Raw genomic sequence first — 144,179 nt, 5'->3', positions numbered from 1 at the left:
ATGAGACCCTGAGTGCCTGTTGTCAGGAACAGATATATGTGCTTAGTATTTAAGAGACTTTATTTTCCTACAGTATCAGCCTTTCTCAGATGACTGGTAAAAATTAAAAGCCACAATGTTCTGTAGTATAAAGAAATGACATTCTAAAGAAATTTAGCAAAATTGTGACATTAGAAACTACAAATACTGGTTAAAGCAAGAGAGGTAAGGCATAAATGTAACAAAAACAAAGAAACCTGAAAGCGTTCGGATTTACCTATATTATACATACAGTAGTATTAGCTGACGATAATTGTTCTGTGTTATAATAAGATTTTAAACCTACCGGTAAATCTTTTTCTCCTAGTCCGTAGAGGATGCTGGGGACTCCGTAAGGACCATGGGTATAGACGGGCTACGCAGGAGACATGGGCACTCTAAGACTTTAGATGGGTGTGAACTGGCTCCTCCCTCTATGCCCCTCCTCCAGACCTCAGTTAAAGAACTGTGTCCAGAGGAGATGGACAGTACAAGGAAAGGAATTTTGTTAATCTAAGGGCGAGATACATACCAGCCCACACCATCCACACCGTACAACATGGAATATATGACACCAGTCAACAGCATGAACAAACAGCATCAGCCAGAGACTGATCTCAACTGTAACATAACCCTTATGTAAGCAACAACTATATACAAGCCTTGCATAAATAGTCCGCACTGGGACGGGCGCCCAGCATCCTCTACGGACTAGGAGAAAAAGATTAACCGGTAGGTTTAAAATCTTATTTTCTTTTACGTCCTAGAGGATGCTGGGGACTCCGTAAGGACCATGGGGATTATACCAAAGCTCCAGACCGGGCGCGAGAGTGCGGATGACTCTGCAGCACCGATTGAGCAAACATGAGGTCCTCATTAGCCAGGGTATCAAACTTGTAGAATTTTGCAAAGGTGTTTGAACCCGACCAAGTAGCTGCCCGAAAAAGCTGTAATGCCGAGACGCTTTGGGCAGCCGCCCAAGCAGAACCCACCTTCCTAGTGGAATGGGCTTCTACCGAATTAGGTAACGGCAATCCAGCCATAGAATGAGGCTGCTGAATCGTGTTACAGATCCAGCGAGCAATAGTCTGCTTAGAAGCAGGAGCGCCAACCTTGTTGGCCGCATACAGGACAAACAGTGCCTCTGTTTTCCTAACTCGAGCCGTCCTCGCTACATAAATTTTTAAGGCCCTGACTACATCAAGGGACTTGGAATCCTCCAAGTCACCCGTAGCCACAGGCACCACAATAGGTTGGTTCATATGAAACGACGAAACCACCTTAGGTAGAAATTGAGGACTAGTTCTCAATTCTGCTCGATCCACATGGAAAATCAGATAGGGGCTCCTGTGAGACAAGGCCGCCAATTCGGACACCCGCCTCGCGGATGCCAAGGCCAACAACATGACCACTTTCCAAGTGAGAAATTTTAATTTAACCTTTTGAAGAAGTTCAAACCAGTGTGACTTAAGGAACTGTAACACCACGTTAAGGTCCCACGAGGCCACTGGGGGCACAAAAGGAGGTTGGATGTGCAGCACTCCCTTTACAAAAGTCTGGACATCTGGGAGAAAAGCCAATTCCTTTTGAAAGAATATAGATAAGGCCGAAATCTGCACCTTAATGGAGCCTAACTTTAGGCCCATATCCACTCCTGTCTGTAGAAAATGGAGAAAACGACCCAGCTGAATATCTTCCGTAGGAGCATTCTTAGCTTCACACCAAGAAACATATTTCCTCCAGATACGGTGATAGTGCTTCGCCGTTACCTCCTTCCTAGCTTTGATCAGAGTAGGGATAACTTCCCCCGGAATACCTTTCCTAGCTAGGATTTGGTGTTCAACCGCCATGCCGTCAAACGTAACCGCTGTAAGTCTAGGAACACACAGGGCCCCTGTTGCAACAGGTCCTCCCTGGGAGGAAGAGGTCACGGATCTTCTGTGAGCATTTCCTGAAGATCTGAATACCAGGCCCTTCGAGGCCAATCTGGAACAATGAGTATTGTCTGCACTCTTGTTCGTCTTATGATTCTCAATATTTTTGAGATGAGTGGAAGTGGAGGGAACACATAGACCGACTGAAAGACCTACGGTGTCACCAGGGCGTCCACCACCACTGCCTGAGGGTCCCTCGACCTGGAACAATACGTCCGAAGCTTCTTGTTGAGGTGTGACGCCATCATGTCTATTTGAGGAAGTCCCCAACGACCTGTTATCTCTGCAAAGACTTCCTGATGAAGTCCCCACTCTCCTGGATGGAGATTGTGTCTGCTGAGGAAGTCTGCTTCCCAGTTGTCTACTCCCAGAATGAAGACTGCTGACAGAGCGCTTACATGATTTTCCGCCCAGCGAAGAATCCTGGTGGCTTCTGCCATTGCTGCTCTGCTCCTTGTCCCGCCTTGGCGGTTTACATGCGCCACTGCTGTGACGTTGTCTGACTGAATCAGAACGGGTAGGTTGCGAAGAAGACTCTCCGCTTGTTGTAGGCCGTTGTATATGGCCCTTAATTCCAGCACATTGATGTGTAGACAAGCCTCCTGGCTTGACCATATTCCCTGAAAATTTCTTCCTTGTGTGACTGCTCCCCATCCTCGGAGGCTCGCGTCCGTGGTCACAAGAACCCAGTCTTGAATGCCGAACCTGCGACCCTCTAGAAGGTGAGCACTCTGAAGCCACCACAGGAGAGATACCCTGGCCCTGGGGGACAGGCTTATCCTCTGATGTATTTGTAGATGGGACCCTGACCACTTGTCCAGAAGGTCCCATTGAAAAGTTCTTGCGTGGAACCTGCCGAACGGAATGGCCTCGTAGGCCGCCACCATCTTTCCCAATACTCGAGTGCAGTGATGAACTGACACTCTTTTTGGCTTTAGCAGGTCCCTGACCATGTTCTGGAGTTCCTGGGCTTTTTCCGTTGGGAGAAAAACACTCTTTTTTTCCGTGTCCAGAACCATGCCCAAAAATGACAGCTGAGTTGTCGGAACCAACTGCGACTTCGGTAGATTTAGAATCCAGCCGTGTTGTTGTAGTACTCTCAGGGAGAAAGACACGCTTCTCAGTAACTGATCTCTTGATCTTGCCTTTATCAGGAGATCGTCCAAGTATGGGATAATTGTGACTCCTTGCTTGCGCAGGAGCACCATCATTTCCGCCATTACCTTGGTGAAAATCCTCGGGGCCGTGGAAAGCCCAAACGGCAACGTCTGAAACTGGTAATGACAATCCTGTACAGCGAATCTCAGATACGCCTGATGAGGGGGATAAATGGGGACATGAAGGTATGCATCCTTTATGTCTAGCGACACCATAAAATACCCCCCTTCCAGGCTGGAGATCACTGCTCGGAGAGATTCCATCTTGAATTTGAACCTTTTCAAATACAGGTTCAGGGATTTTAGATTCAGAATGGGTCTGACCGAGCCATCCGGCTTCGGGACCACGAATAGGGTTGAATAGTACCCTTTCCCCTGTTGCATTAGGGGAACCTTGATGATCACTTGCTGATCATCAAGCTTTTGTATGGCAGCTGAAACTATTTCCCTCTCTGGGGGAGAAGCTGGCAAGGCCGATTTGAAAAATAGGCGAGGAGGCACGTCTTCGAACTCCAGTTTGTAGCCTTGGGATACAATTTCGACCGCCCAAGGATCCAAATCCGACTGAACCCAGACCTGGCTGAAGAGTCGAAGACGTGCCCCCACCGGTGCGGACTCCCTCAGCGGAGCCCCAGCGTCATGCGGTGGATTTTGTAGAGGCTGGGGAGGACTTTTGTTCCTGGGAACTAGCCGTAGCAGGGGCTCTTTTCCCTCTACCTCTACCTCTGGCGAGGAAGGAAGAGCCCCGACCCTTTCTGAACTTATGCGACCGAAAGGACTGCATCTGATATTGAGGTGTTTTCTTTTGCTGTGGGGAAACGTAAGGCAATAAAGAAGACTTACCCACGGTAGCTGTGGAAACCAGGTCCGCGAGGCCCTCCCCAAATAAAACCTCACCCTTGTAAGGTAAAATCTCCATATGTCTCTTTGAATCGGCATCACCTGTCCATTGGCGGGTCCACAGGGACCTTCTAGCCGAAATTGCCATGGCATTGGCTCTTGAACCCAACAGCCCAATATCTCTCGCAGCCTTTCATATATAACGCTGCTTCCTTAATGTGACCCAAGGTCAACAAAATGCTATCTTTATCTAGGGTTTCAATGTCAGATGACAAGTAATCTGCCCACGCTGCAATTGCGCTACCCACCCATGCCGACGCTACTGCCGGTCTGAGCAGGGCACCCGTATGTGTGTAAATTGATTTTAAGGTAGTTTCCTGCCTGCGATCAGCAGGATCCTTGAGGGCTGCCGTGTCTGGAGATGGTAGCGCCACCTTTTTGGACAAGCGCGTTAAAGCCTTGTCCACCGTGGGCGAGGATTCCCACTGTAACCTGTCCTGTGAGGGGAAGGGATACGCCATAAAAATTCTCTTGGGAATCTGCAGTTTCTTGTCTGGAGTTTCCCAAGCTTTTTCAAATAAAGCGTTCAGCTCATGAGATGGGGGAAACGTTACCTCAGGTTTCTTTTCCTTAAACATGCAGACCCTCGTGTCAGGGACAGAGGGGTCCTCAGTGATATGCAAAACATCTTTTATTGCAATAATCATATAATGAATACTCTTGGCCACCCTTGGGTGTAACCGTGCATCATCATTGTCGACACTGGAGTCGGAATCCGTGTCGGTATCAGTGTCAGCTATCTGGGAAAGGGGACGTTTATGAGACCCCGAAGGGCCTTGTGACACAGTCAAAGCCATGGATTGACTCCCTGCTGTTTCCCTGGACTCTGCTTTGTCCAACCTTTTATGTAATAAAGTCACATTTGCATTTAAAACATTCCACATATCCAACCAATCAGGTGTCGGCGGTGCCGACGGAGACACCACAATCATCTGCTCCGCCTCCTCCCTAGACGAGCCTTCTGCTTCAGACATGCCGACACACACGTACTGACACCCCCACACACACTGGGATATACAAATATGGGGACAGCCCCCCAATGAGGCCCTTTGAAGAGACAGAGAGAGAGTATGCCAGCACACACCCAGTGCCACTGGACACTGGAACAAAGTCCCAGTCTGTACAGCGCTTTTTACATATATATATATTAATACACCTTTTTGCGCCAAATAAATATGCCCCCCCCCCCCCCCCCCCCCCTCGTTTCTTCCCTCTTTTACTTGGTTCAGCAGGAGAGAGTCTGGGAGCAGCTTCTCTGCAGCTTGCTGTGGAGAAAATGGCGCTGGTTAGTGCTGGAGGATCAAGCCCCGCCCCCTCGACGATGGGCTTTGGTCCCGCTCAATTTTTATACTGGCGGGGGTTTTATAATATACTGCTCTGCAGTATCTGATTCCTGTGCCAGTGTTAGTGAGGTAATTATTGCTGCCCAGGGCACCCCCCCTGCACCCTGCACCCATGCTGTGCCTTGTGTGTGTGTGTGTGTGTGTGTGTGTGTGTGTGTGTGTGTGTGTGTGTGTGTGTGTGTGTGTGTGTGTGTGTGTGTGTGTGAGCAATGGCGCGCAGCGTGACCGCTGCGCGGTACCTCAGTGAAGATCTGAAGTCTTTTGCCGCCTGTGAGGTCTTCTTTCTTCTTATACTCACCCGGCTTCTATCTTCCGGCTCTGTGAGGAGGACGGCGGCGCGGCTTCGGGACGAACAGCGAGGACGACACCTGTGTTCTGACCCTCTGGAGCTAATGGTGTCCAGTAGCCTAAGAAGCAGAGCCTATCAGTTAAGTAGGACTGCTTCTCTCCCCTCAGTCCCACGATGCAGGGAGCCTGTTGCCAGCAGTGCTCCCTGAAAATAAAAAACCTAACAAAAGTCTTTTCAGAGAAACTCAGTAGAGCTCCCCTGCAGTGCATCCAGTCTCCTCTGGGCACAGGATCTAACTGAGGTCTGCAGGAGGGGCATAGAGGGAGGAGCCAGTTCACACCCATCTAAAGTCTTAGAGTGCCCATGTCTCCTGCGGAGCCCGTCTATACCCATGGTCCTTACGGAGTCCCCAGCATCCTCTAGGACCTAAGAGAAAAAGTCAATAACATTTTCTTGGGTAATATAACTAGGCTTACCATACTATCCCTTTAAACCGGGACACTCATGAATCAGTTTCTGTGGCTGACTTTATTCAAGCCTGCATTTAATATATGTACTGTAATTCATGAGTGTTCTGGCTTAAAAGGATAGTATGGTAAACCTAGTAATAACTAAGGGTCTGATTAATGTTTGTAAGTAAAGCAAAAAAAAGCAAGTAACTTTGGGGGTAATTCAGACCTGATTGCTCGCTAGCTGTTTTTTGCAGCCCTGCGTTTGCATAGTCGCTGCCCACCAGGGAGTGTATTTTTTATCTGTGCAACTGTGCGATCGCATGTGCAGCCGAGCGGTACAGAAAGATCTTGTGCAGTTTCTTAGTAGCCCAGGACTTAAGGGCCCCATACACTAGAACGATAATTCCTGATTTCAGTCCAATTCGGGCTGATATATTGGGTGAAATCGGGCATTTTCGTTGTGCTTTACACCCAATCCGATCCGATGCGTGTTCCCGTGCGCATCGGATCAGATCACCATAGATCCGACATATCACGAGTGCTGCACTCATGATATGTCGGATCCCGCAGGAATGGCTGGGACCGTAGAAGATACATCGTATGCAAAAGGACAGCATACAATGTATCTAATACTATCGTGCCGCCTGGGAGGCTGCCGGGAGGTTGAAGGGAAATCCTAGACGACATGACGCACCGTCATGTCGTCTAAGTGTATGGGGCCCTTTAATCAGCCGCTGCAATCACTTCAGCCTGTCCGGGACCGTCAGACACCCGCCCTGCAAACGCTTGGACACACCTGCGTATTTCCAAACACTCCCAGAAAATGGTCAGTTGCCACCCACAAACGCCCTCTTCCTGTCAATCTCCTTGCGATAGCCCATGCAAATGGATTCTTCTCACAAACCCATCGCAGAGCAATGAACCGCTGTGTACCCGTGCGATGCACCTGCGCATTGTGGTGCATACGCAAGCGCAATTCTGACCTGATCGCAGCGCTGCAAAAAACGCTAGCGAGCGATCAGGTCTGAATTAGCCCCTTTGTGTCTGGCATAAACCATGGGGGGTAATTCAGACCTGATCGCTGCTGTGCGTTTTCACACAGCGGGCGATCAGGTCCAAACTGCACATGCTTATGCACCGCAATGCACAGGCGCGTCACACAGGTATAAAGCGGATCGCTGCTCAGCGACAGGTCTGTTCGCACGGACGATCGCAAGGAGATTGACAGGAAGAAGGCGTTTGTGGGTGTCAACTGACCGTTTTCAGGGAGTGTCTGGAAAAATGCAGATGTGTCCATGCGTTTGAAGGGAGGACTCCTGACATCAATTCCGGTCCCGGACAGGCTGATGTGACCGCAGCGGCTGAGTAAGTCCTCGGCTGCGCAGAGACTGCACAAAATCTGTACCCCCCTGAACTCCCAGCAGCCTCCTGGGACCTCAGCTGCCGGCGCATGCTCAAAAGGGACCCACTGGATGACTCTAAGCACCACAGAGAGGACGGCAGAAGACAGCATCGCTGCTGGCCATGATACCGGATCACGGGGGTAATTCTGAGTTGATCGCAGCAGGAACTTTGTTAGCAGTTGGGCAAAACCATGGGGGTAATTCCAAGTTGATTGCAGCAGGAATTCTGTTAGCAATTGGGCAAAACCATGTGCACTGCAGGGGAGGCAGATATAACATGTGCAGAGAGAGTTAGATTTGGGTGTGGTGTGTTCAATCTGCAATCTAATTTGCAGTGTAAAAATAAAGCAGCCAGTATTTACCCTGCACAGAAATAAAATAACCCACCCAAATCTAACTCTCTCTGCAAATGTTATATCTGCCTCCCCTGCAGTGCACATGGTTTTGCCAAACTGCTAAAAAAAATTCCTGCTGCGATCAACTTGGAATTACCCCCCATGTGCACTGCAGGGGAGGCAGATATAACATGTGCAGAGAGAGATAGATTTGGGTGTGGTGAGTTAAATCTGCAATCTAAATTGCAGTGTAAAAGTAAAGCAGCCAGTATTTATCCTGCACAGAAACAAAATAACCCACCCAAATCTATCTCTCTCTGCACATGTTATATCTGCCTCCCCTGCAGTGCACATGGGCCCTCATTCCGAGTTGTTCGCTCGTTCTTTTTCATCGCATCGCAGTGAAAATCCGCTTAGTACGCATGCGCAATGTTCGCACTGCGACTGCGCCAAGTAACTTTACTATGAAGAAAGTATTTTTACTCACGGCTTTTTCTTCGCTCCGGCGATCGTAATGTGATTGACAGGAAATGGGTGTTACTGGGCGGAAACACGGCGTTTCAGGGGCGTGTGGCTGAAAACGCTACCGTTTCCGGAAAAAACGCAGGAGTGGCCGGGGAAACGGTGGGAGTGCCTGGGCGAACGCTGGGTGTGTTTGTGACGTCAACCAGGAACGACAAGCACTGAAATGATCGCACAGGCAGAGTAAGTCTGGAGCTACTCTGAAACTGCTAAGTAGTTAGTAATCGCAATATTGCGAATACATCGGTCGCAATTTTAAGAAGCTAAGATTCACTCCCAGTAGGCGGCGGCTTAGCGTGTGTAACTCTGCTAAATTTGCCTTGCGACCGATCAACTCGGAATGAGGGCCATGGTTTTGCCCAACTGCTAACAAAGTTCCTGCTGCGATCAACTTGGAATTACCCCCCACATACAAATAAAGGTGAGTATAACTTTTCAAAGTTATATATCGCATCGAAGTGATGCGATGTATAGTGATAAGTAACAATTCATTTTTCATTATGTACATGAATAGACCCGAAAACATTACTATATGAATAATATAGGGTCTATGCAAATAGAAAATGAAAAGTAAATTGTTACTTATTGTCTAAGTCAAAAATATTATACCCACACGCATCACGTGCAAACACCACACAGAGTGGCCTCCGTGCGTGTGCTTGTTCTGCCGTGCGTGCGCATGCCCGCAGGTTGCGTATATTGGCTCATGAAGACTGCGTATTAACGCGTGGTATGAGTAAATACGGTAGCATACGCATTCGCATGGAAAAGCCACAAAGACATATCTGATATTTAATCCACATAGTGCATAATTTACACATAGCCTACACGCACCACACCAGCAAGTTACATTTACTTTGGAAGTATAATAACAGAGGGATTCAACTTTACAGGATATGAGGGGACAGAATTAGGTTAGGAGGTGGTGTTTTGTATCCAGCTGTACAGTATTTCAAGGGCAATATTCCGATGACAGTTTGCAAAAAGTAGCACGCTCCTATGCATAGATATGCGCAGGAATATATTATTAATATCACACTGTATTTACTGTACTCTTGATATTCGGCAGGAACCCAGTGGAGGACACCTGCAAGTGCACCTGGTCCAGGCATCGCCCACCTATTCAAACCGACCTATGACCCCTCATGTACTGTAAATGACCAGCCCTTTGACCTATGAAAGAAGAGATTACAGTTTCCTTTGTTTCATGCATTGGACTATTGTATAAAAACCAAGCCTCCTGGCTGGCCTCAGTCTATTCTCTGAAGGTGGCGCAGGCGAACAAACGTATGTATCCATTGGTTTTAGCTTCTTCTCTGTAATAATGTTGTATTTCTCTGTGAACCCCCTTTTAAGTAAATATTTGTTGCTGCGTTGGACCACAACATAACATATGCAATTGGTGTTGCATTCCTTTCCTGTTAGGGGTTAAAGTGTATTCGGCCGTACGTGTAGCTACTTTGTGCTAATAGCGTGACGGTGTGCTTACACAACGTGTACGCATTTCATAGAGGTTTAACACACACACGCTTAGAGGTTGCAGCAGCCTGAACACTTCTGTATTAAGGTAGTGCTTTTTCTTCCTGTAAGTTAAATGAACTTAACATTATCACTATATACAGTATTGCATCATTTCAATGCAATATATAGCCTTGATAAATAGCAATTCAGATATACTTACCCTTCCGGCGATGCAATATGGTTTCCAGGGCTCCAGTGGTGCTGTCTTCTCCTGCCCTCTGTGAATCTAGTGGGTCCCTTCTGTGCATGTGCCAGCGCCTGCTATGAGTTCAGGAGATGGAGCTAGTATCAGTTGTCGGGCAGAGAGCAGGGAAGCTTGGAGCTTCCCTGCAGTGCCATTTCTTGCGGCGGGCGAGCCGTGCAACCACACGGGGCGCCCGCCGCGGCACTTCCTGAGCACTTTCAAACCCCCCTCCCCTCTCCTCCCGAGTGCCCAGCTTGGGGGGCGGGGTTTCGCGGAATGACGCGTTTGCGTTGTGACGTCACGACGCAATCGCGTCATTCCACGAAACCCCGCCCCCCGAGCTGGGCACTCGGGAGGAGGGAGAAGGGGGAGCAAAGCCGGCCAGCGCTGCGCAGACGAGGGAGAGGCGGCTGAAGAGCGGAAAGAACTGCTTCAAATGTAAGTCAGCCCCTCTCCCTCTCTCTCTCTCCCTCCCCCCCCCCACCACCTGCCGTACTGTGTAAAATGGGGACACCTGTCTGCCGGAATGTGTAAAGTGGGGAGTCTTGTCTGCCGGAATGTGTAAAATGGGGGCACGTGTCTGCCGGAATGTGTAAAATGGGGACACCTGCCTGCCAGAATGTGTAAAATGGGGGCACCTGTCTGCCGGAATGTGTAAAATGGGGACACCTGTCTGCCGGAATGTGTAAAATGCGGACACCTGTCTGCCGGAATGTGTAAAATGGGGACACCTGTCTGCCGGAATGTGTAAAATGCGGACACCTGTCTGCCGGAATGTGTAAAATGGGGACACCTGTCTGCCGGAATGTGTAAAATGGGGACACCTGCCTGCCGGAATGTGTAAAATGGGGACACCTGCCTGCCGGAATGTGTAAAATGGGGACACCTGTCTGCCGGAATGTGTAAAATGGGGACACCTGCCTGCCGGAATGTGTAAAATGCGGACACCTGTCTGCCGGAATGTGTAAAATGGGGACACCTGTCTGCCGGAATGTGTAAAATGGGGACACCTGTCAGCCGGAATGTGTAAAATGCGGACACCTGTCTGCCGGAATGTGTAAAATGGGGGCACGTGTCTGCCGGAATGTGTAAAATGGGGGCACCTGTCTGCCGGAATGTGTAAAATGCGGACACCTGTCTGCCGGAATGTGTAAAATGGGGGCACCTGTCAGCCGGAATGTGTAAAATGCGGACACCTGTCTGCCGGAATGTGTAAAATGGGGACACCTGTCTGCCGGAATGTGTAAAATGGGGACACGTGTCTGCCGGAATGTGTAAAATGCGGACACCTGTCTGCCGGAATGTGTAAAATGGGGGCACCTGTCAGCCGGAATGTGTAAAATGCGGACACCTGTCTGCCGGAATGTGTAAAATGGGGACACCTGTCTGCCGGAATGTGTAAAATGGGGACACCTGTCTGCCGGAATGTGTAAAATGGGGACACGTGTCTGCCGGAATGTGTAAAATGCGGACACCTGTCTGCCGGAATGTGTAAAATGCGGACACCTGCCTGCCGGAATGTGTAAAATGGGGACACGTGTCTGCCGGAATGTGTAAAATGGGGACACCTGCCTGCCGGAATGTGTAAAATGGGGACACCTGCCTGCCGGAATGTGTAAAATGGGGACACCTGCCTGCCGGAATGTGTAAAATGGGGGCACCTGTCTGCCGGAATGTGTAAAATGGGGACACCTGTCTGCCGGAATGTGTAAAATGGGGGCACCTGTCTGCCGGAATGTGTAAAATGGGGACACCTGTCTGCCGCAATGTGTAAAATGGGGTCACTTGCCTGCCATGCTGTGTATAATGGGGGCACGTGACTGCCGCAATGTGTAAAATGGGGACACTTTCCTGCAGCAATGTGTAAAATGGGGACACTATCCTGCCGCAATGTGTAAAATGGGGACACTTTTTCCTGCCGCAATGTGTAAAATGGGGTCACTTTCCTGCCATGCTGTGTATAATGGGGGCACGTGACTGCCGCAATGTGTAAAATGGGGACACTTTCCTGCCGCAATGTGTAAAATGGGGACACTATCCTGCCGCAATGTGTAAAATGGGGACACTTGCCTGCCGTACTGTGTAAAATAGGGGCACGTGCCTGCTGCAATGTTTAAAATGGGGACACTTGCCTGTTGTACTGTGTAAAATGGGGGCACATGCCTGCCACAATGTGTAAAATAGGGACACTTTCCTGCCGCAATGTGTAAAATGGGGGCACATGCCTGCCGTGATGTGTAAAATGGGGAAACTTGCCTGCTGTAATGTGTAAAATGAGGAGTTTTTTTTTTTTTTTTTTATCCTGTGATGGCCGTGATGATGAGATCAGATAAGACCACGCCCATCTTAACAAAGCCACGCCCATTTTAACGAGGTCACGCCCCCTTGCCGGGAGCACGCGCGCCTGAGGCGCGCGCATACTTTTCCTCTTTATATCTATGGGGGGGGGGGGGGCATTTTTTCTTATGTGAATGGGGGGGGGGTGGGGGGCGCATTTTTAAATCTCGCACTGGGAGCCAAATTGGCTAGAAACGGCCCTGCTTCCCTGCCACATCGCACTGCAGTTCTGAACTCCATGGAGAAGCGTAGCCTTTGTTTCATGATTCACACTCACCATACTAGTACGGTGATGGGATTCAGGCACAGAGCAGGGTTGCCACTGGAGAAGTCAGGAGCTTCTCCACTGTAAACTCACTCTGTGAATAGCTCAAAGCAGAGAAAAGCCCTGCTTTCTGCAAAAAAGGGTTTTCCATGCTTTATGAATAAACCCATAACAGAGGACGGTGTCTTCACTGTCCGCTACTGGCTACCTGGGCATCAGTTTTATATGTGGTTATTAGATCAGGGGAGAATAGGCGTAGAGAGGTATTATAGGTGCCCAGGCAGCAGATTTATATACTACTATTAAGTACAGGGGAGAATAGGGGTAGTCAGCAGGGATACATAAAATTATACAGAAACTATAGTTTCTATTGGGTCTATGTACTAAGCCTTGGAACCAGCTCCTAACTGCCATGTTACAGGCTGTGTTTAAAAAAAATGACAGGAGCTGGCTGGTACTTTACTTTTCTTTCTCTTTCTCCAAGGCCTAGTAAACAGACCCCTATATAGATTGAAAAAAAGGATATTTATGGTGAGAACTTACATTTATTAAATCTCTTTCTGCGAGGTACACTGGGTTCCACAGGGATAACATCGGGGTGTAGAGTTGGATTTTGATCTTAGGCGCCAACAGGCTAAAAGCTTTGACTGTTCCCAGGATGCTTAGCGCCGCCTCCTCTATAACCCCACCTCCGTACACAGGAGCTCAGTTCTGTTAACCAGTCCAATGCAGTAGCAGGTAAAAGAGACGACAACCGTTAGTAGCCACATACACTACATTCTCACAACAGGAGAAGGTATCAGCGGCTAATGAAATACAAACCCAAACAAAGCTAAGTGCGTCAGGGTGGTCGCCCAGTGAAACCCAGTGTACCTCACAGAAAGAGAATTAACAAAGGTAAATTCTTACCATAAATCTCCTTTTCTGCAGCGGGGTACACTGGGGTTCCAAAGGGATAACATCAGGGATGTCCTAAAGTAGTTCCTCATGGGAGGGGACGCACTGTAGCAGGCACAAGAACCCAGCGTCCAAAGGAGGCATCCTGGGAGGCGGAAGTATCGAAGACATAGAACCTAATGAACGTGTTCACTGAGGACCACGTAGCCGTCTTGCACAATTGTTCAAGGGTCGCACCATGGTGGGCCGCTCCAAGAAGGTCCAACAGACTGAGTAGAATGGGCTTTGATGGTAGCAGGAGCTGGAAGGCCAGCCTGTACAAAAGCATGTGCAATCACCATTCTAATCCATCTGGCTAAGGTCTGCTTATTAGCAGGCCTGCCATGTTTGTGAAAACCAAAAAGGACATGGAGGGAATCAGATCTCCTAAGAGAAGCTGTCCTCTTCACATAAATACGGAGAGCCCGTACCACATCCAAAGACCGCTCTTTGGAGGATAAACCTGGAGAGGTAAAGGCCGGACCAGCAATCTCTTGGTTAAGGTGGAAAGATGACACCAACTTAGGCAGATACCCAGGGCGAGTTCTAAGAACCGCCCGTTCACAGTGAAAAATCAGAAAGGGTGACCGACAGGACAAGGTACCCAAGTCTGAAACCCGTCTAGCAAGAGCCACGCCGTCAAAGCCAGCCGGGCCAAATCCTGGTAGACACAAGAGCCCTGAACGAGGAGGTCTGGGTGCTGTGGAAGCAGAAGAGGATGCTCTATCGATAGACCCTGCAGGTCTGAGAACCAATGGAAGTAGTATTCCTCCTTGCTTGAACTTCCTTATCACCCTGGGCAGAAGTGACACCAGAGGGAACACCGACGGCAGCCGAAAGCTCCATTGGAATTGTCAGTGCATCCACGAACGCTGCTTGTGGATCCTTTGTCCTTGCTCCGAAGACCGGAACCTTGTGATTGTGTCAAGACGCCATCAGGTCTACATCTGGTAGTCCACACTGGTCCACTAGGAGTTGAAAGACCTCCGGATGCAGGCGCGACTCTCCGGCGCATACGTCCTGACGACTGAGGAAGTCCGCTTCCCAGTTTAGGACCCCCGGAATGAACACTGCCGATATGGCTCGCAGATGGCGTTCCGCCCAACGAAGAATCTGACACTTCCATCAGTGCTTTGCGGCTTCGGGTGCCGCCTTGATGATTTATGTACGCTGCCGTGGTGGCGTTGTCTGACTGTACTTGAACAGGCCTGTTCTGTACTATAGGCAGGGCTAATGTCAACGCATTGAACACAATTCCAGAATGTTTATTGGGAGGAGAGATTCCTCCCTGGTCCACCGACCCTGAAGAGAGTGTTGCTCCAACACCGCGCCCCAACCCTGCAGACTGGCATCCGTCGTTAGAAGGACCAGTTTGAGATCCAGAGTGGACTTCTGCTCAGTTGTTGGTCCTGTAGCCACCAGGTCAGTGACAGACGGACCTCCGGAGTCAAGGATATCATGTGAGACCTGATCCGGTAAGGCAGGCCTTCCCACTTGGAGAGAATTAACCTCTGCAGAGGGTGGGAATGAAATTGAGCGTACTCCACTATGTCGAAAGCCGACACCATGAGGCCTAGTACTTGCATCGCCGATTGAATTGACACACGTGGGCGAGAGAGGAAGCATCTTATCTTGTCTTGAAGCTTCAAGACCTTCTCCAGAGACAAAAACAACCACTGGTTGTGGGTGTCCAATAGCGTTCCCAGGTGCACCATGCTCTGAGCAGGAACCAGGGAAGACTTCTTCCAGTTGATGAGCCACCCGTGGGCTTGCAGGAATTGGACCGTCAGTTCCAGATGACGAAGGAAAACCTCTGGAGAGTTCGCCAGGATCAACAAGTCGTCGAGATACGGCAGGATCCTGATACCCTGACGGCAGAGTAGGGCCGTCATGACCGCCATGACCTTGGTGAAAACTCGAGGAGCCAAGGTCAGACCAAAAGGCAAAGCCTGGAATTAAAAATGTAGGTTGCCAATAGCAAACCGCCGGTACTGCTGATGCGACACTGCAATAGGTATATGCAGGTAAGCATCCTGTATGTCCAGAGATACCATATAGTCCTTGGGCTCCAAGGCCAGAACAATACAGCGAAGAGTTTCCATATGGAATTTGGAGACTCTCACAAATTTGTTCAAAGACTTGAGGTTGAGAATGGGCCAAGAAGATCCATTCGGTTTTGGAACTAGGAACAGCGTTGAATAGTACCCCCTGCCTCTCTGAGCCAGAGGCACCGGCACTACCACTCCCGTGTCCAGGAGGGATTGTACCACCAGTTTTTGCTTTTACCGGATTCGAAGGGACATTTGATGAGCAAAATTGGTGAGGGGGACGTTTCTTGAAAGAGATGGCATATCCGTGAGTGACGACTTCCCTTACCCAGGCGTCTGAAGTGGTCTGTAACCATACCTGAGCAAACCGTAGTGGTCGGCCTCCCACCCTGGGATCCCCCAGGGGAAGGCCCGCCCCGTCATGCAGCAGGCTCGTCTGACGGGCAGCCCAGGCACGTTTAGATTTGGGCTTAGTGGATTTGGAAGTGCGAGCCTGTTTCGGGTACGCCTGACCCTTTGCTTTACCTGGAGGTCGAAAGGAATGAAAGGAAGTACTCTTAGCCTTCGGAGCCAAAGGAGTAGTACTAGGCAGACATGCAGTCTTAGCGACAATCTTGTTGAGGTCCTCCCCAAAAAGAATGTTTTCCTTAAAAGGGATAACCTCCAAGGTCTTTTTCGAGTCCAGATTAACAGACCAGGACCGCAACCAGAGGATCCGGCGAGCCAGAATAGACGTGGTAGACACTTTGGCTGCTAGGATACCTGCATCCGATGCAGTCTCTTGAATATAATGAGAGGCTGTAACAATGTATGAAAGACGCTGTTTAGCATTATCAGGAAAATTAGAAGGCAATTCAGCTTCAACTTCCTGAACCCAGGCCTCTATAGCTTTAACAGCCCAAGAGGCTGCAATAGGCCTATGCACAGCTCCAGCCAGAGTGTAAATGGACTTCAAGCAACCCTTCACACGCTTATCTGTCGGTTCCTTCAGAGAGGTGACGGTAGTGACAGGCAGAGCAGATGACACCACCAGACGTGCGACTTGTGAGTCTACCGGTGGTGGTGTTTCCCATTTTTTGCTTAACTCTGCAGCGAGGGGATAATGGCCCTCATTCCGAGTTGTTCGCTCATTAGCTGCTTTTAGCAGCATTGCACACGCTAAGCCGCCACCTACTGGGAGTGAATCTCAGCATAGCAGAATTGCGAACGCAAGATTAGCAGAATTGCAAATAGAAATTTCTTTGCAGTTTCTGAGTAGCTCGAGACTTACTCTGCCACTGCGATCAGTTCAGTCAGTTTCGTTCCTGGTTTGACGTCACAAACACACCCAGCGTTCACCCAGACACTCCCCCGTTTCTTCAGACACTCCCGCGTTTTTCCCAGAAACGCAAGCGTTTTTTCGCATACACCCATAAAACGGCCAGTTTCCGCCCAGAAACACCCACTTCCTGTCAATCACACTCCGCTCACCAGAACGATGAAATTTCTTCGTTAGGCCGTGAGTAAAATACCAAACTCTTTTGCAAATTTACTTGGCGCAGACGCACTGCAAACAGTTTGCGACTAATCGCTCCGTTGCGAAAAAATCTTACGAGCGAACAACTCGGAATGAGGGCCAATGAGCTAGCAACTTCTTAGAGAGAATTTCTTTCCTGGATATTCACAGGATTCCTGATGTATGGTCAGAATGTGGTAAAACTAACTTAGTAACCTTCTGACGCTTGAACGTATCTGTTTCTTTAAAGGGAGCCGGTGGTTCTTCGTCATCAATTTGAAAAATCAGCCGTATAGCCTCCAAGAGGTCAGGAACATCCACTTGGGCCAGGGATTCCCCATCAGAAGCATCTGCATCAGTGTCTGAGGGACCAGTATATGCATCATCTTCATCAGATGAAGTATCTGTAACATGCGTGGATTGTGAGGATGTAATGGCCCGCTTAGATGACACCTTGGTCTTAGGCGGGCGAGGGTTAGGATTCTGCTTGGCCAAAGACTGATTTAATTGCTGTAACTGAGAGGACAGAGTATCTGCCCATGGCGGATTAACAGCAGGGTCAATGTGTGGCTGTATTGGCACAGGGGGTCCCATAGGGGGCGCAAGTCTAGTTACCAGCGTAGTCAGTAAATTAGAAAATGTAGCCCACATCGGGTCAGTAGTTGCCCCGTTGAGGCAGACTGACTGAGGGGTACAGAATCCCCAGTACCTGAACCCTCAGCTGCAATATTTTCCTCATAGACATCCATGGCAGCAGCACTGCAGTGTGCAGGATCAGCAATAGACATATCACCCTGTTCAGCTGACATTATATGAAAGCGTAACCATAGGGTAAATTAGTACAATATAAGCAGACAAGCTACCTGACAAAAATCCCCCTGAATAGTGTGACCACAGGCAGAACACACACAGAGGATTTAAGAGGTATATGGTGACTGTAATACACAGAGAAAACAGGATTTTAAATACCTACCGGTAAATCCTTTTCTCATAGTCCATAGGGGATGCTGGGGTTTCATTTACTACCATGGGGTATAGACGGGTCCCTTGGGAACCATGGGCACTTTAAGAGTTTAATAGTGTGGGCTGGCTCCTCCCTCTATGCCCCGCCTACCAGACTTAGTCTAGAAACTGTGCCCGAGGAGACGGACATACTTCATGAGAAGGAAATACACAGATAGTGGTGAGATTCACACCAGCTCACACATAACAACGGAAAGCCAAGCTAACCAGCTTGAAACAATTCAGCAGCGGCTGAACAACAGTACTTAACCAAGTAACAATGTAGTACTTAACCAAGTAACAATGTAGGAAAAAGAAGCGCTGGGCGGGTGCCCAGCATCCTCTATGGACTACGAGAAAAGGATTTACCGGTAGGCAATTAAAATCCTATTTTCTCTTACGTCCTAAAGGATGCTGGGGACCATTTAGTACCATGGGGATGTACAAAAGCTCCCAGTACGGGAGGGAGAGCGCTGAAGCTCCTGTAGAACAGATTGACCAAACTTAAGATCCACAGAAGCCAATGTATCGAACTTGTAGAACTTAGCAAACGTGTTCGACTCTGACCAAGTAGCCGCTCGGCAAAGTTGTAAAGCCGAAACACCCCGAGCAGCCGCCCAGGAAGAACCCACCTTACGAGTAGAATGGGCCTTAACAGATTTCGGATATGGCAATCCTGCCGTAGAATAACCATGCTGGAAAGTAAACCGGATGCAACGAGAAATCGTCTGCTTAGAAGCAGGACACCCAACCTTGGGATCATAAAGGACAAACAGAGCGTCCGACTTTTTGTGACGAGAAGTTCTCTTCACATAAATCTTCAAAGCGATTCCGATACCCGGGTTGACTTCAGGACATCCCGGACCATTGCTTGTATCACCAACGCTTTCTCCTCCAGCAGAAACACCCTCTGTACTTCCATATCGAGAATCATTCCTAGGAAGGACAGTCTCCTTGTCAGCTCCAAATATGACTTTGGAAGGTTCAGAATGATCCATGATCCTGTAGTCGTTGAAGTGAGAGAGCAATGCTCCATAGCAGCTTTTCCCTGGAAGACACCTTTATCAACAGATCGTCCAGATAAGGCATTATGTTCACACACTGTTTGCGGAGGAGTTGCATCATCTCCACCATAACCTTGGTGAACACCCTGGGTGCCGTGGAGAGACCAAACGGCAGTGCCTGGAACTGATAGTGACAGTGCAGCAGCGCAAATACCAGATAAGCCTGGTGAGGCGGCCAGATTGGAATGTGAAGGTACGCATCCTTGATATCCAGGGACACCAGGAATTCCCCCTCCTCCAGACCTGAAATCACCACTCTCAGAGACTCCATCTTGAATTTGAATTCCCTCAAGTAGGGGTTCAATGACTTTAGGTTTAATATTGGCTGCACTGAGCCGTCCAGTTTCGGTACCACAAACAGGTTTGAGTAATAACCCTTGTGTTGTAGGCGAGGTGGAACTGGAACAATGACATTTGACCTTAGCAATTTTTGAATGGCTTCATGTAGGATAGCACTTTCTGTCAGCAAAGCTGGTAAGCCTGAATTGAATAATCTGGGAGGTAGGAGTTCTTGAAACTCCAGTCTGTACCCCTGGGTAGCAATATCCTGTACCCAGGGATCCAGGCATGAGGACACCCAGCCATGACTGAAATTTCTTAGCCGTGCTCCCACCTGCCCGAACTCCAGGCTCGGTGGTCCACCGTCATGCTGAGGATTTTGAGGAAGCAGATGCAGGCTTCTGTTCCTGGGAAACTGTTGGTGCAGGTTTTCTGGATTTTCCCCGACCACCCCTGAAGAAAGTGGAAGGGGGCTTGGACTTTTCAGCCTTTGCGGTCCGAAAGGACTGCATTGTAGATGTAGGAAAAGATTTTCTCGTCAGCGGAGTGGCTGAGGGAAGAAATGTTGAATTACCCACCATTGTCGTGGAAATCCACGCATCCAATGCCTCCCCAAACAGAGCCTGACCTGTGAAGTGCAGGTTCTCCACACTCTTCTTGGATTCCGCATCCACAGACCACTGGCGTAGCCACAATCCCCTGTGTGCCGAGACGGCCATGGAAGACGTCCTCGCATTTAGATGACCAAGGTCCTTCATAGCTTCCACCATGAAACCTGCAGAATCCTGTATGTGACGTAAAAACATTTCAAGGTCACTTCTGTCCATAGAATCTAATTCCTCTAGTAATGTGCCTGACCACTTTACTATGGCTTTAGAAATCCATGCACAGGAAATAGTGGGGCAGATGTATTAACTTGGAGAAGGCATAAGGAAGTGATAAACCAGTGATATGTACAAGGTGACAAAGGCACCAGCCAATCAGATCCTAACTGTTAATTTACATATTGGAGCTGATTGGCTGGTGCCTTTATCACCTTGCACATATCACTGGTTTATCACTTCCTTATGCCTTCTCCAGGTTAATACATCTGTCCCAGTGGGCCTTAACGCCACACCTGAAGCAGTGTATATTGATTTGAGCATAGACTCAATCTTGCGGTCTGCCGGTTCTTTCAAAGTGGTAGACCCAGGGACAGGTAAAACCACCTTTAAAGACAATCTAGATACAGAAGCGTCTACTATAGGAGGGTTTTCCCACTTTTTCCTATCCTCCTCAGGGAAAGGAAAAGCAACGAGAACCCTCTTTGCGATCTAGAATTTTTTCTCCGGGTTTTCCCATGATTTTTCAAATAATGCGTTTAATTCCTTAGACGCAGGGAAGGTAAGGGAGGCTTTCTTATTGTCTGTAATCTCCTCAACCTGCTCAGGTACCTTGTCAGTAATGTGTAAAACATCCCTAATAGCCTCAATCATAAGCTGCACCCCTTTAGCAAGTGATGCCTCCCCCCTAGTATATCCCCATCACCGTCCGCCGTATCAGAGTCTGTATCCGTGTCAACTTGCATTATTTGGGCAAGTGCACGATTTTTGGGGTAAATACCAGGGGATTTTGATGAGACAGCTGGAGCAGAATATGACAAAACCTCTACAGATTTTCTCAAAAGCTGTGTTTCAGTCTCATTATGAGCTATTAAATCTGGGATATCATTCCCTTAATAGAAGCCACCCACGGTGGTTCGGATTCAGAAGGCTGAGACAGTATATTGCATTCCTGAGTACATGGAATAGACTTCTCTGGAGAAGAGATACACTCTGCAGCACAGGACACAGGGGGTCATTCCGAGTTGATCGCTCGCTAGCTAGTTTTAGCAGCCGTGCAAACGCTATGCCGCCGCCCACTGGGAGTGTATTTTAGCTTAGCAGAAGTGCGAACGGTTGTATCGCAGAGCGCCTGCAAAAAAAATTTGTGTAGTTTCAGAGTAGCTAAAAACCTACTCAGCGCTTGCGATCACTTCAGACTATTCCGTTCCGGATTTGACGTCACAAACCCGCTCAGCGTTCGCCCAGCCACGCCTGCGTTTTTCCTGGCACGCCTACGTTTTTCCGCACACTCCCTGAAAACGGTCAGTTGACACCCAGAAACGCCCACTTCATGTCCATCACTCTGCGGCAAGCAGTGCGACTGAAATGCATCGCTAGACCCTGTGCAAAACGACATTGTTCGTTGTGCCCGTACGTCGCGCGTGCGCATTGCGCCGTATACGCATGCGCAGAACTGCCGTTTTTTAGCCTGATCACTGCGCTGCGAACAAATTCAGCTAGCGATCAACTCGGAATGACCCCCCCAGAGTCCCTAGACATGGTAATGTGAGATAAATGAAAACACACACACACACAAAAAAAATGTAGACACAGTTTCCCCACAGAGTGTTTCAGAGAGACACAGAGTATGAGGAGCCAGCACACACAGCGCCCCAGTAGGCAGTTATATGAAAAATGCCTGGCGCTGACTGGAGTAACTTTAAACAGTTAACAAAACACTCTCCCTCCCTTCTATAACCACCTGGTACCGCACAGGATAGCTGGAGTTATGTGGAGGATCAGCGCTCCCTGTCAGCGTCTCTGTGTGTGATCTGCAGGGAGAAAATGGCGCTGGTGAGAGCTGGATCCGCTCTGAGGAGAAGCACCGCCCCCTGTAATGGCGCATCCTCCCGCACTTATGGTATTATACTGGCCTGAGGTGAAACTGCAGCTAACAGTAGTACAAGCCCCTGTAGCCTTCTGTGACCAGTTTTTAGGGTATTGCGCTGGCCCAGGGCGCTCCTCACAGCACCGCACACATGTACCTCTGAGCCCTCCGGAGCGCAGCATTAGCGCTGCGCTCTCACCCTAATGCCGCCATTCTCACCGGCTCCCCGCTTACCGGGGCGCCGGCATCCTACTCACCACTGCATCTTCTGGCTCTGTTAGGGAGTGGCGGCAGTCCTGCGGGAGCAAGCGGTCGGCTCGGGGGCTTGCGATCGACACCCTCAGAAGCTCAGTGTCCTGTCAGCGGAGATGGGGCCATTAACCTCAAGGGTTGGATCCTACACCCCCCCAGTCCCACGAAGCAGGGAGGCTCCCAGCAGCCTCCCTGTACCTAAAAATCTCTTTAAAAATAATAAAACTACAAAAGCCCCTAGGCGCTCCCCTAGCTGTGACCAGCTCCTCTGGGCAAATTTTCTAAACTGAGTCTGGTAGGGGGGGCATAGAGGGAGGAGCCAGCCCACACTATTAAACTCTTAAAGTGTCCATGGCTTTAAGTCTAAAGGGACCGGTCTATACCCCATGGTACTAATGTGGACACCAGCATCCTCTAGGACGTAAGAGAAATGGGCAATTGCCATAATAGAAGATAGTGTTTATCAGTACTAATCAATATATTACATAGTTTCTCTACCTGTGCCCTATCATTTACATGCGGATAAGATAACGGTTCAAGTTTTATTTCCAGGCGTGTAACAACAACAACACTGTGATAATAACTATAAAAGCAGCAGCTGCCAAAAAACCTGAACTTTCCGTTCTCAGCCCTACGGGCATCGAGGCCGCTTAGCATGCTGGGAATCGAAGTCCAGTTTCTGCTCTAGCCTCGCCTCGATTATGAAGATATATCCTGTTGAAAATACATTTCCCATCATCCTAATGCACTCAAGGGCCTATTGGCTCTCATGATGTACTCTGTGCGCGGCATGACGGGAGATGTAGTGATTTGCCGTTTCCAGACCGTTACTGCCGCTGTCGGAAAACTACAACTCCCACAATGCACAGCTTCGAGAACTGTGAGAAGTACAGTTGAAAGAAACATCAAGTAAGTAACTGATCGCCAGCCCGGGCCCGTTCTGGCCGTGTAGTCTCTGCAGTTTCCTAAATGATTTTTATTTTATTATTCTTATAAATATAGTTGCATATGTGTGATGGTTGTGCTGCCTGGCGGAGCCTGGGTCCTCTCTAGTTCCCTAACGTTCTTTATGGTCTTTTTTTGCATGATGAGTTGTCACATGGTATCTATTCCCTGTGTATTCATTTTTAATGTATGCAAAAAGAATAGTTGCATGGTGTGGAATGTGTGTGCTGAGATTCAGGGATGCAGTAAACAATCTGCTGACATTATTTACATGTTATTAAATCTCATTAGCTTTTTATTGATTAGGGTTAAAAATATTATTAGATTGCAAATTGATTTTCGCATATTGATGTTAATGTGGGATGTGGCAAGAATGTGGTTCCCAGTGCAGGAACCTCTACCACCCACCTTGCCTTCACTTTTATGTGGAACAAAGGGAATGCAAACACAGGCTGTTCTATACTCTACGCCAGTATATAATAGACTTCTTCTGCATATTCTATGCTCTTATGTCTTGGTCACACGTCAGCAGTTATTTCTGTAGAGGCCGCATTCTGCAAAATGTGGGCACTGATTGATATATTCGTTATGTGGAACAAAGTTGGTGGGAAATAGAAAATAGGGAAGAAAAACATACAAGTTGCATTATGTGCCAAACAAGAAAACACATTTGTTCACTAGCTCACTATTCGGATATGCAGCGTTGCAAGCAAGTCTGTGATATAGTATTGTCATGAGTTTAGTCTTGCGTTCAGTTTCCAACATGGTTCTATTGAATGCTGCAAATGTATTTTATTCAATTTAATTTCTGACGCTGCCCGCCATAGTATTCATTACCCATGCTGGTTGTGCAGGATCATTACAGCAAATGAGGCAGCCAGAGATCATTTGTATCACAGCCCATGTGACCATGCAGGATGGGGCTACAGTATGTAGCACTCGTGCTAGTGAGGAATACAGATTCACCAGTGAGAAGTGACTGGACTGAGAAACGCTGTCAGTATCAGCCTCACCAAGGGGTATATTTACTAAAGTGCTGGTTTGTAGAAGTGGAGATGTTGCCCATAGCAACCAACCAGATTCTAGCTATTATCGATCTAGAAGGCGCTAGATAAATGATGAGTAGAAGCTGTTTGGTTGCTATGAGCAACATCTCCATTTCTAAAAACAGCACTTTAGTAAATATACTCCCAAGTTCCCGTCACAGCGGCGTCAATGGCCAGCTCATTCTTGCCTCCCCACACCTAACTTCTGTTATTAGCTATATAGCATGTTCATATTATTTAGTGCATCTATATTTGTATCATTCTTTTTAAGCATCTAAAAGTGCAGCACCTGGTATTACATATAAATACAAAGTAATTTACAACTGAAATTGTGTTGTTATGTATTAGGAATTGCAGAGAGGCCACAACCACTTGTGTGCCTACATTGTAACAGCAGTGTATACTGTACATTAAGGAACACCATCTCCTATATGGTTCCGTTATGAATGATCGACCATGTTATGGTCGACAGTCATTAGGTCGACCACTGTTGATCGACATTGGCATGGTCGACGTGGACAAATGGTCGACACATGAAAGGTCGATGCATGAAAAAGTCGACATGCGTTTTTTAAAACTTTTTTTTGGTGTTGTTTTCTGCGTAAAGTGACGGGGAACCACAATTAGTGCACCGCGTGCCCTCGCATGGCTCGCTTTGTTCGCCATGCTTCGGGCAAGGTGCCTTGCTCCGCTAACGCTGCGCTCGGCACAGTTTACCGTTCCCAATCATAGTCCACGTGGATCGTAAAGTATGGAAAAGTTCCCCCCAAATAAAAAAAAAAAAAAAAAAAAACTCACGTCGACCATTTTCATGCGTCGACCATGTCAATGTCGACCAATAGTGGTCGACCTAATGACTGTCCAAACGGATACCCTCCTATATAATAGCCCACATCTGTGACTGTGTGTATAACGCTGTGCGTGGCTAGGAGCTCTCATTGGGTTAGCGGCAGGTCTATCACACCCAACCCACTGCTGATTGGGTGAGAAACGCCCTCTCACACAGGTTACATCCAATGGGAGGCTCTGTGTGGCTGCTGTGTGTTCCCAGAGCAGGATTAACAATGGGGCTGATGGAGCTGCAGCTCCAGGCCCACACCCCAGAATAGGCCCACTGCATCTGCAGCAACATACCCTCCAACAATTTACACATAAAAATCGGTACAAATTTAAAAAGGGGGCGTGGCCACAGGTAGAGGGGCCTTTTCCTATACTTTTAGTGGAAGTTTGGAGAGCCAAAAATCAGTACAGACCATAAAAAAATGGTACTGTACCTGCCAAAAAGGTACAGTTGGAGGGTATGAAGCAAGTCTCTGCACTGTAGATAGGACGCTGCAGTAAAACAATTTTTTCCTTATGTCCTGCTGCCAGTCTGCCTGCCCCCTCCGGCGTCAACAGTCCCCACTCCCTAGCCGCAGCGCAGGTGGAACAAAAGCTGCTGCGGCCACCGGCATAGATGTGTATGAAAGCGGCACAGCGGAAGGCTTTCTTATCCCACCCTGCGCCGCATACTCTCTGAGCCCTGGAGCCTCCTCTGCGCGTGATGTCACAGAAGTGCCTCCCCGCCACAGCCGCACCCAGATCCCCAGAGGCCCTGACTCTGCAACACAGCATCTGGCTGCCGGCCTGGAAGCCCTGAGATGGCTAATGTAACAGATAGAGTGGGTGATATTGCGGAGGGTAATGTCTGGACACTGAGTCAATGTAAAAGGTGACAGTGCTGTGCAGTGCAGTGGGTGTGCAGTGTCACTGACACTGCACAGCACTCTCACCTTTTGCATTGATTCAGCGAGTCAGTTCTGCCAGCCAGTCACTATTGTTAGCGCCGGTGTCCCAACGCGCCGCATTACAGGAAGTAGACCCACTAAATAAACTACAGCTCCCAGCAGCCCTTAGCGCCAAAGCATTCCGGCGCTAAGGGCTGCTGGGAGCTGTAGTTTATTGATTGCATCTTAACTGTAATGCGGCGCGTTGGGACACCGGTGCTAAGAATAGTGACTGGCTGCTGTGCGAGTCTCCGGGAGAGCCACTGCCAAAGGGAGGACAGCAGCTTAGCTGCTTCCAGGTGGAGAAGCATTACCCCCCCATTTGCAGTACCCCTGGGCCCCATCTGCGGCACCCCCCCCCCCCCCCCCCCTCCATCACCCGCGGTGACTCCGGACCCCCTCCCCCACCCACAGCACCCCTACATTCGCCCCTCCCCCACCTGTGGCACCTACACACCAGCCCCTCCCCCACCTGCAGCACCCCCGCAACCACCCCTCCCCCAGCCACAGCACCCCCGGACCTCCTCCCCCATCCACGTCTCTTCCGCACCCATCACTCCCCCAACCACAGCACCTACTAGGTGATTCATCAGGCCCTGCGTGCAATGTTCACGCCATTGCAAGGGGCTACGACCCCTTTACCATCGCACGCCCTTTGTCCGTGCAATATTTAACCACTCACACAATTATGGTTGGAGTTAATGCACGCCACAAGGGCGTACAAGGGTTAAGGGGGCGTAGCCCCTTTTACGACAATTTGAAGAGCGCCCGTAGGGCGCGATGAATCGCTTAGTTCTGTATATGAAAGGAAGTAAAATCTCCACTATTTTGCACATTTCCTTATAGGTGCGGTAACTAGACATTTGTGGTCCCCAAAGCAAATTTTTGTAATGGACTCTTTGTTCATGGTTCCTCACTATAGATGGCATAATTACATTGCTTAAGGGGCAGATTCAATTACCCACGGGGGAAAGATACACTTTAAGTGCACCCTCCAGGGCTTTACATGTGGTGTAAAGATGGGAATTGACTATACAATTATCAGATAATCTGCCAGATCTGGCTGGTTGGAATGAAAATCTAGTAACAAATGAGAGCAAATGACAGTTGGCAATTTGCTCCCAAACACTGGAAAATGGACAAAACCTGTCGTTCAGACAAATTAGTTAAAGCCGTTATTTAACCAATTTGCATGAATGACACTTTTTATCTGTGTTACAGTGTTTGAGAGCAAATGGTCAATCGTCATTTGTTGTCATCTGTTACCAGATTTTCACCCCAACCAGCCAAATCTGGCAGATTATCTGTATAGTGTATGCCTAGTTATAGTCCTGGACTCTAAGGATCAACGCACAGCAGCGGCAGGGAAATTGGCTAGTAATTGAACAGCATAAATACCCGGAGCTACAGCCGCGCGATAAGTTCTGCGGCTAATTGGATCTGCTCCTAATGGAGATTCATGGTGCAATAATCAAATGGGTTTTTTTTTTTTGGTTTTTTTGCACACGTCGCTTGGGTATTGTTGCTAAATCTGTCTAATATAATAGGTGTGACTCAGAAAGTGCTGTTTGGGTGCCCAAACTGCCGACTTTTCAAACATTTCAGCTAGCCACCTCAGGAGGCAGCGAGCTAAAATGTATCCTCCGCCATCATCAAGTGTGTACCCAGTTTAAGAGTCTTGGCGATGACCCAGAACCTCTATATTATATAACAAGAGCCCGTATTTGGCTACTTGTCTCATCGGTACCTCGATAATAGATCGACAATGTATATATGGTCGACAGGTACACAAGGTCAACAGTGCTTAAGGTCGACATGGTCGAAAGTGCGACGGGAAAATGGTCGACACTTTTTTTTGTTCTTTTGCTGTATTTACTATCCACGTGCACATCGGTTGGGAATAGTAATCTGTGGTGTGCGAAGCAAGCCCACGTGGGTACAAGTCTCTACTGACGGTGGTCAGAAACAGTAAAATTTGGGACAACATAACCCCCCCCCCCCCCAAAAAAAAAAGAAAAAAAGTTGCCCTTTTGAACCTGTTGACGTTGACCTAATGCATGTCGACCATATGGTGATGACCTAATGTCTACCTAGACATTGTCGATCTATTAATCCAGACCAGTCTCATTTTCTTCCCCCTCTGTGCCTGCTTCGCTGTCTCCAGATCTCAGAATTCATTTCAGACTACGCACCCTCACTTACCAAGCTGCAAACCACTCTTCCCTCCCCCATCATCTCTCTCCACGCTCCCTCCTGCCCTCTCTGCTTATGCTGTGGTCTGACACTGTGTATTGTATTTATTAGAGATGAGCGGGTTCAGTTCTCAGAGAACTGAACCCTACCGGACTTAACCATTCAAGTCCGGATCCGAGTTAGGCTCGGGTTTTCCCGCCTGACTCAGAAACCAGAACGAGGCAAAACGTCATCATCCCGCTGTCAGATTCTCGCGGGGTTTGTATTCCATGTAAACAGCCAAGCGTCGCAGCCATTTTGATTCCGGCATTGGAGAGTGTAGAGAGAGGACGCATCTCCGTCCTCAGTGTCGGTGTCTTGCGCTGCATCTGTCCAGTCACAGTGGTTGTGTACTCTGCTGACATATGTCCAGCGCTGCTGTATAAGTCCAGTGGTGGTGTGTTGTGCTGCATCAGTCCAGTGGTGCCGTCTTGTGCTGCATCAGTTTAGTCATAGTGGTGTCCTCAGCTGCCATATGTCCAGTGCTGCTGTATAAGTCCAGTGGTGCTGTGTTGTGCTGCATCAGTCCAGTGGTGGTGTATTGTGCTGCATCAGTCCAGTCACAGTGGTGGTGTCCTCTGCTGCCATATGTCCAGTGCTGCTGTATAAATCCAGTCCAGTGGTGCTGTGTTATCCTGCATCAGGCCAGTGGTGGTGTCCCTGTGCTGCCGGCCTGCCGTGTAGGTCCAGTGGTACTGCTGTGTGTGTGTGTGTGTGTGTGTGTGTGTGTGTGTGTGTATGTATGTATGTATGTATGTATGTATGTATGTATGTATGTATATATATATATATATATATATATATATATATATATATATATATATATATATATATAGTCCCATTGATCCGGCTCTCCTTAGACCTCATTACTGCACCGGGTGCCTCCGTGATTGATGAAATAGAAGAACAACAGACGCGGCACTCCTAGAGACTTGACCAATAAAAGCTCTCAGACAGATACTTTGTCTGTCTGAGAGCTTTTATTGGTCAAGTCTCTAGGAGTGCCGCGTCTGTTGTTCTATCTATCTAACTATATATATATATATATATATATATATAAACACACACACACCCTATTGCAAAGCGGATTACTGAGGCCATAACAACTATGCTGGTGTTAGACGTGCGTCCGGTATCTGCCATTAGTGCAGTGGGACTGCAGTGCCAACCCTAGATGGGCCAGGTATTTGTGCCGCACACTTGTGTCGCTTAGCTTAGTCATACAGCTACGTCATTGCCCTCTTTTACATCTTTGCATGATGTGCTGTTTGGGTACTATTTTTTAGTGCCATTCTGTCTGACACTGCAGTGCCACTCCTAGATGGGCCAATTGTTTGTGTCGCACACTTGTGTCGCTTAGCTTAGTCATAAAGCTACATCATTGCACCTCTTTTTCATCTTTGCATGATGTGCTATTTGAGGCCTTTTTATTTTTATATATCTGCCCTCCTGTCTGACACTGCAGTGCCACTCCTAGATGGGCCAGGTGTTTGTGCCGCACACTTGTGTCGCTTAGCTTAGTCATAAAGCTACATCATTGCACCTCTTTTTCATCTTTGCATCATGTGCTGTTTGGGGCATGGTTTTTTAAAGTGCCATCCTGTCTGACAACTGACGTATAAGTCCAGGGGTACTGCCATATAAGTCGACCAATTGCAGAATTTTTTTAAAATGACAGGGTCGTGCAGGAGATGCTGTCAGTGGACTGAAAAATTGCGGACCACTTTTGACATTCAGCCACTGCATGCCACTACTAGATGGGCCAGGTGGTTGTGTCGCTTAGCTTAGTCATACAGCAACCTTGGTGCACTTCTTTTTCCATCTTTGCATCATGTGCTGTTTGGGGACTAGTTTTTTAAAGTGCCATCCTGTCTGACACTGCAATGCCACTCCTAGATGGGCCAATTGTTTGTGTCGCTTAGCTTAGTCATACAGCTACCTCATTGCACCTCTTTTACATCTTTGCATCATGTGCTATTTGGGGCCTTTTTTTAATATCTGCCATCCTGTCTGCCACTGCAGTGCCACTCCTAGATGGGCCAGGTATTTGTGCTGCACACTTGTGTCGCTTAGCTTAGTCATACAGCCACCTCGGTGCAACCTTTTGGCCTTACTCAGCTACTGCGATCACTTCAGTCTTTTTGGTCCTGGAATTGACGTCAGACACCCGCCCTGCAAACGCTTGGACACGCCTGTGTTTTTCCAAACACTCCCAGTAAATGGTCAGTTGACACCCACAAATGCCCTCTTTCTGTCAATCACATTTCGATCGGCTGTGCGAATGGATTCTTCGTTAAATCCATTGCCCAGCATCGATCCTCTGTATACCCGTACGACACGCCTGCGCATTGCGGTGCATATGCAGTCTTGCCGAGATTTAACTTGATCATAGCTCTGCAAAAAAGTTGCTAGTGAGCGATCAACTCGGAATGACCCCCTTAGGCCTAACATTTGCAATGGAATAAAGTAACCAGGCAGTAATCTGTCCAGGACATGTTAGACAATGACCTCATGGGGTTTATTTACAACAATCGACGCCTCTGTTCGTGTTTATGTCCATTGTATAATAGAGCGTTACATTTACTAGCAAGACATGGCAAGTAAAATAATTGCCCTTTTAAGTGTTGGGCATAGACACGATTAGAGAAGTGCAGAGTTTTACAATCTGACGCTTCATTAATAAACCCCCATGTGTGTAATTGGTTGATGTTACTTAGTATAAAGAAGTACATGCATGCAATGATACGCAATGAGCTATATTGACTGTGATAGAACAAACCTAGCACAGGACACCGTTTTGGAATTTGGGACAGCTAGCACTGCATATTATTATTACTTTAGGTTATATAAGACCAACAAAGTATGTAGAAGTTGTATTTGCTCCCATCAGCCTCTGCCCCATGGAGCTTACAAGCTACGGGAGTACGGGCACAGACGCACACCAATCGTTTTTGCTAAATACAATAAATCTATCTGTATGTTAGAGGAAACCTACGGTAATTATATATGCTTGTTACTTCCATTAATTAGGACTTAAAAATGGTCAGAATGACAAAGACTTGGTGACACAGTAATAATACCTGGGAGTTGGGTGTTTTTAGGGGCTGAATCTGAGTTGGAAGTTAAATAATAATAATAATAATAATAAAAAAGCAATTACTTTGTATCTAGGAACAAACCATGTTGCAAAATGCAATGGGAGCAAATACATAAATTTTTTTGCATGCAGGGTATATACTGGCAGCTTTTGCATGTACTTTAGCCTGCAAATGTTGGCCAGCTTTATTTTTACACTGCAATTTAAGTTTGGACACACCCCTCTCACCTCTAAAGCTTGGTACACACTATAAGCTATATTATTTCTGACGTGGAGTGGAACAATATATCATACACATTGTATAGCGTGTACCCCTGATTCGTCGTACCCATCTGTCGTTACTTCATTTGTCCCATTAAATGTGCTGCACGTCCAATGGAACAATTCCACGGGATGTAACCAGTGTTCTTCCCTCGCTTTATTTTTCGGTGGGTTGCCCGGCAAAATTTCCCTGCCACCCTGCACTTTGACATGGCCAAAAGTCGCTAGGCTGCCGCTAACTCTAAGAGCCAGGCTGCAGACAACAGCGACAGTTTAAATTTTGTACCATTTACAAGCCAATCACGGCTCACAAACAGGCAGCCAAGCAGATCCTTCAGTTCTGCTGTTATCCGGAGTAGATGTCTCCTGAAAAGCTTTGTCCGTCATTGAAGAAGCGAGAAGATGTCGCCACTGGCCAGGATGGGCCAGTGGCAGAACAAAAAAGATAAGGGCCATAGATTGCTGCAGCTGGTGGAAAGCAAAGCGCTGAACAAAGCTCCCCACTGCAGCCTCTTCCAATGTACTGTCATAAGGCTTTAGCCAGCGTTAACACCCCCTTCCTTAGACCTCCAGGTGTCGGGCATTACGTCCGTGGGTGCAATCAGGCCTCAGGTCTATGGAGCATATTAGGTGGGCAGAGTGCCCATGCCAGAAATTAGTGACTGGGCATCAGGCCCATGTCACTTTATGTGCCCGAAGGTAAGCAGGCAATAGCCTGAGTCCCTGTTGAATAGCTGGGCATTAGACCCAGTCCATTGATTAGTATCAGATAGGTAAGGAGGGCCCCTACTGTATGGCATACCTCCCAACTGTCCCGGTTTTCGCGGACAGTCCTTTTTTTTAGGGGGAGGGGACTATCCTGCTGTCCCGCGGGGGGAGGGGCAGTTGAGAGAACCCCTGCGCACGTGCACAGCACCTATTCGCAGGAGACAGAGGGACTGCATGCCAGCAGGTCAGCTCTGGGCATGCCCCCTCAGTGACGTAAACTGGATGCGTGGCTGTCAGTCGCAGCATTCCCATGAAGCCATGCCCTCTTTTACAGAAGCTACACCCCACCGAGGAGTCCCGCTTCTGCAACACTAAAAGTTGGGAGGTATGGTACGGTATAAGGGGAACTCCCCCTTTCTGCTGCGGGGTACACTGGGCTCCACAAGGAATAGACATAGGGGTGTAGAGTAGGATCTTGATCCGAGGCACCAACAGGCTGAAAAGCTTTGACTGTTCCCAGAATGCATAGTGCCGCCTCCTCTATAACCCCGCCTCTCTGCACAGGAGCTCAGTTTTGTAGTTGGTGCCGCAGATAGCAGGCACATAACAGAGGGGCTGCTCCAGGCAGCCCTAAGAAGAGCTTTTTTGAATTAAAAGTGAAGACTACAAAGGCAGCAGCGGTGTGTAAATGTCAGGGACATTCACTGCTGCAGCTCCAGCTCTCCCCAGCGGCGCTGTACACTCCCGAGCCCTGGTTGCCGGGTAACTACAGCAGGAGGCTCCGGTTTTCTTCATGGTCAGGCACACACGACGGGGGCTCTCCGGGATCGCGTGGCCACGCTTCGGGAGGTGGTGAGTGGGTCCCGCTTGCGGGACCCGTACTTTATTGTGATCCGGCGTGGTCTGTGGGAGGCGGGCCGCGCGCGCTGGCGGTGGACACTGTGGCAGTACAGGCGATCCCACTAGATCACCAGGGCATGGGCGCAGGTCAGGTTTTCTCTCTAAACCATTTTAATGTAGCCCACAGTACCCGGTGGTTTTGCCAGCAGGGGGATAAGGCTTAGACCTGAAGCCCCTCCCCAAGCCCCAGGGCGCCATTTCCCGCAAATGTTCCCGCCCTGGAGCTGCATATCTGTCTCTCCCTCACTCCCTGTCAATGTCTGGGCGCCATTTCTCTCAGCTTCACTATTCCTGGGACTGCTTGGGCAAATCCTCCTGTGTAAAGCCGCCCGGTTGTCAGTGCTGTGACTTTACATGACACTTAAGTATTCTACCTGCCTTTTAGTCAGTGTTAGTTAAGAAAGAGTGCATTTAGTCCGGGTTTTCTTGTACAATTTCCCTGTGATATACATCCAGTTCTTACTGTGCAGTGTTACATCTATTGACTACATATATATATATAAGCTAGTCCAGTGCAGTATTATTGTTAGTCACAGCTTGTACAATGCAGAGGTTATTACTATCTGTGTGTGCATAAGCTAGCTGAGTGGTGTCCATTTCGTGTCTCTCACTCAACTTGCTATCCCTATATTCTATAACCTGAGGGGGCTTGGTGCGTCAGGTTTTATATTTATATAGGATTTTCACAAAGATATACTTTAATGCGTATTTTTCTCTGTGATTTTAGTCACCATATCTCTCCTTTATCTCTGCTAGTGCTGACTACACTGCGCAGGGGTTTGGGTAAGAGGTATTATGCTGCTGCCAATTGTACTGTGTTACCTGATACTGCAAGTTACATCATGTCTGCTTCTGAGGGTAACGGTTCTGGGGCTGAACACACTGCCGGTGTTGCTGAAGCCACAGATACCTATGAGGAGAATATAGCAGCTGTGGGCTCTGGTTCTGGAGGCTCCTTGCCCCCCAGTGGGACTGTGGCAACGGAGGTAATTAATGACCCACCGTGGGCCGCTTTTTCCACGCTTCTACATACGCTAGTTAATAAACTAACACCCCCTATGGGACCCCCTATGCCGGTACAACCGTATGTGGTCCCTGCAGCTAACCCGCCGTGGGCGGGCGACTTATCTGCTCAATTGAAGAAGTTGAACCAGTCCCTGACTACTTAAAAAGTCTGACCCTCGCTCGCCTAAGACCAAGGGGTCCTCTAAGCGAGCTCTTATCTCCTCGCAATCCACTGCTGTCACTGACACCTCGTGTGATGAAGACGGCACTTACACTGACCCCACAGATTCTGACACAGATACTGCTGATGGGGAGCGTAGTTCACATGTGGATGTTCCTGATCTTTTGGAGGCTATTAAGTTGATATTACAGATTACGGATGATCCCGAGCCATCCGTCCCTCCTAAGAAACCAGATAGGTTCAAGCGTCAAAAGGTGGTTAAACAAGTTTTACCTCACTCTGACCACCTAGTGGATATACGTCAGGAACTCTGGGAAAACCCGGGTAAGAAGTTTGTGCCTCAAAAGAAGATGCTGGCTCGCTATCCCCTCGCGCCAGAGCTGTCTAGAAACTGGGAAACGCCTCCTCCAGTAAACTCACATGTGGCTAGGATGGTGGTTTCCTCAGCTCTACCTGTCACTACCGTCACGTCTCTAAAAGATCCTACGGATAAACGTGTGGAGGGTTGTCTGAAAGCGATCTACACCCTCACGGGTGCTGCACAAACGCCCACTATTGCAGCAACATGGGCTGCAGAGGCTATTGAAGCATGGGCCTTGGAGTTAGAAGCTGAAATCTCTTCTGACCATGCTAGACAATGCTTGTCATATATTGTCACTGCTTCTCGCTATATTAAAGAGGTGGCTTCTGATGCCGGTATCCTAGCAGCCAAGGCCTCTACTACGTCAGTCCTGGCACGCCGGATATTGTGGCCGAGATCCTGGTCTGTGGATCTGGACTCTAGAAAAACCCTGGAGGTACTCCCTTTCAAGGGAGATATTCTGTTTGGGGAGGACTTAAATAAGATAGTGGCTGACTTGGCTACTGCCAAAACTGCCTGTCTGCCAAGTAGCACTCCTTCTGTGTCGAAGGCTAAAGGTACTTCCTTTCGCCCCTTTTGTCCTTCAGGTAAAGCAAAAGGTCAGGCATACAACAAGCAGACCCGCACTTCCAAACCTGGTAAGCCAAAGCCCAAAAGAGCCTAGGCGGCCCGTCAGCCAGCTTCCAAAACCGATAAGCCTGCCGCATGACGGGGCGGCCCTCCCTCTGGGGGATCCCAGGGTGGGGGGCCGGCTTTTAGGGTATACCCAGGAATGGTTGAATACCACTTCAGATGCCTGGGTACGGGAAGTCGTGAATCGAGGTTACGCCATAGCCTTCAAAAACCGACCCCCCTCATCGATTTTGCCGGACAGACGTCCCGTTGGACCAGACAAAGGCAAACACTCTACATTCGGTGGTACAGACCCTCCTGGATACAGGAGTCGTAGCAGAGAAACCTTCCTTTTTTTCCTACTTTTATCTAATTTTCAGGACTCTCACCATTGATTCAGGGATATTTATCCCTGTCTAACATTGGCAGCAGATCCCCTATTTTTCCTTTTTCTTCTTTCAACCACCATCTATTCTATTCTCTGCAACAATTCGTGAATTCTCATCTGTGATTCCAGAGCCCATCAAACATTGGATACTCCTTCTACTTTCATACCACACTGGCAACGCCCGAATCCTTCCGATCTTGGAAGCTAAGCAGTGTTGGGCTGGGTCAGTACTCAAGTGGGAGACTCTTGAGGAATACTCAGTTCAGTAGAAGATTTGGACGGCCACGCTCAGCGTCTAACACTGACAGCAGATTCATCTTGCTCATTCCGTCTTTTCGTTCTCTTTCTCAATACAAGTAACTAGAAATTGTAGCTGACCAGAATTAATAAACATTATTGAGGTGCCATTATTTCCTAAACCTGCATTAGTCCAAGAGCATTCATTTTCAGGCGTTCAGTTGAGATCAATCTGTATTTGAAACCCAGACAGTTCGGAACCGCTATTTAGTATTTATACTAGTAATATTTGTTCTGTGTTCCTTTTTCTTTTTACCTATTTGTACATCCAACTACCATTTCATTTTATTTGATCTTGTTAATAAAAATTATATTTTATACTGACTCAGGGTGCACCACCAAATTTAAGATTGATTAGAAAACATTGGTTTTCCTTCCTCATTACATTTTGGTCATCATACTATCCACTTTATACTTTGTTATTCCCCTGTGCGGTATACTCCTGATACACGAACATACAGGATGCTTACCTGCATATTTCTATAGCAGCGTCACATCAGCAATACCTGAGGTTTGCGATTGGCAACCTCCATTACCAGTTTCGGGCGTTACCTTTTGGTTTAACTACGGCTCTGCGAGTCTTCACCAAGGTCATGGCGGTGATGACGGTGGTACTCCGCCGTCAAGGGGTCAGGATACTGCCGTATCTGGACGACTTGTTAATCCTGGCAAATTCCCCAGAACTTCTCCTACGTCATCTGGATATGACGGTCCGGTTTCTACAAGCCCACGGGTGGCTCATCAACTGGAAGGAATCCTCCCTGGTCCCTGCTCAGAGCATGGTGCACCTGGGAGCGCTATTGGACACTCACAATCAGAGGTTGTTCTTGTCTCTGGAGAAAGTCCTGAAGCTTCAGGACAGGATTCGTTGCTTCCTTTCTCGTCCGCAAGTGTCGATACATTCGGCAATGCAGGTGCTGGGCCTCATGGTCTCAGCAATCGACATGGTGGAGTATGCTCAATTCCATTCTCGCCCCCTCCAGAGGCTAATTCTAGCCAAGTGGGACGGCCTGCCTCACCGGATAAGGTCTCACATGATGTCATTGACTCCGGAGGTCCATCTGTAGCTGCACTGGTGGCTCCAGGACTAACGATTGTGCAGGGGCTGTCCCTTCTGGATATCCGACTGGGTCCTGTTGATGACAGATGCCAGTCTCAGAGGTTGGGGAGCGGTGCTGGAGCATCACTCCCTTCAGGGTCGGTGGACCAAGGAGGAGTCCCTCCTCTCAATCAACATTCTGGAATTGCGGGCGGTCTTCAATGCATTGAACCTGGCCCAGCATTTAATTCAGAACCGTCCTGTTCAAGTACAGTCGGACAACGCCACCACAGTGGCTTACATAAATCATCAAGGCGGCACTTGAAGCCGCTTGGCAATGAAGGAAGTCTCACGGATTCTACATTGGGCAGAACGCCATCTACCAGCCATATTGGCAATATTCATTCCTGAAGTTCTGAATTGGGAAGCAGACTTTCTCAGTCGTCAGGACGTACATGCCAGCGAGTGGGGCCTCCATCCAGAAGTGTTTCAACTCCTAGTGGAAAAGTGGGGCCTTCCAGACGTGGATCTGATGGCGTCTCGACACAATCACAAGGTTCCGGTCTTTGGCGCAAGGACAATGGATCCTCAAGCAGCATTCGTGGATGCGCTGGCGGTACCGTGGAAGTTTCGGCTGCCGTACGTGTTCCCTCCGGTGTCACTTCTGCCCAGGGTAATTTGGAAGTTCAAGCAAGAAAAAGGAATTCTGCTTCTCATAGCTCCAGCGTGGCCCAGACGGCACTGGTTCTCAGACCTGCAAGGTCTATCGTCAGAGCGTCCAATTCTACTTCCACAACGCCCAGACCTCCTCGTTCAGGGCCCCTGTGTCTACTAGAACCTAGCCCGGCTGTCTTTGATGGCGTGGCTCTTGAAACTTCCGTCTTAAGGGCTAAAGGGTTTTCTGAGGCGGTCATTCAAACTATGTTGCGGGCCCGGAAACCGGCTTCGGCTCAGATTTACTATAGGGTCTGGCATTCTTACTTTGTTTGGTGTGCATCTAACGATTATGACGCTTCTAAGTTTAGTATTGCCAAGTTGTTGGCTTTTCTTCAGCAGGGCCTGGACTTAGGGTTCAAATATCTGCCTTGTCGGTGTGGTTTCAGAGACAAATTGCGACCTTGCCTGATGTGCATACCTTTACTCAGGGCGTGTTGCATATCCAACCTCCCTATGTCCCACCTGTGGCTTCTTGGGACTTGTCGGTGGTTTTGGAGGCGTTACAAGAGTCTCCGTTTGAACCTCTTGGTTCAGCTGACCTTAAGTGGCTTTTCCTTAAGGTGGTGTTTCTACTGGCTATTGCTTCAGCTAGAAGAGTGTCGGATTTGGGTGCCTTGTCCTGTAGTTCTCCATATCTGATATTTCACCGTGACCGGGTGGTTCTTAGGACTCGTCCCGGATATTTACCGAAGGTGGTTTCTTCGTTCCACCTTCACCAGGAGATTGTGGTTCCGGCACTTGTTTCTCCTGATCTGTCTCCCAAAGTGCGGTCTTTGGATGTGGTACGGGCTCTCAGTATCTATGTGAAGAGAACTGCTTCTATTAGGAAATCTGATTCTCTCTTTGTGCTGTTTGGATTTCATAAACAGGGCTGGCCTGCTCACGAGCAAACGTTGGCCAGATGGATTAGACTGGTGATTGCACATGCTTATGTGAGGGCTGGTCTGTCAGCTCCTGCTCACATTACGGCCCATTCTACTCGGTCTGTTGAACCTTCTTGGGCTACCTGCCGTGGTGCGACCCTTAAACAATTGTGCAAGGCGGCTACGTGGTCCTCTGTGAACACGTTCATAAGGTTCTATGCCTTCGATACTACCGCTTCCCAGGATGCTTCCTTTGGACGCTGGGTTCTTGTGCCCGCTGCAGTGCGTCCCCTCCCATAAGGAACTGTTTTAGGACATCCCCTATGTGGAGCCCAGTGGAGCCCATTCCTTGTGGAGCCCAGTGTACCCCGCAGCAGAAAACGAGTTTTATGGTAAGAACTTACCTTTGTTAACTCTTTCTGCGAGGTACACTGGGATCCACAAGGCGCCCACCCTGACGCACTTAGCTTCTTTGGGTTGGTATGGCATTAGCCGCTGACACTTCTCCTGTCGTGAGAGTGTGATGTATGTGGCTACTAACCGTTGTCGTCTCTTTTCCTGCTACTGCATTGGGCTGGTTAACTAAAAACTGAGCTCTTGTGCAGGGAGGCGGGGTTATAGAGGAGGCGGTGCTATGCATTCTGGGAACAGTCAAAGCTTTTCAGCTTGTCGGTGCCTCGGATCAAGATGCTATTCTACACCCCTATGTCTATTCCTTGTGGAGCCCAGTGTAACTCGCAGAAAGAGTTTTAACAAAGGTAAGTTCTTACCATAAAACTTGTTTTTTTGCACGAAGGCCCCCACCCAGCTACTTCTTGCTGCCACCCGTCCGGCAAAACGCTGGTAACGATACGTTGTGCTGTCATACAGTGGATCGTGCAGTGTGTACATCGGATGCAGTGTATAGTTACATCACATGGCTGCATTGCGCTTTTGAATGGTGTGTACCCAGCCTGGATCACTCTGCACATTACGTCAGCCCTCCTTGCAGTACAGCATGGATTTACCAAGGTGCACAGTTATTTGCTCTTCAAACTCAGAATCATCCCCTTAAGGTCTCAGGTCCTTTATAGTTATCTAAAGGAAAACTGATAACAACCTGAAATCTTATGTAACACCAATCCAATAAACCTGATCCAGGTTTCTGTTGTTTGAAGCCTGAGGTACCTTTAACCCTAATAAATAAACATTTATTTGGTTTACTCATCAATCCTACTTTATATTCCTTAGCAACCTTTGGTACTGTAGAAATAGAGAGCATTGACATAAGGATCGCAGCACAGATCCTAGTCCGTCAGCAAGAACATCCAGGACACTACATGGGAAAAGGTTTGTCACTTTATTGGGCTCTGGGTATGGATTTACAACGTCCACCTAGTATATGTATAGGGAGCATGCATAACACGGATAGACATTCAGGCAACGCAACAATATGGTATAACCCCACAGCCCATGGAAAGAAATACCTGTAAACTGAATGAGAAGGGGTGAGCCCTACGCTCCTCAGTTTCACGGTCATCATCATCCTTGTAGGGCCTATGTAAATGTTACTTGGGTTTATTTTTCATCCAGTTATTTGGATCTGTATGATTGGGGTGGGGTTACCCTCTTGCAAAATCTACTATAAGTTTCCGGATGACAGTGTGTGAGGGACCGTTGTCTCCTGCAAGTCTTAGACCACAGCTTCTCAAACTCTGTCCTCAGGACCCCACACAGTGCATGTTTTGCAGGTCTCCTCACAGAATCACAAGTGACATAATTAGCTCCACCTGTGGACTTTTTCAAATGTCAGTGAGTAATTAATACACCTGTGCACCCGCTGGGTTACCTGCAAAACATGCACTGTGTGGGGTCCTGAGGACCGAGTTTGAGAACCACTGTCTTAGACCATAGTTCTGCAAACTCGGTCCTCAGGACCCCACACAGTGCATGTTTTTGCAGGTCACCCAGCAGTGCACAGGTTTATTAATTACTGACACATTTTAAAAGGTCTGCAGGTGGAGTTAATTATTTAACTTGGGATTCTGTGAGGAGACCTGCAAAACATGCACTGTGTGGAGTCCTGAGGACAGAGTTTGCAGACCTATGTCTTAGACTATGTACATATCGTACAGATGTGTCCTCATACGTCATTGCTGCAATCGTGCCACATAGCCCCTCGGCATGCCAGGTCCTGTGAGACTCTGCTAGCGTTGGGCATTTTTTTTGCCGAAAAATGCTTCTTTGTCGCAATGCGATGTGACACATGTATGTCTGTGTGCCACTGAGTCTTTGATCTATATACAAATTGTATGTAGTAGCTGCAGCTTTTTTCTGTGCCACGTTCTGTTGTGCTCCTTATATAGACTCAGTCACACACAACATACAAGTGTCGTATGTCAGATTAATCAGCACAATCTCCATCGGTGCTACCGATGCTAATGTTGTTGCAAGGGACCTGGCAGCTAACTCGCACCAGGCATCTCATGCTGCGTGGCGTATTGAGGCTAGATGTATAAGGACACATCTGTTCTGTTTATACCACCTTACAGTTAATAAATGCCACTTCCTAGTAAAACTACAGACTTGCAGTGCTAATGGCATGTCATTACTGAATGCACCCATTTATATGGCTTTGTGTATGGCTTAGCATGTCAAGCTGGCAGTGACCGCAGGGGTACAAACTTTTCCTTTTATGATAGAAGGAGCAGGTACAGCCGGGACATTACTTGCTGGTTGTAGGAAACTGTCCACTCTGCTCCCACATGCAGAAAGGGGATGCATTATCACCTGGGAGGGGAGTATTATAGTGACCTCATTCTCCATAAAGCACTATTTTATTTTCCTGGGCTGAATGGTTATGGGCCCTACACATTTAAAGATCCGCCGCCAAGCTGCCCGACGGCGGATATGGCTGACGGGCGACCCGGCGGCGGGGGGGGCAGTGACGGGGGGAGTGAAGTCACTTCACTCCCCCCGTCACACGGCTCCATAGAACTGCAGGCAAATATGGATGAGATCGTCCATATTGGCCTGCATGCACAGCCGACGGGGCACCAGCGATGAACGAGAGCGGGGCCGCGCATTGTTCATCGCTGGTGCCTCCACACTGCACGATATGAACGTTATCTCGTTCATTAATGAACGAGATCATTCATATCTTGCAGTCAAATCGCCCAGTGTGTAGGGCCTGTTAGTCTTACAACCGTGGCTTTGACGTTGTGAAGGGGGTGTGAGGAATTGCACGCATCTGTGCTGCAGGTTTTTTAAAGTAGTGAACAAAAAAGTCTTTGCCACTTTCAGCAATGATACATCCTCATAGAGTGGCGATTGTGCAAACGTTCCTGCTTTAGCGCTTTTTCACAGAAACCACCTCCCAAAAAACCCTAAGTTCACTTTTACATGGCATGGGGAAGTAAAGATTGGGCATTACTAAATATATGCTAATTCTATCAGATTGCTTCATTAGGAGCATGGTTATTTCATGTGGTGAGTAGGGTTACACGGTGCACAAAGTTTTGGGAATTTTTCTCATATGGATGAAAATAGAGGATGATGAACGTCCGTCTTTATTTCCAGTTTTCAGGTTAGTGGTCTCCTTTTAGTAGTTTGAGTTTAATTGCCTGATAATGATATGCAGACAGTGGTGACCGTGTACTCGGAGTCAGGTTAATAAAAAAAAAAAAATGACAAGTAAGCCTTCGGGGTTAATCTGTGAAATAATTAGCAACATGTATTCTAAACAGGAAACGGGTGACAATGTGCAGAGTTCACAGAGTGTCCTTTTTGTTGGGTAATTCTTGTTGTAATGTAATAAATAAGGAAAGCAGATCTGAGGGCGGCTTTTGAAGTGCACTTTACAACCATTATGCTGTGAACAGCTGATAGTGCCCCTTTAGCATTGGGTGAGCAGGTAAACGAGTCATTATACCCGTATCGTCTGCCTGTGCATCCACTTGTCTAGAAGCTGTGCCTCGTCTCCCACTAATAAACTGGAGAGACTGAGGCTGACGCTTTACAGCCAAATTCTCAAGTGTAAGTTTATTGGAAGCAGCAGTACATCCTCATGGGAACACGGTGACATTCGCTCTGCTTCTGGGAAGTACACAAGGAAAGTATGACTTATTAATGACTTGTTGCTGACTGCTGTGTACACATTTACCCAGTGCCATCTGTGTGTATTCTCTTATGATTTTCTCTGCACCGTTTATTTGCCTTTACTGTTCTGTTCTAAATCCCATTCTCTGTCTGCCTTACTCTCACTACTGTTTGTCAGCAGGCACTTTCTCCTCCTTCTGACAGACCACCGCTGATTTACCGAGACACATTATTCCGCTCATCCTGCTCTGATGCCACTCTCTCCTGGAACAACATGTGGTGTCGCAGGCTGGCACGGCTCTATCCAGGAACCAGGGGGCTGCTCACCAAGGGAGCTAGAGGACCGCTTCGCTGGTCACCCAGATTCCATGAGTCTGCTTCATTAGTGACCCGATGGCTCAGCACAGCCCCAGATGTTCAGGAGTGCTCCTGGGTCCTGCACAGAGATCACTTTGGTGAGTTGAAATGAGCACATCTTAGCAACATTTTGCCTTTTGTATTTCAACATAGTTTGGATTGCAAGGTTCTATATTAATTCTTGTGTCACTGCTGTAGCTGATTTCTGGCTCCAAATCTTAGGAAATCTACACAGCCTGCGTCTTTGTTTTAATGATCTAATAAAATTATACAGCATATATGATTTATCATACTTCGCTACTCTCCGGCAAGTTGCGGTAGACTCACGAAAGAGTGGCCAAGTCTCATGCATCCCACCCACTTACTAGTGATGCAGGCAGGATGGGGAGATTATTCGAAGATTGGGTAAAAACCATAACTGTCCGGAACAACAGACCAGCTCCCCGCAACAACCTCTGCCACACTGGAGCATGTAGTGCGTGTCCCAGTCTGGGGGCGGTACCCTGTCTGGTGGGTGTCTTTGACAGCTGTCACAGGGGAGACGGGAAGGGAGAGATTACAGCCTCCTCGTATGGTCTGGACCATTATGTTTTTAACCCTGTAACGGGGAGACTGTAATCTACAGTATCACTCCCCGTCTCCCCAGTGTTATCTGTCACAGATATTCCCCCCACCCCCCTGGACAGAGATGCGCAGTAAAAGCTCTAGAGTGGCAGAGGTTGCTGCAGGGAGCCAGTCCGGTCCAGTTTTGACCCAATCCCAATTATAGCTGGGGTTCTTGGCTCTGTATGGAGGATTGGGGCTAAATGGCACAAATTTGCATCATTTAGTCCCACCCCCTCCCAGAGGACCCACAAATTACAGCATTTGCCCGAAGTGTCCTGCATCGTCTCCTCTCTGGGCTTCCCCCGTAGCGGAGACCATAAAAGTAGGTTTTGTGTGATTTATACGTAATGAAAACTTGGAAAGCTAATGATTTAGACATTATGGCTGGGATTTAAAGAAGTCAGAGTTTTGCAGCCGCACGGGATGCCGGACAAATTCTGACCTTTTTTTTTTTTTTTTAAGGGGCAATCATATTGGCTAAACCATGCCTTGTACATAATTGCCCCTTTAAACAAGCACCCGATTTCGTCCAGCAACCCGCACGGCCGCCAAACTCTGACTTAATTACAACTTGCTCTAGATTCCATTCTTTTCTTTTTGAGGCAAGATCAAACTGTGTGCCCTCTTACAAGTTATTGTCTTGTGATATCCATCACCAGCAGATAATAAAGACCCTCACTGTAGAAAAATTAAGAAGCCCAGAGATGGGAGAGGAACACTCCACCGCCCCCCCCCCCCCCCCCCCCATCCCATCCCCCCATCTAATTGCATTAATAGTAAATGCAAAACACATCTGATTTGTATTTAATATTAATGTTGGTTACATTTTAGGGTCAAAACCATAAAAATTGGTTGACTTGCAAAACCCGCTGATTCATAGCCCTTAGTAGTTATTGTCTGGTACTTACCAGTGATCACCGGCGAATATCACCTTGCGCTGCAGAAAACTTTACAGAAAATGGGGTAAGATGCTTGAATCCCTACGCTGGCATGTATGTACTTGGAGCAACCTAATTTGAAAGCGGGTGGCCCCTTAAATGACATACTCTCTTATTTGTTTTAGTCTGGTGATCAGGGCCGTAACTGGGGGTGTGCAAGCAGTGTTCCTGCACTAAGGTACCTGCATGTGACTTGCATGGTACATGCAACAGCACCCTGCAGCCAGTAGGCCTACTCCAAGCACCTGACATGCACCCTGCAGCCTAGAGAGCTGCCCGGATCATCCTTACTGCTGGTGGCACCTCGCCCTAGGTGTGACGTCAGTGGTTCGGGGGCGGCATAGAGCCCTGCTCCAGTCTTGCTGGTAATCGCATATGATCACCAGGTAATTATACCCAACACTATAGAAAATGGTATGTGTTCCAGAGAGGGAGGGGTTTCAATGCCAAGATCTTCAAATTAAAACCAGGGTCCTCTGATTTACTGAAGTAGGTGATTAAAATGTTATGCCTTGTTGGGCTGCCATATTATTTCTACACATTATAATTGTTTAAGTTAATCCGCCTATAACTTGCAAACAAATACTTCTAATTTCCCAGTTCAGATTTTAGTATGAAAATATGAGTGTATAATCCTGCTTTTAGCTGATTTGGAAAGAACCTTCTTGGTGGTGTTCATACGCAAAAATAAAAAACGCACACTTTCATTTCCAGTTTTTAAAAAACATTTTTGGTTCCTAATGTCCCTTGCAATATAATAATATGACACCTTGAAATGTAACAGATTTTCAGTGATCTCTCATAGGGGGTAATTCCAAGTTGATCGCAGCAGGATTTTTGTTAGCAATTGGGCAAAACCATGTGCACTGCAGGGCAGGCAGATATAACATGTGCAGATGGAGTTAGATTTGGGAGGGGTGTGTTCAATCTGCAATCTAATTTGCAGTGTAAAAATAAAGCAGCCAGTATTTACCCTGCACAGAAATAAAATAACCCACCCAAATCTAACTCTTTCTGCACATGTTATATCTGCCTCCCCTGCATTGCACATGGTTTTGCCCAATTGCTATCAAAAATCCTGCTGCGATCAACTTGGAATTACCCCCATAGTGATTTATTATTGTCATTCTGTCTGCAATCTTCTTATGTACCTTTACAAGCAGGAGTCTTGACAGGTTACGCTTTAGACCTTTTAATGGAATCACCTGCATATGGTGAGGTCAGGTGGTTAGAGAGAGGGTTTTCAGTAGAGCTAGGTACACACTATACAATTATCTGGCTGGTTTGAATTAAAATTTGGTAATGGATGACAACAAATACCAATCAACCATTTGCTCCTAAACACTGGAAAACGAACAAAACTTGTCATTCATACAAATTAGTTAAACACAAATTTAACCAACTTCATACCTCCCAACATGACCCTCTCCAGGAGGGACAGAAATAATGCTCTGCTCCTGGACTTCCCTCTTAATTTATGATTGCCATCACCTGTGCTGAAACACCTTTCTTATTCATTTACCTGTTCAACACAGGCAATCTTAAATTACGATAAAAGTTCAGAAGCAGAGCATTTTGGCCCTCCTGGAGAGGGTCATGTTGGGAGGTATGCAACTTGAATGACTGACAGTTTTTGTCCGTTTTCCAGTGTTTGGGAGCAAATGGTCGATTGTTTGCTCTCATCCATTACTAAATCTTCATTCCAACCAGCTAGATCTGCCAGATAACTGTATAGTGTGTACCTAGCTTTAGTGCATTCTAGCACCCTGCAGCTAATCAGTGAGGAGGGCATATTTTCATTTTCAAGGGCAAAATGTTAGATGTGATGTATCACTACTGTAGCTGCAGCAATACATCATGTATTATTACGTTGTATTATAAGGAAACCTAGCTATAAGAAACAAAAATCAGATTAATTTCTATTTGTAACCATTTAAAGTTCCAGAGGGAACTAACAACACGGCAACCGCAGCATTCTGTATTATAATCATACCTCCCAACATGACCCTCTCCAGGAGGGACACAATGCTCTGCTCCTGGACGTCCCTCTTAATTTATGATTGCCATCACCTGTGCTGAAACTCCTTTCTTATCCATTAACCTGTTCAACACAGGTGCCGGCAATCATAGATTAAGAGGAAAGTCCAGAAGCAGAGCATTGTGTCCCTCCTGGAGAGGGTTATTTTGGGAAGTATGCTATAATTGTGCAGACATGTATTTCTAATCATTTTGGGAAGAATAAGCCCATATCCTAGAATTGTAGTTCTATAACAAATGAATATATTTTATACAACTTAAGAATGCCAAATTGATTTCTCTAACGTCCTAAGTGGATGCTGGGGACTCCGTAAGGACCATGGGGAATAGCGGCTCTGCAGGAGACTGGGCACATCTAAAGAAAGCTTTAGGACTAACTGGTGTGCACTGACTCCTCCCCCTATGACCCTCCTCCAAGCCTCAGTTAGATTTCTGTGCCCGACGAGAAGGGTGCACACTAGGTGGCTCTCCTGAGCTTCTTAGTGAAAGTTTTAGTTTAGGTTTGTTATTTTCAGTGAGACCTGCTGGCAACAGGCTCACGGCATCGAGGGACTAAGGGGAGAAGAAACGAACTCACCTGCGTGCAGAGTGGATTGGGCTTCTTAGGCTACTGGACATTAGCTCCAGAGGGACGATCACAGGTTCAGCCTGGATGGGTCACCAGAGCCGCACCGCCGGCCCCCTTACAGAGCCAGAAGAGCGAAGAGGTCCGGAAAAATCGGCGGCAGAAGACGTTCCTGTCTTCAATAAGGTAGCGCACAGCACTGCAGCTGTGTGCCATTGCTCTCAGCACACTTCATACTCCGGTCACTGAGGGTGCAGGGCGCTGGGGGGGGCGCCCTGAGACGCAATAAAACATGATAAAAATACCTTACATGGCAAAAAATACATCACATATAGCTCCTGGGCTATATGGATGCATTTAACCCCTGCCAGAATATACAGAAAAACGGGTGATAAGGACGCCGAAAAGGGGGCGGAGCCTATCTCCTCAGCACACTGGCGCCATTTTCCCTCACAGCTCAGTTGGAGGGAAGCTCCCTGGCTCTTCCCTGCACTACAGAAAGGGTTAAAAAAAGAGAGGGGGGCACTAATTAGGCGCAGTATTAAAACATACAGCAGCTATAAGGGGAAAAACACTTATATAAGGTTATCCCTGTATATATATATATAGCGCTCTGGTGTGTGCTGGCATACTCTCCCTCTGTCTCCCCAAAGGGCTAGTGGGGTCCTGTCCTCTATCAGAGCATTCCCTGTGTGTGTGCTGTGTGTCGGTACGTTTGTGTCGACATGTATGAGGAGAAAAATGATGTGGAGACGGAGCAGAGTGTCTGTAACAGTGATGTCACCACCTAGGGGGTCGACACCTGAGTGGATGTACTGTTGAGAATTACGTGACAGTGTCAGCTCTGTATAAAAAAACAGTGGTTGACATGAGACAGCCGGCTACTCAGCTTGTGCCTGTCCAGACGTCTCATAGGCCGTCAGGGGCTCTAAAGCGCCCGTTACCTCAGATGGCAGATACAGACGCCGACACGGATACTGACTCCTGTGTCGACGGTGAAGAGACAACCGTGATTTTCAGTAGGGCCACACGTTACATGATTGAGACAATGGAAAATGTTTTATACATTTCTGATAATACGAGTACCACCAAAAAGGGGTATTATGTTCGGTGAGGGAAAAACTACCTGTAGTTTTCCTGAATCTGAGAAATAAAATGAGGTGTGTGATGATGCGTGGGTTTCCCCCCGATAACAATTGATAATTTCTTAAAAAGTATTGGTGTATACCCTTTCTCGAGAAAAGGGTTAGTTAGGTATCGCACAAGACTACAATCAATCTTTTTGTAAAGGGCTCTTTATGAAATTTGTCCCTTGTGACCAACAGTGCATTTACATAAAGAATGCCTGTAAGCGGTATTCAAGGAATTTATTGTGGTTGGTGGTGCACCCAGAGTCAGTAATACATAGTAATGTTTAAGAAGGGAAAGAGAGACTCTGTGTTGGGGCACGCTTAAATAAAACTTAACTTTTAATTGGAATAGGATAAAATATAGTACCTTGACAGACACACACATATATATATATATATATATATATATATATATTAGTTCTAAAAGAGGAGGACAAAAAAAGGAGAAGATTCTAAATCTCTCTCTACTATTATCATAGAAATCTGAGAGTAGATTCTGAGAGAATTTAATGATTAAAGAAAAAATTGAAAATAAACATTCTTAATTGATGTAGTAAGTGAGGTGACAGTGACACCTAAGATGAAAATATCAAAATTGGTTTCTACATCAAAGGAGAAAAGGATTTCTGATGTAAATCACAATGGCATAGAATGTAACAACAAATTTGTAAACTTAGAAATATAGGTCTATTGACCAATGACCATTGTGATGAATTTATCCTGGTATCCTAGTAGGAGGTAAATTGCCAATTCTAACTTTCTCGTCAGCGATCAGCGTATCGGAAAATGTATGTGAGATGTATGCAAATCTGAAATCAGATGCACACTAGAGTCAATTAATGCTCCAATACTTTGGTTTAACATACATAGATAATGAGCTGTGGATATTCACAGGTAAGTAATGAGTTTAATATTTTTAATATTTTTAACAGGTCTGAGATCAGACAATTAAGAAAGGGGAAAAAAAAAAAAAGTATGAAATTCAGTAAGGTCAAAGGTTGCTCCAACACTTCTGCTTTTCACATTTGGATATAGATATCTATTACTGCACCTGAGATTCCCTAGTAGTCTCCCACCTAGGTACTATTCAGGCTCCTCACTGCTTAGCTTCCAAGATCAGGCGAGATTGGGCGTAACCAGAGAGATATGGCAGTAATATCACATGGATTGTGAATGAGAGAGTGTATGGTTATTGGCACATACCAAAAGAGCACTTCTACTATCCAATTGAGATGCACAGTCTATGAGTTATTATCGTATTACCGGGAATTTATATGACTGGCATTTTGGATAAGTGAGTACTGAATAAGTGAGGTATAGGAAACAATTAAGCACAGGGCTCGCCCCCTATTGTCCACCGTACCATATAATAATGGACAGTGGATGAGAGAGGCGGGTTACCTGTGCTCGTGGAAAAAAAGAGGGTGGAATTACACAGATATCTTAAAGTTTTATTATATAATCAAAGTTCCAAGATAGGGATCACATAATCATGTGTTATCCTAAGTGAGCATTTAGATCTCTTGGAGCAACCAGGGTAGATTTTGGAATTAATAAAGGGAGGACTGAATGTTCATAATACCATATATTACTTGTTTATCACAATAATCGACATAGAATAAAAGAAAATGACAAGAAAAGAGAATTTAGCGAATTACCTGATGGTAGATCAAAATTAGATAACAAATATCAAAATTTAACATAGATAATACGATACCAGGAAAGATGGTGGGCTGAACCGTGCACTGTTTAGCACCACATAACACAGACGGCCGTTTCACCTGAGGTGGCTTGTTCACTTTCCTGGTATCGTATTATCTATGTTAAATTTTGATATTTGTTATCTAATTTTGAGATATCTGTGTAATTCCACCCTCTTTTTTTCCACGAGCACAGGTAACCCGCCTCTCTCATCCACTGTCCATTATTATATGGTACGGTGGACAATAGGGGGCGAGCCCTGTGCTTAATTGTTTCCTATACCTCACTTATTCAGTACTCACTTATCCAAAATGCCAGTCATATAAATTCCCGGTAATACGATAATAACTCATAGACTGTGCATCTCAATTGGATAGTAGAAGTGCTCTTTTGGTATGTGCCAATAACCATACACTCTCTCATTCACAATCCATGTGATATTACTGCCATATCTCTCTGGTTACGCCCAATCTCGCCTGATCTTGGAAGCTAAGCAGTGAGGAGCCTGAATAGTACCTAGGTGGGAGACTACTAGGGAATCTCAGGTGCAGTAATAGATATCTATATCCAAATGTGAAAAGCAGAAGTGTTGGAGCAACCTTTGACCTTACTGAATTTCATACTTTTTTTTTTTTTTTCCCTTTCTTAATTGTCTGATCTCAGACCTGTTAAAAATATAAAAAATATTAAACTCATTACTTACCTGTGAATATCCACAGCTCATTATCTATGTATGTTAAACCAAAGTATTGGAGCATTAATTGACTCTAGTGTGCATCTGATTTCAGATTTGCATACATCTCACATACATTTTCCGATACGCTGATCGCTGACGAGAAAGTTAGAATTGGCAATTTACCTCCTACTAGGATACCAGGATAAATTCATCACAATGGTCATTGGTCAATAGACCTATATTTCTAAGTTTACAAATTTGTTGTTACATTCTATGCCATTGTGATTTACATCAGAAATCCTTTTCTCCTTTGATGTAGAAACCAATTTTGATATTTTCATCTTAGGTGTCACTGTCACCTCACTTACTACATCAATTAAGAATGTTTATTTTCAATTTTTTCTTTAATCATTAAATTCTCTCAGAATCTACTCTCAGATTTCTATGATAATAGTAGAGAGAGATTTAGAATCTTCTCCTTTTTTTGTCCTCCTCTTTTAGAACTATATATATATATATATATATATATATATGTGTGTGTCTGTCAAGGTACTATATTTTATCCTATTCCAATTAAAAGTTAAGTTTTATTTAAGCGTGCCCCAACACAGAGTCTCTCTTTCCCTTCTTAAACATTACTATGTATACCCTTTCCCGCCAGAGGTTAGGGTGCGTTGGGAAACACCCCCTAGGGGGGATAAGGCGCTCACACGCTTGTAAGAACAAGGGCTCTACCCTCTCATGAGATGGCCGCCCTTAAGGATCCTGCTGATAGAAAGCAGGAGGGTATCCAAAAATGTATTCACACACATACTGGTGTTATACTGCGACCAGCAATCGCCTCAGCCTGGAGGTGCAGTGCTGGGTTGGCATGGTCGGATTCCCTGACTGGAAATATTGATATCCTAGATAAGGATGGTATATTATTGCCTATAGAGCATTTAAAAGATGCATTTCTATATATGCATGATGCACAGCGGAATATTTGCAGACTGGCATCAAGTATAAGTGCGTTTGTCCAATTCTACCAGTAAAATGGTCAGGTGATGCGGATTCCAAACGGCATTTGGAAGTATTGCCTTTGAAAAGGGACATTTGGGGTCGGTCTTTTAGACCTGGTGGCCACGGCAACAACTGGGAAATCCACGTTTGTACCCCAGGTCGCCTCTCAAAATAAGACGCCGTATTATCAAGCGCAGTCCTTTGTTGGCAAGCGAACAAAAGGTTCCTCTTTTCTGCTCGTGACAGAGGGAGAGGAAAAAGGCTGAAGAGATTAGCCAGTTCCCAGGAACAGAAACCCTTTCCCGCCTCTGCCAAGCCCTCAGTATGACGCTAGGGCCTTACAAGCTCAGGCACGGTGGGGGCCCGTTCTCAATGAATTTCAGTGCGCAGTGGGCTCACTCGCAAGTAGACCCCTGGATCCTTCAGGTAATATCTCAAGGGTACATATTGGAATTCGAGACGTCTCCCCCTCGCCGTTTCCAAAAGTCGGCTTTACCGACGTCTCCCTCTGACAGGGAGGCAGTTTTGGAAGCCATTCACAAGCTGTATTCCCAGCAGGTGATAATCAAGGTACCCCTCCTGCAACAGGGAACGGGGTATTATTCCACACTATTGTGGTACCGAAGCCAGACGGCTCGGTGAGACCGATTCTAAATCTAAAATCTAAAATCTTTGAACACTTACATACAGAGGTTCAAATTCAAGATTGAGTCACTCAGAGCAGTGATTGCGAACCTGGAAGAAGGGGACTACATGATGTCTCGGGACATCAAGGATGCTTACCTTCATGTCAAAATTTGCCCTTCTCACCAAGGGTACCTCAGGTTATGGTACAGAACTGTCACTATCAGTTCAGACGCTGCCGTAGGGATGGTCCACGGCACCCCGGGTCTTTACCAAGGTAATGGCCGAAATGATATCCCTTCGAAGGAAGGAAATTTTAGTTATCCCTTACTTGGACGATTCCCTGATAAGGGTAAGATCCAGGGAACAGTTGGAAGTCGGTGTAGCACTATCTCAGGTAGTGTTGCGGCAGCACGATTGGATTCTCAATATTCCAAAATCGCAGCTGGTTCCGACGACTTGTCTTCTGTTTCCTAGGGATGTTCCTGGACACAGTCCAGAAAAAAGGTGTTTCTCTGACGTCCTAGTGGATGCTGGGACTCCGTCAGGACCATGGGGAATAGCGGCTCCGCAGGAGACAGGGCACAAAAGTAAAAGCTTTAGGATCAGGTGGTGTGCACTGGCTCCTCCCCCTATGACCCTCCTCCAAGCCTCAGTTAGGTTTTTGTGCCCGTCCGAGCAGGGTGCAATCTAGGTGGCTCTCATAAAGAGCTGCTTAGAGTAAAAGTTTTGATAGGTTTCTTATTTTCAGTGAGTCCTGCTGGCAACAGGCTCACTGCAACGAGGGACCTAGGGGAGAAGAAGTGAACTCACCTGCGTGCAGGATGGATTTGCTTCTTAGGCTACTGGACACTAGCTCCAGAGGGACGATCACAGGTACAGCCTGGATGGGTCACCGGAGCCGCGCCGCCGACCCCCTTGCAGATGCCGAAGTAAGAAGAGGTCCAGAAACCGGCGGCTGAAGGCTTTTCAGTCTTCATGAGGTAGCGCACAGCACTGCAGCTGTGCGCCATTACTCTCAGCACACTTCACACCAACGGTCACTGAGGGTGCAGGGCGCTGGGGGGGGCGCCCTGGGCAGCAATGTTAATACCTTTTCTGGCTAAAAAGAATACATCACATATAGTCCCTGAGGCTATATGGATGTATTTCACCCCTGCCAGGTCTCAGAAAAACCGGGAGAAGAGCCCGCCGGAATAGGGGGCGGGGCCTATCTCCTCAGCACACAGCGCCATTTTCCCTCACAGAACTGCTGGTGGGAAGGCTCCCAGGCTCTCCCCTGCACTGCACTACAGAAACAGGGTTAAAACAGAGAGGGGGGGCACTTATTTGGCGATATGATTATATATTAAGATGCTATAAGGGAAAACACTTATATAAAGGTTGTCCCTGTATAATTATAGCGTTTTGGTGTGTGCTGGCAAACTCTCCCTCTGTCTCCCCAAAGGGCTAGTGGGGTCCTGTCCTCTATCAGAGCATTCCCTGTGTGTGTGCTGTGTGTTGGTACGTGTGTGTCGACATGTATGAGGACGATGTTGGTGAGGAGGCGGAGCAATTGCCTGTAATGGTGATGTCACTCTCTAGGGAGTCGACACCGGAATGGATGGCTTATTTAAGGAATTACGTGATAATGTCAACACGCTTCAAGGTCGGTTGACGACATGAGACGGCCGGCAAACAAATTAGTACCTGTCCAGGCGTCTCAAACACCGTCAGGGGCTTTAAAACGCCCATTTACCTCAGTCGGTCGACATAGACACAGACACGGACACTGACTCCAGTGTCGACGGTGAAGAAACAAACGTATTTTCCTTTAGGGCCACACGTTACATGTTAAGGGCAATGAAGGAGGTGTTACATATTTCTGATACTACAAGTACCACAAAAAAGGGTATTATGTGGGTGTGAAAAAACTACATGTAGTTTTCCTGAATCAGATAAATTAAATGAAGTGTGTGATGATGCGTGGGTTTCCCCCGATAGAAAATTATTGGCGGTATACCCTTTCCCGCCAGAAGTTAGGGCGCGTTGGGAAACACCCCTTAGGGTGGATAAGGCGCTCACACGCTTATCAAAACAAGTGGCGTTACCGTCTCCAGATACGGCCGCCCTCAAGGAGCCAGCTGATAGGAGGCTGGAAAATATCCTAAAAAGTATATACACACATACTGGTGTTATACTGCGACCAGCTATCGCCTCAGCCTGGATGTGCAGCGCTGGGGTGGCTTGGTCGGATTCCCTGACTGAAAATATTGATACCCTTGACAGGGACAGTATTTTATTGACTATAGAGCACAGAGAGATATTTGCACTCTGGCATCAAGAGTAAGTGCGATGTCCATATCTGCCAGAAGATGTTTATGGACACGACAGTGGTCAGGTGATGCATATTCCAAACGGCACATGGAAGTATTGCCGTATAAAGGGGAGGAGTTATTTGGGGTCGGTCCATCGGACCTGGTGGCCACGGCAACAGCTGGAAAATCCACCTTTTTTACCCTAAGTCACATCTCAGCAGAAAAAGACACCGTCTTTTCAGCCTCAGTCCTTTCGTCCCCATAAGGGCAAGCGGGCAAAAGGCCAGTCATATCTGCCCAGGGATAGAGGAAAGGGAAGAAGACTGCAGCAGGCAGCCCATTCCCAGGAACAGAAGCCTTCCACCGCTTCTGCCAAGTCCTCAGCATGACGCTGGGGCCGTACAGGACCCCTGGATCCTACAAGTAGTATCCCAGGGGTAAAGATTGGAAATTCGAGACGTCTCCCCCTCGCAGGTTCCTGAAGTCTGCTTTACCAACGTCTCCCTCCGACAGGGAGGCAGTATTGGAAACAATTCACAAGCTGTATTCCCAGCAGGTGATAATCAAAGTACTCCTCCTACAACAAGGAAAGGGGTATTATTCCACACTATATTGTGGTACTGAAGCCAGACGGCTCGGTGAGACCTATTCTAAATCTGAAATATTTGAACACTTACATACAAAGGTTCAAATCAAGATGGAGTCACTCAGAGCAGTGATAGCGAACCAGGAAGAAGGGGACTATATGGTGTCCCGGGACATCAGGGATGCTTCCTCCATGTCCCAATTTGCCCTTCTCACTAAGGGTACCTCAGGTTCGTAGTACAGAACTGTCACTATCAGTTTCAGACGATGCCGGTTGGATTGTCCACGGCACCCCGGGTCTTTACCAAGGTAATGGCCGAAATGATGATTCTTCTTCAAGAACAGTTGGAGGTCGGAGTAGCACTATCTCAAGTAGTTCTACGACAGCATGGGTGGATTCTAAATATTCCAAAACCGCAGCTGTTTCCGACGACAATTTGCTGTTCCTAGGGATGATTCTGGACACAGTCCAGAAAAGGGTGTTTCTCCCGGAGAAGAAAGCAAGGGAGTTATCCGAGCTAGTCAGGAACCTCCTAAAACCAGGAAAAGTGTCAGTGCATCATTGCACAAGGGTCCTGGGAAAAATGGTGGCTTCTTACGAAGCGATTCCATTCGGCAGATTTCACGCAAGACTTTTCAGTGGGATCTGCTGGAAAAATGGTCCGGATCGCATCTTCAGATGCATCAGCGGATAACCCTGTCTCCAAGGACAAGGGTGTTTCTTCTGCGGTGGCTGCAGAGTGCTCATCTACTAAAGGGCCGCAGATTCGGCATTCAGGACTGGGTCCTGGTGACCACGGATGCCAGCCAGAGAGGCTGGGGAGCAGTCACACAGGGAAAAAATTTCCAGGGAGTGTGATCAAGTCTGGAGACTTCTCTCCACATAAAACAATGCTCTAAGCTTAGCAAGACCTCTGCTTCAAGGTTAGCCGGTATTGATCCAGTGGGACAACACCACGGCAGTCGCCCACGTAAACAGACAGGGCGGCACAAGAAGCAAGAGGGAAATGGCAGAAACTGCAAAGATTCTTCGCTGGGCGGAAAATCATGGGATAGCACTGTCAGCAGTGTTCATTCCGGGAGTGGACAACTGGGAAGCAGATTTCCTCAGCAGGCACGACCTCCACCCGGGAGAGTGGGGACTTCATCGGGAAGTCTTCCACATGATTGTGAACCGTTGGGAAAGACCAAAGGTGGACATGATGGCGTCCCGCCTGAACACAAGAGACCCTCAGGCAATAGCTGTGGACGTTCTGGTAACACAGTGGGTGTACCAGTCGGTGTATGTGTTCCCTCCTCTGCTTATCATACCCAAGGTACTGAGAATTATAAGACGTAGAGGAGTAAGAACTATACTCGTGGCTCCGGATTGGCCAAGAAGGACTTGTTACCCGGAACTTCAAGAAATGCTCACAGAGGACTCATGGCCTCTGCCGCTAAGAAGGGACTTGCTTCAGCAAGTACCATGTCTGTTCCAAGACTTACCGCGGCTGCGTTTGACGGCATGGCGGTGGAACGCCGGATCCTAAGGGAAAAAGGCATTCCGGAGGAGGTCATTCCTACCCTGGTCAAAGCCAGGAAGGAGGTGACCGCACACCATTATCACCACATGTGGCGAAAATATGTTGCGTGGTGTGAGGCCAGGAAGGCCCCACGAAGAAATTTCAACTCGGTCGATTCCTGCATTTCCTGCAAACAGGAGTGTCTATGGGCCTCAAATTGGGGTCCATTAAGGTTCAAATTTCGGCCCTGTCAATTTTCTTCCAAAAAGAATTGGCTTCACTTCCTGAAGTCCAGAAGTTTGTCAAGGGAGTACTGCATATACAACCCCCTTTTGTGCCTCCAGTGGCACTGTGGGATCTCAACGTAGTCCTGGGATTCCTCAAATCACATTTTAAACCGCTCAAATCTGTTGATTTGAAATATCTCACATGAAAAGTGACCATGCGGTTGGCCCTGGCCTCGGCCAGGCGAGTGTCAGAATTGGTGGCTTTGTCTCACAAAAGCCCATATCTGATTGTCCATTCGGACAGGGCAGAGCTGCGGACTCGTCCCCAGTTTCTCCCTAAGGTGGTGTCAGCGTTTCACCTGAACCAGTTTATTGTGGTACCTGCGGCTATTAGGGACTTGGAGGACTCCAAGTTGCTAGATGTTGTCAGGGCCCTGAAAATATAGGTTTCCAGGACGGCTGGAGTCAGGAAAACTGACTTGCTGTTATCCTGTATGCACCCAACAAACTGGGTGCTCTTGCTTCTAAACAGACGATTGCTAGTTGGATGTGTAGTACAATTCAGCTTGCACATTCTGTGGCAGGCCTGCCACAGCCAAAATATGTAAATGCCCTTTTCACAAGGAAGGTGGGCTCATCTTGGGCGGCTGCCCGAGGGGTCTCGGCTTTACAACTTTGCCGAGCTGCTACTTGGTCAGGAGCAAACACGTTTGCAAAATTCTACAAATTTGATACCCTGGCTGAGGAGGACCTGGAGTTCTCTCATTCGGTGCTGCAGAGTCATCCGCACTCTCCCGCCCGTTTGGGAGCTTTGGTATAATCCCCATGGTCCTGACGGAGTCCCAGCATCCACTAGGACGTCAGAGAAAATAAGAATTTACTTACCGATAATTCTATTTCTCGTAGTCCGTAGTGGATGCTGGGCGCCCATCCCAAGTGCGGATTGTCTGCAATACTTGTACATAGTTATTGTTACAAAAATCGGGTTATTATTGTTGTGAGCCATCTTTTCAGAGGCTCCGCTGTTATCATGCTGTTAACTGGGTTCAGATCACAGGTTGTACAGTGTGATTGGTGTGGCTGGTATGAGTCTTAACGGGGATTCAAAATCCTTCCTTATTGTGTACGCTCGTCCGGGCACAGTATCCTAACTGAGGCTTGGAGGAGGGTCATAGGGGGAGGAACCAGTGCACACCACCTGATCCTAAAGCTTTTACTTTTGTGCCCTGTCTCCTGCGGAGCCGCTATTCCCCATGGTCCTGACGGAGTCCCAGCATCCACTACGGACTACGAGAAATAGAATTATCGGTAAGTAAATTCTTATTTTCTCCCGGAAGAGAAAGCCAGGGAGTTATCCAAGCTAGTCAGGAACCTCCTAAAACCGAACCAAGTCTCAGTGCATCAATGCACAAGGGTTCTGGGTAAAAATGGTGGCTTCCTACGAAGCAATCCCATTCGTTAGATTCCACGCAAGAACTTTCCAGTGGAACCTACTGGACAAATGGTCCAGGTCGCATTTTCAGATGCATCAGCGGATAACCCTGTCACCAAGGACAAGGGTATCCATCCTGTGGTGGTTGCAGAGTGCTCATCTTCTAGAGGGCCGCAGATTCGGCATTCAGGACTGGGTCCTGGTGACCACGGATGCCAGCCTGCGAGGCTGGGGAGCAGTCACACAGGGAAGGAATATCCAGGGCTTAGGGTCAAGCCTGGATACATCACTTCACATAAATATCCTGAAGCTAAGGGCCATTTACAATGCTCTAAGCTTAGCAAGACCTCTGCTTCAAGGTCAGCCGGTGTTGATCCAGTCGGACAACATCATGGCAGTCACCCACGTAAACAGACAGGGTGGCACAAGAAGCAGGAGGGCAATGGCAGAAGCTGCAGGGATTCTTCGCTGGGCGGAAAATCATGTGATAGCACTGTCAACAGTATTCATTCCGGGAGTGGACAACTGGGAAGCAGACTTCCTCAGCACGACCTCCACCCGGGAGAGTGGGGACTTCACCCAGGAGTCGTCCACATGATTAGAAAACTCGACAGGTATTGCGCCAGGTCAAGAGACCCTCAGGCAATAGTTGTAGACGCTCTGGTAACACCGTGGGTGTACCAGTCAGTGTATATGTTCCCTCCTCTGCCTCTCATACCCAAGGTACTGAGATTGATAAGATGGAGAGGAGAAAGCACTATATTCGTGGCTCCGGATTGGCCAAGAAGGACTTGGTAACCGGAACTTCAAGAGATGCTCACGGAGGATCCGTGGCCTCTACCTCTAAGAAGGGACCTGCTCCAGCAAGGACCCTGTCTGTTCCAAGACTTACCGCGGCTGCGTTTGACGGCATGCCGGTTGAACACCGGATCCTGAAGGAAAAAAGGCATTCCGGATGAAGTCATCCATATCCTGATCTAAAGCCAGGAAGGATGTAACCGCAAAAACATTATCACCGCAATTGGCGAAAATATGTTGCGTAGTGCGAGGCCAGTAAGGCCCGACGGAGGAAATTCAACTGGGTCGATTCCTACATTTCCTGCAAACAGGAGTGTCTATGGGCCTGAAATTGGGGTCCATTAAGGTTCAGATTTCGGCCCTGTCAATTTTCTTCCAAAAAAGAACTAGCTTCAGTCCCTGAAGTTTAGACGTTTGTAAAAGGGGTACTGCATATACAGCCTCCTTTTGTGCCTCCAGTGGCAATTTGGGATCTCAATGTAGTTTGGGTTCCAAAAGTCACATTGGTTTGAACCACTTAAATCTGTGGAGTTAAAATATCTCACATGGAAAGTGGTCATGCTGTTGGCCCTGGCCTGGGCCAGGCGCGTGTCAGAATTGGCGGCTTTATCCTGTAAAAGCCCTTATCTGATTTTCCATTCGGACAGGGCGGAATTGAGGACTCGTCCTCAGTTTCTCCCTAAGGTGGTTCCAGCGTTTTCACCTGAACCAACCTATTGTGGTGCCTGCGGCTACTAGGGACTTGGAGGAATCCAAGTTGCTGGATGTTGTCAGGGCCCTGAAAATATTTCCAGGATGGCTGGAGTCAGGAAATCTGACTCGCTGTTTATCCTGTATGCACCCAACAAGCTGGGTGCTCCTGCTTCTAAGCAGACTATTGCTCGTTGGATTTGTAGTACAATTCAGCTTGCACATTCTGTGGCAGGCCTGCCACAGCCAAAAATCTGTAAATGCCCACTCCACAAGGAAGATGGGCTCATCTTGGGCGGCTGCCCGAGGGGTCTCGGCTTTACAACTTTGCCGAGCAGCTACTTGGTCAGGGGCAAACACGTTTGCTAAATTCTACAAATTTGATACCCTGGCTGAGGAGGACCTGGAGTTCTCTCATTCGGTGCTGCAGAGTCATCCGCACTCTCCCGCCCGTTTGGGAGCTTTGGTATAATCCCCATGGTCCTTACGGAGTCCCCAGCATCCACTTAGGACGTTAGAGAAAATAAGAATTTACTTACCGATAATTCTATTTCTCATAGTCCGTAGTGGATGCTGGGTGCCCATCCCAAGTGCGGATTGTCTGCAATACTTGTACATAGTTATTGTTACAAAAATCGGGTTATTATTGTTGGGAGCCATCTTTTCAGAGGCTCCTCTGTTATCATACTGTTAACTGGGTTCAGATCACAAGTTGTACGGTGTGATTGGTGTGGCTGGTATGAGTCTTACCCGGGATTCAAAATCCTTCCTTATTGTGTATGCTCGTCCGGGCACAGTATCCTAACTGAGGCTTGGAGGAGGGTCATAGGGGGAGGAGCCAGTGCACACCAGTTAGTCCTAAAGCTTTCTTTAGATGTGCCCAGTCTCCTGCGGAGCCGCTATTCCCCATGGTCCTTACGGAGTCCCCAGCATCCACTACGCACTATGAGAAATAGAATTATCGGTAAGTAAATTCTTATTTTCTCACAAATATTTAAAATGCCCGCTCTAATATATATTGTAAATGCCTGCATCTCTTATTACCATATCCCATGAATGTGCGCTATACATCGCAAAACACTGCATCCCATAAGAGAAAACAATACACGCACACATTATCTGAGTTCCAAAGCTCATTGATGTATATATTTGTTATGAAAAGGATATGGATTCAATATATATTACAAAGTACCGTATACCTATAGTTACATGATTACAACTCACACAGTAAGCAGTTAATACATAAAGTTACATACAGTTACATGCCAGCATACAATACCATTATCCTTAAGTTATATAAATTCGTCTTTCCATATCACTCTCTCTCTCTGTAAATAAATACAGGAACTGATCTGCCAGCAAGTCCATCATCGTCTCAGACCTTACAGCCACTAACTTCCTGTGTGGTCAATGTGTTATCTAGTTTCTGGGGGAGGGATTCACGATGAGTCACCAGTTCCTTTGTATATGCTCAACAGGTTCAGCCTTGGGGACGTCCAAAGGGGCTGGCCTGAGTTTCCTGTTCATTACCTGTTTGGAACTTCTATTGTTCTAATAAAAGTGATTTTAGCTTTTATACATGTAATCATAACTATTTGTTGCAATGTCCTACAACTTAATAACAAGTATCAAATGAATCTACACACCAATCTGCTTGCTTCAATACCAAACATGACCGGTGTATCTGGTTTCGTTCAAATAATACACATACATGACACCACTTCATTACATAATTCCAAATCACCATGATGTCCAGCGCTTGATATTATTATAATTATGTACTGCATGAAATAAGTGTCGAATCCATCTCTGTGGCATGTCCGTGTAAATGCGTGTGTTACCATATATTGCTGTGCTCGCTGCGCGTATTTGCAAGTATAGCGACTTATGTGTGTAGTTTGTATGTTCTCTTTATGTAATATTTTTTTGACTTCGATAGTCCACCCTTTGGCAGTAAACAATAACCCATCAATTATTAACATAAGAAAAAAATATTTCATACCATAATCGGTGACCTAGACACAAGTATGTATGCATTTCGCAAATCAGAAACTTGACTATATTTGGGGAAGACAGGGAGGAGGACCAGAGACATCCTCTATATGCACTCGGCGGTCACGGGACCACTGGTTGGGTGTGGGACAACATTCAACCTATAGAGTATGCTGGGACAGTGCTTTGGCCTATAATGTCTGATTTGAGACAAACATTTCACACATACATGTGCCTACGTCTTTGTACACTGATGTTTGGATTCGATTGAGGTTCTGCTGGGTAGGTGAAGAAGACACAAACAAATCGTGACAGTGACATAAAATTTTCATGATCTACATATTACTATCATTTTCTGAACATTGTTTCCATTTTTGGAACGTATGCTGGGTCTGTTTAATCATTGAACAAGGGTTATAAGTAGTGTCCTTCCTAAATAACATAAACCTTCGGAGTTCGGGGAGAGCCACTCATAAACCTTTCTTCCACATATATTAATGAGCTCTTTATCTGCAATGTGTGAATAGCCATTGTCTGACTGTTCCTGATTATCTCTGAACTTCATAACTATTAAAACTTTTATTTTTCTCTGATTTTAACAAACTGATCGGCTAACCCTGGGATCCTATAAGGAAATCACTCCTTCCTACAGAACCAGTTCCAGTCCCACACTCGACTCCTCATAAAAAAACCTCGCAAAAATAGAATATCCTGAAAGAAAATGTTTGTCAGCGGGAAAGAGAGAAAAGAGAAATAGAACAAAACAACTCTTGTTCATAACAAATCAATTACAATGACTGGTCTTTCTGCAGTCCTTTAGTACGCTCAGGTAGTGTTCAACAGTGCCGCCTCTCAGTCTTCACGGAACAGAGTCTCTGGTGATACTTTTGCGATCTCTTTGACTTGCTCTTTGAAAACACAGTTCACTTGGAACACACAGTTCACTTTACTCTCCACCTTGCTCTTTGAACACACAGTTCACTTCGAACACACAAACTCGATGAATGTGAGCAATAAACTACTTTATCACGAGTTCTCTCCGGGTCAGCGACCTTCTTGCAGTGGGACAAGTGGACCCAAGTCTTTCTTTCGGCGACCTTTAGTGCTGTCAACAAATCTTGGTATGGTCCTTCCCACCTGTCTATTAGGCAACCTGAGCGTAAGAACAATCACACAGTCTCTTGGTTCACAATCAAGACAGTTAGCATTTGGCATACCAGCAATCAACAGTTTCAAGTTCTTTGTCAAGTTCTCAAATGCTGGCTCATCTCAACAAGGTACTGTACTGTCACCTCATTGGTGTATTTCTGATCATTGTGCGGATCAATCATGACATGAGGTTGTCTTCCAAAAACTACCAAAAAACACAAATACCAAAACAAAACCAAATTTCGAAGCGGGTGATTCGTTAAGTGAAGATTTGGGAGTGGTTCCGAAGCTACATAATACTAGTGGCAGTATCTATGATCACAATAGTACAATTCAGGCTTTGCTCCTACTTCTAGGGGTACCATTATCTACACACAAATTTCTGCGCAATTTTTCTTTGCCGTAAACACAGCAGCATCCGTAGCGGCAGGAAATGCCTCTACCCAGTTTGAGAAAACATCAATGCACACCAATACATAACAATAATTCCTAAAGGGTGTTAACTGTACGAAGTCGATTTGTATTTCCTGAAAAGATCCGTCTGCAGGAGGGATATGTGATGGCTCTGTTGGTATTGCTTTACCAATATTCTTCCTCAAGCAAGTAAGACAGGTCATTGCTCTCTTACCTGCATGAGAATAGAATCCTGGCGCACACCAGTAGGCTCTCATCAGCCTGCACCTACCCTCTTTGCCTAGATGAGTCAGACCGTGTGCCACCTCAGCTAGACTTGGAACGTATGCTCTGGGGGCTACTGGCTTACCGTGTCCACCTGCCCACAGTCCTGAGGACTCCTGGCCATACCCCTTTGTCCTCCAGACTGCCTCTTCCTGCAGGGAACACACATTTTTTTTGTATCTTTAACTATCGTGTGTTTGCAATGTAGAGTACCATGAGCATAACTCAAAAAAAAACCAAAACATCTCTAGAGGAGAGACAGAAGAAGAAAATGAAAAAGAAAATGTCAGGTTTGCCATTCACCAACAGGCATATCAGTGTCTATACAAAATTTCCCTTCACCAGTATTCCCATTCTCCACCCTTTGTGCATGACGAGGCACACTGCAGTAATACTGGTGTCATCGTGCTGTTGAGATATACTGGGTTTGGGCAGAACTCTGAAGGACCTAAGCATGTGGAGTTTGAACTGTACTTGGGTCCATGTATTGTACCACCCTGTGTGAACGCAAAAGATGAAGAGGAAAACTGTAGAGAAACAGAATAGAGGTTGGTGACAGATGAGTTTGTAGAGGTGGAGAAGATTTTATAAAAATTTGACAACTGGATTGGGCACTACGGGGAAGTGATTCTCTACTTGGTATACTCCCCTTAAAAAAAAATTCTGTGTGTCTTATCTCTACTGGGACTATCCCAGCCATCAATCCAGTGTCCTGTCCATCCTAAGTTCATAGGGAACCCGGTATCTGTGAGATAATTTCCTCTACTTGTGATGGACATGCATCTAGAACAGTAGAATGCGACATTAGTCTTCAAGTTTTGTCAAAGGGTAATGTTGCATTTTTTTTGTTCTTCCCATTAGCCGAATCTGTGTTTTCTATATGGCTTATGATTCCTTACTATATGTCCCTTGGTCCCGTCTATGTGTTTAATAATGTGGCTTGTGTTTTCTGTCTAGGGGATCTATATTGACAATGGCCCTCATTCCGAGTTGTTCGCTCGCAAGCTGCTTTTAGCAGCATTGCACACGCTAAGCCGCCGCCTACTGGGAGTGAATCTTAGCTTAGCAAAATTGCGAACGAAAGATTCTCAAAATTGCGAATAGAAATTTCTTTGCAGTTTCTGAGTAGCTCGGGACTTACTCTGCCACTGCGATCAGTTCAGTCAGTTTCGTTTCTGGTTTGACGTCACAAACACACCCAGCGTTCGCCCAGGCACTCCCCCGTTTCTCCAGCCACTCCCGCGTTTTTCCCAGAAACGGCAGCGTTTTTTCACACACTCCCATAAAACGGCCAGTTTCCGCCCAGAAACACCCACTTCCTGTCAATCACATTACGATCACCAGAACGAAGAAAAAATCTCGTAATGCCGTGAGTAAAATACCAAACTTCTTAGCAAATTTACTTGGCGCAGTCGCAGTGCGAACATTGCGCATGCGCAATTAGCGGAAAATCGCTGCGATGCGAAGAAAATTACAGAGCAAACAATTCGGAATGACCACCTATGTGTCCTACTACTCCTACAATCTCTGGCAAAATTCCCTTCCTTCCTACAAGTGTAACATATTATTGACCATTAGGGATCTGGGGTTTGGACTGATGGGTCTTTCCTGTATGTGCCAGTATACTTACCATCCTCAACCTCTCCACCTGTTGTTCTCTGCGCCTAGCACTATTCTTGTGATGTTCAATAGCACACTATCTAAGACTAGCTACTGTGACCCCTTCCAATTTTGCAAGGAAGTCTGCACCCTGACACTCAATGCCTTATTGAGCCCGTCCATTTGCACAGAGACAGCCACCTCCCATATGCCGAATTAGTGTTTACCAGTGGTCTTATCCAGATGGAGAGTTTTCTATTTCTGCAAAAGACAAAAACAAAAAAAAAGTTTAACAAGCTTCTAGGTCATGCAAAGTATTTCATTCAATCCTTCTCATCCCGTACTAAGGGTCTGTACATGGTCCAACAAACATTTCCAAGCTCATCTTTACTAGGGGCATTACTAGGAATGAATACTTCTTATATGGTAACTGAAAGAAATACCCGGGGGTTACCTTGTCTCTGTCCGCTTTCCTACTGGCAAATACTAATGTGCAGACAGGTTTTTTTTTCTCCATCTCTGACGTTACTTTCTTGATTTTTTTTTTAATTTTTTTTATTTTACTATATATGTACACGAATGATACCATACTTACCTGTTCCACTGGTCTAAGCCACTTCCCCCACAGGCTACTGCTCTTCTTTTACCGGTTGGATACTCCTCTGTGTACATGAGAAATGGCTGAAAATAATCAGGTCACCTTCTCCTCCTAAATAAAACTTCAACATTCATTAGTACATATATAGGTTACAGTCATATTTTTCATATTTTTTATTATTTTCTATAGTTTGTATGCTGGCCGTAACTGCTTCCACATCTACATAAGGTGGTGAACTTGCATTCTCTTTTTTTTTCCTACTTGGTTATTGTTGCTACAAGTTCAAACAGTTCTTATATTTCCATTCTTGTCTTATATGACTTTGGTTAAACATACCACCTGCAATACTTTAGGATCAAACTCACCAACCCCTCTTGCTGTCACAGGTTTAAACAATTTGTATGTCTGACCCTTTGTTTTCGGGATTTTATCAGACATATTCTTATCCTTAAGTTCTGCTATACCTCTGGTTCAAAGCTGCTCACCCTAGGGAATGGTACCCTATCTTTGTCAGTCATACATACCCATTCAGACAAAAAGTCTTCCGTGTGTGATCCATATTTACCACACATAACAAACCTCGCTGACCCCTTGGGCCACGGCTCTTCAACCTGAACCCTGGCTACAAAACGTCCACCGCTTGTGCAATTGGATCCCATCGCTGACTTTTTCCTTTTTACGCAATCCCCAATGCACAATACGAATAGACGGTGAAAGTTCTTAGAGCGCTTTCACCCACTCCTTCTCCGCCGAGTACCACGACTCACTCCAATAATGACCACCGCGAACCCAGTGAGGCCCCTATCTGGTTTCTATTCACTGGAAGTGTTTAGGAGTGACTTACCTATTCCAGTGAATATACACCGCTGGAGATTTTCCTGAGAGAGACCAGCGAAAACTCCCTATACACTTATACACAAACCACGCTTGCGTATGCTCTACACAGCACCACTGATACCCCTTTACGAACTTTTGCGTAAAATCGCGGTATCAAGTTGCGCTGTATATATCGCACCCACAAACGCGCGATCCAATCGCACAGCATATAGGTACTTGTTACCTATTTGCCGTACGACCACGGGTCAATATACAAACTGTGACCCTCAGCCCGGAGCGTAATACAAAAACCTTTTTACTTCAATACTTCACAATACTTATGCACTATCACGCTCCTTTGCAAATCACCTCACGATTTGCGTATTAAACCTTATACTAACGTGAGTCAGCATCTTCACGCCACCAAGCCTCCTCTTACTTGATGTACCACACAACGGGATCCCGATTTCCCGGGGTTCAAATATCCACTCACTCCTACGTTCGCTCACTCAAATACACTTTGTTTTTCTGTACAGAAAATTTGGATTAATTCAGATAGGCAGCTTTACCCCAGATGCAATACAGTTTTTAAACTAAATTTAGAGTAACCTGCTTTTGAAATCTGATAGTTATGTGCTATTGTATTAAATGTCTACTATCCCACCTTTGAACTAAACGACACTATTGTGTGGTTTTATTATGCGCACACAACCCTACGCAAGCTTGCGTAATTATGCAACCGTGCGTACCTCTATGCCAAGTGTGCGGCCTTGCGCCACGTGCACTTTTTTTTTACGCTGTCCTCACGTTCCGTATCACGTGTACCAATGTGCGTACGCAATAAAACAACTCACACAACTTCGATAATGTGAGCAATAAAAACTACTATTGCCCACTAGACACAACTTGTTCTGTATAAACTTTTATGCAGACCTGCGTTTGTGTCTTTACGCTTACTTCCTTAAAATACTGTTATTTCAAATTTACCTATAAATTTACCTATATAGCAACAATTGTATCCTATTTCACACAGATCTATAATGACTAGCAATAATCAATAATTTAACTGATTCAGATTGTATAGCTATCTTGCAGAACATACACTGATATAAATATACACATAATTATAATAATATTATATATATGTACCATTCACTGGTCTCCTAAGAGACACTTTACCTCTTATTTGCATATCAAAGCTAGTTGCTTTTCCACTGCTAAGAAAAAGCAGTTACACAGGTTAATTAACATTTCAATGGCTATCTTATAGCAAGCAGATTCTACAAAAGGAAAAAGAAAAAAAAACTTTGTTTATATCTGTGTGTAATTCTTACATCAAGTATTCATCTATTAACTCTCACTAGGCCCAGCTGAAACTATTTGTAATTGACTATGGCATGGGTTAAATAAATGCATTGGTAACTCATAAATGGTGTTTGATGTGACCAAGGAAAGCTGATTATTCTGAGCAGTGAAAATCAGCCATTTAGAAAATAACCTTCCCAAAATGGCCGCTGCTCCTCCCCCTTCCACATCCATGAGGGTTACACAAAATGGTGGACAGGCCATGTGGTTAGTCCAAAATGAAGGACAGACCATGCGGCTTCCTTTGTCACAAAGAAATCACACACCATACAAGCACCAGAAGTTATTTTAGGCCTGAGTTAAAAATAAAAACTATATCAAGGCTATGCAGCAACTTTTAAATATACTTTTAAACCTACTTAAACAGATAAACAATCCAATCTGAATCAAACACAATATGACTTATTTGAACCTTGTTTTGCAACAATAAAAATAAATTTTAGCATCTTAAATATTATGAGAAACGCATTGTCCCTTGAAGTTCATATCATTGGCTTACTGATACCACAACAATACACTAATGTGGATGTTATTTTCATCAGCTTCGCAATGCGTCCATTGGAGCCGGTCAATTACAGCCGCGTTTGTAATGTACAGTGCATCATTAAGACCCTGATATCCCGTAAGAGCCCTCATCTAAGAATGCCAAATTGATTTCTCACAAATATTTAAAATGCCCGCTCTAATATATATTGTAAATGCCTGCATCTCTTATTACCATATCCCATGAATGTGCGCTATACATCGCAAAACACTGCATCCCATAAGAGAAAACAATACACCCACACATTATCTGAGTTCCAAAGCTCATTGATGTATATATTTGTTATGAAAAGGATATGGATTCAATATATATTACAAAGTACTGTATACCTATAGTTACATGATTACAACTCGCACAGTAAGCAGTAAATACATAAAGTAACATGCCAGCATACAATACCATTATCCTTAAGTTATATAAATTCGTCTTTCCATATCACTCTCTCTCTCTCTAAATAAATACAGGAACTGATCTGCCAGCAAGTCCATCCTCGTCTCAGACCTTACAGCCACTAACTTCCTGTGTGGTCAATGTGTTATCTAGTTTCTGGGGGAGGGATTCATGATGAGTCACCAGTTCCTTTGTATATGCTGAACAGGTTCAGCCTTGGGGACGTCCAAAGGGGCTATCATGAGTTTCCTGTTCATTACCTGTTTGGAACTTCTATTGTTCTAATAAAAGTGATTTTAGCTTTTATACATGTACTCATAACTATTTGTTGCAATGTCCTACAACTTAATAACAAGTATCAAATGAATCTACATACGAATCTGCTTGCTTCAATACCAAACATGACAGGTGTATCTGGTTTCGTTCAAATAATATACATACATGACACCACTTCATTACATAATTCCAAATCACCATGATGTCCAGCGCTTGATATTATTATAATTATGTACTGCATGAAATAAGTGTCAAATCCATCTCTGTGGCATGTCCGTGTAAATGCGTGTGTTACCATATATTGCTGTGCTCGCTGCGCGTATTTGCAAGTATAGCGACTTATATGTGTGTAGTTTGTATGTTCTCTTTATGTAATATTTTTTTGACTTCGACAAACTGTCTCTCTTTCTTTTCTGAAATGATACCAACACACAGGGGCAGATGTATTAAGCCTGGGAGGATGACAAAGTGAAGAGACATTAACCACCAACCAACCAGCTTCTAACTGTCAGTTTTGAAACAGGCTGTTTCATGGCACTTAGGAGCTGATTGGCTGCTACTTTATCTCTTTCCACTTTATCTGGCTCCAATGCTTGGTACATCTCCTAATGTGGGCAGTACGGACGGTGTAACGGTTAGCATTACTGCCTGACAGCCCTGAGGTCATGGGTTGAATTCCCACCATGACCCTAACTGTGCGGAGTTTGTATATTCTCCGTGTACTTGCGTGGGTTTCCTCCGGGTACTCCGGTTTCCTCCCACAATCCAAAAATATACTGGTAGGTTAATTGGCTCCCAACAATATTAACCCTAGCGTGAATGCGTGTGCGTGTACATGTGATAGGGAATATAGAGTGTAAGCTCCACTGGGGCAGGGACTGATGTGAATGTCCAAAATATTCTCTGTAAATCGCTGCGGAATATGTGCGCTATATAAATAACTGGTAATAAATAATAAATGTCATGGGAGATACAATTTGTAATAACACTGAAAAACAGTTATTGATATTTTGCAGGAGACTCTCTCATTTTATTTCAACTCTTTTGATTCTACTATTTCTTCTTATACACTTTCTTTTCCGTAGTTTTGTCTTGTTGTTCAGATGAATCTCTACCACCGAGTATAGAGCTGGTGCACGTCTGCCCTGATAGTAATGACAGTTACTTCCATAAGCAGATACGTAGGGTGCAGCCATCTCCGAATACAGGCAAATATCCATGAGCGCAAAGCGGAAACTCTTAATCGGACCTTGTGGTAAATTTAATAAGATGGGAGTTCTATTTAAAATGGGATGTTGCCTATAGCAACCAATCATATTCTGCTTCTCATTTATCTAACACCTTCTGAAAGATAATACCTGGAATCTGATTGGTTGCTTTGGGCAACATCCCATCTTAAATAGAACTCCCATCTTAGTAAATTTACCTTCTTATGTCACCTTTTTTTTTTTTTTCTATCCCGCTTCCCCAGCAGGGGAGTGTCAGGGTTTGACGGTCAATGACTATAGGAAATCCAGCAGGTTGTTAGGGTCTCCTGCTCTGTGCTGCCACGTCGTCATGGCAACCGGGAGACAAGTGCTAGCGGAGTAACCTGAGCGTAGCTGATACTCCGGTTCGGGTCTTTTGCTGTGCAGTGGTTACAGGCTCTGTGCACGGCAGGGGATCCGGTGCTGGTTTTTGTGCTCACAGTCTGTGAGGTCTGAGTGGGGCGTGGACATCACCTGCTATATAAACCCTCTTCTCAGGTTAGGCAGATGCTGCTGAATCTTTGTTGGTTAGTCAGTTCCTGAAAGCTAGCTAGTACTGTGTAAACTTTGTATTTGTTTGTTGCTTACTGCAAATAGGCCTTGGGATTTGGTATTACACTCTGCCAATCCAGACCTAGCAGTAAGACTGGAGTCAGTCGTTTAACCTGCTGGGGTTCTTTTGCTACTCTGTGAACCTAGCAAGTTTGCGGCTGTATTCTCAGACTTGCCTGCCAAAATCCTTTCTCACTGTGCAAGGTGTTCAGGTGTCAGTTTAGTGGCAGTAAGCTGAACCAGTGCACTGCAAGTGAGGACTAGGATTGTGGAGATTCTCCTTGTGTCTATTATTCCATCTCTGACCAAGGAGTTTACTGCCACACCCGTTGGTAACCCTTTAGGGTTTTGCTGTTGCCCTTAGCAACAGCATTTCGGGTTCTCTACGTATTAAATCACAACATCTCGCTTCTTTCCATCTGAGTATTCCTAATACTAGGGAGACACCCAGTTTCTTAGCCTTTGGGCTTCTCTGTTCACTTTGTGTTTATTTTGTTACCCTATCACCTTCTATGTATGTAATGTCATATTCCCCAGTCTGTCTGTGAGTTCATTTGTTTTGCATCCCTCTCCGTTCAGACACCAGTACATTCCTGCTGGCACTGGTGTGCATAACATATTCAGCAGCCTAATACTCCTGTTGAAATTTTGTGGGAATATGGAGCATACCCCTCAAAATATTTTGCAACAGGTGGTCGATCAGGTGCAGGTCCTGACTCGACAATTTAATGATTTGTCCATTAAAATGCACACCTCGCAGGCCGCTGGCGGAGCTCCCGCAGCAGCAGTGCCTTCAGGGGTTAAGGAGCCGAAAGTAAATCTCCCGGATCGTTTTTCTGGAGATCGCTCGCAGTTCTTTTGTTTCAAGGAGAGCTGCAAGCTATATTTCCAGCTTAGGCCTCAGTCTTCTGGGTCGGAGATTCAGCGGGTGGGCATAGTGATTTCCTTGCTACAAGGAGACCCACAGGTCTGGGCATATGGGTTGCAGCCTGACTGTCCGTCGCTTAAAAGTGTTGATGCTTTTTTTACGGCACTGGGCATGTTGTATGATGACCCTGACAAGACGGCCTCAGCCGAGGCTCAGATTTCGATCCTTAAGCAAGGGCGAAGGCCAGTTGAGGTTTATTGTACGGAGTTTCGGAGGTTGGCCCATGATACCCAGTGGAATGACCCAGCCCTGAGACACCAGTACCGAAGAGGTCTTTCTAACCAGTTAAAAGACCAACTGGTACAATATCCCTTGCCTGATAGCTTGGATCAGCTCATGCAGTTATCCATTCGGGTGGATAGACAGGGAACCATTATCCCAGGGTAAAATTACCTCTTGCACTAGCCAGATTTCTTTGTTTATTGGAGCCACACACTCTGAAAAATTGTCCTTTTATGTGACTGTCTGTACTTTTGCCCCATTGGTGTTGGGGTTACCCTGGTTAAGGGCCCACAATCCTCAATTTGACTGGGTCTCTGGGGAGATTCTTAATTGGGGTACTGATTGTTTCAGGAGTTGCTTGAGCCTTCCAGTCAGGCTTTCGCAGCTAAATTTGCCAGGATTGCCAGGATGTTATGCAGATTTTGCGGACGTGTTCTCCAAAAGAGTTGCAGAGGTACTACCTCCCCATCGCCCCTATGACTGTGCCATTGATTTGTTGCCGAATGCTAAGCTTCCCAAGAGCAGGTTGTACTCCCTGTCACGTCCTGAGACTCAGGCTATGGCAGAGTACATTCAGGAGAACTTGGCTAAGGGATTTATCAGACCTTCACAGTCTCCAGTTGGGTCGGGGTTCTTCTTCGTGGGTAAAAAGGACGGTTCGTTGCGACCCTGCATCGACTTCAGGGAATTGAACCGTATCACGATTAAAAACTCATACCCACTGCCTCTCATTTCGGTCTTGTTTGACCAGCTTCGTACTGCCACCATTTTTTCTAAGATTGACCTACGCGGTGCGTACAATCTAATCTGAATAAGAGAGGGGGATGAATGGAAGACTGCCTTTAATACCCACTCAGGGCATTATGAATATTTGGTGATGCCTTTTGGGCTCTGTAATGCCCCGGCAGTCTTCCAGGACTTCATGAACGATGTGCTCAGGGAATATTTGGATAGATTCTTAGTTGTATACTTAGATGACATCCTAATCTTCTCCCATTCCCTGGAGGAACATCGGAAGCATGTACGCTTAGTCCTCCAGAAACTCAGAGACCACCGGCTTGGGGCGAAGCTGGAGAAGTGCGAATTTGAAGTTCAGCAAATCGCATTTCTAGGATATATTATCTCTTCAGAAGGTTTCCAAATGGAGGGTTCCAAGGTACAGGCAGTCCTGGATTGGGTGCAGCCCACTAGTTTGAAGGCGCTTCAGCGTTTTCTGGGCTTTGCAAATTTTTATAGACGATTTATCGCTGGATTTTCGTCTATAGTGGCGCCCTTGGTGGCACTCACTAAGAAAGGGGCGGATGTTGCTCACTGGTCTTGTGAGGCCAAAGCGGCTTTTGCCCGTCTCAAAAGGGCATTTGTCTCGGCCAAGGTGCTGCGACACCCAGATCCAGAGCGTCCTTTTGTGGTGGAGGTGGATGCCTCTGAGATGGGTATTGGGGCAGTGCTCTCTCAGATGGGGGTGTCTGATAATCGCCTTCATCCCTGTGCTTACTTTTCCCGTAAATTTTCGCCTGCCGAGATTAATTATGATGTGGGTAACCGGGAATTGTTGGCTATTAAGGATGCACTCGAGGAGTGGAGACACTGGCTTGAGGGGGCTAAGTTTGTGGTCTCAATTCTCACCGACCATAAGAATTTGGCATATTTAGAGTCAGCGAAGCGCCTCAATGCCAGGCAGGCACGATGGGCTTTGTTTTTTGCTCGCTTTAATTTTTTGATAACATATCGCCCTGGGTCAAAAAACATCAAGGCTGATGCGCTCTCGCGGAGTTTTGCTCCAATCCAGGAGACCACCGAGGAGCCATTGCCCATTGTGTCCCCATCATGTATTAAAGTGGGCATTACCCAGGACCTCTTGTCATTAGTCCTTAGAGCACAGGAGCAGGCTCCTCCAGACCTTCCGGTAGGTCTTTTGTTTGTGCCTCCTAGGTTAAGACAGCGAGTGTTCCTGGAATTCCATGCCAAGAAGTCGGCAGGTCACCCGGGTATTGCCAGAACTCGGGAGTTGCTATCTAGGGCGGTGTGGTGGCCCTCAGTGGCTAGGTATGTGGATCAGTGGGTTCGGGCATGTGACATCTGTGCCCGAAATAAGACTCCTGGAGGGGTTCCTGTTGGCCCATTACATCCACTCTCTATTCCATCTAAGCCATGGACCCACATTTCAATGGATTTTGTGGTGGACTTGCCCAAATCCTCGGGGATGACAGCCATCTGGGTTGTCGTTGACAGGTTTTCGAAGATGGCGCACTTCGTTCCATTGGTTGGGCTGCCATCGGCCAGACGCCTGTCTGAATTATTTATGCTGCATGTTGTGCGCCTCCACGGGTTGCCACTTGATGTGGTCTCTGACCGCGGAACCCAGTTTGTGGCCAAATTCTGGAGGGCATTTTGTTCCGATCTCCAGATTTCTGTCAGCTTGTCGTCAGGCTACCATCCGCAGTCTAATGGGCAGACTGAAAGGGTGAACCAGTCCTTGGAGCAGTTCCTCAGGTGTTATGTCTCCAAGTGTCAGACTGACTGGGTTGCTCATCTGTCCATGGCGGAGTTTGCCTATAACAACGCGGCTCACTCTGCTACAGGGATCTCTCCCTTCCTTTGTGTGTATGGGCATCATTCTAAGGCCAATTCTTTTGACCCCCAGGACTCCACGCCTGGTGGTTCCTCTGTGGTTTCGGTCCTTAGAGGTATTTGGAGGAAAGTGAAGAAAGCCCTTGTGTCTGTGTCATTAGTGACCAAAAGGGTTTTTGATAAGCGGAAAAGACCCTGCAGCTTCAAATTAGGAGACTTCGTCTGGTTGTCTACCAAGAATTTGAAGTTGAGACAGCCATCTCATAAGTTAGGCCCCCGGTTCATCGGTCCTTATAAGATCACTAGGGTTATCAATCCGGTGGCATTTCAGTTAGATCTACCCCGTTCTTTGGGTATCAATAAAACATTTCATTGTTCCCTTTTAAAACGGGCGATTAGTAATCCTTCTTCCAGTGGAAGACCTTCCCCTCTTCTGATACGTGGCCAGAGGGAGTTTGTTGTTGAAAGGATTCTTGACTCCAAGATGGTTCGGGGTCGGCTGTCATTTTTGGTGCACTGGAAGAGGTATGGCCCGGAGGAGCGGTCGTGGGTGCGCAGTTGTGATCTTCATGCCCCCAGACTGTTACGCTCTTTCTTCTCGCAGTTCCCCGATAAACCCGGTGGTAGGGGTTCTTTGACCCCTCGTCAGAGGGGGGGTACTGTTAGGGTCTCCTGCTCTGTGCTGCCACGTCGTCATGGCAACCGGGAGACAAGTGCTAGCAGAGTAACCTGAGCGTAGCTGATACTCCGGTTCGGGTCTTTTGCTGTGCAGTGGTTACAGGCTCTGTGCACGGCAGGGGATCCGATGCTGGTTTTTGTGCTCACAGTCTGTGAGGTCTGAGTGGGGCGTGGACAGCACCTACTATATAAACCCTCTTCTCAGGTTAGGCAGATGCTGCTGAATCTTTGTTGGTTAGTCAGTTCCTGAAAGCTAGCTAGTACTGTGTAAACTTTGTATTTGTTTGTTGCTTACTGCAAATAGACCTTGGGATTTGGTATTACACTCTGCCAATCCAGACCTAGCAGTAAGACTGGAGTCAGTCGTTTAACCTGCTGGGGTTCTTTTGCTACTCTGTGAACCTAGCAAGTTTGCGGCTGTATTCTCAGACTTGCCTGCCAAAATCCTTTCTCACTGTGCAAGGTGTTCAGGTGTCAGTTTAGTGGCAGTAAGCTGAACCAGTGCACTGCAAGTGAGGACTAGGATTGTGGAGATTCTCTTTGTGTCTATTATTCCATCTCTGACCAAGGAGTTTACTGCCACACCCGTTGGTAACCCTTTAGGGTTTTGCTGTTGCCCTTAGCAACAGCATTTCGGGTTCTCTACGTATTAAATCACAACATCTCGCTTCTTTCCATCTGAGCATTCCTAATACTAGGGAGACACCCAGTTTCTTAGCCTTTGGGCTTCTCTGTTCACATTGTGTTTATTTTGTTACCCTATCACCTTCTATGTATGTAATGTCATATTCCCCAGTCTGTCTGTGAGTTCATTTGTTTTGCATCCCTCTCCGTTCAGACACCAGTACATTCCTGCTGGCACTGGTGTGCATAACACAGGTTTCACCTGCTTATAGTGGCAGGCATTATCGAGTATATGAACGGTCTTGCAGGTAGCGTGCCGTGTGTTCACTGTCTGTAGGTACGTATTATCAGAGCTAAGTATATCCTACTTTGGGCCCAGTTTAACATAAAAAGGGCGGAATATCGCAGCTGCTGTCGATGCCACTCGCGGCATTATTTACCTCCCTGCTGCTTTTTTGTAGTGCCAGCAATATTCCTAGTGACGGGCGCTGCTTTCCTAGTTATTGTGGAGCAGCTGCTCGGTCTCTGAGTGTTATTGGAACTATAAAATGTGGCTGCAAAAGTGGGTTCTATCAGGTTTAGTTCCCTGTGACGCCAACAGAGATTATCATTCTGGTGGTGCTTCTCATGTGTATCCATGGAAACCGAATTACTGGTCATAGTAATGTAATCTTGTGCAACTTCCTGATGGACAGCTGTCTACACATAGCGGCATATCCAACTGAACGCAATTTTTGCGCTATGCAATTGAAATAAAAAATTTGTTGGGGTAATTTCTCCGGCAAAACCCGTGGGAAATTTATTAAAAAAAAAAAAAAAATGAGGAAATCAGCCTGTACCGTAAAAAACTACAAATAAATATTAAGTAACAGTATAGATGTCCATCACTGTCCCAAACATAAATATTTGTCACTTTTAAATGGCTGATTGTTGCATTTCTGATTTAAAAAATAACAAGTTATTTTCTTCCGTTTACATACTGTGGTTACATTTGGGGTGCATAAAAATGTACATAAGTTGATTTTGGGGTGATTTTAGGCCACTTTAAAAAAAAAAAAAAAAAAACACCAGTAACTCCCACCAAGGTTTAAAACACACCAGTCCCATCCATACAACACCCCATATACTTGTCCCATATTTTTTAATCCATTATCCTGTAGAATTTCACCCAAATATTGGCATGTAGTATAACTATTGGTCCAGTACAGCTAATTTGTCGTTAGAGGTGGTGTCCAAGGTGTTTTGAATCAAGTCCCAACATTCTTACCTTTAAAATAACAATTTTCCCAAAGCTTGCACCTGTTCTGAAGCTGCAGGAAAAAGATGTGTTATTTCTTATAGAAATTACAGCAGCTATAATACTTACGTCTTATCAGATACCATAAACCCTGCGATTACCTGAAATCCTGCACTCCGCGGCAAAATGAATTTACTGCGTTCAAGTGAATACGCCCCATACTATAATAGAAAAAAGTCTGCTCTGAAAACAGTGATATTAGATGCTAGTATCTTATTTAGTCCGACATGTTTACAGTGTTGAGTTTAACTACGAATTGTTTTCATATCTGCAGAACTGGTGTACTCTGGCACCTGTATGCGTTTCGACTACGTCTGGCTGCGTGATCACTGTCGTTCAGCTTCTTGTTACAATACCAAAACCAACCAACGCAGTTTGGACACAGCCAGTGTGGAGTTGGACATCAAACCTGCAACCGTCCGAGTAGATGAGACCACCCTATACCTAACATGTAAGTCAGGGAAAAGCTTTTGTATATTGTATATAAATTGTCCTCCGTCTTTGGTGGATTCCTTAGAGGAACAGAGCTGGTTACATTGGTTTTTCATGTTCTGTCTGTTAAAAAAAATCACTAAAAGTGGCGTTCCTCTTTAATTTGTGTAGACCTAAGCATATACATCTTCTCTGGTTCCAATGAAATCACGAGCTGAAGTCTACATTATATCAGCCTGTTTGATGCTGCTCATGACAGTGTACTTCTGGTTTTCCCACGTAACAGGGCCAGATGGCCACATGACTCGCTATGGCTTGGACTGGTTGTCACAGAATAGTTATGAAGGACAGAAGCAGCAACTTGTGCAGCCTCGGATATTATGGAATGCGAAGATCTACCGGGAGGCAGACGTACCAGCAGTCAGCTGCTCAGAGTTCCTAGAGACAGACGAGGGGCTGAGAGATTTTCTGTATAACTTCCTGCTGTATGGTATTGCCTTTGTTGATGATGTTCCAGCCACCCGGGAAGACACAGAGCGAGTGGCGGAGAGAATCAGCCATATACGGTAACTTATTTTAGAACACAGGTTTCTACCATTTGTATATTAAGAGTATTAACGCGCTCATCATGAAGATTTATCTAAAGGTGTCTGTATAGAGATCCGGCCTGAAGAACGACAGTGTCTAGGTCGACAATGTTTAGGTCGACCACTATCGGTCGACATGTTTTCAAGGTCGACACGGTTTCTAGGTCGACATGTTCTAGGTCAACAGGTCAAAGTGAGTTTTTCAAATAAAATTTTTTTTTTTGAACTTTTTCATACTTAACTATCCACGTGGACTATGATTGGGAACGGTAACCTGTGCCGAGCGCAGCGGTAGCGGGGCTAGGAACCTTGCCCGAAGCGTAGCGAGCCATGCGAGGGGACACGGTGCACTAATTGGGCTTCCCGGTCACTGTACGGAGAAAACTACACCAAAAAAACATGAAAAACTCATGTCGACCTTTTGACCTGTCGACCTAGTGACTGTTGACCTACAGTGGTCGACCTAAACATTGTTGACCTAGACACTGTCGATCTAATGATCCACACCCGTCTGTATACTAGCCACTAGCCATCTATGAACGGATGTCTTCTCTTTGGAAAGTCAGCCGCAACCACCTCCATCCGTAGAAGAAATGGCGTCTGCCCTCTGTTACCTAAATGGAACGTCCACTCTGTGTATCAAAATATATTGAACAATATATAATGTAAAAGTGTAATATGTATAAAAATGACAATGGTGTCTTTCTTGACAATTATTAAAACAAAAATAGCATTTTCAGTTATAAAATGGAATTAACTGCAAACGTGTCGGCGTCCGTACCACTGGAAATCTAATTTCTCTAACATCCTAGTGGATGCTGGGGACTCCGAAAGGACCATGGGAATAGCGGCTCCGCAGGAGACTGGGCACAAAGTAAAAGCTTTAGGACTAGCTGGTGTGCACTGGCTCCTCCCCCTATGACCCTCCTCCAAGCCTCAGTTAAGATTTTGTGCCCGAACGAGAAGGGTGCAATCTAGGTGGCTCTCCTGAGCTGCTTAGAGTAAAAGTTTAAATAGGTTTTTTTATTTTCAGTGAGACCTGCTGGCAACAGGCTCACTGCATCGAGGGACTAAGGGGAGAAGAAGCGAACTCACCTGCGTGCAGAGTGGATTGGGCTTCTTAGGCTACTGGACATTAGCTCCAGAGGGACGATCACAGGCCCAGCCATGGATGGGTCCCGGAGCCGCGCCGCCGGCCCCCTTACAGAACCAGAAGAGTGAAGAGGTCCGGAAAATCGGCGGCAGAAGACGTCCTGTCTTCAATAAGGTAGCGCACAGCACCGCAGCTGTGCGCCATTGCTCTCAGCACACTTCACACTCCGGTCACTGAGGGTGCAGGGCGCTGGGGGGGGGCGCCCTGGGACGCAATGAAAATACCTTAAATGGCTAAAAATACATCACATATAGCTCCTGGGCTATATGGATGTATTTAACCCCTGCCAGTTTTCCACAAAAAAGCGGGAGAAAGGCCGCCGAAAAAGGGGCGGAGCCTATCTCCTCAGCACACAAGCGCCATTTTTTCCTCACAGCTCCGTTGGAGGAAGGCTCCCTGACTCTCCCCTGCAGTCCTGCACAACAGAAACAGGGTAAAACAAGAGAGGGGGGGCACTAAATTGGCATATTAATATATACAGCAGCTATATTAGGGAAAAACACTTATATAAGGTTATCCCTATATATATATATAGCGCTCTGGTGTGTGCTGGCAAACTCTCCCTCTGTCTCCCCAAAGGGCTAGTGGGGTCCTGTCCTCTATCAGAGCATTCCCTGTGTGTGTGCTGTGTGTCGGTACGCTGTGTCGACATGTATGAGGAGGAAAATGGTGTGGAGGCGGAGCAATTGCCTGTGTTAGTGATGTCACCCCCTAGGGAGTCGACACCTGACTGGATGGTCTTATGGAAAGAATTACGTGATAGTGTCGGCACTTTACAAAAGACTGTTGACGACATGAGACAGCCGGCAAATCAGTTGATACCTGTACAGGCGTCTCAAACACCGTCAGGGGCTATAAAACGCCCGTTACCTCAGGTCGATACAGACACTGACACGGACACTGACTCCAGTGTCGACGGTGAGGAAACAAACGTATTTTCCAGTAGGGCCACACGTTACATGATCACGGCAATGAAGGAGGTTTTGAACATTTCTGATACTACAAGTACCACAAAAAAGGGTATTATGTGGGGTGTGAAAAAACTACCCGTAGTTTTTCCTGAATCAGATAAATTAAATGAGGTGTGTGATGAAGCGTGGGTTTCCCCCGATAAAAAACTGCTAATTTCTAAAAAATTATTGGCATTATACCCTTTCCCGCCAGAGGTTAGGGCGCGTTGGGAAACACCCCCTAGCGTAGATAAGGCGCTCACACGCTTATCAAAACAAGTGGCGTTACCGTCCCCTGATACGGCCGCCCTCAAGGAACCAGCTGATAGGAAGCTGGAAAATATCCTTAAAAGTATATACACACATACTGGTATTATACTGCGACCAGCAATCGCCTCAGCCTGGATGTGCAGTGCTGGGGTGGCTTGGTCGGATTCCCTGACTGAAAATATTGATACCCTGGACAGGGACAATATATTATTGACTATAGAGCATTTAAAGGATGCATTTCTATATATGCGAGATGCACAGAGGGATATTTGCACTCTGGCATCAAGAGTAAGTGCGATGTCCATTTCTGCCAGAAGAGGATTATGGACGCGACAGTGGTCAGGGGATGCGGATTCCAAACGGCATATGGAAGTATTGCCATATAAAGGGGAGGAGTTATTTGGGGTCGGTCTATCGGACCTGGTGGCCACGGCAACGGCTGGAAAATCCACCTTTTTACCCCAAGTCACCTCGCAGCAGAAAAAGATACCGTCTTTTCAGGCTCAGTCCTTTCGTCCCCATAAGGGCAAGCGGGCAAAAGGCCACTCATATCTGCCCCGGGGCAGAGGAAGGGGAAAAAGACTGCAGCAAACAGCCTCTTCCCACGAACAGAAGCCCTCCCCCGCTTCTGCCAAGTCCTCAGCATGACGCTGGGGCCTTACAAGCGGACTCAGGCAAAGTGGGGGCCCGTCTCAAGAATTTCAGCGCGCAGTGGGCACACTCGCAAGTGGACCCCTGGATCCTGCAGGTAGTATCTCAGGGGTACAAATTGGAATTCGAGACGTCTCCCCCTCGCCGGTTCCTGAAGTCTGCTTTACCAACGTCTCCCCCCGACAGGGAGGCGGTATTGGAAGCCATTCACAAGCTGTATTCCCAGCAGGTGATAATCAAGGTACCCCTCCTACAACAGGGAAAGGGGTATTATTCCACGCTGTTTGTGGTACCGAAGCCGGACGGCTCGGTGAGACCCATTTTAAATCTGAAATCCTTGAACACTTACATAAAAAGGTTCAAGTTCAAGATGGAGTCACTCAGAGCAGTGATAGCGAACCTGGAAGAAGGGGACTATATGGTGTCTCTGGACATCAAGGATGCTTACCTCCATGTCCCAATTTGCCCTTCTCACCAAGGGTACCTCAGGTTTGTGGTACAGAACTGTCACTATCAGTTTCAGCGCTGCCGTTTGGATTGTCCACGGCACCCCGGGTCTTTACCAAGGTAATGGCCGAAATGATGATTCTTCTTCGAAGAAAAGGCGTCTTAATTATCCCTTACTTGGACGATCTCCTGATAAGGGCAAGGTCCAGAGAACAGTTAGAGGTCGGAGTAGCACTATCTCAAGTAGTACTACGACAGCACGGATGGATTCTAAATATTCCAAAATCGCAGCTGATTCCGACGACACGTCTGCTGTTCCTAGGGATGATTCTAAACACAGTACAGAAAAAGGTGTTTCTCCCGGAGGAGAAAGCCAAGGAGTTATCCGACCTAGTCAGGAACCTCCTAAGACCAGGCCAAGTGTCAGTACATCAATGCACAAGGGTCCTGGGAAAGATGGTGGCTTCTTACGAAGCGATTCCATTCGGCAGATTCCACGCAAGAACTTTTCAGTGGGATCTGCTGGACAAATGGTCCGGATCGCATCTTCAAATGCATCAGCGGATAACCCTGTCTCCAAGGACAAGGGTGTCTCTCCTGTGGTGGTTACAGAGTGCTCATCTCCTAGAGGGCCGCAGATTCGGCATTCAGGATTGGGTCCTGGTGACCACGGATGCCAGCCTGAGAGGCTGGGGAGCAGTCACACAGGGAAGAAATTTCCAGGGCTTGTGGTCAAGCATGGAAACGTCACTTCACATAAATATCCTGGAACTAAGGGCCATTTACAATGCCCTAAGTCAGGCAAGACCTCTGCTTCAGGGTCAGCCGGTGTTGATCCAGTCGGACAACATCACGGCAGTCGCCCACGTAAACAGACAGGTCGGCACAAGAAGCAGGAGGGCAATGATGGAAGTGGCAAGGATTCTTCGCTGGGCGGAGAATCATGTGATAGCACTGTCAGCAGTGTTCATTCCGGGAGTGGACAACTGGGAAGCAGACTTCCTCAGCAGACACGATCTTCACCCGGGGGAGTGGGGACTTCACCCAGAAGTCTTCCACATGATTGTGAACCGTTGGGAAAAACCAAAGGTGGACATGATGGCGTCCCGCCTCAACAAAAAACTGGACAGATATTGCGCCAGGTCAAGGGACCCTCAGGCAATAGCTGTGGACGCTCTGGTAACACCGTGGGTGTACCAGTCAGTGTATGTGTTCCCTCCTCTTCCTCTCATACCAAAAGTACTGAGAATCATAAGAAGGAGAGGAGTAAAGACTATACTCGTGGCTCCGGATTGGCCAAGAAGGACTTGGTACCCGGAATTCAAGAGATGCTCACGGAAGACCCGTGGCCTCTACCTCTAAGAAAGGACCTGCTCCAGCAGGGACCATGTCTGTTCCAAGACTTACCGCGGCTGCGTTTGACGGCATGGCGGTTGAACGCCGGATCCTGAAGGAAAAAGGCATTCCGGATGAAGTCATCCCTACCCTGATCAAAGCCAGGAAGGATGTAACCATACAACATTATCACCGTATTTGGCGTAAATATGTTGCGTGGTGCGAGGCCAGGAAGGCCCCTACAGAGGAATTTCAACTGGGTCGTTTCCTGCATTTCCTGCAAACAGGACTGTCTATGGGCCTCAAATTAGGGTCCATTAAGGTTCAAATTTCGGCCCTGTCAATATTCTTCCAAAAAGAACTGGCTTCTGTTCCTGAAGTTCAGACGTTGTCAAGGGAGTACTGCATATACAGCCTCCTTTTGTGCCTCCATTGGCACCTTGGGATCTCAATGTAGTTTTGGGATTCCTAAAATCACATTGGTTTGAACCACTCACCACTGTGGACTTAAAATATCTCACATGGAAAGTGGTAATGCTGTTAGCCCTGGTTTCAGCCAGGCGTGTCTCAGAATTAGCGGCTTTATCCTATAAAAGCCCTTACCTAATTTTTCATACGGACAGGGCAGAATTGAGGACTCGTCCTCAATTTCTTCCTAAGGTGGTTTCAGCATTTCACTTAAACCAGCCTATTGTGGTGCCTGCGGCTACTAGGGACTTGGAGGATTCCAAGTTGCTGGACGTAGTCAGGGCCCTGAAAATATATGTTTCCAGGACGGCTGGAGTCAGAAAATCTGATTCGCTGTTTATCCTGTATGCACCCAGCAAGCTGGGTGCTCCTGCTTCTAAGCAGACGATTGCTCGTTGGATTTGTAGTACAATTCAGCTTGCACATTCTGTGGCAGGCCTGCCACAGCCAAAATCTGTAAAAGCCCATTCCACACGGAAAGTGGGCTCATCTTGGGCGGCTGCCCGAGGGGTCTCGGCTTTGCAACTTTGCCGAGCAGCTACTTGGTCAGGGGCAAACACGTTTGCTAAATTCTACAAATTTGATACCCAGGCTGAGGAGGACCTGGAGTTCTCTCATTCGGTGCTGCAGAGTCATCCGCACTCTCCCGCCCGTTTGGGAGCTTTGGTATAATCCCCATGGTTCTTTCGGAGTCCCCAGCATCCACTAGGACGTTAGAGAAAATAAGAATTTACTTACCAATAATTCTATTTCTCATAGTCCGTAGTGGATGCTGGGCGCCCATCCCAAGTGCGGATTGTCTGCATTACTTGTACATAGTTATTGTTACAAAAATCGGGTTATTGTTGTTGTGAGCCATCTTTTCAGAGGCTCCTTCTGTTATCATGCTGTTAACTGGGTTCAGATCACAAGTTGTACGGTGTGATTGGTGTGGCTGGTATGAGTCTTACCCGGGATTCAAAATCCTTCCTTATTGTGTACGCTCGTCCGGGCACAGTATCCTAACTGAGGCTTGGAGGAGGGTCATAGGGGGAGGAGCCAGTGCACACCAGCTAGTCCTAAAGCTTTTACTTTGTGCCCAGTCTCCTGCGGAGCCGCTATTCCCATGGTCCTTTCGGAGTCCCCAGCATCCACTACGGACTATGAGAAATAGAATTATCGGTAAGTAAATTCTTATTTTCCACAGTAGTCGGAAAAGCAAATGACAAGTAATATGAACAGGCGTCCACATGTTAATACAATATAGCCGCACTGCTGATGAATAAAGTATTATCAGCTGCAGAGGTCAGTATGCAAGCGCTGATCAGAAGAGGCTTAGATGAAGCTGCCGATGGTCATTACTGCAAATCTCTGCCCCAGCCGCAACTCGGGAAAAGAACACAGGTGTGATGTCTCAAACAATGCTTCAATGCCTAAAGCATTTTCTGTGTCCGTGTTCTTTTCCTAAGTGCCGCTGAATGAAATATATATATATATATATATATAGCCTCAAATTGTAGATCAGTGCGTGTCTCCCTGTTCAACTTGTTCAATATTTCCAAGTATCAATGTGTTACAGTCAGCAGAGGTCAGTGTACAATGGGAGAATTTCACCACTGCTCCTACACACTCCTCTTCTATAGGCAGCTGCTCAGTCCCTCGGGATGCCACTAGGTAAATGGCCAGAGAAAATCTAGAATCGGGAAGAGGAACAAGAGCCTATGGTGTAGTATTTTCTTGTAAAGGTGCACACTCAACCCGCTAGTATAAATGCTGCGTGCAAGCCCATCGAATCATCACCTTGTGCTCTCCATATAATGCGGGATAGGTGTACAGCTGCAGTCAGTACTGGGTCTGTCTGTATCAGGCAGGGATGCACCAGCCCAGGCTGCCGCGGTGGCTCCCTCTCCTCAGTCACCCTGCACAGAGGTCGCAGGGACCTGAGGAGAGGGGGCCACTGCAACAGCCTCCCTGGTGGTGTCTAAACCTAACCCCCACCCCCCTTCCCGCAGCCTAGACCTAACCCCCCCACCCCAATGCCTAACCATAACTCTACATGGGGGTGCCTAGACCTAACCCCTTCCTGCAGCATAACCCCAACTCTCCACCCGCAGCCTCAACCTATTTCCCCCCTGAGGCTTACCTGTCCACAGCCCCGGCAAACCCCAGCACTGTGATTGTGATCCTTGTCGGGATGCCAGCATTCCGAGCAGTGTTGGGATTTGGGCGTCATTTATTTCGATCGCCGGGATCCTAACCAGATCCCCTCCAAACACCACTGTATGACACATGTAACTGGATGTGCGCGTACAGTGTTTCAGACATATCTGTGTGCAAGATTTTAGGGGAAAATGCATCACACGCAGTGTAATTCTTTATCTGGTATAGGGTCTCCGCTGTGCAGGTACTGTAGCTATGCAGAAATATATGATTGGACTGGTGTGGACACAGGACTTAGGGGATCCGGTCTCTAGGTCGACCACTATTGGTTAACAGTAACTAGGTCGACAGGGTGTCTAGGTCGACATGTTCTAGGTCGACAGGTCAAAAGGTCAACATGAGTTTTTCAGGATTTTTTTCTTTTTTTGAACCTTTTCATACTTAACGGTCCACGTGGACAACGATTGGAACGGTAGCAGAGCGAGGCACAGTGCACTAATTGGAGTTCCCGGTCACACTACGGAGAAAACAACACTAAAAAAAACATAAAAAACTCATGTCACCCTTTTGACCTGTCGACCTGGATACCCTGTCGACGTAGTTACTATCTACCTTCCATATGACGCCCGGACTTAGACACTGAGCTCCATAAATGACTATGTTTCAGAAGCAGTGCTGAAAGGGCTCCCTGATAAGATTGCAGATGTTTGCTGGCGAGACCATGCTACCACTTTACCTATCTTGTGTATCAGTCAGGTGCAGGTTATTACACCATTTAAAAGAATTTAAAATGTAATTAAATGTATTATTGAAAGCAAAATGGTAAAGACATGAGCGCCATCTTGTTGTGGGATGAATCCTATTATAACGTTGGCTGTACTTGTTAGATAACATGGCATTTAACATCATGTTCTTATTCTGCAGAGAGACTATTTATGGTAAAATGTGGGATCTCAAGTCTGACTTCTCGAGAGGAGACACAGCGTATACTAAACTAGCCCTAGACCGACACACGGATACCACCTACTTCCAGGAGCCGTGTGGGTGAGTGATTTTCTATTTCCGGCTCTCTGGTTATACCCACATTATTGTCACCAGCATTGCCTTTGCCGCAGTTGTCAGACACACAGATTATTACCTTGTAGGTTTTCAGTAGAATATTAAGTAAAAAAGAAACATTCTCTGCCCACTGATAATGTATTATGGTTATACAAACTCAGTATTATTTACAGGAGAAGCCTGATGTGTCTTCTTCCAAAAAAGGAACATACTTTGGCCTCAAGCATTTATTTTGTTTTCTAAAATGTTACACAAAGGTTCCTCTAGCAGAGGGCAGCACAGGGCAAACATGTAATCTGGATATACAGCTGTGTCCTCATATACCTGTTCTTTGTGCACCGTATGGCTACAAACGCCTGGCATTAGGGGTAATTCCAAGTTGATCGCAGCAGGAAATTTTTTAGCAGTTGGGCAAAACCATGTGCACTGCAGGGGGGGGCAGATATAACATGTGCAGAGAGAGTTAGATTTGGGTGGGTTATTTTGTTTCTGTGCAGGGTAAATACTGGCTGCTTTATTTTTACACTGCAATTTTGATTGCAGATTGAACTCACCACACCCAAATCTATCTCTCTCTGCACATGTTATATCTGCCCCCCCCCCCCCCCTGCACTGCACATGGTTTTGCCCAACTGCTAAAAAATTTCCTGCTGCGATCAACTTGGAATTACCCCCATTGTTCCCATACTGTGCACTTTTTTCTCAGTTTTTGGCTTGCTCCGTTTTAGGGGGATATTCATTTACCCGCAGTCACTCTTCAGCAGGCGGAGTAAAATCTCTGAAAACATACGGGGCTGTTTCTACCAAAAACACACAGGTTTCACTGAACTTGTGTGTTTTGGGGCGAAAATTTACTTTCTCTTAAGTCCTAGAGGATGCTGGGGACTCTGTAAGGACCATGGGGTATAGACGGGCTCCGCAGGAGTCATGGGCACTTTAAATGGGCGTGAACTGGCTCCTCCCTCTATGCCCCTCCTCCAGACTCTAGTTAGCTCCTGTGCCCAGAGGAAACTGGTCACACACTTGGGGAGCTCTACTGAGTTTCTCTAGAAAATAGACTTTGTTAGGTTTTATATTTTCAGGGAGCACTGCTGGCAACAGGCTCCCTGCTTCGTGGGACTGAGGGGAGAGAAGCAGACCCACTTTCCTAGACTGATGGGCTCTGCTTCTAAGGGTGTGTACACATGGTGAGATTCGGACTTAACCGATTCTCACTGTGCGACGGGGGGCCGGGTCGGCACTTAGCCAGTATCGCAAGCACATAATGAGTGTGCTTGCGATCCTGGTACTGTGCGATTTTGGCTAAGTGTCAATCTTGACTATCTCTTCTATAGAGATAGTCAAGATTGACTTGCCTGCACAGTCTATTTTTTCTGCCGATGCCGACCGCGCGGGGCCGCGCATCGGATCGGGATCGCAAGGTGACTGTCACCTTGCGATCTGCACTATTTTTTCTTCCGATTCTGACTATATAGTCAGATTCGGAAGAAAAGATCTCACCGTGTGTACACACCTTTAGGCTACTGGACACCATTAGCTCCAGAGGGTCTGAACACTGGTGTCGTCTAGCTGTTCGTTCCCGGAGCCGCGCCGCCGTCCTCCTCACAAAGCCGGAAGATAGAAGCCGGGTGAGTATAGGAAGCAAGAAGGCATCAGAGGCAGCAGAAGACGTCAGAACTTCGTGAGGTACCGTGCAGCGGTCGCGCTGCGCGCCATTGCTCCCACACACACACAAGGCACTACAAGGGTGCAGGGTGCAGGGGGCAGCAAAATTTACCTCAGATACTAGACTGGCATAGTATATACACTGCATAGGCATGGTATACAAACCCCCGCCAGTATAAATAATAGCGGGACCGAAGCCCGCCATCAAGGGGGCGGGGCTTCTTCCCTCAGCTGTAACCAGCGCCATTTTCTCCACAGCTTGCTGCAGAGACGCTGCTCCCGGACCCTGCCCTGCTATATACAAGTGACAGGGTGCAAAACGAGGGGAATAATTTGGTGCTGATTTGATATATATATATTTATATATAAAAGCGCTTACAGGTCTGAGGTATTGTTAATATTTCAGACTGTGGCGGCGCTGGGTGTGAGCTGGCAAACTCCAAAGGACCTCATTGTGGGTCTGTCCCCTATATTTCAGTGTGTTTGGGGGTGTCAGTACGTGTGTGTCGACATGTCTGAAGCGGAAGGCTCTTCGAGGGAGGAAGCGGAGCAGAATGTGGTAATGACTCCGTCCGCACCGCCGACTGCTGATTGGGTAGACATGTGGATTGTTTTGAATGCAAGTGTGGCTTTATTGCATAAAAAGTTGGACAAATCTGAGTCTCAGAACCAAGCATGGGGGCAATCCATGGATATTCCTGTATCACAGAACCCATCAGGGTCCCAGAAACGTCCCTTTACCCAGATAGCAGACACTGATACCGACACGGATTCCGACTCCAGTGTCGACTATGATGATGCGCGGTTACACCCAAGGGTGGCCAAGAGTATTCAGTACATGATTATAGCAATAAAAGATGTATTACATATCACAGAGGACCCCTCTGTCCCTGACACAAGGGTCTGTATGTTTAAGGAGAAGAAACGTGAGGTAACGTTTCCCCCATCTCATGAACTGAATGCTCTATTTGAAAAAACTAAACAAGGTGTATGGGTGTAGGAAGTTGGCGCTGGTATAGGGGCAAGTGATAAAGCTGATGATTCAGCTGGGGGTTATTGTTTTTAAGTGAAGGAAATGAATGAGTACTTATCTTGATGATATTCCAGTAGGTTCCTGGTCCCTAATAGGGAGATGTTTTCCTCCAGTAAAAATGGGATCATGCAACAAGATGGTATGAAAAACACAAAACAATAGCAGCGTTTTGAGTTGAAAATCCTTAGTGGGATCTTATATATACGAAATATGCATTTATGATAATAGGTGTGTAGATAGATTTCTACAGATAGAATGATCATACCTCACTTACGTAAAGTGAGTGAGGTTTAATGCGTATAAAGGTTTCTTTTATATACTGATACTGTAATCTTCAGCGTACCTAATTTACAATAAAAAGTATGGGTATAAACTCATCAAGGTATCTTTTTAAGCTGAGCTGCGTACCGGTACTCACTGGTAAAGGCGTTATCAGTCTGCACATCAAGGTATCTTTATCCAATCGGCATATTTAATGAACCACCCATATAGAAAAAGGGATTTATTGGATAAAAACAAATAAAAGGTTTACACACATATGGAGTATTGACCACGAGGAAAGTGAGCTGCCAGACACAGGAACATGTATGACCATTTACAATCCAGACCAAATGGCCCGGTACCAAGGGAACTTTTAAAAAATAAATTGTGAAGGTCGTACCTTTCCCCAGCCGTGCAGAAACCAGTCCAAGCGGGCAAAATCCTCCTCCCAGCCAACGCGTTTCGAGGCTTGATAAAGAGAACCTTGATGTGCAGACTGAAAACGCCTTTACCATTGAGTACCGGTACGCAGCTCAGCTTAAAAAGATACCTTGATGAGTTTATACCCATACTTTTTATTGTAAATTAGGTACGCTGAAGATTACAGTATCAGTATATAAAAGAAACCTTTATACGCATTAAACCTCACTCACTTTACGTAAGTGAGGTATGATCATTCTATCTGTAGAAATCTATCTACACACCTATTATCATAAATGCAGATTTCGTATATAAGATCCCACTAAGGATTTTCAACTCAAAACGCTGCTATTGTTTTGTGTTTTTCATACCATCCCGTTGCATGATCCCATTTTTACTGGAGGAAAACATCTCCCTATTAGGGACCAGGAACCTACTGGAATATCATCAAGATAAGTACTCATTCATTTCCTTCACTTAAAAACAATAACCCCCAGCTGAATCATCAGCTTTATCACTCGCCCCTATTCCAGCGCCAACTTCCTACACCCATACACCTTGTTTAGTTTTTTGCTCAAATTTGGATTATTCTTGGGTCTAATCCAGTGGTGTTAGGGGGAGGCAGCAGGGAATCCAATTTACAAGGAGCGCCTCTGTCATTCTACCAAACCTTTTTTTCAAAATTATTTGCTCTATTTGAAAAGGCTTGGGAAACTCCAGACAAGAGGCTGCAGGTTCCCAAGAGAATTATTATGGCGTATCCTTTCCCCTCACAGGACAGGTTACGGTGGGAATCATCACCCACGGTGGATAAAGCCTTGACGAGGTTATCCAAAAAAGTGGCCCTACCGTCCCCGGACACGGCGACCCTAAAGGATCCTGCGGACCGCAAGCAGGAAACCACTTTAAAATCAATTTATGCGACTACGGGAGCCCTGCTCAGACCGGCGGTTGCGTCGGCATGGGTGAGTAGCGCAATTGCAGGTTGGGCAGATAACTTGTCATCTGACATGGACACCCTCGACAGGGATACTGTTCTGTTAACTTTGGGTCACATCACGGAAGCAGTATTATACCTAAGGGAGGCTGCGAGAGATATTGGCCTCTTGGGATCAAGGGCCAATGCCATGGCAATTTCAGCTAGGAGGTCACTGTGGGCCCGTCAATGGACTGGTGATGCTGACTCCAAGAGACTTATGGAGGCTTTGCCTTACAAAGGTGAAGTTTTGTTCGGGGATGGCCTCGCGGACCTGGTTTCCACAGCTACCACGGGTAAGTCTTCTTTTTTGCCTTTTGTTCCCCCACAGCAAAAGAAAACGCCTCAATACCAGATGCAGTCCTTTCGGTCTCATAAATTCAGAAAGGGGCGTGGATCATCTTTCCTCGCCAGAGGTAGAGGAAGAGGGAAAAGAACACCAGCTACGGCTAGTTCCCAGGAGCAAAAGTCCTCTCCGGCTTCTGCCAAATCCACCGCATGACTCTGGGGCTCCCCTGCGGGAGTCCGCACCGGTAGGGGCACGTCTTCAGCTCTTCAGCCAGGTCTGGGTTCAGTCGGATCTGGATCCTTGGGTGCTAGGAATTGTGACCCAAGGGTACAAACTGGAGTTCGAAGGCGTGCCTCCACACCGATTTTTCAAATCTGCCTTACCAGCTTCTCTCCCAGAGAGAACAATAGTTTCAGCGGCAATACAAAAGCTGTGTCAACAGCAAGTGATTATCATGGTTCCCCTGGTACAACAGGGAAAGGGTTTTTATTCAACGCTATTCGTGGTCCCGAAGCCAGACGGCTCGGTCAGACCGATTCTGAACTTAAAATCGCTAAACCTGTATTTGAAGAGATTCAAATTCAAGATGGAATCTCTCCGAGCAGTGATCTCCAGTCTGGACGGGGGGGATTTTATGGTGTCACTAGACATAAAGGATGCATACCTTCATGTCCCCATATACCCTCCTCATCAGGCGTTCCTGAGATTCGCTGTGCAGGATTGTCATTACCAATTTCAGACGTTGCCGTTTGGGCTTTCCACGGCCCCGAGGATTTTCACCAAGGTAATGGCAGAAATGATGGTGCTCCTGCGCAAGCAGGGTGTCACAATTATCCCGTACTTGGATGATCTCCTGATAAAAGTGAGATCAAGAGAACAATTACTGAAAAGCGTGGAACTCTCTCTGAGGGTGCTACAACAACACGGCTGGCTTCTAAATTTGCCAAAGTCGCAGTTGGTTCCAACAACTCGGCTGTCGTTTTTGGGGCATGATTCTGGATACGGAAAGACAGAGGGTTTTTCTTCCAGTGGAAAAAGCTCAGGAAATCCAGAACATGGTCAAGGATCTGCTGAAACCAAAAAGAGTGTCGGGTCATCAATGCACTCGAGTGTTGGGAAAGATGGTGGCGGCCTACGAGGCCATTCCGTTTGGCAGGTTCAATGCAAGAACTTTTCAGTGGGACCTACTGAACAAGTGGTCAGGGTCCCATCTCCAAATGCATCGGATGATAAGCCTGTCCCCCAGGGCCAGGATCTCTCTCCTGTGGTGGCTCCAGAGTGCTCACCTTCTAGAGGGTCGCAGGTTCGGAATTCAGGATTGAGTTCTCGTGACCACGGACGCGAGCCTCCGAGGATGGGGAGTGGTCACACAGGGAAAAAACTTTCAGGGAATATGGTCAAGCCAGGAGGCTTGTCTACACATAAATGTGCTGGAATTAAGGGCCATATACAACGGCCTGAGACAGGCGGAGCATCTTCGCAACCTACCCGTTCTGATCCAGTCAGACAACATCACAGCCGTGGCGCATGTAAATCGACAGGGCGGAACAAGGTGCAGAGCAGCAATGGCAGAAGCTACCAGGATTCTTCGTTGGGCGGAAAATCGTGTGAGCGCTCTGTCAGCAGTCTTCATTCCAGGAGTGGACAACTGGGAAGCAGACTTCCTCAGCAGGCACGATCTCCATCCAGGAGAGTGGGGACTTCATAAAGAGGTCTTTGCAGAAGTGACAAGTTGCTGGGGACTCCCTCAAATAGACATGATGGCGTCACGCCTCAACAAGAAGCTTCGGGCATATTGTTCCAGGTCAAGGGACCCTCAGGCGATAGCAGTGGACGCACTAGTAACACCATGGGTGTATCAGGCGGTCTATGTGTTCCCTCCACTTCCACTCATCTCAAAAATATTGAGAATCATAAGAAGAACAAAGGTTCAGACGATACTCATTGTTCCAGATTGGCCTCGAAGGGCCTGGTATCCAGATCTTCAGGAAATGCTCACGGAAGATCCTTGGCCTCTTCCTCTCAGAGAGGACCTGTTACAACAGGGGCCGTGTGTGTTCCAGGACTTACCGCGATTACGTTTGACGGCATGGCAGTTGAACACCAGATCCTAGCTAGGAAAGGTATTCCAGGAGAAGTCATCCCTACTCTACTTAAAGCTAGGAAGGAGGTAACGGCAAAGCATTATCACCGTATCTGGAGGAAGTATGTGTCTTGGTGTGAATCCAAGAATGCTCCTACGGAGGATTTCCAGCTGGGTTGTTTTCTCCATTTTCTACAGACAGGAGTGGATATGGGCCTAAAGTTAGGCTCCATTAAGGTGCAGATTTCGGCCTTATCAATATTCTTTCAGAAGGAATTGGCCTCTCTTCCAGAAGTGCAGACTTTTGTGAAGGGAGTACTGCACATCCAACCTCCTTTTGTGCCCCCAGTGGCACCGTGGGACCTTAACGTGGTGTTACAGTTCCTTAAATCACATTGGTTTGAACCTCTTCAAACGGTTGACTTGAAATTTCTCACTTGGAAAGTGGTCATGTTATTGGCCTTGGCATCTGCAAGGCGGGTGTCCGAATTGGCGGCCTTGTCTCACAAGAGCCCCTACCTGATTTTCCATGTAGATAGAGCGGAATTGAGAACTCGTCCTCAATTTCTACCCAAGGTGGTTTCGTCGTTTCACATGAACCAACCTATTGTGGTGCCTGTGGCTACGGATGTCTTGGAGGATTCCAAGTCCCTTGATGTGGTCAGAGCTTTAAAAATCTATGTAGCCAGAACGGTTTGTATTAGGAAAACAGAGGCACTGTTTATCCTATATGCGGCCAACAAGTTTGGTGCGCCTGCTTCCAAGCAGACTATTGCACACTGGATCTGTAACACGATTCAGCAGGCTCATTCTACGGCTGCATTGCCGTTACCAAGATCGGTAAAGGCCCATTCCACTAGGAAGGTGGGTTCTTCTTGGACGGCTGCCCGAGGTGTCTCGGCGTTACAGCTTTGCTGAGCAGCTACTTGGTCGGGTTCAAACACTTTTGCAAAATTATATAAGTTTGATACCCTGGCTGATGAGGACCTCATGTTTGCTCAATCGGTGCTGCAGAGTCGTCCGCACTCTCCCGCCCGGTCTGGAGCTTTGGTATAAACCCCATGGTCCTTTTTGGAGTCCCCAGCATCCTCTAGGACGTAAGAGAAAATAAGATTTTAAACCTACCGGTAAATCTTTTTCTCCTAGTCCGTAGAGGATGCTGGGCGCCTGTCCCAGTGCATACTGTATCTGCAGCTATTGGTGGTTACACTCATGTGGTGTTTCTTTTCAGTCAAGTCGGTTGCTGACGTTATTCATGCCATGGCATGCGGTATGCTATTATTGGTCGTGTTTACCCACAGGTTGTGTTACATTTTCGATCAGCATATTGCTGTATATTTTTCATGCCGTCGGCTGGTGTTCTATTGAATGCCACGTTCTGCGGCATGTTCGAGGTGTGAGCTGGTATGACACTCGCCGTGTTTAAACAATAAATTCTTTCCTCGAAACCGGTAGGTATTAAAATCCTATTTTTTTTTTATTTCTCATACGTCCCAGAGGATGCTGGGGACGACATCAAGACCATGTGGGTATAGACGGGATCCGCAGGAGACATGGGCACTCTAAAGACTTTTTATTGGGTGTGAACTGGCTCCTCCCTCTATGCCCCTCCTCCAGACCCCAGTTTTAGAAATGTGCCAGGTCGGCTGGATACACTCTGAGGAGCTCTACTGAGTTTCTCTGAAAAGACTTATGTTAGTTTTTTTATTTTCAGGGAGATCTGCTGGCATCAGACTCCCTGCTTCGTGGGACTGAGGGGGCAGAAGCAGAACCAACTTCCTCAGAGTTTCATGTCTCTGCTTCTGGCTGACAGGACACCATTAGCTCCTGAAGGGAACTGAACGCTAGCCGTGTCTAGATGCTCACTCCCACAGCACGCCGTCACCCCCCTCACAGAGCCAGAAGTCAGAAGACAGGTGAGTATAAGAAGAATGATCTTCTATCAAGTAAGTGACGGCTGAGGTGCGGCGTGGCTGGCGGGAGCGCAGCGCGCCATTGCTGCCCACACACACAGGCACTGCAGGGTGCAGGGCGTGGGGGCGCGCCCTGGGCAGCAAGAAAAATACCTCAAAACTGGCTAAAAGGGGGCATAAGTTGCCGCCGGCACAGCCCTACCCCCGCCAGTATAAATATTAGTGTTTTATATGAGTGTAAGGATGCGCCATTGCGGGGGCGGAGCTTCCTCAGGCAGCCAGCACACTACTCAGTGCCATTTTCTCTCTCTCCTCAGGCTGCAGAGAACACGCTGGTCCTCTCCTCCACTTATGACAAGTACAGGGTGCTATTAAGGGGGGTCACAAAGCGATTGTGGTGCATTTAATAATGTGAATTACTGTTTAAAGGCGCTGTTTGGCTGTGGACATTCTATGTTCACAGGGAATACTGGCGCTGGGGTTAGAAACTGGCTGCTCCTATCCTGTGTCCCTCTGACAGATTTACTGTGGGTCTGTCCCCGAAATAAGTCCCAGTGTGTCTGTTGGTGTGCTGTACACGTGTGAGGCATGTCTGAGGCAGGGAGTTCCTCCCCGGAGGAAGCCATCTTAGGGACACAGAGTTGTAATGTGGTGGCGCTACCAGCACACCAAGAGCCTGCATGGGTGAAAGAGATACGTGACGGTATGCATCTGATTAACCGTAGATTATATAAGTCTGAATCTAAGGCTGCATGCTGGAGAAAATCTCTGGAAGATGTGATTTTTCAGGATGCTGTTATTCCTTATGCGGGCGGCCCCTCTGGGTCACATAAGAGACCATTTGCAAATGTTGTAAACACTGATACCGACACGGATTCTGACTCTTGTGGCGACGATAGTGAATCCAGAGAGATAGATCATAAATTGGCAAAAAATATACAATATATGATTGTGGTTATAGGGACGTGTTGGAGGTTACAGAAACCACTCCTGTACCTCAGGAGAAGGCGTATTTATGTAAGGAAAAGAAGTCCAAAGTCACGTTCCCGCCTTCACACAAACTAAATGCTCTGTTTGAAGGGATGTGGGTGAATCCTGATAAAAGATTTCGTATTCCCAAAAGGATTCACATAGCTTACCCTTTCCCAGCTGAGGACAGGAAAAAGTGGGTGTCACCCCCTATGTTAGACAGTGCACTTTCCAGGTTGACAAAGAAGGTAATTCTCCCTGCTCCTGGCACGGCTTCTCTTAAAGAGCCGGCAGACCGCAAAATGGAAACGACATTGAAATCCATTTATGTTACCAATGGTACACTGATTAGGCCCACTATTGCCTGCGCATGGGTGAGTCGCGCTATTAAAAAATGGTCAGAAAGCGTGTCATCAGAAATTGACACAACTGATAAAGATGAGATACTCCTTAAGTTAGGGAATATCAAGGACGCTGCCACCTACATGCTGGAAGCAATGAAGGATATTGGACTCTTGAGTTAACAGGCCGCTACCATGGCAGTATCGGCTAGGCGGGCGTTGTGGATTCGCCAGTGGAACGCGGATGCAGATTCCAAAAGAAACATGGAGGCTCTCCCATATAAAGGTGAGGCCTTATTTGGCGATGGCCTGGATGCGTTGGTTTCGGCGGCTACCGCAGGTAAGTCGACATTTTTGCCCTCTGCGCCTGCACCGGCAAAAAAGACCTATCACCCGCAATGCAGTCCTTTCGGGCCAATAAATACAAAAAAACGAGAGGTTCCCCCTTCTTTGCAGGTAGGGGAAGGGGAAGTGGAAAGAAGCCCACAGCGGCTCCAGGTTCCCAAGAGCAGAAGTCTACCCCTACTTCTGCCAAATCCCCAGCATGACGCTGGAACTCCCTTGCGGGAGGCCGCTCAGGTGGGGGCACGTCTCAGACTCTTCAGCCAGGATTGGATTCTATCTGGCCTGGATCCCTGGGTGTTGCAAATAATATCCCTGGGGTACAAGCTGGAGTTTCAAGACGTTCCCCCATGCCGATTTTTCAAATAGACCTTGCCAGTTTCTCTGTCAGAAAGAGAAGCAGTAACAGCGGCAATCCAAAAATCATGTCAAGACCAGGTCATAGTCCTGGTACCGTTGTCGCAACAAGGGAGGGGTTTTTATTCAAGCCTCTTTGTGGTTCCGAAGCCGGATGGCTCGGTTAGACCGATCCTAAATCTAAAGGATCTGAATTTTTACCTAAAAAGGTTCAAGTTCAAGATGGAATCACTTCGGGCAGTGATTGCCAGTCTGAAGGAGGGGGACTACTTAGTGTCGGTGGACATAAATGATGTTTACCTGCATGTTCCCAATTATCCTCCTCACTAGGCTTATCTGAGATTCGTGGTTCAGGATTGCCATTACCAATTTCAGACGTTACCTTTCGGTCTCTCCACGGCGCCGAGGGTATTCACCAAGGTGATGGCGGAGATGATGGTCCTCCTTCGTCAAAAAGGAGTCAATATAATTCCTTATCTGGGCGACCTCCTGATAAAGGCGAGATCCAGGGAGCAGTTGTTACAAAACATATCACTCTCTCTGTCAATACTCCAACAACACGGGTGGATCATAAATTACCCAAAGTCACAGTTGGAACTGACGACAAGGTTGTCTTTCCTCGGGATGATTCTGGAGACAGAAGTTCAGAGAGTATTTCTTCCGCTGGAAAAGGCTCTGGAAATCCAGATAATGGTTAAAAAACAGATATTGAAACCATCCAGTGTGTCGATCCATCAGTGCATTCGGTTGTTGGGGAAGATGGTGGCGGCCTACAAGGCCATACAGTTTGGCAGGTTCCATGCCAGAGTATTCCAGTGGGACCTGTTGGACAAGTGGTCGGGGTCACACCTACACATGCACAGAAAGATAATCCTGTCGTCAAAAACCAGGATTTCGCTCCTGTGGTGGTTACACAGCTCTCACCTACTAGAGGGACGCAGGTTCGGGATTCAGGACTGGGTCCTGGTAACCACGGATGCAAGTCTCCGAGGCTGGGGAACAGTCTCTCAGGAAGAAAACTTCCAGGGACGTTGGTCACAACAGGAAGCCTGCCTTCACATAAACGTTCTGGTGCTAAGAGCCATTTACAACGGCCTTCAACAAGCGGTACATCTTCTTCAAGACCGTCCCGTGCAGATCCAGGCGGACAATGTAACAGCAGTCGCATACATAAACAGGCAGGGCGGAACGAAAAGCAGAGCGGCAATGGCAGAGGCGACAAAAATCCTCCGCTGGGCAGAAAAACATCTACAAGCTCTGTCGGCAATATTCATTCCGGGAGTAGACAACTGGGAAGCAGACTTCCTCAGCAGACACGATCTCCATCCAGGAGAGTGGGGCCTCCACCAAGAAGTCTTCGCAGAAGTGACAAGTCTTTGGGGAGTTCCTCAAATAGACATGATGGCGTCTCGTCTCAACAAGAAGCTTCGGAGATACTGTTCCAGGTCGAGAGACCCTCAAGCAGTAGCAGTGGATGCACTGGTGACCCAGTGGGTGTTTCCGTCAGTGTATGTCTTCCCTCCAATTCCGCTGATCCCAAAAGTACTCAGGATCATAAGAAAAACAAGGGTTCGAGCAATCTTCATTGCCCCAGACTGGCCAAGGAGGGCTTGGTACCCAGATCTTCATCAGTTACTCATAGGAGATCCTCGGCCTCTTCCTCTTCGAGAGGACCTGCTGCAGCAGGGGCCGTGTGTGTACCAAGACTTACCGCGACTACGTTTGACGGCATGGCTGTTGGGCGCCGTATCCTAGCCAGGAAGGGTATTCCCGAGGAGGTCATCCCCACCCTTTTTCAGGCCAGAAAGGGAGTAACGTCGAAACATTACCACCGTATTTGGAGAAAATATGTATCTTGGTGTGAATCGAAGAAAGCTCCTACGGAAGAGTTTCACTTAGGACGTTTTCTCCATTTTTTGCAGGATGGTGTGGAGGCGGGCCTTCGATTGGCATCAATCAAGGTCCAGATTTCAGCCTTGTCAGTGTTCTTCCAGAAACAATTGGCCTCTCTTCCAGAGGTTCAGACCTTTGTGAAAGGGGTTCTGCACATCCAGCCTCCATTCGTGCCTCCAGTGGCACCATGAGACCTTAACGTGGTGTTGCGGTTCCTTCAATCGGATTGGTTTGAGCCTCTACAAAAGATAGAGCTGAAATTTCTCACTTGGAAAGTGGTGATGCTCTTGGCTTTGGCATCCGCAAGGCGGGTGTCTGAATTGGGGGCCTTGTCTCACAAGAGCCCTAACCTGATCTTCCATGAAGATAGGGCAGAGTTGAGGACTCGTCAACATTTTCTTCCGAAGGTGGTTTCATCTTTCTACATAAACCAACCTATTGTATTGCCAGTAGTTACTGACACATTCACTGATTTAAAATCTCTAGATGTGGTTAGAGCTTTGAAAATCTATGTTGCTAGAACGGCTCGTATACGGAAAACAGAGACTCTATTTGTCCTGTATGATCACAACAAGATTGGCTGTCCTGCTTCCAAGCAGACTATTGCACGTTTGATTAGAAATGCGATTCAGCAAGCTCATACTACGGCTGGATTGCCGTTACTGACGTCGGTAAAGGCCCACTCCACTAGGAAGGTGGGCTCATCCTGGGCGGCTGCCCGGGTGGTCTCTGCATTACAACTTTGCCGAGCAGCTACTTGGTCAGGGTCAAACACATTTGCTAAGTTCTACAGGTTTGACACCTTGGCCGATGAGGACCTTAAGTTTGGTCAATCGGTGCTGCAGGGTCATCTGCACTCTCCTGCCCGTACTGGAGCTTTAGTATAGACCCCATGGTCTTGATGTCGTCCCCAGCATCCCATTTTCTCCTAGTCCGTAGAGGATGCTGGGCGCTCGTCCCAGTGCGTACTTTACCTGCAGTTTAGTTATTACAGTTACACAAGTTGTGTTATCTTGGTTTCAGCATGTTGCTGCAATTAGTTCATTCCTGTTGGCGTGTGTTATGTTGAATGCCATGTGTGTGGCATAGTTGAGGGTGTGAGTTGGTAGATATCTCGCCACTAGTTAAGTAATTCCTTTCCTCGAAATGTCAGTCTCCCTGGGCACAGTTCCTACAACTGGGGTCTGGAGGAGGGGCATAAAGGGAGGAGCCAGTTCACACCCAATGAAAAGTCTTTAGAGTACCCATGTCTCCTGCGGATCCCGTCTATACCCCCATGGTCTTGATGTCGTCCCCAGCATCCTCTACGGACTAGGAGAAAAGGATTTACCGATAGGTTATCAAAATCCTATTTTCTTTTATTATTTTTATCGCACCACTAGATCAAATTTGATTGTACCAAAAAGTGTTACTTTTGGGAAAAATCTGCAGGACTTGCTCTGAGACCCTTTCCTCTTCCCTCACCCCCAATGACTAATGAAGCAATTGGAAGTGTCCAGTTAGCTTAATTAGACCTTAATTACTCACTTTCTGAAGCTATGTCTTCTTCCTCCAGCATGTCTGGATCTGGTTTTCTGCAGCAGTGGTGTAAGTGTGTGTGAGAACCCTGTCAGGTGTGTGATCCCCCATCCCCCCATGTGTGTGACCCTTCTATATGTGTCCGGAGGCAACAGCAGGGGGAACTACATCTTCCAGCAGTTTACACTAAATCTTAAGGGCTGGCAAAATGGGAGACCTGTCATACAAACTGGGGTCTCCCCAATTTAAAAATAATTAAAAATACTAGAATTTTAAGATAGAAAAGTTGCAAAGTAAAAATAAAAAATCTACATCTGTAAAAACAGCAGCCCATTTGGTATCGCTGCTAATTGCATTGTTTAGTAAATTGTGCACAAACTGTAAAAGTTAGGAAAAAAGCAGAATCTTTGCATGTGTTTTATCTACTATATTAAGGACTGAAGGAACGTTTTGTTGCACAGCACAGGCCTTTCTCTCCTGAGTGAGAACTAGAGAATTATTTCCTTATTTGTGTCATCTCCATACAGCTTGCCTCAATACGTCACACAGTGAGAGATGCCTGGCATGAGTGAGCTGACCGGTCTTGTGCACCTCTGTTGGCATCGGGCATCTGTTTTTGACAAAATGAGGTCTTGGTTGCAATGGGATGCAACTAGGACACACCAGGAGACAGTTGGGGTGATTCAGTAAGGAACGCTTATGCGATCCTTACTGCATTCCCCGATGGTCCGTTCAGCGATCTCGGCACCGGAAGAGGCCTTCGCAGGGAGGGACGGTGATAGCCAGTGCTCAGGAACACGGGGGCGTGTCACCCCCGTTTTCCCGGGTGTGGCAAGGCTAAGCACTGCGTCGTGGGTGCAGTACCTTGGCCTAGCAAGGTCACCTGCGACGACAAACTGATGGTCGCGATGTTCGTCTCATATGCGATCGCAGCGCAAATGAAGGGAGGAGGTGGTATGCATCTCCTGCATTTGCATTGCTAAAGATTGCAATTGGAAAGCCGCTGTAAACAGCGTTGCAATTGCAAGCCTCAGTGAATTAGGCCCTGTGCTGGTTAATTTGATATGCAACACTTGTATATTTGCGTGCAACTGAGTCTGTATAGCAGGAGTGGGGAACCTTTTTTTCTACCAAGGGCCATTTGGATATTTATAAAATCCTTCGGGGGTCATATAAAAATTATCAACTTAAAAATTAGCCTGCCCCCCAGTAGTTCTGGCCCCAGTAGTTATGCCCCAGTAGATATACCCACAGTATATATGCACCTTAGTGGTACTGTGTATGCACATCAAAGGCACGTGCGCCAAAAAATGGGTGCCCCCAACAGTGCAGTCCAGATACATATATGCCCCCAGTAGTGCACTGCCAGATACACACTGCCCCACAGTGTCCCCCCATCCCTGCTGCTCACCGCTGTTGTTGCTGCTATGTGAGGGGAGGAGAGCGCAGTGCCTCTCCTGCCCCTCAATGCTCAGTGAAGTCCGGTCTCCGGCGGTGGGTATCTCAAATGAGGCGCCGGTTCATTAGCCAATCAGGAGTCGGTGCTGCAGTCCGGACATTACTGAGTGCATTGAGGGGCAGGAGAGGCTCTGCGCTCTCCTCCCCTCACATAGCAGCGGCTGCAGCACCGGCCGGACGAAGAGGCTGTGCAGGCCTGATCCGGCCCGCAGGCCAAACGTTCCCCACCCCTGCTGTATAGGAAACACAACAGAATTGTCATTAAAAAAAAAAAAAAAACACGGGCGCTGCACATAAGCAGATTCAGAGACTTGGGGTATATTTACTAAGAATCGTATTTTTGTCGATTTGGTGGGAGTTTCATCTCGAATTGTATTGGTCGTGGTTTTTTTTGCAACTTTTTGAATAAATTGCATGTCATTTACTAAGCTGCCGAGTTGTCTTCTTTCGTATTTTCCGATGTCGATGTGATTCGTATTGTCGGGCAGTGTTATAAGGGAGTGATTAGTAAAACACAATGAATCCCGGCCGGATCAGTGAGATCCGTGCAGGGCTTCATTGTGTACATTATATGAAGTGTGGAAAGTGTTAAAAATAGCAAAAAAATATTGCGTGGGGTCCCCCCTCCTAAGCATAACCAGCCTCGGGCTCTTCGAGCCGGTCCTGGTTGTAAAAATACAGGGGGGAAAATTACTGGGATCGCCCCATATTTAAAAAAACAGCACTGGGCACTGCATCCGGTCCTGGTTCAAAAAATACGGGGGACAAAAGACGTAGGGGTCTCCCGTATTTTTTAAACCAGCACCGGGCTCCACTAGTCAGAGAGATAATGCCACAGCCGGGGGACACTTTTATACTGGTCCGGCAACCGTGGCATTACCCCCCCCAACTAGTCACCCCTGTTCGGGGTACTCTGGAGGAGTGGGGACCCCTTTTATCAAGGGGTCCCTCCCTCCAGCCACCCAAGGGCCAGCGGTGAAGCCTGAGACTGTCTCCCCCATTCGTGAGCGGTTGATGGGGGGCTGATAGCCTTTGTGTAAAAAGAAAGAATATTGTTTTTTGTAGTAGAACAACAAGTCCCAGCAAGCCTTCCCCGCAAGCTGGTACTTTGAGAACCACAAGTACCAGCATACGGGGAAATAACGGGCCCGCTGGTACCTGTGGTTGTTATCTTCTGCAGTTATCAAATACGATTATATGCTAATATGGGCAGAAGCTATCCTAAGCATAGGAATGTCCCCTGCTGTCTCTTCAGTTGCTGATACATCGGTACCATCGTAGGAAATCGGTTCATGTCGCAGAGTCTGAGTGCCTCTGTAGATGTTCAGGCTGAGCTGCTCTCCTGAGACACAGAGCGATCTCCAGTAGCAATTAAGAGTGCAACTGCTCATTTATGCACGCCCAGAAAACGCCGTCTGAACAGCCATGACCCACCCACGTTTGGCTGACCACTCCCTGTTACCACCCCCAAACACTGTCTACCTGTCACTCACTTTGCATCTAATCACTAGTCAATCGCTGTGCATGCGCAGTAAGAAAACATTGACCAATTTGAGTACAGTAGCCGCTTTGCGACCGCATCTAAATTGGACCCATTGCTTGTAAGAATGTGTTGTTACTATTTCATAAGATAATCTGCTTCTGCTGTTGTTATTATTGAGCCTCCTTTAATCAGAGTTTTGGTAAGTGTGTGTTTCTCCTACTGGCTTGTGGTGATTCTGTCATTTGTATCCACCTGTTGCAGTATGCAGCTCTTCCATTGTCTGCGGCATGACGGCACCGGGGGGCGCACCCTGCTGGTAGATGGCTTCTATGCCTCTGAACAAGTCCGTCAGCTTCACAGAGAACATTTTGACCTGCTCTGCAACGTTCCGATGAAACATGAATACATTGAGAATACAGGAAGAAGTCACAATCACATGGTGGGGATCGGGCCGGTATTAAATGTTTATCCATGGAATAAAGAGCTTTATATGATTAGGTGAGTGGCATGTGCATAATACAAAGTATACGTTACTGAGTGGTGCTGTTTCCATTTCAGTAGCATCATTTACCACAGGCTGGAAGTTCTAACGATACAGACCTATGTCATAGTAACCAGTTACACCCCTTTCAGACTGCCAACAATGGGTGTCATTCCGACCTGATCGCACGCTGCCGTTTTTCGCAACGCAGCGATTAGGTCACTACTGCGCATGCGTATGCACCGGGTACAAAGCGGATCGTTGCTGTGCGATGGATTTAATGAAGAATACATTCGCACAGCTGATCGCAAGGAGATTGACAGGAAGAGGGCGTTTATGGGTGTCAACTGACCGTTTTCTGGGAGTGTTTGGAAAAATGCAGGCGTGTCCAAGCGTTTGCAGGGCAGGTGTCGGATGTCAATTCCGTTCCCGGACAGGCTGAAGTGATCGCAAGGGCTGAGAAAGTTCTGGGCTACTCAGAAACTGGGGGATTCGCTGTGCAGGGCTGCAATCCGCTGTGCAGAGAGCTGCACAAACAAAAGTTTGTGCAGCTTCTGCACAGCTCCGGACTTACTCACCCGCTGCGATGATCCGGCTTGGTGCTGATGTCAGGAATCCTCCTCCGGAACGTTTTTTCCGGACACTCCTTGAAAACGGTGAGTTGCCGCCCAGGTCCGCCTTCTGCCTGTCAATCTTCTTGCGTTCGCCGCTTCTTCGTAAGGGAGAATAGTTGTCGGTATGCCGGGCGTCGTGATTCCGGCGCCGGTATACTGGTCGCCGGGATCCCAACAGCCGGCAAACTGAATACCACCCTGCTTGATAAATATAATATACCCACTTAACTATAAATTTGCAATGTTTTTTAATTATGGTGTGTATTCAACAAAAATATGCATTAAATTATGTGGGGCAGATGTATTAACCAGGAGAAGGGATAAAGAAGTGATAAATCAGTGATAAGTGCAAGGTGATAAACGCACCAGCCAATCATTAAAGATTTGAAAAACGACAGGAGCTGACTGGCTGGTGTGTTGTCACCTTGCACTTATCACTGCTATATCCCTTCTCCAGGATTAATACATCTGCCCCATTGTTTGCTCAGTCATGTCTGGTAAGATGTCGCTATTTCACTAGTAAAAAGGATATGTTTTCAGGTACAACAACTATGATCGCGCTGTAATCAATACAGTCCCTTATGACATAGTGCGGCGCTGGTATACTGCGCACCGCACCCTGACCAGCGAGCTCAGGAGGCCGGAGAATGAGCTGTGGGTGAAACTGAAACCAGGCAAGGTAGGTTTGGAGAGCTAATTTCTTTTCCACTTTTCTTTTTCTCTGTTTCTCTCTTTCTTTCTTTCTCTCTTTCTTTCTCTCTTTCTTTCTTTCTTTCCTTCTTTCTTAAAACGTCAAGGCTGTAGTTTATCTGACATCAGTTTGTGGTGATTACTTCACGTAATGCGAACAGGAAATGGTTTATTATACTTTAGCCCTGTTTTTAGCGCTTCTCATTCCTTGGTGCTTTTGTTGCATGGTAAAATGTTTAACACAAGACCACTTTCTGATGAAGGGCCTAATTCAGGCCTGATTGCTTCCCTACGAATTTGCAGAGGTTTGTGATAAGATAGTCACCGGCCAGACAGAGTGAATACCCGCCCCGTGCAAGTCTGCGTACGCCTTGCAAAAATCTCTGCGAAAGCCTGTCCGCTGCAAATCCGTTCGCAAATCAGTCCCCATCAAATAATTTTTCCAGTCTGTGCATAAGCCAGGACCTGCTCCTACAGTGCGATAAAATCAGGCTGATTGGGGCCGGAGCTGACATCACAGACCCTCCCTGAAAACGCTTGAGCACGCCTGAGTTTTCTCTGACACGCCCAGAAAACGCCCAGTTGCCACCCCCAAGCGGCGGCTTCCTGTCAATCAACTTGCATACACCTAGCGATCAAAAAAGATGCTGGATTTTTGGCAGTTTGGCCTCGCGCGTGCGCACTACGATCTGTACGCATGTGCAGTCGATCGATAATTGGCTGCCTAGCAAATTCACACAACAGCGATCAGTTCTGAATTAGTCCCTAAGTCAGTGAAACACAGAATTTGATGGCAGGTAAGAACCACATGGCCCATCCAGCCTGCCTATTAGGGTTAGTGCGTTAGGGTATTAGGGTTAGTTAAGGGGTTTGTATGTGGGTATTAGGGTAAATTTAGTGGATTGGGTAAAGGCAGTGATCTTTACCAACTATCTAATCCATTAACCACTTGCCTGGCATGGTCGCATCAGATTCGACCATGCCTGCAAGTGCTCTATCTGACCTGGTCGCACGGGATGCGACCAGTCAGATAAAGAGTGTTAGCAGCGGCTGCTGTCAGAGGGAACGGAAGGTCCCTCTGCCTCCCTGCACTCTCCCCCTGTCTGCTGTGCTGCCGATCACTGCTGATCGGTCAGCACGGCAGGATCTGTCCCCTCCAGCGGCTGTAGACAATGGCAGCCGCTGGGGAGTGTAAATAAACCCTCCCTAGCTGCCCCCAGACCCTCCCCTGCATACCTCGAGGCTGTCTCAGCTTTCAAAATGAAAGTCGCGATGTTCCAGATGTTCCGATGGTCGCGATGTTCTCGATCGATGTTTGGGGGATTTTCAAAAAAAAATTTTTTTTTTTTCTTTTTTTTTTGTAACTAAAATCATTTGGGATAAGGTTAAATTCAAATTCTTCACCTAATTCACTCATTTAAAAAAACGACAATTTTGGAGCGTTTTTTTTTTGCGAAATAAATCGTCAGTTAAGTGGTTAAGTACATTTTAAGGCCAGGGAAGCAAGGTAGCCTGTCCGTTACTAGGGGGCTGGGACATACCCTCCTAGGTATCCAGAAGACAGATAACCTATTGACTGTTGACCTTGTCTGACACCAAATGGTCACTATGCATTAGGTCCACAGGTAAATTGCAAAATGCCAGACGCCAACTTCGAAGACCTTTATGGCTTGCATTAATAATGGGTGGGCCATGATAAAAAAAACTCTCCCTGCCAGCAACACCTGTAGAGGGGTAAAGCCAGGAAAACCCTGAGCAACCAATATAACATGTAACATCACAAGAGGTATCCTGAAGCCATAACCACCATAGATGCGCATAATAATAGAAGTTAAAGTGAGGGAGGGCCAGGCCACCAGTGGATCTGGTAATAGTTAAAACATTCAACCAAATGCAGGAGCGACGGTTCACACAGATTAGTGAACCATCACAACTGGGTCGCACTACCAAACAATAGCTCTATATTAAGCTTTATATAATTCGTCACCCAGATGTCTAAATATTTAAATTGATTAACCTAATGAAGGGCGAAGTGATATAAGGGGCACCGTAGGACACATGCCTCTGAGAGGAGTAATAAAGGATTGGTCCCAGTTAATTTTAATACCATAATATAAACCAAACTGGTCATTTACCTGAAGAACTATAGGCATCTTAGAGCTTCCTCAGCAATTATAAGTCTGGGGGTGGCTGGTAGGGAGGATAAAGTAACTCTTTATACTGAAAATCTTTTATTCCTGTTTGATTACTTTATCCTCCCTACTAGCCACCCTCAGACTTATGATGTCTGAGAAAGCTCTAAGAATATAAGCCAGCAGCTCAATGGCCAAGGCACATAGAGTCGGGGATAGGGGGCAGCCTTGCCTTGTGCCTCGGGATAAGGAAAAAGATGAGGAAATAAACCCGTTAACTGAGACCCTTGCCTTTGGATCATATAGTAGCTGTACCCATTTAAAAAACTCAAGACCAAACGCAATCTTGCACATAACCTCCCACATGAAGGGCCTCTCCACAGAATGGACACAACAACGGAGGATGACTTCTCCCCATGGGAGATCTGCAAATGAGCGTGTAACCGTCAAATGTTACCTGAGGGTGACATACCCGGCATAAAGCCCAACTGGTCCGACTAAACCACTGTAGTAGATGTTCTTTTTTATTTTTAGTGTTATATTCATCTTTCTTTTATGTCCTAGAGGATACTGGGGTCCATGTTAGTACCATGGGTTATAGACTGGTCCACTAGGAGCCTTGGGCACTTTAAGAAATCAATAGTGTGTACTGGCTCCTCCCTCTATGCCCCTCCTACCAGACTCCGTTTAGAAAATGTGCCCGAAAGAGCCGGTCCTGTCGCTGGAAGCTCCTGAAGAGTTTTCTGCATTTATTTTCTGTTTGTTGTTTTCAGGCAGGTCTGGTTGGCACCAGACTGCCTGCTTCGTGGGACTTAGGGGGGAGAACGGCCCAACTTCCTAAAGAGTTAATGGTCTCGTTTCTCTGCTGACAGGACACTGAGCTCCTGAGGGAGTCATTCGCAAGCCCCACCACGGTGAGTGTACCCTCCTGCAGCACGCCGCCACCCCTAACAGAGCCAGACGATAGAAGAGTGGTGAGTACAGCGCCTGCGTCCCAGTTAGCGGGTCGCTGGCGGGAATGGTGGCACAAGGTTAGGAGCGCAACTCTGAGTGCAGGCTATGCTCCAGGGGGCTCAGGAGGACATACTGTGTAGTATGTCCCGCTGTGAGGGGCGCGCTGAGCCACACTGGCTAACATACCTAACAAGGGGTTTAACCCTCTGTTAGACACAAAAATACCTCAGGCCAGTATAAAAAAAGCGGGAAGCCGAGCGCCATTAAGGGGGCGGGGCTTCATTATGAGCGGATCCAGCAGCTCTCCAGCGCCATTTTTCCTTTGCAGCTTACACTGACAGGATTCACAGGGAAGCGCAGCTCCTCCACCAAGACTCCACGTCTCCTCAGCGGTACCAGGGGGTCTTAGAAAGGGGGAGGGGGGTAGAATACTAAGCCCTATTAAGGGACTTAGCCTGGCGATTCGGCTTGGTTTCACTTAGCTACAAGGGCGCTGTGTGTCTGGCTCCATCTTCTGTGTCTCCCTGCGGGCTCTATGTGGGTTAAACTGTGTTTCACCTTCTGAGCGTGGGTGTGTGTGTGTGTGTGTCCCTTCACGTTACCATGTCCAGGGACTGTGTTTCCTGCACAGCATAGTGTCTATCCTCCCCCGGAGACTCTCTACCTTGTACCCAGAATAGTACACATTCTCAGGCTAGTGGGGCAGAACCACCATGGTTAGATTCCATTAAAGGGCTGATATTTAATGGTTCTACTAAATTATCCCATACTGAGAGAGAGACGCAATTCTTAAGGATGACCTGATGAATAGGGATTCAGTTCCCATACCAGCGTCTCATATTCTCGCCATTTGCCTACAAAAGCGTACTCTGGCCCAGCTCATACAGGCTGATACTGATGATGATACATCAGACCCAGAGGAGGGTGGAGTGGATGCGAGTGGGGGGGGATGCTATCCTGTCACGAGGAATACAGGCCCTAATAGAAGCTATTAGAGATGTCCTGCACATTCCTGACAAGGTGGCAGAGGTAGAGGAGGAATCTTATTTTAATGTAAAAAATCCTCAGCTACGTTTCCTGCATCAAAGGAATTGAATGCCCTGTTTGAAGAAACTTGGGCTAATCATGACAAAAAGTTTCAGATCCCTGAAAGATTAGGTTGTCACGTAAGATAGTCTTACTTGTTCCTGGGGCAGCATCCTTAAAGGACACAGCTGACCGCAAGATTGAGACCACTCTCAAATCTTTATATACTGCTGCTGGGGTAGCCCAGAGTCCCACTAAAGCAATAGTGCATGGATCACTAAGGCCATTGCTAAGTCGTCAGGTAACCAAATTGACGGATTAGATTCCTTACCCAGGGGGGAGATAATTTTACTCTTACAGCATATTCAAGGCTCTGCTAACTTTATGGTGGAGGCCATAAAGGAAATTGGTTGCTCAACGCACGCACCACTGCCATGGCAGTGTCAGCACACAGGAGATTGTGGATACGCCAGTGGACTGCGGATGCGGATTCCAGGGAAGGCATGGAAAGCCTACCGTTCACAGGTGAGGCCCTTTTTGGAGATGAACTGGATACATGGATATCCAAGGCTACGGCGGGTAAGTCTACATACCTTCCTTCCGCAGCACCCCCAGCTAGGAAAACCTGCTCTGCTCCAACCCTGCAGTCCTTTCAGGCAGCAAAATTTAAAGGCAAACCCAAAGGTTCTTCTTCAGCCTTCAAAGGCAATAAAAGTAAACCCAGAAAACCAGCAGCTACAGGTTCTCAGGAACAGACCTCCGGATCTACTTCCTCAAAGCCTTCAGCATGACGGTGGACCCCACTGCCTGGGAGACAGGCATGTGGGAGCCCGGTTACATTCTTTCAGTCACATTTGGGCAACATCTTGCCAGGATCCCTGGGTAAAAAACCTTATCACCCAGGGATACAGACTGGAGTTTCAGGAACTCCCACCTTACAGATTCTTCAAATCAGGCTTACCAGCTTCTCCAGAAGCAAGTATGACTTTACAGGCAGCCATTCAGAAACTGGTACAGTCTCAGGTCATTGTCCCAGTTCCACCTCAACTACAAAACAAGGGTTATTACTCCACCCTGTTTGTGGTATCAAAACCGGACGGTTCGGTAAGGCATATTTTAAACCTCATATCACTGAACCCGTAATTACGGGTGTTCAAGTTCAAGATGGAGTGTCTGAGAGCGGTGATCTCAGGTCTGGGGGAAGGGGAATTTCTGGTGTCTCTGGACATCAGGGATGCATTTATTCATATTCCGATTTGGCCACCTCATCAGGCTTATCTATGATTTGCACTACAGGACTGTCACTACCAGTTTCAGGCCCTGTCATTTGGCCTCTCCACAGCACCGAGGGTATTCACCGAGGTAATGGCAGAGATGCTGTTTCTCCTCCGCAAGCAGGGAGTGAACATAATACCGTACCTGGACGACCTGCTGATAAAAGCGCCTTCGGGGGAGGTTGTTGGACAGCATTGCCCTTAACCAGACTACTTCAGGATCACGGATGGATTCTGAACATACCAAAATCCCATCTGGAACCAACACGGAGACTTCCGTTCCTGGGGATGATACAGGGTACGGAGGAACAGAAGGTATTCCTTCCGTTGGAAAAGGCATTGGTAATCCAGTCGATGGTGCGGGATGTTCTAAAACCAAACCGGGTATCGGTGCATCTATGCATTTGCCTTCTAGGGAAGATGGTCACCTCTTACGAGGCTCTGCAGTACGGAAGGTTTCATGTGCTGCTCTTCCAGCTTGATCTGCTGGACAAATGGTCCGGATCGCATCTTCGCATGCACCAGAGGATACGTCTGTTACCAAAAGCCAGGATTTCTATTCTGTGGTGGCTTCAGACTACTCACCTGACCGAGGGTCGAAGGTTCGGGATTCAGAATTGGATTCTGCTATCCACAGACGCAAGCCTCAGAGGTTGGGTAGCAGTCACCCAGGGGGAACAGTTACCAAGGTAAATGGTCAAGTCAGGAAACCACAAGATTCTGGAACTAAGGGCCATATACAACGCCCTTCTACTAGCATCACATCTTCTTCAAGATCCCGCCATTCAGATTCAGCATCTTCTTTAAGATCCCATCATTCAGATTCAGTCGGACAATGTGACGGCAGTAACGTACATAAACCGACAGGGTGGAACGAAGAGCAGAGCAGCAATGTCAGAGGTAACAAGAATTCTCCTCTGGACAGAAAGACACGCGGTGGCGCTGTCGGCAATCTTCATTCCGGGAGTAGACAACTGGGAAGTGGACTTCCTTAGCAGACATGACTTCCACCCGGGAGAGTGGGGCCTTCACCCGCAGGTGTTCGAGTCTTGAACATGTTGGTGGGGAATTCCACAAAATAGACATGATGGCCTCTCATTTCAACAAGAAGCTAAAGCTGCATTGTTCCAGGTCAAGGGACCCGCAAGCAGTGGCGGTGGACGCGCTGGTGACTCCATGGGTCTACCAGATGGTTTACTTGTGTCCACCTCTTCCACTGATCCCAAGAATTCTCAAAAGAATAAAAAGGGTCAAGCAATTTTCATTGCTCCGGATTGGCCAAGAAGGGCCTGGTAAGCGGATCTACTGGTGATGCTCCTAGAGGACCCGTGTTCTCTACCTCTTTGAGAGGATCTTCTACAACAGGGGCTGTTCGTCTATCAAGACTTACCACGGCTACGTTTGATGGCATGGAAGTTGAGCATCAAATTTTAGCCCAGACAGGCATTTCCGGACAAGGTCAACCCTGATCCAAGCCAGGAAAAAGGTAACGTCTAAACATTACCACCTTATTTGGAGAAAATATGTCTCGTGGTGTGAAAACAGGAAATTTCCTGCAGTGGAATTTCATCTGGGACGTTTTCTCCTTTTTCTACAGTCAGGGGTGGATGTGGGCCTACGTTTGGGCTCCTTGAACGTCCAGATTTTGGCCTTATCCATTTTCTTCCAGAAACAATTGGCTTCCCTCCCTGAGGTTCAGACGTTCTTGAAGGGGGTTCTGCACATGCAAGTGCCCTTTGTGCCCCCCACGGAACCTCAGGATCTTAACGTGGTGTTCCTACAATCGAAATTGTTTGAGCCTTTAAAGGAGGTTGACATAAATTTTCTTACGTGGAAGTCCGTCACACTGTTGGCCTTAGCCTCCGCAAGGCGTGTGTCGGAACTGCGGGTATTGTCTCACAAGAGTCCCTATTTGATTTTTCATGAAGATAGAGCTGAACTCAGAACTGGTCAGCAATTTCTTCCTTAGGTGGTGTCTGCGTTTCATATCAACCAACCGATTGTTGTTCCGGTGCTTTTGGACACCTCTGCTACCTCCAAAGTCCTTGGATGTTGTGAGGGCTTTGAAGATCTATGTGAAGCGGACAGCTCGTCACAGGAAATCTGACTCGCTGTTTGTTCTCTATGATCCCAAGAAAATTGGGTGTCCTGCTTCAAAGGCTTACTATCCAGCATGCTTCTTCATCACCAGGATTGCCGGTTCCTAAAGTACAGGCCCACTCTACTCGGTCGGTGGGTTCTTCCTGTCTCGGCTTTACAGCTCTGCAGAGCAGATACTTGGTCGGTTTCGAACACGTTTGCTAAGTTCTACAAGTTCGATACTTTGGCCTCTGAGGACCTTTAGTTTGGTCAATCAGTTCAGCAGGAACCTCAGCACTCTCCCTCCCGTTCTTGGAGCTTTGGTACATCCCCATGGTACTAATGTGGACCCCAGTATCCTCTAGGATGTAAGAGAAAATAGGATTTTAATTACCTACCGGTAAATCCTTTTCTCGTAGTCCGTAGAGGATACTGGGCGCCCGCCCAGTGCTTCGTTTTTCCTGCACTTTTACTTTTAAGTAAATTACTGTTCATGTTTGGTTAGCATGGCTTTCCTCTTGTTTGTGTGTGCTGGTTCAAATCTCACCACTGTTCTGTTACATCCTTCCTCAGCATAAATCCGTCTCCTCGAGCACAGTTTCTATACTGAGTCTGGTAGGAGGGGCATAGATGGAGGAGCCAGTGCACACTATTGATTTCTTAAAGTGCCCAAGGCTCCTAGTGGACCCGTCTATACACCATGATACTAATGTGGACCAGTATCCTCTACGGACCACGAGAAAAGGATTTACCGGTAGGTAATTAAAATCCTATTTTTTATTTTTCTTTACTACATGTCACTCCTATAAAGTTTGATCACCCCGCAAAAAGGTAAAGTTAGAAACATCTGTGTATTATTTGGGACTATGGAAGGTTGGCAGAGTTGTGCGAAGAAAGGAGCTTTGCTAGACAACTGTTGGCTGCCCCATTACAGGGGATGTGCCTTTTCTGAATTGCAAAAGGCTTCATCCATAAATTGTGTGATATCGGGGGTACCGATCCGCGCTCCAAATCCCCCCGCCCACCACACACACACACACACACACACTTGCTACCACATTCCATTTTTTTATAAAATTCACTCAACATTTTGTTTTATTTACACGGGCCGCAACTGGCTCAAGCCACCACTAACTAAAATGCAATGAGCAAAATTAAGTGGTCACGTGGGAGTAATGGATATGACTGGCAGAAATGGTGCAGATGAAAGAGAAGGACGCAGAGGAGCTGGTGGAGGGTGCCTGTCCTCTGTATACTCCCCTTCCTAAGCAATATAGTATAACACCATTACCCAATCATTTCTAGTTTGGCAGACATGTATAATACTGCATTCTAATCAGATCTCATTCAGAATTGTAGAGGATGGATGGGCCCAAATTTTGGAAAAGGTAGCAAGAGACAAATATAAAAAAAAAAAATTGGTTTGACCTCAAGCTCTTCAAATATTACCCAGCAGCCTTAATTATTTTTGTGAAACCACTTGTGGTACAGATCAAAACAGTAATAATCACTAGGCACTTGGATAAGCCAGCCACACTTTCACATTCAAACGGTTACTTAGGACCTTTTCTTTTTGGACCTGCATTCTCACTTGCCCCTTGCACAAACTACTTACAAGAAAGTAGAGGGTTACTTGCCTGTAGAAATAATCCCTCCAAAATGAATCTCTCTCATATCTGCTTGTTCCAGGTACTATATATTTTTCTTCCCTTTGCTTTGGTTCTGCTTCTACATGCCAGAGTCTCATCTCTCTGCCTTGGTCAGTTTTCCGCTATAGCAACGCGCTCCTCTGGATTGTCTCCTTAAATGTTCCTCCCATGTTGTGGACAGTGTTGCCATCTACTGGCCCTGCACAGTGTTTTGATGATAGTCTTGCTGTGATTGAAAAATGCCAATTGGGGAATAATGTTCCTTGATATGCGCCTTTTTTTTTAACGCACACTCTCTCCCTTCAAAAGCATACAGACTGTTTGGGTTTTTTTTATTACATTTTGTATTTTTAAATATAACAAAGTGTGATGTACTACTTCACACTATACCTTAGGGAAAAAATATTTACTGTGTTTCTCATACGTCCTAGAGGATGCTGGGGACACTTCAAGAACCATGGGGTATAGACGGGATCCACAGGAGACATGGGCACTTTAAGACTTTCAAAGGGGTGTAAACTGGCTCCTCCCTCTATGCCCCTCCTCCAGACTCCAGTTTAGAATCTGTGCCCAGGCAGACTGGATGCACACTGAGGAGCTCTACTTAGTTTCTCTGAAAATACTTTGTTAGGTTTTTTATTTTCAGGGAGCACTGCTGGCAACAGTCTCCCTGCTTCGTGGGACTTAGGGGAGAGAAGTCAGACCTACTTCTGAGAGTTTAAAGGCTCTGCTTCTTTGGCTACAGGACACCATTAGCTCCTGAGGGTTTGGAACACTAGGTACGCCTAGGGGTTCATTCCCAGAGCCCGCCGTCACCCCCCTTGCAGAGCCAGAAGTCAGAAGAGTAGAAGGCGATCAGAAGACTTCAGTGACGGCTTCCGCACAGCGGCCGCGCTGCGCGCCATGCTCCCACACACAACAGCACTACAGGGTGCAGTGGGGTGGGGGAGGGGGGGCACGCGCCCTGGGCAGCATATAAACCTCATATATCTATCTGGCAACAGCAGACTAAGTGCCTGGGCACTGTCCGGACCCCCGCCAGTGTAAAAAAGTTTAAAAATGAGCGGGTCGGAAGCGCGCCAGTACGGGGGCGGTGCGTAGCCCTCACAGCACACAGCCCGGCGTCATTTTCTCTTCACAAGGCTGCAGAGACGCTGGTCCTTCCTCACACTGCTGTACAACTAACAGGGTGAAAAAGGGGGGGGGGGGCACAGCGATTTTGGTGCATTATATTAGTTTATAAAAGCGCTGCAGGTCTGGGACATTGTCTGTAGTGTTCAGACCGGGTTTAGGCGCTGGGGTGTGAGCTGGCTTTATCTCCCTCTGTGTCTCTCTGACAGGCTTTACTGTAGGTCTGTCCCCTGTAGGCCCAGTGTATCTACGTGTGGTGGGTGCACGTGTGTCGGCATGTCTGAGGCGGAGTGCTCTTCCCAGGAGGAGACTGTGTTAGGGACACAAAAGGCTGTGGGAATGACCCTGTCGGCACCGCAGACACCGGATTGGGTGAATGTTTTGAGTGCTTTGAATGCAAATGTGGCTCTGATTAATAAAAGATTGGATAAACATGAGTCTCAGAACCAGGCTTGGAAGAAATCCGTAGAGGATGTGTTGTTTCAAGTCCAGACCCCTTTGGGGTCACAAAAACGTTAATTTGCACAGCTGGCAGACACGGATACCGACACGGACACTGACTCAAGTGTTGACTATAGTGATGCCAGATTAGATCCAAAACTGGCAAAGAGCATTCAGTACATGATTGTGGCTATAAAAGATGTATTACATATCACTGAGGACCCTACTGTTCCTGATACTAGGGTCTGTATGTATAAAGGGAAGAAACCTGAGGTAACATTTCCTCCCTCTCATGAACTGAACGCGCTTTGTGAAAAGGTTTTGGAAAATCCTGACAAAAAGTTTCAGATTCCCAAAATGATTGTAGTGGCGTATCCGTTTCCCTCTGGGGATAGGGAAAAATGGGAGTCACCCCCCATTGTGGACAAAGCTTTATCACGGCTGTCCAAAAAGGTGGCTATTCCGTCCCCTGACACGCCAGCCCTAAAGGATCCTGCGGATCGTAGGCAGGAAAATACATTGAAATCCATTTATATCTCCACGGGTACGCTACTCAGACCAGTCATTGCATCTGCGTGGGTGAGTAGCGCTATCGAAAAATGGGCAGATAACCTGTCATCTGAATTGGATACCCTGGATAGGGATAGCATTCTTCTGACACTAGGTCATATCAGGGACGCTGCAGTCTACCTAAAGGAAGCTGCGAGAGATATTGGCCTCTTGGGTTCACGGGCCAATGCCATGGCGGTCTCAGCTAGGAGAGCATTGTGGATTCATCAATGGAATGCTGATGCTGACTCCAAGAAAGCTATGGAGTCTCTACCGTATAAAGGTGGTGTATTGTTTGGTGACGGCCTCGCTGAGTTGGTATCTACGGCTACCGCGGGTAAGTCGTAATTTTTACCTTATGTGCCTGCACCACAAAAGAAACCACACTATCAGATGCAGTCCTTTCGGCCCTATAAATACAGAAAAGGCCGGGGGTCTTCCTTCCTTGCTACTAGAGGAAAGGGTAAACGATCACCGGCCGTGGCCGGTTCCCAAGAGCAGAAGTCTTCCCCGGCTTCTGCCAAGTCCACCGCATGATGCTGGGGCTCCTCTGCGGGAGTCCGCACCGGTTGGGTCACGTCTCAGGCTCTTCAGTCAGTTCTGGGCTCGTTCAGGCCTGGACCCATGGGTTTTAGAAATAGTGTCCCAAGGGTACAAACTGGAGTTTCAAGACGTCCCCCCTCACCGATTTTTCAAATCAGCCTTACCAGCTTCTCTTCCAGACAGGGAAGTGGTATGCGCCGCAATACAAAAATTGTGTCGAAATCACGTCATTGTCAGGGTTCCCCCTTCGCAACAGGGAGAAGGCTTTTATTCAAGCCTGTTCGTGGACCCGAAGCCAGACGGCTCAGTCAGACCAATCCTGAACCTCAAATCCCTCAATTTCTACCTGAGAAAATTCAAATTCAAGATGGAATCTCTCCGGGCTGTGATCTCCAGTCTGGAGGAGGGGGATTTTATGGTGTCGGTAGACATAAAGGATGCCTACTTATATGTTCCCATTTATCCTCCACATCAGGCTTAACTGAGGTTTGCAGTTCAGGATTGTCATTATCAAAGTCAGACGTTGCTGTTTGGTCTGTCCACGGCTCCGAGGGTTTTCGCCAAAGTAATGGCCGAAATGATGGTTCTCCTGCGCAAACAATGAGTCACAATTATCCCATACTTGGACGATCTCCTGATAAAGGTGAGATCCAGGGACCAATTACTGCAGAACATTACGCTCTCCCTGACAATTCTGCAGCAACATGGTTGGCTCCTAAACTTCCCAAAATCGCAGTTGGTTCCAACGACACGGCTGTCGTTTTTGGGAATGATTCTGGACACAGAATTACAGAGAGTTTTTCTTCCAGTGGAAAAGGCTCTGAAAATTCAGAACCTGGTCAAACAAATTCTAAAAACCAGCAAGAGTATCGATCCATCAATGCACTCGGTTGCTGGGGAAGATGGTGGCGGCCTACGAGGCCATTCAGTTTGGCAGATTCCATGCCAGAGTGTTTCAGTGGGACCTATTGGACAAGTGGTCCGGGTCCCATCTGCACATGCACCGAAGGATAACCCTGTCCTCCAAGACCAGAATCTCACTCCTGTGGTGGCTGTGCAGCTCTCATCTCCTAGAGGGACGCAGGTTCGGGGTCCAGGACTGGATCGTAGTGACCACGGATGCGAGTCTCTGAGGCTGGGGAGCAGTCACGCAGGGGGAAAGCTTCCAGGGAAAATGGTCAAGCCAGGAAATGTGTCTACACATAAACGTTCTAGAGTTAAGGGCCATTCACAACGGCCTTCTGCAAGCGGAACATCTTCGCAATCGGCCCGTCTTGATTCAGTCGGACAACTTAACAGCAGTAGCGTACATAAACCGCCAGGGCAGAACAAAGAGCAGAGCGGCAATGGCAGAGGCCACAAAGGTGCTCCGTTGGGCGGAAAGGCATGCAAGCGCTCTATCAGCGATCTTCATTCCAGGAGTAGACAACTGGGAAGCAGACTTCCTCAGCAGACACGATCTCCATCCGGGAGAGTGGGGTCTTCATCAAGAGGTCTTTGCAGAAGTGACAAGTCTTTGGGGAATTCCTCAAATAGACATGATGGCATCTCGCCTCAACAAGAAACTTCAGAGATATTGTTCCAGGTCGAGAGACCCTCAAGCAATAGCAGTGGATGCCCTAGTGACACCGTGGGTGTTTCGGTTGGTGTACGTGTTTCCTCTGCTTCCACTCATTCCAAAAGTGATAAAGATCATAAGAAGAACAAAGGTTCAAGCGATCCTCATTGTTTCAGATTGGCCAAGGAGGGCTTGGTATCCAGATCTTCAGGAATAACTCATATGAGATCCCTGGCCTCTTCCTCTGAGTGAGGATCTATTACGACAGGGGCCGTGCGTGTTCCAAGACTTACCGCGACTTTGTTTGACGGCTTGGAGGTTGAACGCCGGATCCTAGCCCGAAAGGGTATTCCCAAGGAAGTCATCCCCACTCTTATTCAGGCCAGAAAAGGAGTAACGTCTAAACATTACCACCGTATTTGGAGAAAATACGTGTCTTGGTGTGAATCCCAGAAAGCTCCTACGGAAAAATTTCAGTTAGGACGTATTCTCCATTTTCTACAAGCCGGTGTGGATGCGGGCCTAAAGTTGGGCTCAATTAAAGTTCAAATTTCGGCTTTATCGGTTTTCTTCCAAAAACAATTGGACTCCTTTCCAAAAGTTCAGACCTTCGTGAAAGGTGTATTGCACATCCAACCTCCCTTTGTGCCCCCTGTGGCACCATGGGATATTCACGTGGTGTTGCAGTTCCTTCTACCTCATTGGTTTGAGCCTTTACAGGAGGTACAGTTGAAATTCCTTACTTGGAAAGTGGTCATGTTGTTGGCCTTGGCATCCGCAAGGCGGGTGTCTGAATTGGCGGCCTTGTCTCACAAGAGCCCTTATTTGATCTTCCATGAAGATAGAGCAGAATTGAGGACTCGTTAGCAGTTTCTGCCAAAAGTGGTTTCATCGTTCCACTTGAACCAGCCTATTGTGGTACCAGTGGCTACTGACGCCTTGCTGAAATCGAAGCTTCTCGATGTAGTAAGAGATTTGAAAATTTATGTTGCCAGAACGGCTCAGTTTAGGCTCTGTTTGTCCTGTATGCTCACAATAAAATTGGGGCTCCTGCTTCCAAGCAGACTATTGCGCGCTGGATCTGTCATGCGATTCAGCAGGCTCATTCTACGGCTGGATTGCCGTTACCGAAATCGGTGAAGGCCCATTCTACCAGAAAGGTGGGCTCATCCTGGGCAGATGCCCGAGGGGTCTCTGCTTTACAACTTTGCCGAGCGGCTACTTGGTCGGGTTCAAACACCTTTGCGAAGTTCTACAAGTTTGATACCCTGGCTGATGAGGACCTCATGTTTGGTCAATCAGTGCTGCAGAGTCATCCGCACTCTCCCGCCCGTTCTAGAGCTTTGGTATAAACCACATGGTTCTTGAAGTGTCCCCAGCATCCTCTAGGACGTATGAGAAAATAGGATTTTAATACCTACCGGTAAATCCTTTTTTTTTAGTCCGTAGAGGATGCTGGGCGCCCGTCCCAGTGCGTACTGTATCTGCAGTTATTAGTTATTGTTACATACATGTTGTGTTACGTTTATGGTCAGCCTGTTGCTGATGTTGTTCATGCCGTTGACTTGCGTTGTTGAATGCCATGTTGTACGGCGTGCTTGAGGTGTGAGCTGGTATGTATCTCACCTTAGTTTAGCAATAAATCCTTTTCCTCGAAATGTCCATCTCCCTGGGCACAGTTCCTATAACTGGAGTCTGGAGGAGGGGCATAGAGGGAGGAACCAGTTCACACCCCTTTGAAAGTCTTAAAGTGCCCATGTCTCCTGTGGATCCCGTCTATACCCCATGGTTCTTGAAGTGTCCCCAGCATCCTCTACGGACTAATAGAAAAGGATTTACCGGTAGGTATTAAAATCTTATTTTTTGTTTTTTGTTAAGCAAAACATATAGGTGCACATGAATTCATGCAAAATCTTTGTTGATTGCTATCACATGACGTCCGTTTTCTCACCAAATGATGTGTCTGACAAGTTGTTATTGAGCAACCAGTAGAAATCTATTCAGCATATTTAGGAGCCTTTGATTTGTAAAGCATACCTGTGAGTGCTGGCCAGTTTACATCATTATATCTCAGGTTCTCACATACTGTATGCTTTAAAATCCTCATGCTAGATTTACTTACACACTGCTGAATAGACAGAGAAGGTGAATGACCATGATGTAGCATGATACTGTAGGTGGAATGCTTTTTACACAGAAATGTATAATACAGTGATGTGCAGTCAGGAGGTAGAGCTAGTCTGTGATACAAACCAGCGCCTCCCCAGCCATTGACCTCGCCGCACTGACTGGTATAATGTCCATAATAAGTGGTCTGTACATGGGCCCTCATTCCGAGTTGATCGCTCGCAAGGCGATTTTAGCAGAGTTGCTCACGCTAAGCCGCCGCCTACTGGGAGTGTATCTTAGCATCTTAAAATTGCGAACGATGTATTCGCAATATTGCGATTACAAACTACTTAGCAGTTTCAGAGTAGCTCCACACTTACTCGGCATCTGCGATCAGTTCAGTGCTTGTCGTTCCTGGTTTGACGTCACAAACACACCCAGCGTTCGCCCAGACACTCCCCCGTTTCCCCGGCCACTCCTGCGTTTTTTCCGGAAACGGTAGCGTTTTTTCCCGCACGCCCATAAAACGGCCTGTTTCCGCCCAGTAACACCCATTTCCTGTCAATCACACTACGATCGCCGGAGCGATGAAAAAGCCGTGAGTAAAAATACTATCTCCATTGTAAAATTACTTGGCGCAGTCGCAGTGCGAATATTGCGCATGCGTACTAAGCGGAATTTCACTGCGATGCGATGAAAAATACCGAGCGAACGACTCGGAATGAGGGCCATGGTGTGTCCAGAATCTAATCTCATAATTCATCTTGTTCCAGGTACTGTTTGTTGATAACTGGAGGGTACTGCATGGACGGGAGTCCTTTACAGGCTTTAGACAACTTTGCGGATGCTACCTTACTCGGGATGATGTGCTGAACACCGCACGGTTACTGGGCCTGAAAGCCTGATCAGCAGAAGTTTTCACACCAGTGTACCTCCAGAGCCATTTAACCAAAGTGTATGGATATCGGAAGGTCATTTTTCCCGCCACAATGTGATGGATCCTCAGGCTTGTGTCAACACATTTTAGCAAGATGCTCGACGCGTTTTCCTCCTTTTGTCTATATAGGAACAATTCATTCTGCCATAAACTCTTCATTTTTAATCTTTTATCATTTTAGTCTTTGAACTATAATTGTTCGTCTTTATCACATAAGAAAGATAAATGTAATGTACTTTTTACACAGTGTTCTAATCATGTGCATTTGAAAACAGACTAGGCCTCGGAGGACAGTGCTTTTGGTAAAAGTTGCAGAAGCTCAGTTGATTGCTGCCAATCTGCAGTTCAGTTGTAAAATGAAATATACATTTTTTTTGACATTCGTCTCCATTCAGGAGAATAAGCATATATAGTTTTAATGTTTCATGTAATAAAGTGCTTTTATAGCTACATCAAAGTCCACTGTCTATTCTGTTATGCTCCATTAAATGTTTACTTGTCACTCTAGAACTGTTGTATACAGACCTGGCAACGGGGTGGTGGGGGGGGGCTGGGGGGGGGGGGGGGAACAAAGGTTACATGGCCCTGAGGTTCAAGGAGCCCAACGATCAGGGATGCAAAAACATGGGGCTACAGTGCCAATATTGCTATTTAAACTGTATGCTCCAGCGATATCAGTGTACCCAGCCCCAAGATTTCTGTTGCTGACCCTAACCCAGACCCCTAAACAAACCCTAATGCCTAAACCCTAAAGGGCAGTCTGGATGGACCATGTGGTTCTTATCTGCTGTAAAATTGTATGTTTTTATGTATATGGGGGTAATTCCAAGTTGATCGCAGCAGGAATTTTGTTAGCAGTTGGACAAAACCATGTGCACTGCAGGGGAGGCAGATATAACGTGCAGAGAGAGTTAGATTTGGGTGGGTTATTTTGTTTCTGTGCAGGGTAAATACTGGCTGCTTTATTTTTACACTGCAAATTAGATTGCAGATTGAACACACCACACCCAAATCTAAAGGTGTGTACACACGGTGAGATTTTTCCTTAAGATTTTGACTATATAGTCAAAATCGTAAGAAAAGTTAGTGCAGATCGCAAGGTGAAAGTCACCTTGCGATCCCGATGCGCGGTCCCGCCAGGTCGGCATCGCAAGAAAAGATAGGCTGTGCAGGCAAGTCAATCCTTGCTAGATCGGTGTCCTATCTAGTTCATCTCACATGTCAATGACATCTCACATAAGCCAAAATCGTAAGCACACATAGTCCATATCTCAAGAAAAGTTAGTCAAAATCTGTCCTATCTGGCCTCTGGGGAGTTCAAGGGAAATCGCAAGTAAAAATAGGACATAGCAAGGATCTCACCGTGTGTACACACCCTAACTCTCTCTGCACATGTTAAATCTGCCTCCCCTGCAGTGCACATTGGCCCTCATTCCGAGTTGTTCGCAGCAGTTCATCGCACCGCAAACGGCAAAAATTTGCAAACTGCGCATGCGCGAAAGCAGAAATGCGCGTGCGCAAAGGGAGCGATACGACGCTTGTGCAAAATTACTAACTGAAAATCAGCTCGTACTACACCACCGAAAACAGGGAGTGACGGAGGCGTGACAGAGGCTCGGCTTCGCTATCTAATGAAATGGGCGTGAAAGTGGGCGGCTAGTGTGGGAGTAGGCAACCGGCAGTAGGCGTGTTTTGTGCAGAAATGCGTATCCGATGGTAAAATGTACACAAATGTTCGCTATCTTGTCGCAGCCGAGGACTAAGTCTGCAGCTACTCAGCACTTGTGAAGTACTGTTACAAGTGTGTCTGCCCTAATTAGCAATTAATTTGCCAATGAATTCACCTGTTGACCAATTACTTGGCAAACACTGCTCTTACAAAATACTACAAACAGCAATTGTATGGCCACATAACATTTTTATTGTTAGCACCTATAAATCTGACACACTCACAAATAATGCATTGTATTTTTTTTTTTAAATACTTTGATGTTAAATGCATGTTTTAATTATTTGTTTAATACTATCAAATGTAATCAAGTGTGAATAAACCAACTTATAAACTACATCAGCTAAATCTTCTCGACAGACATATTCCTTTGTACATACCAAATAACATGAACAATATAATGCAGCCTACACTTATGGGCCCTACACATTTAACGAGGTGCCGCCGAGATGCCCGACGGCCGATACGGCCGACGGGCGACCCGGCGGCGGGGGGGCAGTGACGGGGGGAGTGAAGTTTCTTCACTCCCCCCGTCACCCGGCTCCGTAGACTTGCAGGCAAATATGGACGATCTCGTCCATATTGGCCTGCATGCACAGCCGACATGTCCCCAGCGATGAACGAGCGCGGGGCCGCGCATCGTTCTTCGCTGGTGACTCCACACTGCACGATATGAACGTTATCTCGTTCATATCGTGCAGAAAGATCGGCATGTGTGTAGGGCCTATTAATGTTACTTAATACAATTTTTTTGTATTTTGTGGGAATATGTGTCCATATCTAATACTATGCCATGTTGCCCCTAGTAACCCAAGTTCCTAATTTTTTTGTTTTTTTTTATATGGCCACTTAAGTGTTGTGCAAGGCATACATGTTTTATATTTTAATATGCAATGTTTGTATGAATATTCTGATTGTTCCCTTGTTCCAGAAATGTCAATATGCCATGTTAAAGTTTACAGGGCACAGTTTTCCATAGTGCATAACCTTTAATAAAACACACAAACAAGTTTTTTTGTATTATTTTTTTTTACTTCAAAAAATAAAGTAAATCAGGAACACAACATGGCTACAAATGAGCATCACATACAAAGATGGACATAGCAACAAGCAGATGCCAGTGCCAAAATTCACATAGCAGAACCCAGTACAGGTTGAGTATCCCATATCCAAATATTCCGAAATACGGACTTTTTTGAGCGACAGTGAGATTGTGAAACCTTTGTTTTTTGATGGCTCAATGTACACAAACTTTGTTTAATACACAAAGTTATTAAAAATATTGTATTAAATGACCTTCAGGCTGTGTGTATAAGGTGTATATGAAACATTAATGAATTGTGTGAATGTACACACACTTTGTTTAATGCACAAAATTATAAAAAATATTGGCTAAAATTACCTTCAGGCTGTGTGTATAAGGTGTATATGTAACATAAATGCATTCTGTGCTTAGATTTAGGCCCCATCACCATGATATCTCATTATGGTATGCAATTATTCCAAAATACGGAAAAATCCCATATCCAAAATACCTCTGGTCCCAAGCATTTTGGATAAGGGAGACTCAACCTGTACTATGGTAACATCATCTTCTGACAAAATATGATGTTTAATATTTACTAAGTATATGTTGTGAACCCCCAGCCAGACGAAACTTTTAGGGGAACTGAGGTCGATTCTGGAACCAACACACAAACACAACCATACACAGCACGCTAGGAAGAGGAAGATGGCTCAGGTGTAGACAAAAATAACTCACAGGCTACAATTTAAATAAACACAAATATGCCCTTTCACTTTGAGGGAGTTGTACATTCTGGCCACACAAGCCAAAAAAAAAAAACATCGAGGCAACATGTAAAACATGGGTGCTGTCCATCTGGAGAGACATCACTTTCTCTTCTTTTTCCCCGCCTGATGTAGTTCTTCACGGCTCGGTCTGCGAAGCGACCTACGAGGGCCCTGCCCAGTGGGATGTTCTTCCTGGGCAGAGGGAGGGGAGGGAGCAGATGTGGCTGGCTCTCTGCCACTGTGGGCAAGGGAGACAGCGATGTCCTGGAGCCCTTGCAGAATGGAATTGGCAATTTGTTGGAAGGAGGAGGCGAGTTGCTCTTGGCCCTGCCTGATCTCTGCCAGACCTTGGCAGAGTTGAGCTACACCTTGCTCCACACTGTTTCTGTGCTCAGTGAGCCGGACAGGTATCTGGCTTACCTCCCGGATCATCCTGTCCTGAAAAGCATTCAGGCTCTCACCATACCTGGCAATTTGAGACAGGATGTCCGGGATAGCAGAGGGCTGGGTGGGTTGGGCCGGATTGAATCTGTGGTCCCACAGTGGCAGAGACAGTGCCGGCGCTAGCCACTCAGCAAGGGTATGCAATGCAGGGAGGCGCTGGCCAGGAGAGGCTCTGCTCCCTGCTTTACTCTGTCCAGTGTTTTTCCGGTCGCCGCTGCGCCTGTCCCGCTGAGTATTAACCGCGGCTCTACTCTTCAGGCACAGGCGGATCTAAGGTGAGGGAGGAGAGGCAGTCACGCATCCCAGCCGGAGGGGACCCAGAGCAGATGACAGATTGGGCAATGAGGTTATCGGGGCCAACTGCCGTATGTAGCCCCGCCCCCAGTCACTCTCCGTGTTAGCTTACTAGAGTGGAGGAGCTCTGAGCTTTGTTCTCACGAGACAAAGCTCCGCAGGTCACACTCGGGTGACTGACTGCATCTCCAACTCTGTCCATCTCCTAATCAGCGCAACGGTAAGCAACATTATCCCCCTCCCCACTAGACAAATATACACTACAGAGAAGGAGCGTAGAGGAGGGGGTGGGGGATGGAGGAGTATAGTGTCGGGCTGAGGGTTGTTGCTGAGACTTCACAATGACAGGAGCATGTAGCCACTGCTACATACACCTTCCATCCCTGCACCTTGTTACTGATCTCACTAAGCACTGCAACTGCACCCCTTCCCCGTGCCACCCTTGTACCTGTAACTGCTCCCCATGCAAGGGGCACCCTGTAACTTCCACCTTTGCACCTTCCCTGCAACTGACATCAACCCCCGCCCCCTCAATGCACACTTTAATTGCTTCCCTATACAATATAACTGCCCCTCACCTCATGCAAGTGACACCACTTAAACCTAAAACTTCTTCCCTTGCACCCAGTTACACCCCCTGCAATTGCACCTTGCAACTGTCCCCACTGCACATTGTATATTCTGCACCCCTGCCCTCATACAAATGACACTCCTGCACCCTGTAACAGCATTCTGTAACAGCCACCCGTGCACCGTAAATTCCTACCCCTGCACCCCGTGACTCCCACTGCTGCACCTTATAACTGACACCCATGCAAGTGACACTCCTGCACCCCATGCAACTACGCCCCTACATGCTGTAAAGGCACTCACCTGCAACTGCACCCCCAGATCCTGTAACTACCCCTCCCCTACATCCTCTAACTTCCCCCTGCTCACTGTAACATGCCCACCTGCACCCTGTCACTGTCCCCACTCCCCACCCTGTTACTGCCTCCCCTTGTGCCATGTACTGCCCTGTCCCTGGGAGGAACAGCCGCTGTCCTCTCCCTGCAGGCTTGCTGAAGTCCTGACATCATCTGTGCAAGTGCGGCACTGCCTACTCCTAACAGCAGGAAACCGCAGCCAGATCGGCACACACAGGATAGGACCTCGTGCGGACAGTTAAAACAGCAGTGGTGGCCGGCCAGGTCAGGGAATAATGTGCAGCGTAATGTGAATAAGATAGTGTGGCATAATTTTAGTTAGGAGTACTATTGTGTGGCCATGCCCCTTCCTTGTGAGACCACATCCCTTCTTTGCGGGGTCCTTTTGTAACGTATGGGAGGGCGCAAATTTTTAGTTTGCAGGGGGGCGCCGAACACCCTAGCACCGGCCCTGGGCAGAGACACTAGGTCCCCCCACCTCAGCCACATAACCCTCCTCTGACTCTACCTGCTCACCCACCTGTGCTGTGTTATGATCAAAGCAAATAGAAGAATGAGTGGAAAAAGTAGAAAAAAAAACATGAGACTTTTGGAACCACTAAATTAGTTGTTTAGGAATATGTGTGTAAACTTACCTGGCAAGTCATGTGCATTCAGTATTTCAGGCAGGTCCGTGTCCATATGAGACACCCCAACCCCCTCCTCGTAGCTCACACAGTCCATCGCCATCTCCTCAAGATCTGTGTACTCCACAGTGGCAGCTGGACCTCCCCCTGTTGCCCTCGAGGCATTCCACTCCGCAGACCTCTTCCCTTCAGGTGGGATTTGAAGTCGGCCCAACTACATATGTGATTAAGAATAGGGGCAAGCGACATAAAAGTTATGAATACCTGCTTTAATTGATAGTACACATGTTATGTATTTGGTTGCTATAGGCAACATCACATCTAGCTAAGTTTTTCATAATACTTGGCTCAGAAAATGGTGTGTCAGTATACACTTACCATCTTCTAACTTCCTGTGAGGTGCGGACTGTTGAGCCGACTTCATTAACAGAAACAGTGATGTCCCTCCAGATTCGATCTTTGGATGCAGCACCCATGTTTTTGGGGCCTCGATTAATTTTTTCTCTGACGTCCTAGTGGATGCTGGGAACTCCGTAAGGACCATGGGGAATAGACGGGCTCCGCAGGAGTCTGGGCACTCTAAAGAAAAGATTAGGTACTATCTGGTGTGCACTGGCTCCTCCCTCTATGCCCCTCCTCCAGACCTCAGTTAGAATCTGTGCCCGGCCAGAGCTGGGTGCTCCTAGTGGGCTCTCCTGAGCTTACTAGTAAAGAAAGTATTTATTAGGTTTTTTATTTTCAGTGAGCTTCTGCTGGCAACAGACTCACTACTACGTGGGACTAAGGGGAGAGAAGCAAACCTACCTGCTTGCAGCTAGCTTGTGCTTCTTAGGCTACTGGATACCATTAGCTCCAGAGGGTTCGAACACAGGCACCTGTCCTCGTTCGTCCGTTCCCGGAGCCGCGCCGCCGTCCCCCTCGCAGAGCCAGAAGAACAGAAGCTTGAAGACGACGAAATCGGCGGCAGAAGACTCCTGTCTTCATTTAAGGTAGCGCACAGCACCGCAGCTGTGCGCCATTGCTCCCAGCACACTTACACACTCCGGTCACTGTAGGGTGCAGGGCGCTGGGGGGGCGCCCTGGGCAGCAATTGAAGTACCTTTTGGCAATAAAAATACATATATACAGTCTGGCACTGTATATATGTAAAAACCCCCGCCATTTTTTTACACAGAAAGCGGGACAGAAGCCCGCCACTGAGGGGGCGGGGCCTTCTTCCTCAGCACACCAGCGCCATTTTCTCTTCACAGCTCCGCTGGAAGCAGCTCCCCAGGCTCTCCCTTGCAGTATCCAGGTACAAGAAGGGTAAAAAAGAGAGGGGGGGCACATAAATTTAGGCGCAAATAAAACATATAAGGCAGCTATTGGGTAATCACTTATTATAAGTGAAAATCCCTGTGTTATATAGCGCTGTGGTGTGTGCTGGCATACTCTCTCTCTGTCTCCCCAAAGGACTTGGTGGGGTCCTGTCCTCAGTCTGAGCATTCCCTGTGTGTGTGCGGTGTGTCGGTACGGCTGTGTCGACATGTTTGATGAGGAGGGTTACGTGGAGGCGGAGCAAGGGTAGATAAGTGTGGTGTCGCCCCCGTCGGGGCCGACACCTGATTGGATGGATATGTGGAAGGTCTTAAACGACAATGTAAGCTCCTTACATAAAAGGTTTGATGACGCTGCAGCCTTGGGACAGCCGGGGTCTCAGCCCGCGCCTGCCCAGGTGACTCAGAAACCGTCAGGGGCTCATAAACGCCCTCTATCTCAGATGGTTGACACAGATGTCGACACGGAGTCCGATTCAAGTGTCGACGATGATGAGGCACATTTACAGTCTAAAATGACCAAGGCCATCCGATACATGATTATTGCAATGAAAGATGTATTACACATTTCTGAGATTAACCCTGTTAATACCAAGAGGGTTTATATGTTTGGGGAGAAAAAGCAGCCAGTGACTTTTCCCCCATCTGATGAATTAAATGAATTATGTGAAGAAGCGTGGAGTTCCCCTGATAAGAAACTAGTGATTTCTAAGAGGTTACTGATGGCGTACCCTTCCCCGCCAACGGACAGGTTACGTTGGGAAAGGGTTACCTAGGGTGGACAAGGCGCTGGCACGCTTATCTAAAAAGGTGGCCCTGCCGTCTCAGGATACGGCCGCCCTAAAGGAGCCTGCGGATAGAAAGCAGGAAGCTATCCTGAAGTCAGTGTATACACACTCTGGTACTCTACTACTGAGACCTGCTATTGCTTCAGCCTGGATGTGTAGTGCTGTAGCAGCATGGACAGATACTCTGTCAGATGACATAGATTCCCTCGACAGGGATACTGTTTTGCTAACCCTGGGCCATATAAAAGACGTCGTCTTATATATGCGGGATGCTCAGAGGGACATTTGCCTGCTGGGCTCTAGAATTAATGCTATGTCCATTTCTGCCAGGAGGGTCTTATGGACTCGGCAATGGACAGGAGATGCTGATTCTAAAAAATACATGGAGGTTTTGCCTTATAAGGGTGAGGAATTGTTTGGGGACGGTCTATCGGACCTCGTGTCCACAGCGACAGCTGGAAAGTTGACTTTCTTGCCTCAGGTTTCCTCACAGCCTAAGAAAGCACCGTATTATCAAATGCAGTCCTTTCATTCTCAGAAAGGCAAGAGGGTCAGGGGCGCATCCTTTCTTGCCAGAGGCAGGGGTAGAGGTAAGAAGCTGCACCATGCAGCCAGTTCCCAGGAACAAAAGTCCTCCCCTGCGTCCACTAAGTCCACCGCATGACGTTGGGGCTCCACAGGCGGAGCCAGGTGCGGTGGGGGCGCGTCTCCGAAACTTCAGCAACCAGTGGGTTCGCTCACAGGTGGATCTCTGGGCTGTACAAATTGTATCTCAGGGATACAAGCTGGAATTCGAAGCGACTCCCCCCCGCCGTTACCTCAAATCAGCCTTGCCAGCTTCCCCCATGGAAAGGGAGGTAGTACTGGCGGCAATTCACAAGCTGTACCTCCAGCAAGTGATTATCAGGGTTCCCCTCCTTCAACAGGGAAGGGGTTACTATTCCACAATGTTTGTGGTACCGAAACCGGACGGTTCGGTGAGACCCATTCTGAATTTAAAATCCTTGAACACTTATATAAAGAAATTCAAGTTCAAAATGGAATCGCTCAGAGCGGTTATTGCAAGCCTGGAAGTGGGGGATTTTATGGTGTCGCTGGACATCAAGGATGCTTACTTGCATGTCCCCATTTACCCACTTCACCAGGAGTACCTCAGGTTTGTGGTACAGGACTGTCATTACCAGTTCCAGACGTTGCCGTTTGGCCTGTCCACGGCACCGAGGATATTTACCAAGGTAATGGCCGAAATGATGATACTCCTTCGGAAGAAGGGAGTTATAGTTATCCCGTACTTGGACGATCTCCTCATAAAGGCGAGGTCCAGAGAGCAGTTGTTGATCAGTGTAGCACTCTCTCAGGAAGTGTTGCAACAGCACGGCTGGATTCTGAATGTTCCAAAGTCGCAGCTGATTCCTACGACGCGTCTGCTTTTCCTGGGCATGATTCTGGACACAGAACAGAAGAAGGTGTTTCTCCCGGTGGAGAAGGCCCAGGATTTAGCATCTCTGGTCAGGGACCTCCTGAAACCAAAACAGGTATCGGTGCATAACTGCACGCGAGTCCTGGGAAAGATGGTGGCTTCATACGAAGCCATTCCCTTCGGCAGGTTCCATGCAAGGATCTTTCAGTGGGATCTGTTGGACAAGTGGTCCGGATCGCATCTTCAGATGCATCGGCTGATCACCCTGTCCCCAAGGGCCAGGGTGTCTCTTCTGTGGTGGCTGCAGAGTGCTCACCTTCTCGAGGGCCGCAGGTTCGGCATACAGGACTGGGTCCTGGTGACCACGGTTGTAAGCCTCCGAGGATGGGGAAGAAACTTCCAAGGGCTGTGGTCAAGTCTGGAGACTTCTCTACACATAAATATACTGGAACTAAGGGCCATTTACAACGCCCTGAGTCAAGCAGAGCCCCTGCTTCGAAACCGGCCAGTGCTGATTCAGTCAGACAACATCACGGCGGTCGCCCATGTAAACCGCCAGGGCGGCACAAGAAGCAGGATGGCAATGGCGGAAGCCACAAAGATTCTTCGGTGGGCGGAGAATCACGTGCAAGCACTATCAGCAGTGTTCATTCCGGGAGTGGACAACTGGGAAGCAGACTTCCTCAGCAGACACGACCTCCACCCGGGAGAGTGGGGACTTCATCAAGAAGTCTTCACACAGATTGCAAAGCGATGGGAACTGCCACAGGTGGACATGATGGCGTCCCGGCCCAACAAAAAGCTAAAAAGATATTGCGCCAGGTCAAGGGACCCTCAGGCGATAGCTGTGGACGCCCTAGTGACACCGTGGGTGTACCAGTCGGTATATGTGTTTCCTCCTCTTCCTCTCATACCCAAGGTACTGAGAATAGTAAGAAAGAGAGGAATAAGAACAATACTCATTGTTCCGGATTGGCCAAGAAGGACTTGGTACCCGGAACTGCAAGAAATGCGCAGAGGACCCATGGCCTCTGCCTCCTAGACAGGACCTGCTGCAACAAGGGCCCTGTCTGTTCCAAGACTTACCGCGGCTGTGTTTGACGGCATGGCGGTTGAACGCCGGATCCTAGCGGAAAAAGGCATTCCGGATGAAGTTATTCCTACGCTGATAAAGGCTAGGAAGGACGTGACAGCAAAGCATTATCACCGTATATGGCGAAAATATGTTGCTTGGTGTGAGGCCAGGACGGCCCCTACAGAGGAATTCCAGCTGGGTCGATTCCTGCATTTCCTACAGTCAGGGGTGACTATGGGCCTAAAATTGGGGTCCATAAAGGTCCAGATTTCGGCCCTATCCATTTTCTTTCAAAAAGAACTGGCTTCACTGCCTGAGGTTCAGACGTTTGTTAAGGGAGTGCTGCATATTCAGCCCCCTTTTGTGCCACCAGTGGCACCCTGGGATCTTAACGTTGTGTTGGATTTCCTGAAATCCCACTGGTTCGAGCCACTTAAGACCGTGGAACTAAAGTATCTCACGTGGAAAATGGTCATGCTGTTGGCCTTAGCATCAGCTAGGTGTGTGTCGGAATTGGCGGCTTTGTCATGTAAAAGCCCATATCTGATCTTCCATATGGACAGGGCAGAATTGAGGACTCGTCCCCAATTTCTCCCAAAGGTGGTATCATCGTTTCATTTGAACCAACCTATTGTGGTGCCTGCGGCTACTCGGGACTTGGAGGACTCCAAGTTGCTGGACGTAGTCAGGGCTTTGAAAATATATGTTTCCAGAACGGCTGGAGTCAGGAAGACTGACTCGCTGTTTATCCTGCATGCACCCAACAAGCTGGGTGCTCCTGCTTCAAAGCAAACTATTGCTCGCTGGATCTGTAGCACGATTCAGCTGGCTCATTCTGCGGCTGGATTGCCGCATCCAAAATCAGTAAAAGCCCATTCCACAAGGAAGGTGGGCTCTTCTTGGGCGGCTGCCCGAGGGGTCTCGGCTTTACAGCTTTGCCGAGCGGCTACTTGGTCTGGTTCAAACACCTTTGCAAAGTTCTACAAGTTTGATACCCTGGCTGAGGAGGACCTTGTGTTTGCTCATTCGGTGCTGCAGAGTCATCCGCACTCTCTCGCCCGTTTGGGAGCTTTGGTATAATCCCCATGGTCCTTACGGAGTTCCCAGCATCCACTAGGACGTCAGAGAAAATAAGAATTTACTCACCGGTAATTCTATTTCTCGTAGTCCGTAGTGGATGCTGGGCGCCCGTCCCAAGTGCGGACTTTCTGCAATACGTGTATATAGTTATTGCTAAATACAGGGTTTTTTGTTATGAGCCATCCATTGAGTGAGGCTCAGTTGTTGTTCATACTGTTAACTGGGTATGGTTATCACAAGTTGTATGGTGTGATTGGTGTGGCTGGTATGAGTCTTACCCTGGATTCCAAAAATCCTTTCCTTGTAATGTCAGCTCTTCCGGGCACAGTTTCCCTAACTGAGGTCTGGAGGAGGGGCATAGAGGGAGGAGCCAGTGCACACCAGATAGTACCTAATCTTTTCTTTAGAGTGCCCAGTCTCCTGCGGAGCCCGTCTATTCCCCATGGTCCTTACGGAGTTCCCAGCATCCACTACGGACTACGAGAAATAGAATTACCGGTGAGTACATTCTTATTTTCCATGGCCTGTGTGACCAAAACACGTAACTCCCTCTTAGTTGAAGGCGGGCTGTCTTTTTTTTTTTTTGGATGTAGCCTGTGAGCTATCGTCCTGTCCCTCCTCACCATCTTCCTCTTCACTAGCTGCTTGTGTACTTTGTGTTTGAGATGCTAGGCCAGAATCTCCCTCAGGTTCCCTAGTATCTATGTCTGGCAGGGGATTCACTCCTAACTCCTGGGTATCAGAAGATGGAGTTTGTAAAGTACTGGGTACTGCAATTTGAACATCTGCACTTACAGCATCTGCCTCCACAGCGCTAGGCGCCTATGTGTCAAAGCGGACATCTGCTGCTGCACCTGGTCCATCTCTGCTGCCATCTGCTCACGAGTAGCCATGTTGCTGGTGGCATGTGTGTTTGCACAGGTGTCTAGCGATTTATAGCTGCATGTGGTTTCCAGTGCGGTAATTCGCACAGGTGTCAATTATGCTAATACTTTCAGTAATAATTGTTCAGCCTATTTAAAAGCCTTGATTGCAGCTTGTGTGAGTGGGTGTATGATGCTAAATGCTGTTTGAAGACACAAGCAAGGTGGACGTGTTGCCTCTCACATTTCAGAGTAAGTTTTTATTGCAGTATATAGCATAAAAATGTGCGTTTGTTTGCTTGCAAATGTGTTACTGTTGTGTTGCGGAGGGTGTATTTAAAGCATAATTTTTTTATATTTTTCTTAAAAATTAGGATATTAACAAACCAAGTATGTATGGGTGTGCAATGGTCCTTTGTAGTGGTTTAAAATGGGTATTTGTAGATCGGTGGTTAATGTTTTTTGCTATCAATTTATTAACATGTACTATCTAATAGTTTTGTTACCTGTAATTTACAGTGTGTCCGTTCTAGTGTTGAGAGTGGTTATTTTATTTCTTATTGCCCATTTCTCTCTCTTGTAGGTGTCTCTATTGTTTGTGTTTGCATTTCCATTTTGAGTGCCAAAGTAGGCCAGTTTTCATTTTCAGTTTCCAAAAAAGGGATCCTTTATTTTCGGATCAGGTATTTTTTTTTTGTTTTTAATGTTTTTTTTTTTTATTTTAGTACTTTTTTAATATATTGTTGCAGTAATTATATGGGTATGTTTTAAATCTCAAAAAGTTTTTGATTTGTGATGGTAACCTATGTTGTAGGTACTTAGCTAACTGTGGCGTATTTTTTTTTCATTTATGTGATTTTGTTCCGTATTTTCATCTTGAAGATATGGAGTACGCTCCTGCAGTAAGTGAATACCCATACACTTTGAATAATATTTTGGTTTACAATGTGTGTTGTTATTTGTTTGTGTTTTTTAATGATTCTTACCTTCATTTTAAGTTGGTGATGTCCATTCATGTGGCAGCTGAAGCCCTCCCACCACAACCCACGGAACCACTCCCACCCCAACCGCCGCAAGCCCTCCAACCCCAACCAGCTCCTCATCCTCCAAGGCAACGGAGGCGTGCTAGGCCACCAATTTTCCCTACCCGTGTCCTCCTTTTTGGGATGCCTGATGATGTAGTGTTGCGCAGATACAGACTGCCACCTCATCTAATCCTAGACACTCTCTCCATAATAGAGAGTGATCTAGAACAATCCATTAGGTATCCTACAGCAATACCAGCATTGACACAATTCCTTGCTGTGTTACATTTTGTGGCCACTGGTTCGTACCAGCATGTGGTAGGAGATCTGGTTGGCATGTCGCAGGGCCAGTTCAGTAAGGTCCTGCGGCGTGTCAGCCAAGCTTTCCTAAAGCGAGTGAAGCAATTTATCGCAATGCCTTTGGATGTTGGTGCCCTGGCAGTGGTGAAGCTGCAATTTCAGGAAGGTGGTAGTCGCTTCCCACACGTTATTGGGGTTGTGGATGGGACACATGTAGCTATTGTTGCGCCAAGACATAATGAAGAAATTTATAGAAACAGGAAACTGTTTCATTCTCTGAATGTAATGGTTGTTTGTGGGCCATCCCTCCAGATCCTGTCCCTGAATGCTAAGTTCCCTGGAGTTCCCATGTCATTACACAATCAGGGATATGGCAGAGATTAAGAACGATGGAAGGCCAAGACATGTGGCTATTGGGTGAGTGGTATTTTTCATGATTTGAGCAGTCATATTTTTGGTATTACATTATTTAATTTTTTTTTTTCCTTTTTCTATTTTCATCTTATCAAATAGGAGACCGTGGATATCCTTGCACTCCCCGGCTCATGACTCCTTACAGTACACCCAGGCCAGGACCACAGACGGCATTTAACTCCGCGCTTACTGCCACTAGACAGCTGGTGGAGCGCACGATTGGTGTTCTTAAAGGGCGTTTTCGTGTGCTCCACCGCACTGGTGGCGACATAATGTATTCGCCTGAGATGGTAAGTAAAATTGTGGTCCTGTGCGCTATCCTACATAACATCGCTGTAAGGAGTCGCGTAGAGCTTCCCCACACGGAGGAATTGCCGGATGAAGAGCCAGGGGTTGGCCGTATATTCCGTGGGGGGAGTGTGTACTGCCGGGGGAATGCAGTAAGGGCTACAATTGTCCGGGATTATTTCAGGTATTGTCTTTTTGTTTTATTTAGTTTTGTCTCACAAAACTGTCTGTATTTGTTTATTAATTTTGTACTGATGGCATTTAGGTAGCTTGGTAAAGTTCAGAGTGTGTTGCTTTTGTTTTGTGAGTCTTTATTATTGTTTTAGTACACATAATCTGTAATGTTCTCCTTATCATGTTTGTTGTGTAAGATTGTTGTAGGCAATGGTTTTTAAAAAAAAAATTTAAACAATAATAACATTTGGGTTAATTGTGTTATTAACCATCATTTTTTTATTTATTTTTTATTTTATGTTTGTCTTGGGCATCTGTTTATAATATAAATGACACAACATCTGATACAAAAATTCAAAAACTTTGTGTAGCTGATTGTTCCAGCAAAATGTGGTGAGTACACAGATTGTACCATTTTTTTTTAATTTTTACACCTTTTTGTGTTCTCTCTCTCTCTCTCTCTATATATATATATATATATATATATATAAATATATAGATATAGATACATAGAGATATATATAGACGTATATGTTTATGAATTACGGAAAAAAATTACTGGTATATGTGTGTGTATGTATCTATATAACTATCTAGAGACATATATCAAAACATTGTCATGTGTTATTTTTTTATTTTATCCTACAAACATACAATGCTAGTAATTTGTTAGCATGTATTTGGAATACAAATTTGCAACAATAAGTGTGTGTGTGTGTGTGTGTGTGTGTGTGTGTGTGTGTGAGTATGTGAGTGTGTATGTACGTGTGTGTGTGTGTGTGTGTGTGTGTGTGTGTGTGTGTGTGTGTGTGTGTGTGTTTTTCCGCGGGTGTGAATTTCCGCTGATGCTAAATGTAGACACTGTCCAGCACAGTAATGTACACATATCAATAAAGTTTAATACAGATGACACCATACAATTTCTACCAATCAAATGCCATCACACACTATAAATACATGCCCATGTATGGAAAACGCCATTGGCACCATGCGCGCAGCTGCCTTCAGTCGCCGGGAGCTGCGTTTTCTAATAACGGTTATGGACCGCCGCGTAGGCCGCGCAGGGCCCTTTATCCCCAATAGGGTAAAGCGCAAGGCCTACGTGGAGGTCCGCCGCATACTGCGGACACACACCAGGACACGGCGCACAATAATTCAATTAGAAAGGCGTTGGAGTGACCTCCGCCGTCGTACGCCGGAGCTGTTGGCGGAGCTGCACCAACAAATTAGTATCCGCCGTAGACGCAGTAAATTATACACATTACATATGAATATTACACTGAGATTATTTGCAGGATTATTAAAGGAAAAAATGCACATTTTCACAAAGAAGTGCTATAGTTATAGAATTAGCAGACTGTGTAATGACACTATTGTAGCACAAACCTTACACAAGTTTATACATTGTGTGTGGTTATGGCTTGCAGTACTGAGTGTGTAGCAAAGTGCTTGTGAAAAAAGTTAATGTTGTACTGAGCTGGTACACAGGCTATCGGCTGAACAAAATAACTTGATCTGTGTATTTAACATGGTACATAACAATGTATTTATGAAATGCTGATGTTTTTGTGAAAAAGCCACAACCTAATTATTACATATGTCATTCTAGGGCAAGCACAACGGCGATCAGCGGCTGCAAGGCGGAGACTGCGAAGGGCAGCCTGAGCCCCTTCTCCACCCCCCTCCCCTTCTGTGGTCCACTCCCCCTCTCCACCCCCCTCCCCCTCTCTTTCCCACTTCCCCTCCCCGGCCCACTCCCCCTCTCTTTCCCACTCCCCCTCCCCGGCCCACTCCCCCTCTTTGCCCCCCTCCCCCTCTTTGGCCCAATCCCCCTCTCTGCCCCACTCCCCCTCTCTGCCCCCCACACCCTCTCCGCCCCCTCCCCCGCTCCGGACCACTCCCCCTCTCTTTCCAACTCCCCCTCTCCGGCCCACTCCCCCTCTCTTCCCCAATCCACCTCTCTTCCCCCCCTCCCCCTCTGTGGCCCAATCCCCCTCTCCGCCCCACTCCCCCTCTCTTCCCCAATCCACCTCTGCCCCCCTCCCCCTCTGTGGCCAAACCACCTCTCCGCCACACTCCCTCTCTCAATCTGACCCACCCTCTGTAAGCTCCTCCCCCTTCCATCCTCTTTCACAAATCCACCCTCCTTCCCCCATCCAGCCGCCATCCCCCATCCAGCCACCATCCCCCATCCAGCCACCAGCCCCCATCCAGCCACCATCCCCCATTCAGTCGACATCTCCGCCATCAGAATGGGCAGCAGAGGCCCCGGAGCCACTTGAGGGAGGTGTACAAGTGGCAGAGGAGAGTAAGTTCACACACATTGACATTTTATTTAGAAACGTTTTTAACGTCACATTCTTATAAATGCAGTGTTGTACTGGGGCCAATGTTTTGCCAAGGTTAAATGTTTGTGTTCTTCATCATGGTATGGATGATGCATTTTCCTTTTTGTGGGGAACATTAGATGTACAGTGTCTACGTCTGCAATGTTGAGGATGGCCACTCTAGGTCGATACTCATTATGTCGACAGGGTTGCCTGGACAACAGGGTTTGTATGTGATACATTATCTGCAAAACAGTTAGACCTGAGTGGAGTTTAGTATGTTGTTAGACTTTTACACTTGTGTCTGGGTATTCCAATATTTGCACATTGAAGTCGCAGGCTTCACTTTGTTAGGCAGGCTTCGGACACAGTGATTTGTGTTGTGAAAGTTACACTCCTACAATTTTGTTTTTAACATTTTTAAACCTGTTTGACCTTATGTAGTAAGGCCAGGCTTTCAGGGAGTGTGGGCATGCTAGGATATGTTGTCCTTGTGAAGATGTTGATATGCAGTGTGATGATGCAGGGCCAACCCCAAAAAAGATAAGTCTGCTTCACTCCAGATGTGAATGAATCCCAGCATGGGGATACATTTACTTAGATGGGAGTTTTATTTAAGATGGGATGTGCCCATAGCAACCAATCAGATTCAAATTCACATTTATTTAGCACCTTTCTAGAAGATAATATGTGTAATCTGACCATCTTAAATAGAACTCCCATCTTAGTAAATGTACCCAATGGTGTGGAACACTTTTTAATAAAAATTTGTTACAATAACAAACATTGTTGAGCAGGCTTGTGTGTTGGTATGCTACTGTTTTCTCATTCAAACATCCATGATGTAGTCACTTTGCCATTAAAGCAGGCATGTCCAAACTGCGGCCGTCCAGCTGTTTAGAAACTACATATCCCAGCATGCCCTGACACAGCTTTAGCATTCTCTGACAGCAAAACTGGGTCAAGGCATGCTGGTATGTGGTTTCACAACAGCTGGAGGGCCGCAGTTTGGACATGCCTGCATTAAAGTGTGCTTTGTGCCTTGCTTGTATTATAGGTGATATGATTAAGTTAGTAATGTTTATTTTGCCTCTTAATTTCAGATGTTGCAGTTGGAGATCCCAGTACTTTTGCGGGCATTCTGGCGACCATGCGCCAGCAGATGGAAGCCTTGCTGGAGAACGTAGAAAAACTACAACAATTTTGTTAAAAAAAAAAATAATAAGTTCCAAAAATAAATGTAATAAAAAAAATATGTTCAAAATAAATAAAAATTTAGTTCAAGTTAAGCGGGTGTTGTGTTTATTAATGCAATAAATTACCTAAAGATTGGCTAGCAGAAATTGGTTACCTTAAACGTTTCACACATGTAACTTACGATTTTAACAAAAAAAAAAATGAGGAGGTTATTGTTTTCAAAAAACATGTAAACACATTTATTCACAAACTACACCTCTACACCAAAAACAAACAAAAAAACATTACACCAGGCACATTTACCACATCTATATTTTTCATTTATAAATTCCAATGTTGATGGCCAATTATGCCTACAAAGTGTTCTTCAGGTATTCTTTGAAGACTTAATTGGTCATGACCATTATCATACATTACACTAATTGTAATTGAGGAAGGCTTGTGGCGTTTGAACTGAAAGCTTTAATTTAACTTTAACAAAAAAAAAACATTGCTGTGCATATTTTTGCTAAAGCGTGTGCAATTTTAAGAGGAATGTGTAAATCTACGAGAAGTTAGGATTTTTACGATGAGGTTTGTGGTAATGCGATGGGTTCGCATTAGTGCGATGTCATTTGGCATACGCCTACTTTGTGTAATACTGCGTACTAAATAGCAAAAATACGTTGGGGGCGGTTATTCGCTATTCTGCAACATGTTCGCAATATTGCGAATATGTTGTACAAACGAAAAAAATAGCGATCAACTCGGAATCACCCCCATTGTTTTGCCCAACTGCTAACAAAATTCCTGCTGCGATCAACTTGGAATTACCCCCATGGTGCATTGCAAAAAACTATCTGCGAATTCAACGGTACCATAAGTGTGGTATATACTTGCACTTACTCGCGGGGCGAGAACTTCTGCCTTAACTGAATTCAGCCCTATGAATAGAGGTTGTGTGATCCCTGTGCAGCTGTCACAGAAAGGGTTAATCTCTGCAGCTTGTCACTGAAATTACATTGTTGCTTTTTTTTTTTTTTTGCAGAAGGTGAGCTGGGAAACAACAGACCAGCTGCAATAATTATTCTTTTATGTTGGGTACACACTTGTAGATATATCTACAGACGTCACGAACTGGGCAGGCAATCAGCAGCTGCAGTAAGTGTATGGACGGTCGGCTGACCGCCCGTACACACAGCACGATGCGCCAATATATCGTTAGATATATTGGCCGTCCGCTGTGCTGCAGGGCTGACGCAATATGTCTGTGAACTACGGCGTTCACAGACCTACTGCTCATACACACTGGCCAACAGGCCAGCAATATATCGGCTGTTCAATAGAATGGCCGATATGGGGCGTGGCCTAGCTGGCATCAAGGGAGGTCAGGATCTTGCAGAGCTCCAGCCAGCAATCTTTTAAAAAGAACCCCCTGGCCCAGATTTGAGGGCATCTATATAACTATACAGACCCCTAAGCCCTGCTAAGCCACCTTACATTCAGGGGTCGAGGCTGCGGAATCGGGGGGGCCCTGCGCTGCCCCCTGCGGATTGCGGCCTACCTCTGTCCCTGAAGCCGGGGCCTCGATTTTGGAGTGAAGACGGGGAGCCACCGGGCCCGGAGCGGCGGTTGCACAGGCATTTCCCTCCACCTGATCAGCTATCTGGAGGTCGGACACCCTGCACAGCAAACCCCTAAAGCCCCACCAAGGACCGGGGACCGGGCGGCCTGCGGGAGACAGCGGCCGGGACACATAGAACGGGCGGTCGGCGGCCATCTTGGGGCTGGCACCGCCTGAAACTCCATCTTCTGCGCTGCCTCGCCGATCCCCGGCCTCTACGGGCGCCTGACATCCGCCCCCCACCTTACATGCCCCCGTTTGACAGCTCCCCCACCCCGCTGACGAGAGATAAAGGCCGGGAGAGCTCCGGAGGGACCTGGTCTCATCGATTGGCGGCGGCCATCTTGAGGTTGGCATGGCACCCATCCTGCTTCATAGCTGGAGATAGGCTGTAACAGGAGCTCCCTCTGGTGGTTGCTTCTGGATTTGCAGCTGCTATACATTTATTCCTATAATCCTGCCTGTCCACAGGTCTCCTATCTGACAACCGGAGGGGAATCATCATTGTATATCATCTTGCAATAACCGATGTGATACCTCAACTACCCTGTCGTAATCTGCTGTGTCCTGTAGACTCACTGAAGTGGATGTCTAGCTCTTACCACGTCACCTCAAGCCTTTCGACATATACATCATGCGGCTGTGACATTCCGGAGTGTCACATGGCGACACCGCTAACACGTTACTTCTTGTGAATCAGCCCCGTAACGACCTGACATGCCGGCTATCTTCATAGCAATGTAACTTTCCAAGATCTCCCCTACGCTGATGTGACCCTCATTGAATCACTCTCTGCGCCCTACTTTATCTCTATTTTACATATCTATCTCTGCGACCTCATATGGAAAAGTTCCTGGTGTCCACTCCAATGTCCTCAACTAGTCTTATCTCAGGCACACGCGAGGACACGTCCCACAGAAATTCTTCTGACTCCGATTGCTCCACCACCCGATCCCAAAGAAAACGTACTAACACTACGACTACTAAACAGCCTAAGATGAAACCCACTGACATTGCTGCGGTTCTCGGACCTCTCCTAGACGAAAAACTGGCGGGCATCAAAGAAGCCATTGACTCCACCTTAGCCCAGCTAACTCAACACAGTGGTCGCCTAGATGAAGTTGAACAGAGGGTCTCAACATTGGAGGACGACCTACAAGCCGCACAATCTACCATACAGTCCCAGACCGCAGAAATTAAAGGTCTTGCTGATAAACTCGATGACTTGGAGAATCGGAGCCATCTGAATAACCTGAGGGTGGTGGGCATACCTGAGTCGATAAGGGGCCATGCACTGCTGGACCTTTTATCCAACTGGCTACCTGATAAATTAGGTATGGATCTTCAGGGCTCATCGTTAGCCATTGAAAGGGCACATAGGATCGGCCCTGAACGCAGAGACTCAGCCGGACGCCCTAGACCTGTTATCCTGCGGATTCTAAACTACGCGGATAAAGCCAAGCTTTTAGATCACTACCGCAAGTCAGAGAGTCTCCTCTATAAGGGTGAAAGGCTGCTTATCTTCCAGGACTTCTCCACCCATGTCGCCAACAAGCGCAGAGAGTTCGCTCCGATATGCAAGCGACTATTTGAAGATAACGTCAAGTTCTCACTATTATACCCTGCCCGTCTTCGGGTCTTTGTCAATGGGAAACCATGCTTTTTTGATGATCCGATGGCGGCAAAGGCCCATTTTGCACACCCTGACACTTGACTGTTCACCATTACTTAACGATTGCATATCTTTATACTTGTCTTGATTAACAGGTCACACAGTGTTCGGGATATGATATAGGCATGCTATTTGCGCATGCCGGAGGCTCCACCTCCCATTGTTTCATATTTGTTAGTTTAATGTTTTTGTCTGTTTGTTTGTTTGTTCGTTCTGCCTGCTGGGATAATGTGTCTCGATCCTCCATAGGTTGGCCCCTCCTTGCTCATTGGGACGGGGGGGGGCACCATTTCACCTATACGATTCTGATATTCTGCTTTCAATCTACGGGGGTAGGATAGCATAGCTACCCATGCTACCACTCAGACCTCAACTCCGGTGACAACCCCACTTTTAGATTTTAATATAGTTTCTTGGAATGTGGAGGGTCTCAACAGCCCCATTAAACGCAAGAAGGTGGCTGCCCACCTCTCTCGCTTGTCCCCCCAAGTCGTGTTCCTACAAGAAACACACTGGGTGCATGATTCCCCTGTGTCATTAAAAGCCCCCT

General features: G+C 47.0%; 1 protein-coding gene and 3 pseudogenes across 6 annotated transcripts; 3 read left to right on the top strand and 1 right to left on the bottom strand.

The window, feature by feature from the left end:
- The first annotated feature begins 23,230 nt into the window (after positions 1 to 23,230).
- On the top strand, positions 23,231 to 125,012 carry TMLHE (trimethyllysine hydroxylase, epsilon). Of its 6 annotated transcripts, none has more exons than XM_063937567.1 (8): positions 23,231 to 23,336; positions 43,101 to 43,377; positions 77,890 to 78,066; positions 78,334 to 78,613; positions 86,972 to 87,091; positions 104,369 to 104,605; positions 105,743 to 105,881; positions 122,111 to 125,012. In XM_063937567.1, the coding sequence occupies exons 2-8, from the start codon at positions 43,197 to 43,199 to the stop codon at positions 122,240 to 122,242; spliced, it is 1,266 nt and encodes a 421-aa protein (XP_063793637.1). In that variant the 5' UTR covers positions 23,231 to 23,336; positions 43,101 to 43,196; the 3' UTR covers positions 122,243 to 125,012. The 6 variants fall into 6 exon arrangements, with proteins under 6 accessions (XP_063793637.1, XP_063793640.1, XP_063793638.1 ...); XM_063937570.1 differs by having other exon boundaries at positions 23,239 to 23,336; positions 43,104 to 43,377; XM_063937568.1 differs by lacking the exon at positions 23,231 to 23,336 and adding an exon at positions 40,103 to 40,174.
- Positions 36,083 to 36,201, top strand: LOC134950117 (5S ribosomal RNA; annotated as a pseudogene).
- LOC134950214 (5S ribosomal RNA) lies at positions 49,595 to 49,713 on the bottom strand (annotated as a pseudogene).
- On the top strand, positions 50,695 to 50,813 carry LOC134950213 (5S ribosomal RNA; annotated as a pseudogene).
- Positions 125,013 to 144,179: the final 19,167 nt, after the last annotated feature.

Source organism: Pseudophryne corroboree, chromosome 8, assembly GCF_028390025.1.
Source record: "Pseudophryne corroboree isolate aPseCor3 chromosome 8, aPseCor3.hap2, whole genome shotgun sequence".
Classification (NCBI taxonomy): domain Eukaryota; kingdom Metazoa; phylum Chordata; class Amphibia; order Anura; family Myobatrachidae; genus Pseudophryne; species Pseudophryne corroboree.
This window is presented reverse-complemented; position numbering and strand designations above follow the sequence as displayed.

Coding starts and splice junctions, on each gene's coding strand:
- TMLHE (XM_063937567.1), top strand. CDS start 43,197: ATGTGGTGTCGCAGGCTGGCACGGCTCTATCCAGGAACCAGGGGGCTG. Junction 78,614..86,971: donor GAGAGAATCAGCCATATACG/GTAACTTATTTT, acceptor CTTATTCTGCAG/AGAGACTATTTATGGTAAAA. Junction 87,092..104,368: donor TACTTCCAGGAGCCGTGTGG/GTGAGTGATTTT, acceptor CACCTGTTGCAG/TATGCAGCTCTTCCATTGTC.